Source organism: Chrysemys picta, chromosome 2 (assembly GCF_011386835.1).
Source record: "Chrysemys picta bellii isolate R12L10 chromosome 2, ASM1138683v2, whole genome shotgun sequence".
In the NCBI taxonomy this organism is placed as follows: domain Eukaryota; kingdom Metazoa; phylum Chordata; order Testudines; family Emydidae; genus Chrysemys; species Chrysemys picta.
The window spans coordinates 160,207,977-160,349,324 of record NC_088792.1 but is presented as its reverse complement, the minus strand read 5'-3'; the positions used below and the strand labels follow the sequence as shown (position 1 = coordinate 160,349,324).

Sequence of the window (141,348 nt, the reverse complement as noted above, 5' to 3'; positions counted from 1 at the left end):
AATGCTTTGCAACTTGACTATGGAAAACACTAAAGAAGTGCACAATAGGCAAGATTTAATCCTGTGTAGTGAGCCAGGTCAAGGTCTATGAACTACGTAAAAGTCCCACACAGGTCTTATGATAGCCCTCTGAGTAAGGCTGAATTTCACCCAGTATTACTACCTTCCTTCTCAAATTCAGTCACCTAGCTTTCTGGTCTTGTTCTAAGGAGTTAAAAACGTATCTAAGAAAAGTTGGGTGCATCTAGTCTGCACAGACTCTGACACTATCTGGAGTGGTTTGGTTCAGGAGGCTGCACTTAATTAAAACTGCAAAATGGAACAATTAGCTGAAGCTGAAAATTTCCTCCAGCCTCAGTTGAGCATGACGGGTGTTTTCTAATCGCTGTTTATCTTATTGTCAATCTTTAGCTATCCGATAAAACAATTCTCAAAATTCTATTTTGATGGGTCCATTTAGAAACCACTTAGATAACAATAGAATCATTTAACTTTTTTGGTGGAGCTTAATTTGCCTGGGTCCTTTTTATCCTGCTTTCCATTATTAAAAAGGATTTGGGTTCTGGTCTCAGACCTGGCAGTCTCTTGGCATGCTACCAAGCAGGAAGATCCAATCTCAGCTACCAAGGCTGGTAAGGTTACAGAGACAGTAGAAGGAGACAATTTCCGACACACTGCTGGAGCATAGGTTTGGTAGGTTGCAGGAGCACATGTAGCAAACTCTCCCATGCCAGAAGAAAGCTACTGTGATATTGAGTTTTTGTGGTCTGGAAATAGCAAGGACAGTGGAATAGATCCAGACAGACTTTTTCCCTCTTTTAGAACAGAGCTGGTTAGTTCACAGGTTTGGTACTGGGCAGTGGTACCTTTTACAGCTAGGTTATCAGTTCAAACCCAACTCAACCCGGTAAAGGCTGAGCTGTGCTTAGTCTGTCAGCAGCACAAGAAGAGGAGTTCAGTGCATTAAATAAATAATGTCCTCTTCTACTAGTCAACTGAGTTGCATCTAACTGAATTTAGCACTGGTGAGGTGTGCCCTAGTGTCAGCCCTGGCTGCAGGCCTCCATTTATCTATAGCAGGGGTACCAGCTTCCCCTAGCATCAGTGTCTCTCTCCTGTCGTGGAAGGACCCTATCTAGGACCCAGAGGGGAGTTCAGTCACCAGGGCCCATTCAATCCTTGGCTTCTCTGTTTAGACTGAAGAAGACTGACAATGAGGATGGGGTTGCTGTGTTTTATTTTTAATGTAGACATCTGTCTCCTAGCCCATTGCATTCAGACCACTGAACAGATGGCAACTACCTTTACTCGCTACTGATCACAGCAGCACTCAAAGCAGTGTCTCAGAGATGGCTGGCTCCTTATTCCATCCACTAGCACCTGAGGCATCCAGCTCCCCCTTAACATGGGATTTACTGATGGTAAATAAACAGTCGTAATAGCTGACTTTATCAGTGACCCTTCCCTATGCTGCAGTCACCCGTTCCAGCTGAACGCAGCAGTCATTGTTAGCATAAGTTTGAAGCATTCTAAGTAAATCAGGGACCTTGTTGAATACCGCTGGTCAGCACAGACAGCTGAGATGATTCCTTCACAGTTATTTATTAAAGCATCAGTAATCTCTGGATTGGGAGTTTGCCTCCTTATTTATACATCTGACTCTTTGGGAATAGGAAATGAGTTTCCTGAACCTGCTGGCATTCTGAGCATGCGCCAGTTAGATGGGAGAGCTCCCAACACAGTGCACAAAACAAAAGCAAGGTTGCCCCATCTTTACCCAAAGAAGGGATCACACTGGCAAGGATCGCACCTGCTCTAACCCTGAATGTCCTCAGGTCATATGAAAGGGGGTCAATTTTTCATCATGCACCTGATTTGACTTCGTACATGTATACCATGATCCAGTTTGTATGGATGGTGGCCAATGATGAAAGGGGGAAAGATGATAGCCCTGCTGCTCTTTAGAATTGACACAGACAGGCACACAGTAAGACCTCTGCTCAGATGAGGAGGGAGCACTGCAAAATTTACAAAGGTGCCTAAGTGATTTTGGTTGCCCAAACTGAGATGCCTTAAAAGCTGCCTGATTTTCAGCATTATCTGAGACTGGCCCTTTTAAGGGTTTTCCAACCGGAAACCCCCCCCCCAAAAAAAAATCCCAGCCTGAGACCTCTCTCCTCTACAGATTCATTTTCAATAGACATGCAGAGTGCCTGAAAGCCATAGCATTGATCCCCTTGGACTGAAAGGAAAACACAAAAGTGAAGTATATATTGCAAGATGATACTAGTGGCTTTTAAAAAAAAAAAAAAAAAAAGTTACAACTTTGCAATTTGGGGGCTTTTTTTTTTTTAAACGGTTTATTCAAATTTCAAAATTTTGCATTTTTGTTTCTGAAATTTTGAAAGTCCAACAAAATTTTGCAATAATCAAGAATGTTGACCAGTACAGTAAATACATGGGTACAGGAAGGTACCTATGAATACAGCTGGGCAGTTTGCACAATACATCAAATACATCATTGCAGTATCCTACACATACTGTGATGCCTTTGAATGTTTCTGCAGTTAATTACTTTGTTGAAAACACTTGCCATTTATACCTTTTAGAGGCACATGAACACAGATTCACCATTTCCCTTCCTCCTCCTGGAAGCCTAGTTTTTCCAGTACAAAGCAAATCAAGTCTTCTAGCAAAAATGGTGACATTCCATGCTTACCTAAAAATCAACACATTTTCCTTAGGGAAAAGGAGTGAAACTCAGTCAGCACATATATTATTTATATTATAAAAGCACTTAGACTCATAACCAGGATCAAAGCCTTCTTTATTAGGAGCTGTATATACACACATCCTAAGAGGCAGTCCCAGCCCCGAGAGGCTTACAAGTCTGCCTCAGTTCCCCATTTATGTACAGAGAGATTCAGTGGCTTGGCTGACCTCACACAGGAAATCTGTTTCAGAGCCAGAAACAGAATGTGGATCTCCAGAGTTCCCGTCCAATGCCTTAACCGCAAAATCATCCATATTCCCCATGTAAATCTACATACCACAAAATCCCTGACAAGGTCATTCAGTTCACCTTGTGTTAGGAGGTGTGGTTCAGAGAAGGAGGATGGAGAAAATGTGGGTCCTGTGACATTGATGGTTCAGGACCAGAAGTTTCATCCTCTTCCTCATCTGACTCAAGTGAGAATGATTCTGGTGCATCAGGAACCGGCAGTCCTTCTCTGTGGGGTACTGGGCATATAGCTGATGGAATGTTTGGATAATGCAGTCCACTTTTTCTTCTTTGCAGGGCCAGCTCCAGGCACCAGGCACCCAAGCACATGCTTGGGGCAGCACCTGGTAAGGGGCGGCGGGGGGAGCGCGGCACGGCATTCTGCGGGGGGGGGCGCTCTGGCGGCGCTCGGCAGGGGGGCGGCACGGGCACGGTGCTGGGGGTGTTCCCGGCAGCGCGGGGGGCGGTTCTGGCGGCGCTTGGCGGGGGGGGGGGGGCGCTCTGGCGGTGCGGCGCTCGGCGTGGGGGGGGGGGTGTGTTCTGGCGGCGCTCAGCGGGGGTCCGGTGGCGCGGCGCTTTTTTTTGCTGCTTGGGGCAGCAAAAAAGTTAGAGCTGGCCCTGCTTCTTTGATACACCTTTCCCAACTGGAGGTACCATGCAGAAGTAACAATTGCTGGTATGATCTGTTGGCTCTCTCCAAATCACTGGCACTGCAAAAGGCATAGATTTCCTTTTCCTGTTCAACCACTGGCGAAGATTGGTTGCACAAGTGTTGCAGCAGATGTGTGGGGCCCACCTCTTTGTCCTGATCTCCAATTTTGCAGCCAAAATAAAGGTGATCGGCTTTCTTAACCATAGTGGTTATACTGCGCTTTTGTGATGCAAAAAATCACTTCACCACAAACATAGCAGAAGTTATCTGCACTGTTCACACAAGTACGAGGCATCTCTGCTTACTTTGGCTAAACAGAAATGTGTCCCTTTGCAAAAATCAAACACTGACAAATAAGAGTGCACGACACTCTATGATTTCTAGAGCTGATATAGGGCAATTTGTTCAGCAGAGTGATGTAAGCTTCGTTATGATTGCATCATCCATGACTTCTAGGAATAACATGATGCAATTCATATAAAGTATGACGCAATACCAGCTTCAGATTGCATCATTCATTGTTTTGCCTAAAAAGCAAGTACTGTCCAAACCCAGTCATAGATTTATTCATAGATCCAGTCAAAGATGTATTTTAGTCATTTCTGGTTTAAATTGAGATCCCTTCCCTTTATAACCCACTTATCCTCCGCCATTCCCAAGTCAAGGGTCGTATATACTGACCCAATAGCATATCTTGAAAACTAGAGCCAATCAACAATTTTAAGCATCATTTTCATTCTCAGTGACCCAGAATTAGTAAAGTTTGACTACATTTATTTCTGAAGCATTTTGGCTGTAGAGCAGTGTTATCTATGCAGCCTCAACTATCAGACTGAATGTAGCTGAGAACAGACTTTGCCCTTGCATCTTCCTTGTAACGGACATTCATTCTGGGCCTGATGCCGCTTTCCTATAAAAGCGGTAAATCAGGAGTAGTCATGGAAATTGATTGAATTAGATCATTTTAAGTGGTCTGAGTACAAGGAGCATCAGGCACCTGTATATTTGAAAAATGTAGTACAAAATGCATACAGAAGGTTGGATAATATATGAGCTAGCAAGTAGATGAGGATTTTTAATTCCCATAAATATATAAGAGCATAGAGCTTTAAAAAGGAAAAATATGCACTGCTCAATGCATGGAAACTAACAGAATCTATTTTCATTTGAATCATCATTTCTTAGGTGACTCCAGTTCCCTAATGCAATACAACAAAACATCCAACTTCTCAGCTGGCATAAATCAGCATTGCTACATGAACATCAATAAAGCTACGCTGATCTCTCTCCCCCACCCCAAAATTAATTCCTCAAAAAAAAGACAAGTTTGGAAAGTTTGCTACCGTTTGTGTGTGTGTTAGCTCAAGACAACTTTCTGAAACTCAGATAAAGAAAAACATTCAAATGAGGCAAGGATGAGTAATTGACGATCATAACTGTGATTATAAGGTATAATTACAATTAGCTGCACAAGACTATTAATCATAAAAATAATTACATGCCAGCTTTCTTCCTAAAATTAAAAAACCCACGAACATTAAGTGGCCCAGAAGGGTGACAAAAAACACATTTCAGACTGACAGAGGTGTTGTTAATGGGGGGTTATGGCTGGGGTAAAGTCTGTTGGATGCTTAGCTTTGCTGCTCAAACCTCTTGAAATGAGGAGAGGGTATGTAGTGTTATTAGCACTAATAACTGGCTGTTCAAGTTAATTGAGCCAATTTTAACACCATTAAAAATTGAGAGAAAAAATCCCAGCGATATGGTGTCTAGGTTTCCAATTTTTGCAAGGCTGAATCTGTTATTATTCCTACTGAAGTATATTCAGAGCAAGCCAGTCCCAAGCCACATTTTCTCCAGCCATCATAAAACAAGACATGAGGAGAATGTCACCTGATTTTGACTACACAGCCAAAGAGCTTTGAGGTCTAGTTGAAAAGGCACAGGTCTGCAAGTCCGAACAGCTGCATTCTAGCCTATTTTAGGCCACACCACTGATCTACTGTGTGAACTTGGGCAATTTACTTCCCTTCTCTTTGCCTATTTTCCCCTATCTACAGAAAGAAAACAATAGAGAGAATTGAGTGTAAAGTAGGTATGAAATGCTACCAAATAGAAATATTTTACATTGATTTTTAAATGACAAGTTGCGAGGCCATGGAGAATCAGATTGGTTATAAATTATATTATATAATTGTACATTTATAATATATAGTTGGTCAAATTCTGCCCTCAGTTCCATCCAGGCAGTCCCCTTGAAATCAATGGAGTTGCAGTGGTGTCACTGAGACCAATATGGTGTTCATTGTGTGTCCTTTGGTTGCTAAGGCTCTGCTCCAGCAAAGCACTTGCATAATTTTCAACATATGAGGGGTTCCATAGAAGTCCCTGAGTCTACTCACATGCTTCAAGTTACTCATGCTAAAATGCTTTACTGGATCAAGGCCTGAATGGTTAAACTGCATCTTCCCACTAAGAGTATCATCATAGCGGGTCACCTCAGTGGCGTTCATTGTAATCCTTTTCTTTGGGCTCACCTATTTGCTCCACCTGCTGTTGGGTGAATTTGATGCTTCAGCCTCAAGAGGAAGTCTGCGTGCCTCAGGGCATCTGTGGACTCCTCACTGCCTAGCATGCACACCATAAATCATAAAAGCTCTCCCTTTAGGCAGTAAGGGTGACAAGGTCCTGTAATTTATTTCAAATGAAATGAGCTGGATTATTTGAGTGGACCAGAAAATGCTGTCCATTAATTCTCCAAGATAGCTCCTGAACCCTCTGGGGTTGCAGTTCCAGTCCACACAGCTCATACACGAAGGGTGGTTGTTTTTTGTTTAATGCTGTTATGCTACAGACTCAACTCTGACTCCTAAGATTCTATGCATCTAAAAATCTGTCTTCACATCACTAGTCATGTATGTAAAATAAGAGTCACTTCGCTCCATGTGAATCCTTTCATTAAAATGGGGGGGGGGGGGGTGGAGAGAAACGTGTTCATGTTAACTGAGGAACCTTTTCTTCCCATGAGCAAATTTTTTTGAATAGTCAGGAAACGGGGAAGAAATGGGACCAAATTCTTTTGCAGGTATAAATTGGAGTAGCTCCATTAAGTCAATAGAGCTGTGCCAATTTACACCAGCAGGTAATGGGGGCCTGTATCATAGTGATCCCACCGGGAAATTGGATGTGCCAATTGCTGGCTTCAGAACTTGCCACATTTTTTTCAAAGCTTCATCTCTTTTGCTTTTGACTATATCAGGTTAGAAACAGGCTTTTTTAAAAAACTGATGCCTAATTAACCTTTGGGACAATTTGCTTGGCAATATGATGGCTTCTCTAGCAGTTGAGTCTTTCATTCAAGATTAGGGGTCTTCGTTTAATAAATGCTCTAGCTCAAACAAAATACAGGCTAGATGTCGGAATCACTGGGTGAAGTTCCATTGTCTGTGGTATGTAGGAAATCAGACTAGATTTAAAGTTAACTAGATAATCCCTACTGGCCTTAAAAAATAAAATCTACAAATCATGTGGCAAAGCCCAAACATTACTATGATCTGACCTGTAAACTGAATGGTCTCCAGCAGGATTTGAAACCACAACTCTCAGCTGTACAGACTTCCACCACTTGGAGGAACCTGTTAACTAGTAGGCTTTTATCCCTTCTGTGAACGAGTCACTGTAATGTGGCAACACCTGCTTTGCGGGCATAAATCCGCCTTTGATGCTAAGAACTAATAGGCCTTCCCAAAGAGTATCACTGGTGAGCCACGACAAGCTGTTGCTGCGAGATCTCCACAGTACAGCAATTTGCATGGGAGCTGGCTTGCTGGATTTCTGTAAATTGCTGGAGTGACTTCATACCTCTGCAAATCACTAAAGGAGGCCAAGTCTCTCCAGGAGCTGCTTTCATAAATTCCCTTGAGTAGCAATTTTTTTTTTATTATTTTCCCCGCAGCTCCATTTGTAATGTCAACACTATGATTTTTTAATTATCTGTTTGAAACAGAGATTTAAAACTGAATCCCAGGAAGGAACCTGGCCAGAATAGGGAATAAAGATCCCCTTGGGGATTGCTTGGCAGGTCTGACCTGAATTCTTATACAAGAGTCATTTTGGCTCCTCTGTAATGCAAGGCACTAAATATTGCAACCCCTTTGTTCCCCTGCACAGCCATCTGGCCCTCCCATCCCAGCTGAGCACACACAGCTTCTGGTGCTCATACAGACGGGACTGAAAGTCGAGTGAGTTCTCTCCCATGAGCTGCAAGAGGGCACTCATGAGACTGGTGAAGGCTCTCGCCCATATACTGTAGGAGGGAACTCTCTCTAATGTACTAGGTTAGGGGCTCATGAACTAAAGGGCATCATCTAAAAATGAGGAAACAAAGAATATGGTGGTTGATAGGGTGCCTAGCCCTTGACATTCACTGCCCCATGGAACTTACCTTAGTTGTGGTATCTGAATCCATTATAGCAATGAGTGGCTAAATAGACAGGGCATCAGGATTCCTCATGCAACTCCTTAGAAAGGACACATTGCATCACATGGGATCCCCATACATGATCGGGCCTGTTTTTCTGGTTCCACCTCCACACCATTCTTCCCCATCTGTGGAGCAAGCACTGGCCCCCTGCATATGGGACCCACAGACTTCCTCCTGCCCCTCAACTTTCTCACATGGGGGGGCTGTCAACTTTTTGACCCATGCCCCCTCTTCTCCCCCGTGCCCCAAGCCTGGGACAAATCCACTTTAGCTGTAATGGAAAATGCAGAACATTAAACAGCAATCTCCTCAGATGAAATAGGGGAGCCTGGACTGCTTCAGTCCCTGCCACCTTCAAGTGAGTGTTCATCCCCAGCCTTCAGTGTCCAACATTACCAGGGGTGGCTGAATTACCATGCACACAGTGCTCCATGTCTCAGCCTTCCCCTCTGCAGGCTGCAGTGAAAACACCTGGCCCTGTGGAGAAGTACTTGGGCTTGGGGATGCATCGGTACCCAGATGGGAAATGCCTATCAGCCATTGACTCTTATGTGGGGGTGGTTTACATGACACTCCCCCTCCCCACACACACTCTGAAGGGATAACAGAGGTCCTGAAACCTCATGACCTATCTGGGAAAGTTCACAGAAATTCATGCAAACTGAAATGCATGGCATTCAGTCAGGTCTGTACTTCAATATAATGATGTAGCAGTGATCCCTTTGTCTATAGAACAGCTCACAGGTATCCTTCAGGATGAAAAGATGCTCTAGCCACATAAAATGAGATTTTTCAATACTCCCTGGGTTGCCAAATTTTAAAAAAGTTAATAACTCTAGCCATCTCATTTGCCTGCATTAGTCTCTGCTTTTGGCTTTATAGTACCAGGCATGAAGAATATGGGGATTTGAAAAATTAACTAACATAATGAGGGGTGATAATTTTGGCTTATTTTTGTTTTAGCTCTGAGCATTAATAAAGGGTAATCTCTCATCCCCCAAAATGGAGATAACTATGGCAATAATTCAGTTTAACAGATGTACCAAAGGAATTGAATAAATACCACCTAGTAGCTTTTTGGAGGACCTGATATTTTAACTTCTAGAAAATTCTAGAGGAGTGCCAGTAGATTAGTTCTGAAGAAAAGGCGGTACCAAAAACTCTGTGCCTCAAACTATGGGCAAGTCACTTAGAAACAGATTTTCAAAGGCATTCAGAATCTTAAAAAGAAAAAGAAAAAAAAAAAAAAAAAACCACACACACAGATTTTCAGAAGAGCCCAGCTCAGATATATTGCCCCAAGATAAATAAATAGCCAGGTTTGTAGAAGAACTCATCTTGGTGGGTCCTGAAATCTTTTGAAAAATCGGGTCCTTAACGGGCTGCCCAAATAGGAACTTGGCTCTTCTGAAAGTGGTCTGTGTTGAGCTCTTCAAAGTCTATCCTCAAGCACCTTCACTTGAAACAGGCCTAAGGGCCAGATTTTCAATTTAACTACATTGCTTCACACCACTGAGCAACAGAGTTAAGTTGATCTAAACCCACATATAGATAGCTGAGTCAACAGAAGGACTCAGCCAGCAACCTAGCTCCTGCTGCTTGGGAAAGTGGAATAGCCACTGTGACAAAGTTCCTCCTCTATCTTGGTGGGTCCTGCACTTATTGGTGGATTTTCTTGCCTCAGAGATTCACCATGTGGGTTGGGGGAACAGCCCAGAGACCGTCCCCTCTGGAAGACCCCACAGTCCAGGTCAATTGGGAGGTTTGGGGGAACCTGGGCCCACACTCTACTCTGGGTTCCAGCCCAGGGCCCTGTGGACTGCAGCTGTCTATAGTGCCTCCTGTAACAGCTGCATGACAGCTACAACTCCCTGGGCTACTTCCCCATGGCCTCCTCCAAACACCTTCCCTTATTCTCACTACAGGACCTTCCTCCTGGTGTCTGATAATGGTTGGGCTCCTCAGTCCTCCAGCAGCACACCCTCTCACTCTCAGCTCCTTGTGCCTCTTGCTCCCAGCTCCTCACACTCACATCACAAACTGAAGTGAGCTCCTTTTAAAACCCAGGTGCCCTGATTAGCCTGCCTTAATTGATTCTAGCAGCTTCTGCTTAATTGGCTCCAGGTATCCTAATTAGCCTGCCTGCCTTAACTGGTTCTAGGTTCCTGATTACTCTAGTGCAGCCCCTGCTCTGGTCACTCAGGGAACAGAAAACTACTCATCCAGTGACCAGTAGATTTGCCCTCTACCAGACTCCTGTAAAGGGACCTCCTGGTCAACCTCATCCTGGCTCTAGCAAAACTGGCCATCTATAAAACCAGAGTGAGGAGGTTGGTCGATGCAGTCTCCTGTGACTGTGGGGCCTATTTCCGGTCCTCCATTCGTTCACATATCCAGGCAGAGTTCCTCTGGGCGGCATCCACTGACTCCCTTGACGCCTTCGAGGAGCAGTGGGTGCTGTCCGGGGTTCTCTGCTCGGTGTCCCCGTCTGGTTCCCTTCTTTTGAACCTTTGACCTCACTCCTGTCCCTGTTCTTTTATTAGTTGTCCCCTGTAATTTTTTGGTCTCCAGGTCCTGTGGATCCCCCCTTAGGCTGGGGGGGATCCTTCAGCAGTGGGTGGGCTTTGCCTGCCCATATCCTGGATCCCAATAGGACCAGACTCCTGTACCCCACTGGTCTGGGTCTGTCACACCACATTGGAAGGGGTTCCCCCACCCCAAAAAAAAATACATACATCTACATTATGGTGCTACAGCAACATAGCTACAGACTGAAGCTGTACCTTTAGCTCTTGGAGTGTAGGTTTGGCCTTAATCTCTTTGCCTCAGTTCCTCATTTATATTGGGAGTAAGAATACTTGTTTGACTGTAAGCTCTTCAAGACAAGGCCTGTCTCTTGCTATGTGTCTAGTACAAATGGGCTCTGATCTCATCTCCTAGAGTCCCCCCGTAGCACAAATATTATCCAAATCCCTCAGCCCAAAATCCTAACCAACTTTCCCTTTATAAGAAAAGAAAAGCACCTAGTGAATTATCTACAGAGAAAGATACCAGGTTGACTGCCATAGCTCCATCTCACCAGGTGGGATCACCCAGGATTGTCAAGGCTAATGGTAATTGATGTTTCCTTTCACACCTGCTCTTTCCTGCTGTATTATGCCTTTGCAAATACTGTTGTCTCTGGGGGAAAGAGAGAGAGGGAGGAGGCAGCAGGGAACAATTCTGGTTGCATAGCACAACGCGGCTAAATTGCATTCAGCCTCCCTTTCATAAAGCAATAAAGTGTTGTCTGAAAGGCAGCATGGAGTTTTAATTTTCTCATTGTCAACCGATGCTCTAATCACGTAATTGAAGGGCAGGCGCTTGGCCTGTAAAGCGAGCAGAAAAATCCAGCATGTGGTGCAGATGCTGGGGAACTGGAGCAATTTTGATTTGCTCCAGAAAAATGCTACTTCTAGAAGTAGATGCCTTTTTAATACTTGAAACCTAGAACCCCCCAGTTTGGCAATAGGGCTGAAGAAAACTGAAATTTTTTCCATGGTATCTTCAAACTCCTGTATTTCCCTTGTATTGCACCACTGAGGCTAGCAAAACTGCACTGAAAGCACAGCAAAATTACACTGTTGTAACATAGATGGGAATAAGACCCAAGGTGTCTCAAAGCATTGGGTCAGATGCCACCAAGGTGAGCTGGTCCCTCTATACAGTCATTATCTTGGGCTGTGTGAGCTTCATGTATTTCCCATACTAAGCAGCATTGGGACTGCTCAACAGTTGGATGCAAGACCTACAGCAAACACAGAATTGCTGCAGAATGTGGCCATGTTGACTTAAGTTGCATTCTAACCTCCTGTCCCCAATGGGGCTCAAGGCCCTACAACGATGTTGTGATGCTAGATTGTAGCAGAGAATCCAGCCAAGCCCCTCTGCGCTATTCATATGAAGCAAAGGGGATGGAAAGCGGCTAGATTAGCCCACTATGGAGCAGACACCAGTAGCCATAGAGCTAACCAAGCCTGCTTCTCCACCCCCTCACCACTGCACCCCTCTGGGGGAGGCATGTATTGCTGCACATGCCATAAATCCCTGCTGGGCAGATGGCCTCTTGGAGGCTGAAGTGTGTTGACACAGATTAGAGTAGCCCCAAGGTAGCCTTAATCTAGGCCTAGATCAGTGTAGAACTGGCTTCCTTGAAGCACCCTGGGAAAACTGGGCATGGCTGAGAATCTGGCCTGCCTGGCCTCTGGACAACCCAGTAGGGTGACCAGACAGCAAGTGTGAAAAATCGGGACAGGGGGTGGGGGGTAATAGGAGCCTATATAAGAAAAAGACCCAAATATCGGGACTGTCCCTATAAAATCGGGACATCTGGTCACCCTACAACCCAGAAACCAATCATCCTGTCTGCCATCATTAAAGAACTCCTGACGGTGTTGGCAAGTATAGGGGCATTGTTCAGCCTAGGTTTCTTAGACAAGTTCAACTGCCTCCTTAAATATCTATATATATATTTTTTGTGGTCTGCTAGTTCAGTTATGCTGTAGATTTAGGATGAAATCCTGGCCCTACTGGCAAAATTCCCTATTGACTCCAATGAGGCCAGGAGTTTGACCATGTGTCTTGCTTCCTGTATGAGCCTGCTGTGTTCTTTTCTGTACTTTATGTCCACCCCCCGCCCCCAGTTGTCTCTGAACTATTTTTACAAAGCATGTACTGATTTTTTTTCTAACTGTTACACAGATGACCGACTGCTCTATATTACAATGACATCAGTTTTGATTGTTTAAGTGCATCCCACAAAAGCAAACGGAGGACTTTTCAGGCAGCAAGGCAGCAATGCCACTCCCTCCCACAGGAGGAAGGGTTGTCATGGTATCCAGTATGGCCACAATGCCACTCATCTCAGAGTAATCAGCAATCTTGTGGAAGACAGCAGGCAGTGATATGTAACCATTGACTTTTCAGACTCAGTGATCAGCAATAGGCAGCTGATGACTTTTCAAAGTAACTTTTAGTAACCCCGTGCACAGACCCTGGATACAAATACAGCAGCAGAGCTGCAGTCAGATGGCTCCCATACATGGTCTATCATCAGAGCTTGTTTTACTGGGAAAACATCTGTAGCAACTCAAGCAGTCTCCTCCCACCAAAATTGAGATTTTCTTGTGATTAAGGGATGTGGCAATCAGGGGTCCTATTCCCAATTCTACCACTAACTCAGGGCCTGTGCTTGGGCAAGTCCCAAGGGAGATTTATAAATATCTAGTTCTCATGTAGTGCTTATCAGTAGATCTCAATGCACTTTACAAAGGAAGTCAGTATCATAATCCCCATTTGATCAGGAGAGGACTTTGTTCTAGTTCAGTGTTTCTCAAACTGGGGTCACTGCTTGTGTAGGGAAAGCCTTTGGTGGGCCGGGCCGGTTTGTTTACCTGCCCCGTCCGCAGGTCTGGCCGATCATGGCTCCCACTGGCCACGGTTCACTGCTCTAGGCCAATGGAGGCTGCTGGAAGCAGCACGGGCCGAGGGACATACTGGTCACCGCTTCCAGCGGAAGCTGTTTGAGAAACACTGTTCTAGTTGCTAGAGTCCAGCCCCTCATCTGTAGGGTGGTGGGGAGAGGGCTGTCCATCCTTAGCATTCGGTTTTCAAAGGGTGGGTATGAGAAGGAAAATTTAATCAAACAGGGAAGAACCTCCTCCAGGGGACATTAAAAAGAGGATGAGACTGTCAGAGGAACACAGGTGCCGACTTTCCAAGGTGCTGGGAAGGTGCTTGATCCCTGAGTCTTCCCCAGCCCCACCCTAACTCTACCCAATCTGCCCCATCCCCTGCATATGCCATGTCCTCACTCCTCTCTCCCCCCACCCCCCCGCTCCCAGCCTCCTGCATGCCACAAAACAGCAGATTGTGGTGGGTGGGAGGCACTGATTGGCAAGGCCCACAAGCAGGCAGGAAGCTGAGGGGAGGGAAGAGGGGCTGCTTGCGGGTGCTCAGCGTCTCCCATTCCACCTCTCCTTCCCTCCCCAGTGCTCTAGGTTCAAAGCACCCACACAGTCAGCACCTATGCAGGGGGTGGAAAAGAGATTTCTTATGCAGGAAAGGCTTCTTTTGTCTGGAAACCCAGTAAACAATTAAGCAATGGAAGAGTCCTAGAGATGCAAGAGTGCTGACAAAGGCTAAGTTTTATCCATTTCTCTCTCAACCCCTCTTGGCATGTTTAGCAGCAGCTCAGAAGCATCTCATGAAATGGAATCTGGTGAATTTAAATGACGGCCTTTCCTGTTCTGACTTTTTAATTTCACATTCCCTTGGACTGGCCCTTTGCTCTCCTGTGATACCTTATCCATCTGTCCCCACCCTCATGCCACTGAACTGGAAATTGTTTCCTTAAGGAAACGTTACAGCTCTGCAGACTTTAATTGGAAGAAGATAGCAGCCTGAGGGTTGCAGCCAGAGTGCAGGCTCTGTGGGAGGTGGAAAAGTTTGAGAATCAAAATGAGCTCTACAAAATGTTATAGATACAATCGGAGGTCAGTGTCCCTCCAGACTATCCCACCAGGGTGGGGCTGGACCTCTGTTCAAACTCAGATGCCTCAATGCTTTTGTTTGCTTTACACTTAATTGGGTGACTTTGCTTTCAGCTAATGGAGTCAATGATTCTGTACTCTTGGCCTTGGGATGCTTTATATTTACATAAAGAGGCTAGGGCCTTAAATACATTGATATATAATGACTGTATTTGGATGTCCCAACTGAGATGGGAGCCCATTGTACTGGGTGCTCTACAGCCACAGATAGCCCCTGCCCTAGAAAGTTTACAAGGGGGACTAATGGCAGGAGAGAATGCCTAGGTTAAGGTCACATAGCAGGTCAGTGGTGGAGAACAAAGACTAGGCCCCTTGTGGCCCTCAGTAGGGCACTAGCTTCAGACACATGGCCCTAGGCTATCAGCCAGAGATATTAGTCAAACCAGAAACCACCAGCCAAGCCACCAGAAACTGAAGTCTCATGGAGCAGACAATAGCTTTTCATACCTCATTAAGCATCCAGACTCCATTAGCCCTTTGCTTGCAGTCACAGGAGAGATGCTGGGACAGGCACCTTGCTGCAGGCCCCCTGGCTGGATTGTCATTGTATTATGAGTGAACGTGCCAAAAACCTGTTACACCTGGTCCTAACTGGCCATGACCCCTGCCATTCAAGGATACCTTGGCATGCTACAAAAAGGCATGAGTTTTATTCAGGTGGGGAAAACAAGCCCAGAGCAGGCAAGGGGCTGGCACAGCACAACACTGCATAAGTAGTGGCCTGAACTGTCAGCCCAGCCCTGAAAGAGACTGTTCAGCATGTTAGCCATGCTGAGAGGCAGACCTGAGTATTAAAAGAGCCTCTATATTTGCACTGTGCTAAGGTTTCAGGCTACTCTCCATCACTATGATATCAGACTGCTTGCCACAAAAATATCAATAGCCAACACTCTAGTGGGTTTCATGAAATCTCTGGTGCTTCTCCCTTGTGGGGTCAAAACTGCTGCTTGGGGTAGGTTTGTCTTGGGATAAAAGAGGAAGTCAGCATTGAGAGTGTTATTCTTATGGTAGAAAGGCTGTTGTGGTAGCATCTCGAGTCTGCAACCAACATCAGCATGCCCCCCCCCCATCCTGTTGGGTTCCAAACAGACACACAACCAAGCAGTCTGACAAAAAAAAGCTTAGAATCTTAACAGACAACATGTGGCAGACAACCTTTTTGATCCTTCTATAGATCTGAAACAGTAGCATAGAGATTGTAAGTGATTTGCCAAAGGTCAGACTTTGGTGGAGCCAGGAGTTTCATCAAGATCTTTAGAGTCTCAGCCTTTTACAGGGAAAGGGAGGCCCTGTGGTTAAGGACACATCAGCTTGATGCAGGTGTGACTACTGGCTCAATGGAGTTACTCCTGATTTGCACCAGCATAAGAGTAAGATCAGGCCTTCCCTGCATGTTAGTCACAGGGAAGATCTGATCCATGACGTTGGTCTATAGCAGCCTTTCCAGGTGGGCAAAGCAGAAGCATCATCCATAGCTGCTCTGTTAGCGGCTATGCTGAGCCCCTCTCATCCAAGAGTCCCTGCTTGCACAGTGTGCAGCCGCCCACAGCAGTAATTACTCACCTCTCTTCACATTCTTCTGTGCTTCTCTGCTGCGATTTTAAATCAATCCATCAGTCGTGACAGTTTGAGAGCGGATATGGCTCATTCCCTGAAACAGGCAAGCAGTGGGTAAGAGCAATTATTCCATAAACGGAATTCTTTTTCCACCTTGCATCTTCTTGGATCCATTAACTCCCATCTGTGGCAGGTTATTTTTGCACAACAGTTGTGTTTACAAAGCCCCAATTCCACCCCCTCTATCCCCATAATGAAAGGCTCAGTGTTTTGTAGGGGAAAGGTAAATGTATTAAGTGCATTTAATTTAATTTAACACAATAGGCAGCAGCACAGGCTCCCCTCTGAGCTGCCACTTAAGGAGAAGCGCTGTAGATGGATAAAGTGCACCCAGAAAACTCAAGACACAGGGACATCAGCCAGTGAAATGAGCCCCATTAAATAGTTCATCACTCCCCTGCCATGCTGGGAGACAGGAATCACTAAGAGACAGCAGGGTTGGTGCCAAGAGGAAGTGGTGGTGGCAGCAATAAAAGGGGAAACAGCAATAAGAGGGATGCTGGGGCAGTGGAAGTGTTGGTGCTGACACTCAGGTTTTGTCTACACTAGACAAGTGGTCAGTGTAGCTAACCTTGACCTTGACTAGTGTGGAGGCAGGTTAACACCTTTTAGCTGGTTGATCAGCCACCAGCTAGACTGGGGTAGAATATGTTAACTTGCATTTGCATAGGGAAAGGTAGAGGTTAGTTACAATGCATTAGCTAACATCAAACCACTTTTCCTAGTGTAGACAAACATTAAGGCTTTTCTACATTAGAGACCTTGCAGTGGCACAGCTGTACCACTGCTGTAAAGTGTCCTGTGTAGCTGATCTATGCCAGTGGGAGAGAGCTCTCCCACTGGTGTAGTGCTGTCCACACCAGTACTTTGTCAGTGAAACTTGTGTCCGAGTGTGTGTGTGTGGGGGGGGGGTGTTTCCCACACCCCTTACTGACAAATTTTATCTGCCAAAGTGCTAGTGTAGACAAAGCCTGTCACACAAGAGGCAGCTTTTGGCTTTGCTGCTGAAGTAGAACCATTCTGACTAGACACAATCTTCAGCTTGTCTATGCCAGTGTAAATCTGATGTCATAATCACTTCTACAATGGCTTAATTAAGAGTTTTATCCAAAAGAGACTTAAGTCAGTGAGAAGACGCCCATTGATTTTAGAAGGCATTGGATCTGGCTGAAAGTGAGTGCTTCAGGCACATTGTTTGCAGAGCTAGAGAAAAGAGGGGAAGGTCTTTGCATTACCAATGGCCCCTCCTTGTCTGCACTCAATTATACTTAAGCAAACCGCTTTCTTTCCCTAGACTCCTGGGCTGAAATGCCTACTCAAATGTCAAAAGTGAGCAATAAACTGTTTTACTGTTTTCAAACTTGCAGCTGGGTCAAGGGAAGAAGCCAGGAATTGCTGGATGATTTTATGATCCAATTTAATTCTTCTAGTTCATCAGCCTGAAGTGCCTATATTTGTTCAAGTCCCTGACGGACATACCAGGCCAAGACCTATAAAACAAGAGTGAGTGAATGAGTCTCAGTATAACTGTGGGAAGAGAAACCCACCAGAGGAAGGGAAATACTTGCTTATTGGCTTGAATGTTTTTATCTACACAGAGCCAGATCCTGGCTGATGTAAAATGGAGCTATGCTGATTTATAACACCAGGATCTGACCTACAGCATCTATTTTTAGTGGAGAAGAAACTCATTCAACATCTACAGTAATCCTATGGGGGGGGGGGGAGGTTTTAAATATGTATGCACACAGTTACACCTGCTAACCCCCATTGCCTTCACTGGAATCAGCCCCAATATAATGGAGGGCAGAGTTTTGCAGATGGCGCTCATCTTGCTTACAACACAGATCAAAAGCCTTGAATATTTCAGCAACAACAATTCAGAGAGTTTAAGTGACTCAAGGTCCAAGGTCAGAGTCTGCAGCAAAGCTAGGAAATGAACTCAGACCTTGAGTCCCAGTCCAGTGACAGCCACCCTTCCTCCCTCTGGAATCTTCTTTTCTTAGCCTGGTAATTATACATCTAATCTTGTTTAGTTTTCTCTTCACCCTCCACACAGCCTGGACTCTTCCATTGCTACTGTCCTGAAACAGAATCCCCACCTGAAAAAATTGCCATGTGAGGCTGCCAGAGGAATTATGCAAACAAGATGGCATGGGGGTTATGTCACTCCATGAAAGCTGTAATTTCCCTGGTATTGATTTCCTAAAGATAAACTTGTGGTTTGCATGCGGTGAAAGCTAATTTAAACAAGAAAAATGAGTCTCTCCAGAACACCTTGATTGGCAATTGTGATAAATTTCTATAATTACTATTGACTCCAAGAAGGATTTTCATTTGTTAAAGATGTTGCTGAAATGACAGCCCAGAAACGGAATGAGACAGGGAAAGCAGCGTGCAGCTCCTGCCTTTGCCAAGTTACCTGAGTATTTAGCATCATGCAGATGTGCAAAGGGTCACCAGAGTCAAACTACTTTGGCAAGCCCAGTACTGCCAATTCCAATCATTGGAAAATTTATGAGTCAAGCCACTCAATCATGAGCTTGGCTTAAATAGAAGGTTTCTTTCTTTAAAAAAAGGTTTTGGTTCTTTTTAATTGGCCTTCTGGTTTGAGCATTTAGGATAAGCTTGAAAAGGTAATCCAAGCGTTTCTCTGCAACTATGAGGGCTAGAAGCTTATTTTAAAGAGTGAAAGCTGAGATTTTTTTTATATATTTGACACTCTCTCTCTCTCTCTCTCTCACACACACAGCCTGGGACCTTATATAAGCAGCTAGCCTGCCCTGAAACCACTGTACCTTCACTGCTATTGGTACTCCTGCTAGCTAGATCAAAAGTAGCTCAGGTATATCTGCACAAGCTGCAATCAGACTGACACACACCCCCTCCCAATCCAGTGCAGACATGCCATGAGTTCAGATGAGCACCCATATGGCACACTGCACCAGTGCCGATCCATTTGGATCTGCAAACCGCACAGGAGCAGCCTCTTGGCTGTATTTCTGTTTGGAACATAGTTGCAAACACACGCGCACACACACACACACACACACACTGAATGGGGTAGGGGGAGCTAGCCAATTTTGTGAAGCTTCAGTTGGAATATCTGCTAGAGGTTGAGGGGCATACAAGTATTGTATTGCAATACATGTATCATGGTCACAGAAGAGGAGCTTGAATGGGATACACTATCCAGAGTGGGGAGAGCTGAAAGAGTGTCGATCATCATCTCAGGAATAGTGATTCACAAGCATTTGCCACTCAGCAGAAAATCCCACTGTATAGTGTAACCCACACACCTCCTGGGTGCAGTGTTCTGTCCCATCTAACAGATTTATTTGGGCATAAGCTTTCGTGGGTAAAAACCTCACTTCAGATGCACCTGAAGAAATGAGGTTTTTACCCATGAAAGCTTATGCCCAAATAAATCTGTTAGTCTTTAAGGTGCCACCAGACTCCTTGTTGTTTTTGTAGATACAGAGTAACACGGCTACCCCCTGATACTTGTCCCATCTAGTGGCACTGATACCACTTGGAGAGAGATAAAATGAGTCTGCTCTACAGCCTTAGCTAACAACCAGTTGGCTTTTAGCTCATGCTGTAGGCTCATGCACCAAGATCCAGAGGTCTCTGGTTTGATCCTGCCCACTGATGACCAGGATCTGTCAGCGTTACAATAGTACAATGGTGCACCCTGCAAAAGCATGGAAGTATTAGGATGGAAATCAGAGTGCAAACAAACAAAAACCCAGAAAGCACAACAACTCTACCTGTTTGGATGCTTGCAGGGATGAATGAGGGGGACCTGGTTGCATGGCAGGAGATGGTGATAGGAAAGAGACTGCATCTCCTCCCCCCCCAAGGAAAGCCAACAAAGTCAGTGGGCCTTAGTGCTGCCTTGGACAGACAAAAAATGGTGGATGCTTGAATGATAAGCAGACCCACACGTAATGAGATAAGAGGAAGAAGATTCCAGTACATGCATAAACAAAGGGGACACTAGCCTTCCAAAAAAAATGCCCATCCCTACATGCATATGCTTAGAAAGGCCCAATTCCCCACCCCCATAGAAGAAATACAGCAGCTGCTTGCTCCCCAGAAATGGCTTACAAGAGACAGAATCCTCTGACTTGTGACACACTCAAAAGCCATACTAGGATACCTTAGGCCACCTGCAAACAGTGTTTCTGCATTGAGGTTTTTTTCCATCCCTTAAATCTAGTCTGTTGGTGGGCATGGAAGCCTCAGCCAGAAGCTCTGCTACTTGCAGTCAGGAGGTGAGCAGTCACCGAGTGGCAGAGAGGAAGAGAACAGCTGATAAAAACCAAGCGCTTTGTAGGAGACATTCTCTTGCTACTTAGGTAATTGTTTGGCTGGTCTGCTTTCCTTTTCCCCCTTGGAGATGGAGCACTTGATGGTAAAATACAGCTTTTATAAAAATGCAGGGTCAATAATTAACAGCTGCAAAGCTGTCATTTCACACAGGACCCAGCTTCTTAACTACAGGAGGAAGGGAGAAAATGTCAAGAACACAGCAGGTATTTCAATTTCCTCACCTCACAGCTCCCTTCTGGGTTTAGGCAGGCTTGCACATGTCCTGTACATGTGCACACTGCAGACCACCCCCATAACCACCACCACATGCACACATGTGAACAGTAAGCACACAAACATTTGCATAAACCACTCTCATAACTACCCAGATCCACATCCCCATGTATGAATTTTCTGAGGCAAGTACGTAGCCATTGTTACACCCACATACAAGTTTGATCTTGCTCTAATTTTAAAGCCAGTGGAAACTTTATTGAACTGCTGAACATTCCAGAGCATCTGACATAAGCTCCCAGGAGCTTAGTTTCCTTTCCAGGATGCAAGAGAAGAAACGAACAGATGATTCATCCATAAGTGAAGGTTTTTGCACCATTTGAACACTTCAGTTCTGATTCCAAGCTATAGATGAGCGGAGATGTTTAGGACAGGAAACATACTAAAAGGCATGTCAGTATTAGCCTCATTTTACAGATCAGGAAACAGATACAGAAAGGTACAGGTGAGCCAGCAGCGGAACTGGGACTAGAACCCACGAAATCTGGCCTTATTCCCCGCCCTATTTTAACCTCTAGACCAGGGGTAGGCAACCTATGGCATGTGTGCCAAAGGCGGCACGGAAGCTGATTTTCAGGGGCACTCACACTGCCCTGGCCACTGGTCCAGGGGGGTTCTGCATTTTAATTTAATTTTAAATGAAGCTTCTTAAACATTTTAAAAACCTTATTTATTTTACATTCTACAATATAGAACATTGTTGTCTTATAGAAAGACTTTCTAAAAACATTAAAATGTATTACTGGCATGCAAAATCTTAAATTAGATGAATAAATGAAGACTTGGCACACCACTTCTGAAAAGTTGCTGACCCCTGCTCTAGAGTATACTCCCTTCTTGGGGTTTTCCTTCTTTTAAAGGAGGCAGGGATGCTACCTTCACTTTGGGGTGTGCTCATGGAAGTTCGCAATCCATTTATTGTACATTTTAGCCAAGGCTAAAAGTGGGAGAAGAGATACGGACATCCCAACAGCTGCTCCCTGTAGCACAAATAATTTAGGGAAAAAGAGGAGCGGGGAGGAAGAGTTCCTCAAAATACTTCAGCTCTTCATTCAGAATCCATGGAGGCCACATTACCGTGGAAATGGAAGAGGGGCTGTGTCTGTTTTTAATAATCCCAAAGGGGGTATTTAATTGGAATCAACCACAGTTTTTTGAACTGGAGAAAAATAAAAAGCTGCTGCCAGAAATGGGACATTAAATTAAATAAAAAAATAAAGCCATGAAACAAGAAAAAAAGGAAATCAAAAGAATAAATTTACTGTAACCAGCAAAGGATTCATTAAGGTAACAAAGCTCGAATCAACTTCCCTCCTATTGACATTAACGAGTTTGATGTAGGTCCAGCTTGAAAGCCAAACAAACAGAGCAGCTCTCACCCTCTGGGTCCCCACAGGACCCAGCAGCTGTTTGCAGATTGTTCCCCTAGTGTGGAACAAGGCTCTTTCTGCCTTACATCTAGCTCCACCTAACCATACCAGCATTGAGAAGCTTTTCCAAAAGTCTGCCTCACTTCTTGCCAGTCAGCTTCAAATTCCCAGCATGCCTAGACCCTCTGACTTGGATGTGCCTGTTTAGTGGGAGAGGTTATCATAGAAATAGCTTGGGCTAGCAATATTTTTGGGCCTAGCAGCTGATCCTCAGCTTTTAGGATTGGATTAAAAGCAGCACAGAGTCCCCTCCCCCATAAACACCCTCCCAAACACTTACAATCTAAATGCACAAGACAAAGATTGAGAGGGGAACCAAACACAGAGAGGAAGTGATTTGCCCATTGTCACCTTTCATCCTTGTCTTTGGATGAGGGATGTCTGCACTACTTCCTAGGGTGGAAATGAAATAAAGCTGCCTTGCCAGCCTATTAGACAGTGGTGAGAGAAGACGACTAGTATTCAGGGCAGAAGAGACTAGGAAGCAGTTAACCTTAGTTCCTGCAACTCCCTGTGTGCCCTTATGGAAAAGAACAATTTTATATATATATGTGCCAGTAGCACCGAAAGGCACCAATGAAGCTAGAGGGGTGTTGTGCTAGGTGCTGTACAAACACTTAGTAAGAAACTAATCCTGGCCTGAAGTGCTAGAGTCACACTCAGAGCCTCATAGGGAGCTATTCAATCCTGCAAGCCAAAAGAGGTGCTGTGCTGATCTCCCCCAGCTGGAAGTCATTATGTGATGCTACCGGAGTATTTTCCCCTCCAGTTGATTCCCAACCTGGATCTTCAGTTTGTCACATCACCCCCATCCCAGCTAGAGATCAGAAATCAGAACTCACTCCTATATTCCTGTTACCCTAAACTAGCCCCTGCCCACAGCCCCTTTCCCAGAGAAGAGAAATAGTGAGAGAAAAAGGGATACCATAATAGATTTTCCCCACTGGAGTGTACATTAAGTTTAAGCCTTCACTCTGGACACTGAATGGCTGGTCATTAATGTGCCTCGAATTGGCGGCATAAGACAACCTCCATAAGTGCTTCTATGAAAAATGGTAACAGATCAAAAGTGATTGGAATGCAGACAGGACCCTCAGCTCTTGGTATAAAAGTGATTAATGAAAAATCCTCAGCATCCTTTCTCCTCCCTGCAAAAGGAGGAGCGAGCAAGGCTGACAAGAACAACTGCTCCTTGTGTGAGGAAGATAATAGCAGGAATGATACATCTCCAGGAGATTCCCAAGGCCTCATGCTCATGTAATAAATTGCCCTTGTCCTTCAGGAAAGGAATGAAGAATGATCACGAAAGCCAGTGAAAGTACGAAGAAAAAAACCAAAAGATTCAACCTCAGAAGTGCTCCTGCTCCACTTGCCCCTCGCCTTTCGTTTGTTCTGCAAAGTGTTTTCTGAAATGAACAAGAGTAGCACAGACAGGTCCCTGGGCTCATAAAATGACTGTCAGTCTGTGACGGCAATAAAGCCTGGAGTGGGGCTGCATGCTGCAAAGCCACAAATCTTAAACAGCATGCTACAGAGAGCTGGGATCATGGAGACACTGGCATTGCATCATAGCATGAGACCCTTGCAGACAGGTAATTAGTTGGTTTCTAGGTGCAAGGAAGTCCTTGTGGTTAAGACACTGGACTCAGGAGAACTGGGATCAATTCCTGACTCTGCCACAAACTCCCTATGCAACTTTTTGGGCAAGTCAATCTTTTAGTGCCTTTGTTTCCCCCCCCCCCCCCCCCATCCCGATCGGTACAATGGAGAAACCTTTTGCGGTCATGACTATTTATATTTGAGTTCTTTAGGGCAGGGACTCTGTATGTATGTGCAGCACCTCGCATAATGGGGCCCTGATCTTGGTTGGAGTTGCCAAGACAATTAATAAGGACAAACGCTAGCTAAACCCTAAGTATTTACATGATCAGGGCAGAGATTAGGATTTTAGCCATGGTAAAAGTAACTGGACTGATGATCCTTGGCAGTCAAGGAACCAGTTCTTATTTAAATAGAGGCCCTTTATACTGTTCTGGCACCCATTATATGGTCAGCATATATTGGCACTGCAAGAGCATTGTAAAGGGGTCCTAGTGTGTATGAGAATCAGGCCCACAAGTCTGTTTAGCCACAGGAGAAGTATAGCACAAGCAGAGGTGGTACAATAGTCTCATGTGCACACACTCGCTATCACACTATAATGCAGGCCTTGATTCACTATAGGAATCAGAGGACATGGCCTACTCACTCATTTCTGCTCAGGCTGCCAGTCAGAGGACCAATTTGTGATCATTTGTTCTGATAACTGGATCAAGACTCCATCTTAAAGGGATGTGGAAGAAGACCCATGATTTGGATCATTTATAGCTAAACTGGACAGAGCACTAGGAAATATACTGCTGGGAACAATCCTGCACTGGCCAAGAGAGACCTACTAGACCATCTAGTCTTTTCCAGCTCTGGTTTTCTGTGATTAATTTCACACAAGGCACAGACCAGATGCCAGACAGTAATGACTTTGGGTCACATGTGGTGAGTCAGTGAGAAATAAGGCTCATGGGAAAAGTTTGAGTAGCTTATTTTTCCTACAGAAGGAACTTGCATTTTAAGAGCTCAATAATGTAATGCCATGGCAAATAAGGAGGATTTGGGGTGGTAACAGTGCAGCTCTCATTTGGGTGCAGTTTTTTTTTTTTAAATAAATAAAGAAACAGCTTGGCACTATTTACAAAAGCCAATGAGTTGAATATCAAGGGTGCTACAGGTCAGGGCACTGGAATTGTGCCAGGGTAAGCAGGGAAACCTGCAGGTCAGTATACTGGGTACAGGACTCAGATCTCAGGGGGAGCAGCAGATCAGGATTATGCTTCATCAACAAAAATTGGTATCAGACTTTGTTAGGGGGAGGATGATCCAATGGCTAGGGCTCTATCCTACAACTCAGGAGACCCATCTTCAATTCCCTGCTCTGCCCTGGACTCTGTGTATGAAAGTCACTTGGTCTTTGTGATTCAGTTCCCCTGCATAAAATAAAGGTAACAGCACTGCCCATCCTCACAGGGTGTTGTGAGGACAAATGCAAAGACTGAGGTGCTACAGAGATGGGGATCATGCAAGTTCCTTAGTTAGGCCCTCGACTGGTTTGGTAGGGGAGGTATTGCAGGTGAGGGGAGCAGGGCTTTGGCCCAGCTGCATGATTATGGCCAAATGCGTAACTAGTTCCACACCCATCGCCACTTCAGAGAGGAATAACATTGCTGATACAGCAGAACTGATGTTGTTCGCTCCATGCACTGCAATGGGAGGCACAAGATCCTGAGACTGGAGCTATGGAATATACTCGGTCATCAGTGGGGAATACCCCATACAGATGGAGTTGGGCAAAGCTTCATTTCACCTCTCTCTGAGCAATATCAGCCAGCCAGAGAGATGCAGGCCAAGTGCACCTAGATCTGATGAGGCTTTCCCCAACTGAAAACTTCTGTTTACCTGCTGTCACATCCTATTAGACGCAGTGGCTCTTGCGGAGCTGGCTCCAGCTCTTCAAATTTCTTTGAAGACATTTCCTTTGTAAGTGAGATGATGGAAGGAAAACATCCAGTAGCAATGTCATTTAGTATGTCGTACTTCAGGATCCTGGAGGGACAGACAATGAGCAGCCTCCTCCTCAAAAGAGGTTGCTTTGGTGCCTGGGATTCATACAAGGGAGTAGATCCATTGTCTGTTTTCCTGCACCATATACTGCTGTTAAGGAGGCTTTGTTTCCCAGACCCTCACTTGAGGGGAGCCTCCACTATTGCCAGGATTTCAACCTACAAATTATGATGCCTTGAAACAATTTGAGCATTTCTTTCTATCCTACTGTACATAGAAGGGAGAGAAAGTTCAGTTTCTCGCCCAAACTTCATGCCAAAAATCCTACAGGTGGGGGAGCCCCTCCACAGAGTCCTCAGTGATTCCTACACCTGGAAGCATCACCAGTTCATGCTTCCAGTTGTGCTGGGTCTTCAAGCCATCCGACAATCCATAAACAATCAGATCATGCAGTACGTCCCAGTTCCTAGGAGTGCTCAGTCTCTGTAGGACTGACAACTATAGGGATTACCATGCGACTCAAGGAATCAACTCCAGATCCCTCAGGGGAAGGGGAAAAGAAAAAAAAAAAAAAAACCACACACACATCCTGGGCAGTCTAATGAGACCTTTTCAAAAGAAGGGAAGAATGTCCTTGTGGCAAGGCATTGTATCAGGACTTAGGAAATCTGGGTTCAGTTCCTGGCTCAGGCACAGACTCCCTGTGTGACCTTTGACAATTCATTCATTATCCCTGTGCATCAATTCCGCTCCCCCACCCAAATCAGTAAGATAATGGCTCCTTTCTTCCCCTCATTTTTCTGTCTTGTTAGTTCTGTGAGGTAGGGACTGCCTCACTATATGCCAGTGCAGCTCCTTGTACAATGGGGCCCTGATCTTGTTTGGGGCCCTGAGAGTGTTCCCACAGTGCTAAGAAGGGTTGATAATTAAGATCACAAACTCTTCCTCACCATCTGTTTCCCTTAAGTCAGGCACAGCAGCAGAGCCAGTCAGTTTGGGGGCACTGCATTTTACCCCTTCTAGATTTGTCCTTTGTGACCTTTCCATCTCATGCTAAAAGCCATTGTTTTAAAAAGCCATAAGTGGAAAAGCAGGTGTCTCCCTTCCCAGTGCACCACACATTCCCACAATGGAAAGGTCATGCCTTTCATAGCCAGACAACATGTCAGATTAACTGACACAACCTGCCCTTTCTCAGGCTAAGTCATCAGATTCAATATTTTCCCTCTTTTATATTTCCCTCTCCATGCAACAAGAAACAGGACTTTCTCCCTGGCAGGGGATTTGGGTGGAGGGAAGCTTGAGGCCCAGATCTTGTTACCATTAAGAAGCCAGAAGAAAAATGTAGTGGACTGTTGTAACCCTTCCAGTCACTGGAATAGCTGCTACTCAGAAGACTTGAGGCGAAGTGGAGAAGTAAAGTCCTGGCTCTGTTGAAGTAAATGGGAGTCTTGCATTTCACTTAAGGATAAAACCCTGGCCCCATTGAATTCCTAGCCCTTCCTTTGTTAACGCCAGCTTTCATGCTAATCAAACAGAACCTACACTGAAAGTAGGCAATTGGGAGGTGTGATTGAAGATCAAAGCTAGCTCAGGCAACAATAGCAATGAAGCGCCAGCAGCATGGTTAACTACAGGGACTAGGCCCACCTGTCCAGGACCCTGGGTACTTATGCAAGCAGCTACCAGCCATTCTGCCATGGTTTCACTGCTAGCATTGCTCAAGCTAGCTGTGATCTAGCTAGTTTGGGTATATCTGCACATACTGCAATCACACCTCAACTGCAGTGTAGGCATAATCTTCAACTCATGCAGCCAAGTCTTCAAGAGTGGACAGTGATTTTTGCTACTTAAACAAACCTTTAAAAAAGGTTCTCAAGTTATCAGAAGTGCTGAAAACCCACAGCTCCAACAGAAGTCCATGAGATCTGCAGATCAGGCCAGAAGCATCTCAGGTAGAGCTGACTGAAAACTGGAGTTCCCATCCCATGGGAAATTCCAATGTGATTTGTTTTTGGCCCAAACTGGGAGGAAAAGTCAAAGATATTAGAAATTTTGCATGCAATGGAAAAAGTTTAACAATTTAGAAATGAAGCATTTCAGTTTGAACATGAATTGATGTGTCATTGTAAACAGTCCACCTGAGCTACCACATGCCTTATGGGAGTTGTAGTTTGGGTGCCTCATTCTTCTCTATGGCTCAGGCTAGCTGGATGGACTACATCTCCCATGATGCACCGTGGTCACATGTCTTCTATGATGCACCACAACAATCTCTCTGTGCCTGGTTCTTCATTGGTCTTGTGAGGAGAATAATGTCCAATTCCTTTGAGGAGTAATTAGGGAAACAGTGAGGGCGAAAGACCTCTCTGACTTTAAGATTAAGCCTGATAAGTTTATGGAGGGGATGGTTTGATGGGATAAAGTGATTTTAGTCAATAGGTCAATAACGTGCCATCACTGGTAATTAGTAACAATGGTCAATGATGGGATATTAAAAGTTATAACAGAACTTTTTCCGGAGGGTCTGGCTGGAGAATCTTGCCCACGTGCTTGGGGTTTAGCTGATCGCCATATTTGGGGACGGGAAACAATTTTCCTCCAGGTAGATTGGCAGAGGCCCTGGAGGTTTGTCGCCTTCCTCTGCAGCATGGGGCAGGGGTTGCTTGCTGGAGGATTCTCTGCGACTTGAAGTCTTTAAATCATGATTTGGGGACTTCAACAGCTGAGTCAAGGGAGAGAATTATTCCAGGAGTGTGTGGGTCACCTTTTGTGGCCTGCATCATGTGGGAGGTCAGACTAGATGATCATAATGGTCCCTTCTGACCTTAAAGTCTATGAGTCTACGTTTGCAGAGTGCTGTGTAAGCATCATCATCACCTCAACTCTTCCTCCTAAGGACAAGAGCCTCCAGGTGTCCCATACACAGAAGTACACATGTGGGGTTGAATTTTGATCTCACTTATGCTTGTTTCACATTGTAATCCCACTACATTCAGTGGAGTCACTCCCAAATTACATGGGTGTAAATGAGAGAAGGTGAGACCTGGAGCCTAAGTTCCTTCCCTGCTGTCACAATGCAGTTACTCCAGATTTACCCCTTTATCACTGATATCTGCCTGACCCAATCACTGGACATCTCACTTCCTGAGCTCACTGCTCTGCCTGGTCTCATCAACTACTTCAAGGGGGTGGAAAACAGACCCTCCAACTCAGCAACAGCAAAAGGGGAGCTGATTTTTGACCTTATTCAGTTTGCAAATTGAATAATTTGTCATTGTTACATTTGCATGTATATTACCAATCTGATCTTGGACCTCTTTCAATCATCCTCATACACAAAAAAGCCCTCCCTGATTCTCCTTTAAGGGAGCTGCAGCAAGCCTTTATTCTCCAAATCCCCAGCAGCTGCCATCACTGCTCCATTCCAACAAATGGAAACCTTATCTTCTGATGGGTGCATGCAGCACATTCTCTGGGACATTTAGATCTCCCTTTGTAGCAGACTCAGATATTTCTGCTGTTAAAAGCAGCCTGCACAGCTGGCCAATTTCATTACTGCAAATGTTATTACAGCAAGAGTCTGTTTAAGACAATGTCATTGACAAGATATGCCTTAGCAACAGGCCCAGCCTTCGTGAGGGCCTGGATTCATCACAGCATAAATAGGAACCTTCAGGCATCAGAGCCCCTCATGGAACAGCTCTTTCCTTCAAAGAAGAAGAAGAAGAAGAAGAAAAAAAAAAAAGTACAAGGTGCCCCAGAGCTCTAAAGCCTCAGGGCTGAGATTGTCAAAGGCGATTCTGGGAGTTAGGCACCCAACTCCCAGTGAATTTAGATTTGGGCTTGTAACAGGTTGGGTGATTGAACAGGAGCGAGAAGAGAGCCTTGCCTCACTTGACAATGGTCCCAGCCCTAGGCTCTTAAAGAAAAGAGAAGAGTCCTCTTCTCTTCCCACATCTGACCCCGAGGTCCCCAGGATCTTTTCTCAGAAGATACTTCTTGAAATGGGGTAGCCTGACTCCTCCCACCCACTTCCTTTTCTTTCAGGGGCCAGTACTGGCCCCTAAGTCATTTGGGCAGCTTTGAAAATCCCAGCCACTTTAGCCTAGATATTATGGTAGGAGACGGAACAAGAAATGTATGGTGATTTGTATATCCAATGCATCCCATTGGGCTAGGGGCTGTATGTGTACATAATGAAAAAGACTGACAGGGCATATAAATGCCACCAGCATGGAAGAGGTTAAGGAGCTGCTTTGGTTTGGAGTAGCCCTGCCCTACCTCACCTGCAAGTCACACCAGGTTTGGAGGCGTTTAAGAGGAGGAAGCAGTAGTGGGCAGCCCTGGAGAGGGAGTAGGTTGTTGAACTTCCCAGCTTGAAGCCTGGTAGCTAGCAGAGCCTCTGCCCTCATGGAAAGGCAACACAGGCTCCCTAGGCTGAAGGGCGGGAACAAGACTATTTATACCTTGTGCTTGGAGGTCCAGCAAACTCTGGATGGACTGGGGCCCCTCTGAAGAGTCCAACTATCATGACTAGAACTTCCCACAGGCAGGGTTCCCCCCCCCCTTTTCCCTTAGTCTTGTTTGTGGACCTTGGATTGGTTTTCCCACTTGGAAAAAGAGAGAAGTAGTCAGGAGGCCTTGGCCAGAGGGCTGAGGACCTGCCATTGAATGCTCTTGCTGGAAGACCTGAACTTGTGAGCATGCTGGGGTGGGGGGGGGGGTGCTCCAATGGACAGATCCCTGACAAACCCTGCCCTGAAAAGCATCCAATCTTAGTAAAATTGGAAAATAGGGACAGGAGGAGGATATATGCTTTACCTGCTCATAGATGGCCAGATCCTGACTCCACTGGGGTCAGTAGGAGTTTTGCTATTGACCTTAGTAGGACTTAGAACATGGACCCCAACCCTCAAGTGGCTGAGCCAATATAGCTCATTTTCCCCTCCCCCTCCCCGCCCCCAACAAATTCCACTTTGCATCAGTGCAGAAGCACAGATTTAGCACAGTAGTGAAGACAAGCCCAAAGTCTTTTTTTTTTTTTTTTTTTTTTTTTTAAAAACACAGACCAATCTTTACAAGGTGTGAGGGTCTCAGATGCTGTGGTAATAGGGGACATTACATACCTCACAGATAGTCAAAATGCAGGGTCAAGTGGCATGACCTGTGCACTGTTCTCTCCCCCACTTAAAAGCTTGTATTCAAGAGGCTAATCTAAAATCCACTGTGGATGGGAGTTTCTTCCCCCCCCCCGCCGCAAAAAAGCTCAGAGCTTTGAATCAGGTCCTGGCCTCCTTTGCTGCCAAGCCCCTAGCTTTAGTGAATTCAGAAAGGAAGCATCTTGATTTAACACTTGGGCAGCAACTTATTTTTCTCCCCTGTCTTTTAGGTTCCTCCCTCCCCTTTCTTGCACACCAGCAACTCAAATCCATCCCAGACTTCAACTAACACTAACAAGGCAGCATATGACAAGCAGAAAGCATCCACAAGCAAATCAGAGATTCCCAGCTCAGTCATTGTAAATGCTGCAAGTTCTCGACAAAGCAAGTGGCTTCTAGAGAGGTTTAAGAAGACTGTCTCCTTGGGTTTCAGAACTGTAGGATGACGACTTGTTGGGGACCTTTGGTGCCTGTTCCCCCCCGCCCCATTCTTTTTTTTAAAAGAAGGGATCTCATCACAAGAGCTGAAATTGGCTCCTCTGGCAACCAATCAATAAGTTCCAGTAGGCTTTAACTTCCCTTCTGGCTGATGCTGCTGTAATCTGCACCAGAGACTGAATTACCTGCCCTTCCTTCCTTCGATCCATCATGTTTCTTATAGAGAAGCATATGTTTATTTTGAGGTGATTTTGTCATCCTGGACTGCAGTCATGGCCAGACAGCTTCTGTCTCCTCCCTGGTGTCTAGCATGCAGTGTGGTGGGGGAGTTTGGTAGAGCACTTAACTGTTGGGAGCTTGCAGGAGGAAAGATCACTTACAGCTTTGCAGTTTCCTTTAAGAGACTATCCCTGAATGAAATTTCCACCCCCTGGCCCACGCATTGGGAGAGAGATAGCACAATCATAGATCTTAGAGAAATACATTAGTGTTTATTTGGGAAAGCAGCATGATCTAGATATAAAGTCACTGGGATTTGGGAGACCTTAGTTCTGGCTCCAGTTCTGCCACTGACCTGATGTGTGGCCTTGGTTATGTCACTTTCTTTCCCTTCTCACCACTTGTCTATTTAGATTATGACTGCCTTTGGACAGAGACGGTCTTATACTACATATGCACAGCACCTTGATCTCAGCTGGGGTTGTGGCAGTACTGTAATAGGAATAATAGCAATAATATTGCAACTTTCAGTAGTGTCTTAATTTTCTTATGCAGAGCCTTCCTGTTTCTCCAGCAGAAAATAGTTCCAGACAGGCTGGCATAGCATTAAATCAATCTTGAATGTTGTGTGCAGTGCTATGCACACTGGCTAAAGATTCACTACCCCTCAACAAGGCAAATAAGTACAGAGAACTCAGGATTCCTAAAACCCTGGACAGCAGTCCTTAATCAGAAATACTTCACTGACTGATCTACCTGCACACATATGCCTAACATCACATGTGATCCCATATTCACATACACATGACACACCAAGCACATGTGTATTATACATACACTTCACACTCATACATGAAGTGTGCACCACACAAATGCATGGCCACAGTTCACACACCCATACACAGCACTTGCATGCTGTACACATGTGATCCATGCACAGCACATCTGTGACTTGCTCACACCTCACAAACCTGCATGATGTGCAGCATGCATGAGTAACACAGAGCATACCCCACATGGGACATGCACTCACCTTTACACAAAAGGACATTTAGAGAGCAGACTTGCCCATTTTCAAAGTCTTCCTGGAAAGGCAGAGGGGTCCTGGAACACTTTCAACTCAAATCATACACAGGGACCACACTATTTTTCATACTAGCAGGATGTAATCCTCAGCATACTAAAGTCATTCTGGGAGCAAACACAGTCTCTCTTACAAAGGGCTTCACAATCCCCTGAGCCTCTGGGTTCCCTAGAAAGTTCACTTAGTTATTTCTCAGAGAGATGTCTTTTGTTTAGCAGTGACTCATACCACTGGGGAACTCAGCACAAGCAGTAAAGCCAGCCCTAATATAGCATCCTACTTCTACACCTCTCCATCAGCAGAGCCAGGGAAGGGGATTCTCCTCATGCAAGTCTTCAGCCCATTCCATCTGCTGGAGGGAAAACCAGGGCCATGCCACCAGACAGAACCTCTTTAGCACAGACAAACAAATCTGAAATAACAATGTCCCACCTAGCAGACCCCTTTACAAACACACCTCCTTACCTCTGGATATACCATTGTAGGGGTCTTTACCTCACACCACCCATGGTGGTGCTCTACTTAAGCAGTGTGCTCCCTGCTTCAGCCCCACAGCTGGGGGCATTCCGTCCTTCTAATTAAGCCCCATTACACCCAGCTGGGATCACTGATTAGCCCTTATCTTGCCAGATCATCAGGGAGGCTGAAGATCAACTGCTAAGTCATGGGCCAGGCTGAGCCCAGATTGCCTCAAAGGGCCAGTCAGCCTCTGACATCTTGCCACTCATGTTCTCTGCCACACCATTGCAGAGGAAAACACACAAGGGGTGGAGAGACATTTTGTCACACTAGAAAGTGTTCCCCAGTCCTACCCTTTCCAGCTCCAATGCGGTCATGAGGTGATCATGAAGAGATGGATATGGGTATGCAGAGAGTGTTCACCTTGCTCTGGTCTGCTGGCTAGCAGACTGCTGCTAAAAGAGAAACACACAGATAAATTCAAACCCTTAGAACACAATACCTAGCACAATGGGGTCCTGCTCAATGATTAGGGCTCCTCTGATAATAGTAATAAATATATAAACCTTTTCCTTCCTCCAGCACTTTCCAGTTCGGGCTCACGATGTGCTTTTCATGAAGTAAGGCAGGTCAGGAGAGGAAGAATGGTTGACTGGTTAGGGTGCTAGCCTGGGGCTTAGGAGAATGCGGGGGCATAGCCCTGCTTGGCTACAGATTTCCAGTGTGACCTTGGGCCAATCACTTAGCCTCTCTGTACAGTAAGGATAACTGCACTTCCCTACCTGACAGAAGTGTTGTGAGGATAAAAATGTTAAAGGTTGTGATGTGCTGAGCTGCTATGGTGATGCAAGCCTTATCTGTATCTAGGCTGTGTTCTTTTCTTCATTTGACAGATGGGAAATTAACGTGATTTGCCAGATCATAATTCTTAGTTGTATTAAAAGACATTATTTGTATTACAAGAGACCCCATCCAAGACTGTGTCCCCATTGTGCTAGGGAAGTGACAATTCCCCAACCCCAAGGAGCTTACATCTCAATAGACAAGAGACATAAAAGCTGTATTATCATCCCTATTTCACACATGGGGAACTGAGGCACAGAGAGGCAAAGTGACTTGATGCAGGTCACATAGTGAATCAGTGGCAGAGCTCAGAAATATAACCCAGATCTCCCAGCTGCCTCTCCCTACCAAGCTGCTCTTCTTTTCCATCAAATGAACTGGAAGCTCCTGGTTTGACTCCTTATGCTCAGTCACATGTATACTTGTTTTCTCTCAGGCCTCTGCACTCCTTCTGCCTGATGACGCCTCTCTCCTGCATCTACTTATGCATTTGCCCCCCAGCCCTGGGAATTCTGAAACCAGCTAGAAAGTAACAGAATGCTACATCCCTCTGGGTCCCCATGATTACATCCCAGAGGTACTGCAAACAACGCTCAAGCTTCAGAGTATGTCACTTACCCCCAGATAACCCTCTGCCACGTTCCTTTGCTATAAGGTCCCAATGGATCAACAGAGGTAGGCAGCTGCCTGGTGCTGCTGGCTCACTTGCAGGGTCTGATTTGCTGCTAAGATGTATCTGATGTTTACAAGAGTCTTTGCGAGGGAATCCATAGGCATAAGGGTCAGCAAACAGGGTATTAAGCTGTCGCTCAATGCACCTGCTCTACTCAATGGCAGACAAGTACAGCATCCATCAGTCATTTCTCTTCCATTTACACACACACACACACACACACACACACACAGGCCCAGGGAAAACAAAGCTTTTGTTGACCTAAATCTGCAAAATAATGATCATATAATGTACTTTATGGGCGACATCCCCTCTCTCTAAGTAACTATAGGGACCTGCTTGTTTGAGCACTGGTCTTATTCCTCGGAATCTTTTGCCTGAATAAACATTGTCTGCTCAAATGCAACGTTCCTCCCCCTCTGGGTCCTACAGAGAAGCTGGATGAGAAGGATGGGAACAGACCTCATGGCCCTGAGCTGGGAAGTCCAGACCCAGCTCCAAACTCACACAGAGTTTGGGTGGTGGTCACCCTCTCCCTTGTTATGAATGCAGTAGATAAACTTATGTGGCAGACTATTCATTGGACTTACCCAGCTGTGGCATTGCCTGACTCCTTGGGCCTATGTACAATCCCCTCTTCAGAGCGTGACTGCTTCCCACACCTGCCTTTGCTCAGGGAAGGGTGCTGCCCTGATGATAGGGAATTGCCATGGGACAGGTGGCTGCCATGATGCCTTTAACTGTCACATGCCGATAGCAGGTGGGTCAGGGTTCCAACAACTATCCGTCACTGCAGTATCCAGGTAGCTCTGCAGACAAGAGTCTATCACACTGGGCCATCCTGCTCACTCCCTCGAATACCTGCTAGGCAGGGGTCCCATCCTACAGAGACTCTTGTATTTTCTATCTGCCCTTCTGGTGCACCCTGTAAGAGAGACCCAGTCAAAATGCTTCTATCAGTGTCCTGCATTCATGCTGCTTTCCTACCCCATACCATCCCCCCTTCCCACACCCTCTGAGCTCCCTCTTTTGTGCGCCTGCTTCTCAGTTAAGCCACCCACCTACGGTCACAAGAGTGAGATGCCTGCAAGCAGCATGGAAACTTTTTTAAAACACCATAATAGAGGCTCAAATTAAATGTATAACAACAACAACAACAACAACAACCAGCAAAAGGACCAAAAAATGTCACCATGGCTAAACAACAGACTAAAAGAGGTAGCTGGAGGTAAAAAGGCATCCTTTAAAATAGGAAGTCAAATCCTACTGAGGAAAATAGAAAGGATCATAAATTCTGTCTTAGTGAGGTGGCAAAATTTGCAGATGATACAAAATTACTCAAGATAGTTAAGTCCAAAGCAGACTGCAAAGAGTTACAAAGGGATCTCACAAAACTGGGTGACTGGGCAACAACATGGGAGATGAAATTCACTATTGATAAATGTAAAGTAGTGCACCTTGGAAAACATAATCCCAACTATACATACAAAATTATGGGGTCTAAATTAGCTGTTAACACTCAAGAAAGAGATCTTGGAGTCACTGTGGATAGTTTTCTGAAAACAACTGCTCAATGTGCCACAGCAGTCAAAAAAGCGAACAGAATGTTAGGAATTGTAAGGAAAGGGATAAATAATAAGACAGTTAATATCATAATGCCATGATATACAGCTATAGAACACCCACACGTTGAATACTGCATGCAATTCTGGTCAGCCCGTCTTAAATAAGATATATTACAACTGGAAAAGGTACAGAAAAGGGCAACAAAAACGATTAGGGGTATGGGAGAATTTCCACATAAGGAGAGATTTAAAAGACTGAGACTGTTCAGCTTAGAAAAGAGATGACTAACAGGGATATGATAGAGGTCTATAAAATTATGAATGACATGGAGAAATTGAATAAGGAAATGTTATTTACCCCTTCACATAACACAAGAATCAGGAGTCACCCAATGAAATTAATAGGCAGCAGGTTTAAAACACACAGAAGTAAGTACTTCTTCATCCAACGCAGAGTCAACCCGTGGAACTCATTGCCAGGGGATATTGTGAAGACCAAAAATATAGCTGGGTTCAAAAAGAATTCATTAAGTTCATGGAGGATAGGTCCATCAATGGAATTTAGCCAAGAAGGTCAGGGACACAACCCCATGCTCGAGGTGTCCCTAAGCCTCTGAGTGCTAGAAGCTGGGACTGGATGATGGGGGATGGATCACTCAATAATTTCCCTATTCAGTTCATTTCCCCTGAAGCATCTGGCACTGGCCACGGTCGGAAGACAGGATACTGGGCTAGATGGATCATTGATCTGACCCAGTGTGGCTGTTCTTTTTCTTATGTTCTTATGCAGTGGCTTTAACCTTACCCAGCTGCACTGAACCATTTATACCCTCTCTAGTACAATCTCTCTTTCTGCCGGCCTCCTTCTGTGATCGGTCTATTGGATGGCAGATGTTCAATGAAACATGTAAATCCTCTCTTGTTTATGAGTGAATATAATAAACTCTGGCTACTGAGCTTTCCAGGTGGCCGTTGGATGCGCTATGTTTAGTGCATAAATACCCAGTGATTGATCCCTGATCTTTAAAATAGGGCTGTGAGGACCACAGCAAATCTGCATGCATCTGGAGTCCGAAACTGGGAAGCGGCAGCTCTAAAACTCCTCAGACACTGCTCTTTATTCCCTTGTGTTCCGTTTTCTGTGTTTTACTGCAGTCGAGACAATGCACATGATGTGATTTATGTATAACCAGAGCAGCCCCCAGTGGCTGCATCCATGAACTCCTTCACCGAGGTGCCCGTTGCTTTGTCTCTCTTGCAAGCTCTGTGAGGCTCTGTCTCCCTAGCCCTGGCATTGAGCCCAGCACAGAAAGGGCGTGCTGGGGGCAGCTTGCAACTTGCCTATTGTGGGAATCCTGGGGGCTAATTTGCCCTTCAGAGCAGATTAAAGCAGCTCTTGTGCCCTTACTGCAATAGTCCTTCTGGGCATGGGGGTATCTGCAAATAGCTAAGGGTGGCCACTCCTTTTAAATCCTGCAGCCCACCCCCAGCACGCTGCTGGCATGTGCTCTGCACCCGGGGCTCTTGCCAGGAAGAGAGTATAGAGTCATTATGCCAGACCCCTACCCAGTGATATTCTCCATGGAGCGTCATATGGCTGCTTTGCCACCCCTTTTGGCTGCTGTTTCTCATGCAAAGGGGCCACAGGCAGGGATGAATTCTTCCCTCTCTCTCTCTTTTACATTGTCCAGAATGACCCATGCTATCCTACAAGTCCACGTTGGATTCTTGACACAGTGTTGAGTAGGCCAGGGGTTCCTCTCCCATTTCTCCTCTCTGGGAGGGCGTAGGAATCGAGGTCTCATATACTAATTCATCCCTGGCATAGCTCGTGTCGACGTTGATGGAATTACATCAGCCGAGAATTAATTTAGTCTGTTGTGGCTGAACATTGTCTCAACAAGGCCGCAGACTGGTAGGTGAGATTGGCTTTTGTGACACCTGGATTCTGTGGGATCCGTACACATGCCATCACCCCACCTTGTATCAAGACGGGGGGGGGGGTTAAGTTGCGGAAGTAACTCCTATTCCATGAGGCATGCAAAAGTGGCTGGTAAGGGCCAGATCCTCAGCTGGGGTAAATCAACCGCCCGGTCCTGCATGCAGGAGTCACCGCAAGACCCAAACAGTGTCCATGTTTCCACTGAGACTGCAGACATATTCCGAGCTGCCCCTTATCTTTGAAAGAGACACACTTCATAAGAAATGCACTGAGCCGCTCAGCAAGTAAAAACCCCAGCCGGGAAGGAGGAAGCAAATCACTTTCTGCTCCAGGACCAATGTTTAGGGAGAAGTATTGGGATTGGCGGGGGGTAGATTATGCACATAACTCCATTTTTCATATCTGAGCGACTTCCCTTAACTTAATCAGGAGATGGCTTGTTGACATTTTTACTCTATGTGGCTGCCCAGGCATTTCAAAGTGCCTGAAATTTCATTATGTGAAAGGCAGTCATTGGCTCTGCTACAGAGTTTGGCTACTTTTCAAAGCATCTCCATTATTATTATTGGAGTAGAAACATGCAGAATGAAAATCCTCCCCGTTAAATGACCAGTAAGTGCCCTACAGGCAGCACTAAGCCAAAACATTTATCCACCTAATTTTATTTCTCAGAGATTTTTTTTATTCAGATTTACACATGAGTGATAGGCATTAGAAGCATTTCTTTTTCAATGTGAATTGTGTGCTGGTGAACAGTCCTTGACTGGTGGCCCAGGGAAGCAAAGGTCTCTGTTTATCCACATTAAAGGTACTGCACAGGGCAGTGGAAGTGCAATCTTCCCCTTACACTGCCTGGCCAATGTTTCTCTGCCATGACACTTCCAGGAATAAGTGGGGAGTTCAGTCTCTATCATGTTATGTAGAGTCACAATCCTTATTCTTGAGGTGGCATTTTTTCAACAAAACAACTACAGACAAACATGCAGGCTTCCACAAAGCTTGAGTTCCAGTCTTGTCTCCCTTGCTTACCAGGAATCATATTTTCTCTGGAGGTTCATGCAGCATGTAGAGATTGGATTAAATACTGCAAGTAAATATATTACCATCTCCAGGTCCATAATATTCTTCACTTCCCTGCTGAGACTACCAGCAAGGGGTGCAAATGTATTATGGACTCCTGTCCACTAGGTACATCCTTTTATGTAGTTATACAGTCCCAATCACCATAGTATCTAAGAGCCTTCCAAATATCAATAACTCCATCTTCCAGTATGCAGTAATACTATCCCCATTATACAGATGGTGGACTGAGGCACAGAGAGAGACTAACGGACAGATATTTAAAGGTATCTAGGTGCCTAACTCCTGCTGATTTCAACTGATTTCAGTGTGAGTGAGGCACCTAAAGACCTTTAAAAATTTGGTCCTAAATGACTTGCCCAAGGTCACACAGGGAGTCAGTGGCAGAGCTAAGGACCAAACATAGCTCTACAGTCTGCTGTCATAGCCACAAAATTATGTATCCCCTCCCATCAGTTCATTTCACATAAGTCACCAAACAACATCCAGATGGCAAAAGCTTTTGATTACTGCTGCCCCAGACCAGTGACCTACATGTGAAGACCCCTATAGCCCATCAGCATTCCCTGGAGTCATGGATCATTGTTGCAGGGCCATAGGTATGCAGGGTACTTTACCACCAGGCCAGGTCCTTGCTGCAAAAATCTGTCTCGTATTTAAGTGATGATAACAAGCAGTGAGGACAAGAGAGGGAGGGAGAACAATGGCTATAGTGCAGTGGTTCGCAACCCATGGATTTCAGGCCACTTGCAGCCCCAGCAGCGGCTCCAAGCACCAGCGCTCCAAGCGCGTGCCTGGGGCGGCAAGCCGTGGGGGGCGCTCTGCCAGTTCCTGTGAGGGCGGCCATCAGGCAGCCTTCAGTGGCTTGCCTGCGTGAGGTCCGCCGGTCCCATGGATTCGGCGGCAATTCGGCGGCGGGTACACCGAAGTCGCGAGACTGGCAGACCTCCCGCAGGCATGCCGCCGAATCCGCGGGACTGGGGACCTCCCACAAGCATGCCTGCCGTGCATGGGGAGGCAAAAAAGCTAGAGCCACCCCTGTGCAGCCCAATCAGCACAGCACAGCGGTGGCCGATGTGACATCCTCAGGGCCATACAAGTAGTATGTGTATTGTGTGGATGCAGCCCACATAACATACAGAGAGCTGCATATGTGTGGGGCTTCAGTGGGGGCCAAAGGGAAGGATCAGCAACCCATCTCTTTCCTTCTGTTGCCTGCAGCTGCTAGCAGCTGGCTGGTTTTCTTAAGGCAGAGGGCCTGGTTACCCCATCCCAAGAGGCAGTGAGGCTGCTCTTGGAGGGGCAGAATGGCTTCTGATGCCTCCAGTGGATGGCGATGGCAGGCTGTACCTCTCTTCCCCATCCCTGGAACCGGCTGCAGCAACGTAGTCATCAAAGATATTATACACGTTCTCTCGCTCCCTCCAGTCAGCACCGTGTGTGTAACCAGCTAGTTAACGCAGGATCCCATCAAACTCTCCTCAGTATGCTGCTGTAGCTACCATTTCAGAGGCACCCTGGGGATAATTACATAGTAGATTGATTTGGGAAAGCCAGGAAACAAACGTTAGCGAGAGATATGGCTGAATCCTCTCTGAAAGGATGTGGTAAGTCCTAACCAGCAAAAAGGGGCTGGTGGTTTCCCCCAAGAACCCACAGCTCCCTGGGAGCGTCTTGGATCCAAACTTTTGCCCTTGTGCATGTGGTCTCCCATAGAAATCAGTGGAACTACATGAGGTTATCCAAGGTATCCTTCCAGACACAGAGCCAAGCTTCCTCCCACCTTGCAACCTTCTGTCCTCACTGTGATCACTGTGTTTTAAAGTGAGATGTTAAAACAGCACTGGCACCCCTGTCAGGGAACCCTGACTTTGCACCAGAAATGCCAAGCCTGATCTTGGACCTTTGGTACCATCAAACTTGAGCTCCTGGCCAGTGCTGGCCACCCAGCTGGAAGGTGGGTCTGGTTCCCCGCTATGTTTCTCTAGTTTTATGCTAGTGTACCAGACCCTCTTGTGAAAGGCAAAGACCAACTTTCTGGGGTGCCACTGAAAGATGGGCAAGGAAAGAGAAGAAAGAAAAGATGGAGATGGTAGCCCAAGCTGCCTTCATTCAGGTTCACTCAGTGACTTTTGCTTTCACTTGCCCTTGAGTACCCACAGCCTCTGTTTACCTTCCCATAGCCCTCCAATAATGGGTATCAACCCAATAACTCCTGCTGTCACCCAGGAAGATGGGGATGGGCTGTATTGGCCAGCTAGGGGGAAGACTTTCAGGAGAGCCCATTATACTGGGTGCACATTGGTTGTTGAACTCTGTTGGAAATCTGCCCAGAAGGGTACAATAGGAGCTTCTGGGTGCTGAGCTCATTGGGAAATCTGGCCCCACTTGCAGATGAGTCCCTCACACTTTGACCACATTCAACATGCATCTTGCATGCTACTACAGCTAAGACTCACACCAGGTCTCTGTGAGCTATCAGCAGCCGCTCTCTCAGGTGAACTGAAAGGACGATGCACCACCTGGGATGAGATGGTCGGAGCTGTGCTGACTTCTTTCTTTGGGCAATCATTTCTCAGGCACCATTCCTAAAAGCTCATGCTTCAGGGTTTAAACTGGCCACCTACAGGGGTCAGGAAGGGATTTGTTGCCCCCTACTGTAATCTGGAGGGTTTGGTTTTTTTTAATCTCCTTGCTCTGAAGCATCAGGGATAACCACAGCTAGAGATGGGACATAGGACAGGGAGGGACAGGGCTCTGAGGTGGCACTGAGCATTCTCTCTCTCAGGTGCTTGGCTGGCTGGTTCTTGCTCACATGCTCAGGGTCTAACTGATCGCCATAGGTGGTGTGGTGAAGGAATTTTGTCCCACATCAAGTTGGCAGTGACTTAGTGGGTTTTTGCCTTCCTCTGCAGCCTGGGGGAGCCAGGGTTCATAGAATATCAGGGTTGGAAGGGACAGGGACCTCCCCGGGCAGCCCTGTCCCAGCTAAGGCTTTGTCAAGCCTGACCTTAAAAACCTCTAAGGAAGGAGATTCCATCACCTCCCTAGGTAACCCATTCCAGTGCTTCACCACCCTCCTAGTGAAAAAGTTTGTCCTAATATCCAACCACTGCAACTTGAGACAACTACTCCTTGTTCTGTCATTTGCTACCACTGAGAACAGTCTAGATCCATCCTCTTTGGAACCCCTCTTCAGGTAGTTGAAAGCAGCTATCAAATCTCCCCTCATTCTTCTCTTCTGAGGACTAAATAATCCCAGTTCCCTCAGCCTCTCCTCATTAGTCATGTGCTCCAGCCCCCTAATCATTTTTGTTGCCCTCCACTGGCCTCTTTCCAATTTTTCCACATCCTTCTTGTAGGGTGGGGCCCAAAACTGGACACAGTACTCCAGATGAGGCGTCACCAGTGTTGAATAGAGGGGAATGATCATGTTCCTTGATCTGCTGGCAATGCCCCTACTTATACAGCCCAAAATGCCGTTAGCCTTCTTGGCAACAAGGGCACACTCTTGACTTATATCCAGCCTCTCGTCCACTATAACCCCTAGGTCCTTTTCTGCAGAACTGCTACCTAGCCATTCGGTCCCTAGTCTGTAGCAGTGCATGGGATTCTTCCGTCCTAAGTGCAGGACTATGCAATGGTCCTTGTTGAACCTCATCAGATTTCTTTTGGCCCAATCCTCTAATTTGTCTAGGTCCCTCTGTATCCTATCCCTACCCTCCAGCATATCTACCACTCCTCCCAGTTAATGTCATCTGCAAACTTACCGAGAGTGCAGTCCACACCATCCCCCAGGTCATTAATGAAGATATTGAACAAAACCAGTCCCAGGACTGACCCTTGGGGCACTCCACTTGATACCGGCTGCCAACTAGACATGGAGCCATTGATCACTACCCATTGAGTCCGATGATCTAGCCAGCTTTCTATCCACCTTATAGGCCGTTCATCCAGCCCATACTTCTTTAACTTGCTGGCAAGAATACTGTGGGAGACCATATCAAAAACTTTGCTAAAGTCAAGGAATAACACATCCACTGCTTTCCCCTCATCCACAGAGCCAGTTATGTCCTCATAGAAGGCAATTAGGTTAGTCAGGCATGACTTGCTCTTGGTGAATCCATGCTGAGTTATCTGAGTATATCTCACTTAACCATTTCCTGACATTGCAGGGGACTCGGGGCACTTATGCACCTTGGTCCCTCCTATTCTCTGCCTGCAGCACATCATAGTCTTGTCTCCTGCAGGCTGTCATACTTTGGTCTCATTTCAGTTGTTGGGTTTAGTGTGCGGGTGCTGGGTGGCACTGGTGGTCTGTGATATACAGGTCAGACTGGATGATCAGGCGGTCCCTTCTGGCCTTAAACCCTATGACTCTATTCCCAATTATTATTACTATTCATAATAATAACTAGCTCTTAGATGGAGCTTTTCATCAGTAGAATAGTCTTTCTTTCCTTTTTTATTTCCTGTAGCTAGCTTGTATTGTGGGGGGGGGGGATGGGGGGAGGGTGAACACAGAGATATGGAGAAGAATTTGTGTGTGTTTGGATGCACGTGCATATTCTTGTGGCTGTGCATGTGTATTTCCATGCATAGGAATATGTGTGTGTGTGTGTGTGTGTGTGTGTGTGTGTGTGTGTGTGTGTGTGTGTTTATATGTATGACTCTGTGTGTGTGCATGCACCTACACGTGTGTGTTAACACGGGATGTTCTGTGTTTGTGTTAATCTCCCTCTGCTTTCCCTCCCCCGCCCCTCCACCCACACACACTATGATATAAACAAACCTGCCTCTGGACATGTCATGGCTTAAAATAGATGTTCATATATCAGCCTTCCTACAGCAGCGGCGGCAGCGGCAGCAAGAGCTGCAGTAGTAGGAAGACATGGCCGACTGGATCTGACTAGAAAACTCACCCTGAGCTGAGAAATCACAGCCTGCACAAAGGTAGAGTAACGGGGGTGGGTGTCTCCCTCCCGCCTCCCGTTTGTTTGTCTTTCTGTCTCTTTGCTGAGCGTGTGGGGTTGGGCAGCCTGCCTGGGTGCGATAACGTCTATGCAGAGCAGCCGTGTGTGTAGGCAGGGTTTGTCTGTCTGTCTGTCTCTCTCCTCCCTCCCAGCGCAGCGTGAGAATGGCAGGGGTGGCAGAGGCAGCCATGTACCTGTAAGCAAGAGTCGCTGCATGCAGTAACTCACCCTGTGTTTTAAGACAGGAATGGGCCACATCTCCCAAGTAGCAATGGTGCTTTGGGAATTTGCTCTGCGTCTTGTATACCAGGTAGCAATTGGTGATATTTACCAGCTAGAGCCCACTGCACATCAGCACCCAGTGGGTGTTGGAGGAAGAAGATGAGGGTCAGATACATGGGTGAAGCCTATCGAGGTTCATGCCAGAGTGGATCTGTCCCACAGATTCTTAGGCTTGTCTCCACTGCAATCAAAGGTGGGTTTGCAGCTCAGGCAGGCATACCCCTGCTAGCTTTAATCTAGCTAACGCAGCTAAAACTAGCAGTGAAGACGCAGCAGCACAGGTACAGTATTGCCAATTCCAGAGATCAAAAATCAGGAGCCGGGCCCACCAAAATCATGAGATTGGCCCAAAAATCATGACATTTTTTAAAAAGATGTTTTTTTTAAATCAGTCTCTTGATGTTTGAATTCCCCCTGTCCATCATCAGGCATGTGCATGTGACCATTAGTGTCACCCACTCTCCCCCGTGTACTGGATAAGGTGATTTTGGCCCCTGCTGCAGGAACTCTTACCCCCACATCTGCTTATCTCCTGCCCAGCAATTAATCTTGTCCCCCAGTCTCCCATCAGTTCTGTCCCCACCCAACCCCACTCAATTCAGCCCCAAGCCCCCATCATCTCCACCCCATCATCTCCACCCCCCTGCCCTATGGACCCCCACTGCCTTCAGTTCACCCTCCCAGCACCACCCCATCTGCTCAGACTCCACCATCAATACAGGCCCCCCCACCCCATCAGCCCACCCACCCTCCTCACTTCAGCCCCCCCGCAGCCCCCAGCCTCATCTCTGCTCCTTAGGGTTCTTCACCCTCCCTAGGCCTGGGGGGCTGCAGTGGGGTTCCTTCTCCCACTTACCAGACCGGCAGGGGAGCAGCCGCCTGGGGCTGACAGCTGGAGTCCTGGCTGCACCTGGGGCTGCTGGCAGAATTTCTAAATAAAATTAAGCCTCACTTTTAGAACTGTCAAACGTGGGGATTTTTTTTCCCCAGTGATTCAATTGCTTATTTGAGATTTGGCCCTGCCCCCCTTCTTTATGTCTCAGATGAAGTTTCTCTTCCCTGCTGGGTGTAATCGTGCTGTCTCTTCCCCCTACTTGATAGCTTGATGGCTTTGTTTATCTGATATGTAAATGAATTCTCGTTGTCTTTCAAAGTACTTTGGAAGTAACTGCCCAGTGGAGAAACCACATTCCTTTGTTTAAGGTGGGGGTAACTCCTGTTGGACTGGAAACCCCATTTTAAGAATGTGGCGGGGCTGGAAAAAAAAAATTCTGACATCTGAGAGTTTTATCACCAGATCACAAGCTCATGAGGCTTCACTCTACTCAGAAATGGCGACTCTCCCAATCGATTCACGAGAGTTGGCAGTTTTGCAGGTAAACAAACCCACCCAGAACTCTGGATATCTACTTGCATGTGCAGCCTGCACCAGGGTCTGTGTTGACGAGTCTTCGCTGCTATTTTTAGCCGTGCTAGCTAGATTAAAGCTAGTGCAGGTATGTCTACCTGAACTGCAATCACACCTCCAATTACAGTAGGCATACCCTTAGCCAGCCATGGATCTGCTTGTAGCCTTATTTTAAGGGGCACGGTATGGGCCAGGCTTGGATGGGCCCAGGCTGAAGGGCCTGCTGCAACATGAGCGGGCAGACACCCCACAGCATTGTGCTGTTGATGATCCCAGCTGTGGTGTGCTGCCCACAGGCTTACCAGGTATTTATTCCTAGAGCCAGCAGGTCAAACATTCAGCAGAGTGCAGGAGACATAGGGCCAACTCTGGACCATGGTATACGCTGCTGCAGCTCCTGTTACTATCTGTGGCAGCTGCACCCAGTCGTACCAGGGCTGACGGGGAACCCCTGGCTCCAGAATAGTCTATTCCATGCCCTGCACAACCATGTTCAAGGCAGCATCCAAAATACCCTGCAGGGAATAAACTGTTGGGAGACATCAATAGGGAGGGAAGTACTTAGCAGGTCTCTCTAGATTCCTTCTGAATTCTGCAGTACCCTCATGATGTTTGCAACCTCTGTGCACAATCAGGTAAGTGTCTAGGGGTTTTCTTCCTTCGGCACCACCGGCTGCTGGCCCTTGCTGAGGGCAGGGTGCCAGACCGACTGAACTGATGGTCTAAGCCAGCAAGGCAAATCTGAGGTCACTCCATTTCCCCTTTTAGCCTCTGAAAACAATTGGCCAGTGCAGAGCCACTGATGGGAACAGAGCTGAGATGTGACACTTTGGACGGGTTCCCAAATGTTTGGAGGCAGCTCCAGGCAACAGCTGAGGCAACACATCAACAGCAGCAGCAGCATTCAGCTGGCTGCACTGAGGAGGAAGGCAGCAAAGAAGAAAAAATGTTCCCAGGGCTGATGCTTTGTTACTGAGGCTGGGTACATCTTCATATGGGTGGGACTGTCCCGGGAGGCTTGTTGTAGGTGTGAGAAAGGAGGCAGCATGGTCTAGTGGCTAGACCATAGGACTGGGAGTCAGGCCTCTTGGGTTCTATTGCTTAGCAATAAAAGTCTCATGCCCTACGATTAATGCCTCCCACCCCAAACCCAGAGCAGCCGCCAAGCTTTTCAAATGCAGCGGGGATGTTGCTGTACCAAGAGAGGTTAAGAGAGGGGAGGGATAGCTCAGTGGTTTGAGCATTGGCCTGCTAAACCCAGGGTTGTAAGTTCAATCCTTGAGAGGGCCACTTAGGGATCTGGGGCAAAAATCAGTACTTGGTCCTGCTAGTGAAGGCAGGGGGCTGGACTCGATGACCTTTCAAGGTCCCTTCCAGTTCTATGAGATAGATAGGATAGCCTCTCCCTCCCCTTAGACTGATTTTATTGGTACATGACAGGACGATGCCCAGTGAGACCCCACGTGATACCATATGAAATCCTCTGCCTGCTTCTCCTCCCAGCCCCAGAGCCTGGCACCAGACCCAGTATCTTCACTGCCTGCCAGCTCCTCCAATCCTAGGTTGGCACAGTCTGCTCTTGAGTTGGCATCGTGACTCTGGCAGCCAATGCCCTCTAGCCAGTTCAGAGGGAAGGCAGCAGCTGAGCTACTCCGTCATCCCATAAATAGAAAGCCCTGGGTACTCTGGTCCTGCCAGTGTGGCACTGATCCAGCAGAGAAGCGCTGGAACGTTGCCCCTTTGCCATGAAAGGGAGTGCACAAGTGGGCTGAAGGCTTTGGTGACCCCACTTCCTCCTTTGCTGGGTTCACAGTGTTCTGGCCCCATTAAACTCTCCCCAAATGCGCCACCTTCCAGGAGGGAAGCCGATGATGTACTGCCCCCTCCTGACATTGGGAACCCCTGGGCAGAGAAGGCTCTACCCCTGCAGCTAGTTGTTCACATAGCCAGGTTGCCGGGAGGATCGGCAGGGCTGCTTTGAGGTATTCTGATGCACGACCAACTCACCCCAGTTCCAGTGGACCCGGGAGTCTCAGCCCAAAGCTGTTTGACCTGGGTCTCCCGCTCAGGAAGAAGCAGCTGGATTTGTGTGTGTGTGTGTGTGTGTGTCAGGGAGGCGGGGAGTCTTTGAGCTGATTGCTTGTCACTTGGGGAAGGGCTTGGCAATACTCCCATGCCGGGGTCACCTAATGGCATCTCCACTACTTACAGGACGGGACCGTGGGTGACGGCAGCAGCAGCGTCATCACCCACAGGGATGCATTGTGGGTCTCGGGAGCTCCAATGGCTTTTATGTCCAGGTTCTCCAGAAGCAGCTCCAGGTCACCCAGCCGGGGGTCTCAGGAAGACGCCAGCAACCACCCCATCCTCAGTGTCTTTGAGCTGGAGAGGCTGCTGTACACGGGGAAGACGGCCTGTAACCATGCAGATGAGGTCTGGCCAGGACTCTACTTGGGAGACCAGTAAGTACAGGCCCAGGGGATGGGAGCACAGGCCCCCAGGTCATGAGGGGAAGTGGGAATTGGTGGGGATGGGAAGGAAGAGGGAAAGGGACTCAGTAGCATAGTTGTGGAAGGGTGCATGGACTGGGGAGGAGGAGACTGCAGCGCAACTGTGTGTGTGTGTGTGTGTGTGTGTGTCCTTTCAATTTGGGATAGTGGCACTCAAAAATGGCCCCTGAGGGTAAAAAATGGGATAGTGGCACTCAAAAATGGCCCCTGAGGGCCCATGTGAAAAGACCCACCACATACAAACTGGACACAGCAAACACCCTAGTTTACAGCAAGGGAGATTTAGGTTGTATGTTAGGGAAAACTTTCTCTAAGGTAAAACACTGGATGATTTAATTATAACCAGTTTAAATTATTAACTCATCAGGATGCTTTTACTATGTTATTAACCAATTGTCGTTAATAAAATAATAATAATACTTGGTCAGAATATCCAAGAAAAGAGATATATAGTAAATTAAACAATGAATTCACACGACTGTGGCTCTTCTGGGTAATGTTGATCGCTAATTTGGCTCCTGAATCACTGAGGTCTGAGTATCACTGCTCTAAGGACAGTTAAGCTCTGGAACAGGTTATCTAGGGAGGTGGTGGAATCCCCGTCACTGGAGGTTTTTAAGAACAGGTTAGACAAACAGCTGTCAGCGATAGTCTGGGTTTACTTGGTCGTGCCTCAGCATGGGGGGCTGGACTAGATGCTCTGGTCTACACTGGGGCGGGATCGACCTAAAATATGCAAATTCAGCTACGAGAATATGTATTTAGGTCCACTTACCATTGTCATGGCGCTGAGTCGACTGCTGCCGCTCCCCCGTCAACTCCGCCTGTGCCTCTCACAGCGGTGGAGTACCGGAGTCAGTGGGAGAGCACTCAGGGATCGATTTATTGCGTCTAGACTAGACACGATAAATCGACCCCTGATAAATCAATCATTACCCGACAATCCGGTGGATAGTGTAGACCTGCCCGATGATTTCTGAGATCCCTCCCAGCCTGACATTTCTATGATTCTATTCTCAAGAGGTTTGGGAAACCAGGGGTACATGATTAAGGGGCACTAGCAGAGCTGTAAAGGGGTAAGGGGAACCCAGACTAATATTGCAGGGGGGCTGTGGATCAGGATTGAGGCCCAGGATTGGCAGGAGCTGTGTGGGGAGCCCCAGGCTAGAATCACTTGGGGGTGAGAGACCGAGACAAATGTGTCTCAGAGGGGTAGCCGTGTTAGTCTGTATCAGCAAAAACAACGAGGAGTCCTTGTGGCACCTTAGAAACTAACAAATTTATTTGGGCATAAGCTTTCGTGGGCTAAAACCCACTTCATCAGATGCATGGAGTGGAAAATACAGTAGCAGGTATAAATACACAGCACATGAAAAGATGAGAGTTGCCTTGCCAAGTGGGAGGTCAGTCTAACAAGACAATTCAATTAACAGTAGGATACCAAGGGAGGAAAAATCACTTTTGTAGTGGTAATGAGAGTGGCCCATTTCAAACAATTGACAAGAAGGTGTGAGTAACAGTACGGGGAAATTAGTATGGGGGAAATTAGGTTTAGGTTTTGTAATGACCCAACCACTCCCAGTCCAGAGAAATGTGTGTTGCTAGCTGGGGAATGACAGATTTTTTATTTTTTAGTGTACCCACCAGATGACTCCCCTTCCGCCCTACACCTTCTTCTGGCCTGTTCCCTCCAAGCCAAAAATCCATGCTGGCCTGGTCCAAGTAGCTCTCCCCTCCCTAGTACCAGTTCTAGCAGATAATACTTGCACAGTCCACTGCCAAGAAGCACTCCCCGCTCAGCTGCTGCCACATAAGCTCCCCCATTTTAACCCTTTGCTCCCTTCTCTGCAGAGATATAGCAGCCAATCGGCGTGAGCTGGCCCGCCTGCGCATCACCCACATCCTCAATGCCTCGCACAGCAAGTGGAGAGGGGGTGCTGAGTACTATGAGGGCACCGGCATCCGCTACCTTGGCATCGAGGCCCACGACTCGCCCAGCTTCGACATGAGTCCCTACTTCCACCCTTCAGCTGACTTCATCCACCAGGCGCTGAGTGAGGGAGGAGGTGAGGGGCAGAGGAGGGGTTGGAGAAGAGGGAGCAGGGGTTGGGACGAGGAGCTTGGCTGGGCAAGAGGAAAGGCCGTGTCCAACACCCTCATCTCTAGTCGCCTTCTTTCCTTATAAACACGCCACCCATGGTTCTGTGCTGGAAGCAGTGGAGATACCATTAGCAAGACATGGGGATCCTCACTCCCACCTCCATAGCCCTCCCCCATGTGATTGGCTCAGAGAAACCTCCCAAACCACCTTCTTGAGTCTGCAAAACTGCCACCATAACACCAAGGTCACCATGTTGGACCAGCACAATGATCCTTCTAGCTCAGTATCTGGCCTCCTGCTGCACCAGAATAGAGCTACCTCCATCTACACCGGGATCCGCTAGACTAGAGCAATGGTTCAGCTAGCCCAGTATCCCAGCAGCCACCATTCTGGAAGAGAGCCAGGCCCCAATTGTGGGCCATGGCCTGGCTCTTTCATGCCATCCTGCTGGAACAAATAGGCCAGATCTGAGGTGGATCCCTTCCTCTCACAACACTGGGAGTTCGGTGTAAGCAACCCCTGGCATAAGGGTATGCCAGGGTGCGGGGTGGATCTAGAGCAGGATGGGGTGGATCTGAAGTCCCCAGACGAGACCAGGATTCAGGAAGTGCATAGGGGGTACAAGCATCTTTGGCCTCCCACACTCAGGAGGCGCAGCTCAGAGTCTGGCTCATAGGGACCGTGGAGTAGGGCAGGTTGAAAATGTTGTTCTCAAAACTGTTGTTCAAAGGAAGATTGAGTTTTTGACTAAACAACATGAAGTATCTGCTTTCCATGCAATGCTTAGTTTTTTCACTGAAAAAAAACAAACCAGAAAGTTTTTGATTTTCAACCAAAAACGGAACTATTTAGCCATACACTGGAATACTTTGATTGGAAATGCTGCAGTAGAGCCTCATAGGGGTTGTAGTTCAGTGGCCTCATGTTCCCATTCTCCTTGTTGAAGCTGGGCTTCATAGCCAGACATCATCTCCCATGATTCACTATGGCTGTGGACTCCCATGATGCATCACGTCCCCTGCCCGAAATGAGAGATTGTGGTGCTGTTATGCTTATAAGACGCACTACAGTGCATCCTGGCAGATGTCATCTGGCCGGTCCACCCAGCTTAGAGAGGAAAATGAAGGCACGAACCATTCAAACTACAGCTCCCACGAGGCACCACAGCAGCATTTCTTAATCAAGATCATTCAGATTTTGATTTTTCAATGAAAAGTCAACTTTTTCCAAGGGAACCCTCCTCCCCTGCCATTGTGTGACCATCTGTCCCATCTAGCCCTGTATCCTAACTCCTGCGCTGGAGTGACCATCTCACCCGCACTGTTATAGGACTGTTTCCTGGATTTCCCTAACCCCGGGCAGTGGGGCCTTGGGGCTGTAGCCCCTCTGTGACGCAGCTCCCCTTCTCTCCGCAGGAAGGATCCTCGTCCACTGTGCTGTCGGGGTGAGCCGCTCGGCCACCTTGGTCCTCGCCTACCTCATGATCCGCCACCGTATGACCCTGGTGGAAGCCATAAAGACTGTCAAGGACCACCGCGGCATCATCCCCAACCGGGGCTTCCTGCACCAGCTGGTCTCCCTGGATAACTCCCTGAGGCTGAAGCGGCGAGCATGAGCAGGCAGGGGAGGGGGCGCTGTTCAGCATCCGGTGCTCAGCCCAACCCTACTGCCAACTGAGCAGCAGACACAGGGCTTTCATCATGGGGCAGGCGCTTGCCAGGTGCAGCTGGACTCCCTCGGCCCATGTCCACCCTGTCCAGTGGGGTCCTCAAGGAGTGGAAGCTATTCAGAGGGGCCCCCAACCTGCAGCCCTGTGGTCTATGGAGGCCTAACATGCAACCTCCTTCCAGGCTGCAAGACTTAGTGGTGCACCCTGGCTCTGGGAAGCCCACGTGGGTTGGTTCTGCCAGCGGGCACACCCAGGCAGCAAGCCAGCCCTTCCTGTCATTGCTGTGAGATCCAATCTGTGTGCATTTCTTGGTGGCAATGAGAATTAGGCATGGCCCATGGTGTCGTAGACTAGGGGTGCCCTCAATGTAAAACATTTACCTGTCAGAATAAAGTTATTGCAGAGGAAAAACATATGGCCCCCCTTTGTGTGTTTTGGAGCATCTTTGCCCAGACCCCAAAGGAGGTTGAGAGATAGGTTCTAGACCATGTGTATTCAGGGATCACATCCCACCAAAGAGCTGAAATGCTGCTGCCTCTTCACTAGTAGCTCCATATGCAATATACTGCAGGGCAGTCAAAGGTCCAATCGGCCAGTGCTTAGAGAACTGAAAAAAGTGTGTGTGTGTGTGTGTAAGTAAGACAGTGCTTAAAGAGCAGCCCTCAGCAATCCTGCTCAGATTAGGGTGGGTTTTTTTTTTGGGGGGGGGGGGAGGGACAGGTCTGGGACCCCTCTTGTGACCCTTCCCGCTTTAAGCACTGCAATCAGCTCTTCATGATCCTCTCCCAGCCCCTTGGCTGAGGTCAGGTTTGTGAGAAGGAAGCATCTGCCAAAAGGCATCTACCTGACAGGACAGGGTGGGCTGGGAGAGGGAGTGTTGTCTCCCTCCTTATCTCTGCAGTGAGGGATATAAGAATTGTGCTAAGAGGCCCCTCCAGCCCTTCTCCTCACAGGGACATGGGGATCCTCCCCCACAGAGCTACTGGAGGGAACGAGCCAGCAAAGGACTAAGAAACCGAGACCCTAGGGGTGGGCCTGGAACAAAATGCTTGGGAGAGGTGGGATCCTGATCCAACGGCAATAGCCAGAGTACCCAGCACCTCCCAGGGACAGGCTCCATCTTTGAAGCTTGGGTTCATTTCTAGAATAGTGTTTATACGTGGGCTTTGGAGGGAGGGGGGTTGGGTGCGATAAGCTTTGAGGGGTGTCTGCCCCGTTTTTGGTGAGGGGCAGGTGGCCATATCTTAAAAAGTCCACTGACATTGGGGCAGTCACTAACTAACTTGCAGAGCAGCTGACTCTGGGCAAAGACTGAGTGGGCCACGGAGCCTGAGCTCCCCTCTGCCACAGGCAGCTCAAAACCAGCCCAGCCTCTGCCATATTCCATAGATGCCAGATACTCTGCAGCGTGGGGCACGGGTCACTTGCTGGAGGATTCTCTGCACCTTGAAGTCTTTAAAGTTTTTTAAACCATGATTTGAGGACTTCAATAGCTCAGACATAGGTTTGTTGCGGGAGTGGGTGGGTGAGATTCTGTGGACTGCGTTGTGCAGGAGGTCAGACTAAACAATCATAATGGTCCCTTCTGATCTTAAAGTCTATGAGTCTATGACTCTATATTCCCAGCTGCATTCATTGCCACCCTGCTAAAAAGTTTCCCTGCATAAATAACAAGACTCAGGGAGCCATACTACCAATGACCACAAGGGAGCAGCACAAGATCGAAGAGCCATCCTCCCTCACCAGCATTTCAGGTGGCTTCACTGTGACACAGTTTTCCATCCCTGCAGGATGGAACTCTGGAGATAACTAGGCTCCATGTTTGGGCCCAGCTGTCTCCCCATATTACTAACTTGAAGCTCCAGACCCCCATGCTGCAAGGGAACCTCTCCCCATCCCTCCCAGTTTTAGGATTTCAGGGTGGGGAGTGGTCCCAAGCAAAGGTGGGTGTAAAGTCCTCTCCTGAGGAGCTCCAAATTCCCCCTCCAGATTCTATGCTCCACCCAGAGGTATTCTCCACCCTGTCCCCATGGGCTGGGTTGGGATGGTGCCAGCAAAGCTGGTACCTTGGCCTAGGAGTACCTGCATGAGGTTACAGCACAGCACACTGGCCAGGCACATTATCCGGGGGGTTCTTCTTTTGCAGAAGCACCAGGTGTCGTCCAGTTCTGGAGACTGGGCTGGAGGGGACCGGCGGCCTGATCTGCCTTGCCAAATCCTAGCTCAGTGTGAATGGATGGGCGGCCAAGTAGGGGGCTGTCCGTAAACTATGTAATGCATTGGGGGGCAAGTGGGTCCCTAATTTGGCATGTTTGTTTCAGTGTTACAAAATGTTACAAGGATAACATTTGGGTCTCGATAATCACCCGAAAAGGGGTCATGTAATGGATGGACCGGTCCTATGGAGGCAGAAAGCAAAAGAGAAAGTCTTTCCCAACTGAAGGGAGAAGGCAGGTAACAAACCCGCGAGATAAAAGGCCTGAGGCCCACAATCTGCAGTGGAGTTGCTGGGGAGAATCAGCTCCAGGATATAATACAATACAATGGATTAGAGTCATGAATTGTATCAACCACCAGATGGTGATGTTGCTCTCTGCCAAAAGAAGCCAGGCCACAGAAACCAGGACCAGCAAAAGTTAGCTTCCTTGATAACTACGCAGAGGCAAAAGTCTCCTTTTAACCCCCAGGAGCGGGCTGTACCCCTAAACACGCTGAAGGCCCACGCGGCAGCAACAGCAGCTCTGAGAGCATCAGGAGTCTGGGACGGTCAAGGGGAGGTGTTTCTGGGCTGCTCTCCAAAGCACCTAAATTGGGTATGCCAGGCACATCCCAGGCAAGAATGTCAGTACTGGTTCTGCAGCAGTCATCCTGTCTGGCTGCTGGTACTATGCAAGGGCAGCTCATATATCCACTAAGGAATCTCCTGCTTGGTTTGACCTGAGCCCGGCAGCCAAGACAGACTATTATGAGTACATAAAGGACTCACAGAGTCCTCACCCTTCATAGCTCAGGGCATGTCTACACAGCATTCTGGGGGCAAGCCTCCAGGCTGGGTTGACAGACTCAGAGGTTGGCATAGTCAGATCTTGAATTGGCGGCCTCAGGCTAGCGGGACTGACACGAGCACTCTAAAATAGCTGTGTAGACAGAGCTTTGACGTTGTGCTGGGGCTGGAGCTCATGCTCTGAAGAGCACCCGCCTCCCTAGGCTTCAGAGCACAGGGTGCAACTTCAAAGCGCTGTCTGTACAGCGATTTCTGTCAACCCAGCCTGGGAGACTCACTCCAAAATGCCGTTTAGATGTACCCTTGGGGACTGGAAAGAGACAAAGTGAAAAGCAGTTCCTTCTTACCCCTCATCTCTGATCCCTGTAGGTCTCTAGTTCACACTTGCTGACCTCTCTGGCTCAGTCTTTGAACTATGGGCCTCTGTCCTAGCTCCTTGGAGAGCGGCCTTCTAAGTTCATCTAAGCAACTCAGGCTGGTCCCATCTGCAGCTGTGTTCCACTTTGGTCCAACGGTCACAAGAGGGCACGCAAGAACTAATTTCCAGCGAGCCAGACAGGATTCAGAGTCAAGCTGTGCACAGTTGTTCTTACCCAAGTGCACTTGATCTGGAATTGTGGAAGCGGCCACAGTTGCCAGAAGCTTTACTGGGGTGCATGGCCTGTTCCTTCATGTCTGGGGTGAGCTCCCTTCTCCCCATGGCTGCCGAAGGGAGAGGGGGTGGTTTCAACCTATAACTAGAAATGAGGTCAAGCTGCAAGGTTTGGGTCCAGATTCCTAGCCCCATTCAAGCCCCCAAGCCAGGTAACATGTGACCATTCTAACCACTTTTTGGCAGGTTGATCAAAGCTGAAACTCAAAACAACCCCCATAGGTCAGGCAAATCATGTGCTGGGAACCAGTCGGTTTGCATAGCTCCCAGTCAAAGCTGTCTGGGGGCTGGGATAGCCTTGCTACCTACACACATACAAGTGGGAGCTAGGGTGCTGTACAAGCTTGCAGTGTAGGAGTGGGGAAACTTGCATAAAGGGCTATGAAGCAGAGACCAGAGAGGTGCGACCCCACCTAGGGTGACCAGATATCCCAATTTTATAGGGACAGTCCCGATTTTTGGGTCTTTTTCTTTTGGCTCCTATTATCCCCCACCCTGTCTCAATTTTTCACATTTGCTGTCTGGTCAACCTAACCCCACCTGATAACTGCAGTGGGCGTTCTGCACTTATAAATATAACAGCACCCCGGCTAGGCATTCATCCTAGGACACCTGTTTCTAAAACCACATGCCTCTAGTGCCTGAGCTAAAGTGTCAGGTTTGGAGAGTAACTGCTCCAACCTATGTATGAGTCAGTCACTAACAGGACAAAAACACACTTGACCAATGTGTTACATGAGCATCGGGCCCAAGGTATTGTAAGTTGAGTGCCCCAAAATGGAGGACCCTGAAATCAGTGGAGGGTTTTGAAAACCCTCTGTGCCTCAGTTTCCCCGTTATTTAAAATGGAGATTATCATACTTACCTGCCTCTAAGGTCTATGGCTGAAAAGCACTATAGCAGGGCTAATTAGCGGTGGCTATATTATGACCCACAAACACATCACAGTTCAGACCAGATTTAGCTGTATCAAACTGGCCCCATAATGTTTCCGGGGGTTGTTGTCCATCTGCTCCTAACATAGCTCCATTCTTCTTCCACTTCCTGACACACTAGCTGGCTGGCTGGGCAGCTCTGTGTATTTAGAACTTGGATCTTGTAAACATGTGTTGTTGAGGGCTCTGATAGCCCTGCAAGAGCGATTTGCTGTGTTTGGATGGTAGCCAGGTCGTCTGGGACTCCATAACACACCTGGCACAGTGTCTTGGCAGGGCTGAGGGCCCAGGCAAGCAGTGGGCTGGCAGGGTGCCCATCAGGCTCCCAGGGAAACATTGAGAAATGCTTCGCTCCCCCTTTGTCAATGAAAGAGATGTTTATGAGAGGTGGGGGAGGAGAGGAGGGCTAGGAATTGTGGCAAACCCTCCTTAAAAAGGAATTTGGAAATGGACTATTGTATCCCACTTCAAAGGCTTATATTATAGACTCTAGGTTGCTCAAGGCATGGTAGGACAACACATAGGAACTGCCCAGAAAAGGCACCAAGAGTATGAACAATAGAGGTTGCTCCAGGAAGCAAACCCAGGGATTTCTGGGTAACAGAAAATGTTGTGCTGGGTCTGGGCAGGGGCTCCAGAGGCTCCCGGGTAACAGAGACTGTGTAGTTGAACAGGACTCTGGTGATGTTCTGAAAAGTCCTTGCCTGATTGTGTAACTTCACCGCACGTGTTGTGGGCCCTGCTGGTGTGTGGCTTCCATTGTGTCCTGCTGCTAATTAAGCCTTTAATAGTGGGCATGGCCATTGTTCGATAAGGCTGGGATCAGGGAGGTGAGGGACACAAGGGAAAATTTATATGACAGCGGATCAGCAAATTAATCCAGTGGGTGACACCACAGATGCAGCTGTGATGGTGGATGGCGCAGTGACAGGAGACAGGCCTGAGGACAAAGGGGATGCTGGGATTTTCAGCTGGTGGAAAGATAGAAAGGCCCAAATTCATGCCTGCTAAGCACGACAAAGGGCAGGGCCCATGGGGGAGCAACAGCAGCTTTACTTCATCCGTTCTGCTCTCCTGTGTTAGGGGCTTGGGGATAGTTTGTTCCCTGGTGTAAGTTAGAGCAGCCCTAATTTGCAGCAGGGGATAGCTGCCTCCCTCTCTCCCCCAGGAATGCCCCAGGCACCCGGGGCTCCTGTGGGGGGTGGCATAGATCCAGTTACACTGACAGCCAAGGACAATTCTGATATAATTGGGGAAACTCCCCAGGGGGAACCATCTAGTGGCTTCACAGCCCCCTTGACCTTAGCTCGGTGGCCCTGAGGTGGCCCTGGGTCCACGGAGGAAGCAGATCGAGAGTTATTTTGATGCTGCGCCTCTGTAGCTTCCGACAGGCCCTAAGTGTGTTGCCCAAATGCCCTCCAGAGGAATAGCTTTGAGAGGTGGTACAGCAAGACGTCCCTATTGCTGAGCCTTGCCTGCAAATCTCTCTACTGCCAGAGGAGCCTTTGCCACTCCAGGAGAAGAGGTGCTGTCTCTGTTGGGTGACTACTAGACTTTCTAATGTATGGAACGTATCAAGCTATGAGCAGATGTGGTTCCTCTAAACCCCTAGTGGTACCCAGAGCGACTGACCTCTTAGAATCGCTGCCTGGGGGTGGGGGTGACTGATCTGAGAGCCAAGAGTGTACAATAGAAAAGACAGGAGTCCAAACATAATGATACAAGGAAAGTCAGGAGGGGCAGAGACAGGAAACTCGGGTCTTATCATTGTTGTAGCAACTAGAGGGATCACCTTTGTGCAGAGCACTGTACACATATACTAAACGGACAGTCCCTGCCCCCAAAGAACTTCCAGTCTAAGTCATCGTTCTCTTTTGCAGTAAAAAACACTTGATATCATCTTAGTTCCATGAGCCAGCATTTTTGGGGTTGCTAATTTAGAGCACAGAAACTGAGATAATACCAGGTGGGTGTGAGATGGGGAGGAAAATTTGGGTCTGAAATGTACAGTTGAGAAAGATGATTCATTGCTTTGGGTAAGCGCTCTCTCTCTCTCTCTCTCTCTCTCTCTCTCTCTCTCTCTCTCAGACACACACACACACACACACACACACATGCTTGGCAGAGTGGACATGGGCTACAAAACCTTTCAAGTGTAGGACATGAGTACAAATTCAACTGACTAGTAGCAAGCAAGTGATGTTAGTATTGCCTTTTTGGTAGCCCGTATTAAACGTATTTGGCAGGTCTCAGGGCTTGTCTACACTACAGGCAGAGTTGAACCAGTTTAACTTCTAGTGTGTTGTTAAACTAGTGGAACAGGCTATGTGACATTCTTATTTCAGTTTAAATTGGACATATTTCAGTTTAATTTAAGTCAATTACAAACAGGTTTAAGCTAAATCTAAATAAGCCCCTCTTAAACTGACATTGGAGTGTCCACACTATGGGTTTGCACTGGTTTAGCTAAACTGGTTAAATTAAACTGATACAAGTTTGTGTGTAGAAAGTGGGGCCTCAGTGGATGGATACCACTTAGAGCAGAAAGACTAATTTATATACTGACTTCTGCCTATTTTTCTGTTTGCAAATTATCCAGGATCAGTTTACAATTGCCTCAGATGTATTAATTATTGAAATTATTCCCTGAATAATTTTTCAAATGGGCCCACCATGAGCAAACTGATGAGGTTCAGAGAGCCACAAACTGAGCTGTGCTGGTTAGTATTGATTAGACACATAGATCACATGGCATTGTTTCTTTCCCTGATTGGATCAGTGTAACTATTAAAATCAGTAAAAAGCGACAGAGGGTCCTGTGGCACCTTTAAGACTAACAAAAGTATTGGGAGCATAAGCTTTCGTGGGTAAGAACCTCACTTCTTCTGTTAGTCTTAAAGGTGCCACAGGACCCTCTGTTGCTTTTTACAGATTCAGACTAACACGGCTACCCCTCTGATATTAAAATCAGGTTTCTGTTGCTGAGATTCATGTTGACAAATATGTCAAATTTGGTTTGCACAGATTATTAAACATAAGAACATAAGGGCGGCCATACTGGGTCAGACCAAAGGTCCATCCAGCCCAGTATCCTGTCTTCCAACAGTGGCCAATGCCAGGTGCCCCAGAGGGAGTGAACCTAACAGGTAACAATCAAGTGATCTCTCTCCTGCCATCCATCTCCACCCTCTGACAAACAGAGGTTAGGGACACCATTCCTTACCCATCCTGGCTAATAGCCACTAATGGACTTAACCTCCATGAATTTATCATGTATTCTCTGATACTCTCTTAAAACCACTTATTTCCAGGACCATTCCGGCCAATAAGCATATTTGCTGGAATATCAGCAAAAGCAAACACTAATGGATGTGAGCACCACCACAGCCAATTCATTTATAAATGGAGATGGGCAGATTTTTTTTTAAGGTATTCATCCACCACTACTGTAAAACCATACCATAAAACCATAAGGAAATAGAGAGAGAGGAACATAGGAACTTGCAGACTAGATCAGACCTGTTGTTCACCGAGCCCATTATCCTGTCTCCAATAATGTCTGGTACCAATTGATTCAGTGTGAAAGACAAGAATCCCCATAGTGGATTATTGTGGCATATGAGTCTTTTCCTATCCACCATCAGTTAGGGGTTAGATTACTCCCTGAAGCATGACGTTCACAGTTCACATCCTTTCAAACTTTTTCTTCCTCTGCTTGTAGCTATGGCTATGCACATTAAATGGCCTGTGGGTGTGATTGGCCTGGATTCAAATCCTGGAGGAGGCCTGGCAATGGATGTGAAACACAAATCTGTGAGCTACATAAAGATTTCTGGGGCTCAAGAGAGAGAATATATGTATTATTTATAGGAGAGCTTTCCACCACAGTGAAGTTACTTTGAGTGTGGGCCAATGGTCTCACCCCAGGGTAAGGAACCTTGGATTCCCAAATTCTAATCCAAGCTCTACCTCTGATTTCATGAGCATGGACCTGGACAAGTAACTTCCATTGTACCCCAAGCCTTGATCTCCCAATCTCTACATATTAGGGGTACAGTGAGGTCTAATTAGTGTCATGTTAGCATAATGTTGTGACAGTATAAAGCCCGGTGTAAATGCTAAGAAGTATTGTAATTTGTCAAGTATCAGGGGGTAGCCATGTTAGTCTGTATCCACAATAACAACAAGGAGTCCGGTGGCACCTTAAAAACTAACGGATTTATTTGGGCATAAGCTTTCATGGGTAAAAAACTTCACTTCTTCTCCATGCATCTGAAGAAGTGAGATTTTTTACCCACGAAAGCTTATGCCCAAATAAATCTGTTAGTCTTTAAGGTGCCACCGGACTCCTTGTTGTTATTGTAATTTGTGACCTTCAAAGGGAATAAGAGGAGCTATTCTACTTTTTAGGATGTATATGCCCTAAAAAGCAGACTAGATCCTTGTAGAAAAATGCATCTTTAATCATTAACTCTTAGAGGACTCTTTGATGACCCTCACACCTATGAAAGACAAACCCAGCTGTGTTTGAGTTCACTAACAGGCTTTCAAAAATAAAATTAAAGTTACATTGTATTAGCTAAGTACATATGCAGAAAAGCACACGTTGCCTGTTGTCTGAAAGCCATAGGCTGAAGAGACACTTCAAAGCCAGCCTATCACACTCAACCTTTAAAAGGAAAGTATGTTAATGAGGCAAGCAGCTCAGGCTGTGATTGGTTATGTGTGTGGCTACCAAGCTAGAAGAGGGGAGTGGGGGGGAAGGCTGCTTCTTGTCACTCTAAGCCTTATACAAATGTATCAGAGAATAGGAGACAATCCCTGAGCAGGAGCTGCTTGTAAATTGCAATTGTAGGATCTAGCAAACTAAGAGGCCCCTGTTATCCAAACCATCAACTTTCCTGCTCTGCAGTTCTATCATTATTTGCTCTGGGATTTTTTTTTTTTGTCACTTACAAACCCATCAAGCCTGTTTTCTGGACTGCTGGTAGTGAGAAGAGAGCTCTTTCGAGTGCTGCTAAACTCCCCATCCCTGCAAGTGAAAGGATCCTCTTCTCTATTTCTCTTTTTCTTGCAGGACTTTGGGACTCATTGATGCACCCATTTCAGTGGTGTAACGGTGAGTAGCTGGGTGTGTGTGCGTGTGCTGGTTGTGTGTGTGTGTGTGTGTGCACTCAAAGTCTCCTTGTGTTGAGAGAAAGTGGTTTCCCTCCCCACATGGACACCAGCTGTGCCCAAGTTCATTGTATTACATTGGTGGGGTGGGAAGCTGTTCCTATTTATAAAGGCAGACTGACTCTGTAAACAAAATTCAAAGATATTTTAAAGAGATAAAAAAGTCTGTCATTTCCTTAGAGATCTGGAGTGGGAGAGATCTGCTGAAGTATGTGAGATGTAAGCTCAGGCTTTGTTCCCACTCTCCTCTTTGTGTTTGTGTGTGTGTTTAAAGCTGGCCTTGCTAGTGATCCTTGCTGAAGTCAAAGCAAGGTGAACCACTATCCAAAAGGGATTAATTTTTCCAGCTTTATTAAGTTTATGTATATATTTCCTCCTCACATTGTTAAATTTAATTATTCATGTCAAGCTGAGATTTTTTCCCCTTCATCCATTTGTGATTGGCGTCAATGGTAAGAATGTGAATATGGTTAATTTTAATATTGTTAAACAATTACTAGGATTTGTTTAATACTAGCTGTGTGAATGAGTCAATTCATTCACAGCTTCCATTAAAAACAACGCTGAACATGGTGTTGCTCTTGAAGCATTTAGCTTCTGTTGTGGCTAATAAAGATCAGCAAACCTTTGGAATCCAATTCCCCCCAACCGCCAAATTACATTTGCTTATACTGCTGCTTTTTATTTTCCTTTACCAAAAACAAAACAAAACAAAAAAAACCTCAGTTGTCTTTAAATATCAAAGTACCTTTAATACAATTCAAAATAATTTTATAGAATTTTTTTCAGTTTAGTTTTATAAACTTTTTATTTCTTTTCTGCTGTTTTCCTAGTCTGATTCCTCTCTCACTCCCCCTCCCCCTTTTTTTTTCTTTTTCTTGCAAGAGATGTTGTGGTTTTAATAGCTAGCAGATGGTAAATGCTCTTTGTATGTAATGTGGTTAATTAGAAGAAGAATCCTTTCTTTGACCTACTCAGGCTGAGCTTGGATCAATTATTTCAAGAGGCTTTTGTTCTAAACCTAGTTTGTATTGCGTTTCCCCCTCCCTTAATTGTATATAGTTTCATGAAATTTAACTAACACATGTCACACACACAGTCGATTGGCCATGTGCTTAAAGACAATGGAAGGGAAAAGGAAGGGGAGTGGGGAAGAGAATCAGTTTATTTCAAGCACAGTGAATCCTGCTTAGCTCCAGTGAATAGAAGCCAATTACTAAATTAATTTGCCATGTATTCATTTCTGATGCTGCTTATAATGAAAATCCCTCTTTCAAGGGGCCACAGAATGGGGATAAACCTGTTAAAAAAGGACTCAAGACAGGGCCTTGTATCTCCATTGTATTGTGCTAAACATACAAAAGGGACACGAAGACAAAATCAAGTATATTCGTGATTTTTTTTGTAAAAACAGTAAACCATTTTTTATGACTAAGTAGTTCACAATTGTGCTGGGGATTCTATCATTAAGCCATGGTTGAGTAACAAAGGTCAGTTTATTTAAATTTCTGAAAGAGCTGCAGGCTTTGAAGTGAAATATAATGCAACCAGTGGCTTCCTCTTCCATAATACCTCTTCATATACTGCCTGTTCTCATGCAGCTTTGGGGACAGGAAGCCAATGGTCTTGCCATATGTTAAGTGCTAACTTGTTCTGAATGCATGCATTCTCTTTAAAATAAAATACATATAAAGAAATCAGAGAAAAATGTTCAAACCTGGATGCATAAAGTTAGCCTCCTAAATCCATATTTAGGCTCCTAAATAACAGAGATTGGGTTATAGAGGTTCTGAGCACCCCCAGCTTCATTGGCTTCAAAGGCTGAGGATGCTTGGAAATGCTGAAAACTAGATCACTCTTATTCCGGAACCTAAGCATGGATTTAGGAGACTAACCTTAGGCACCTTGCTTTGTGAATGTTGGGACTATTCACATGCTTAAAGTTAACCATGAGCATAAGTGTTGGCAGGATTGGGGCCTTAGTGTGTTAAGCCTAAACTCTGATGGACAAATTGATCTTTCAACATAAATAGGGTTTGTTGAATATTTTGTAGCTGGTAGTGCATGCTACAGTTAACTTTTAAGTTCCAACTTCCATTATTTATTTATAAGTATATGAAATATACTGTTTCTTGTTGAACTATTTACAGAATACTGAATTATATATTTATATTCTGTCACATAGAGAGATACCAGTGGGTAAATGAGAGTCAAACCAGCCACCTACCTGTCGCTTTATGTGGAGGGAAGCTATGACCACCGTTGTGGACTGCTGGTTTGGGGGAATGCATGCGTTTAGAAGTCTTCTAGCATCAGAGCAAGAACTGAAATGGATGTTGCATTAGGTTTACAGATGTGAAGCGTGTTCCTTTTTTATTGGGGGGTGGGAGTAGGGTTACCATATGTCCGGATTTTCCCGGACATGTCCGGCTTTTTGGGACTCAAATCCCCGTCCGGGGGGAAATCCCCAAAAGCCGAACATGTCCGGGAAAATCCGGCGCCGCTGGGCCGGGGGCCGGCGGTGCTGGGTGCGCCGGGGGCCGGCGGTGCTGGGCGGCGGTGTTGGACGGCCGGGGGGTGCGCCGGGCCGCCAGGGGCCACCAGGGACCGGCGGTGTTGGACGGCCGGGGGGGGCGCCGGGCCGCCGGGGGCCGGCGGTGCTGGGCGGCCGGGGGGGCGCTGGGCCGGGGGCTGGGGCCGGGGCGGGCGGTGCTGGCCCGGGGCCGGCACCCCAGGGCCCGAGCCGAGCCAGGCTGGAGACGCTGGGGCTGGCTGCCGGAGGGGGCCAGCCTGGGCTGCGCCTCCTCGCCCTACCCCCCCAGCTTACCTGCTGCCTGCTTCCTGCTTCAGGCTTCCCGCGAATCAAATGTTCGCGGGAAGCAGGGGAGGGGGCGGAGTTGGGGTGGGGACTTTGGGGAAGGGGTGGAGTTGGGCGGGGCTGGGGGCGGGGCCAGGGCCCCGTGGAGTGTCCTCTTTTTGGACACTCCAAATATGGTAACCCTAGGTGGGAGTGATGTTTATTTAATGACCTGCTGAGTTTCTGATTCATCTTAAACAGTAAGTGGGGTGAGGCTAGCTCAAAGGCCTGCACTTGCTCAAAGCCCGGATTCTGATCAGTGTGGCTGGACCCTGGCATCTGCACTGATCCGGATGGGGCCGTGAATGCAGACTCTTGCACCCAGCGAAGTCAATGGAAACCCGGCCATACCTCTATAACTGCAAACGTAGACCCCCAATCCGGCAATGGTTCTGCTGCCCACTTCTCATCTGCAGGCCTGTACATGTTTGGGGCTAAAATCATTCTCACTGGGATTGCTTGGGAGTGAATCTGGCACTTAGACTCTTTATGATCTCATGCCTAAATACGTGCTAGCAAATGCAAATCTTGTCCTTGACAAGTAACTTTGAAGGGACAGGGTCAAGTGGTGGTTTTTCTCCATTGTTTCCCTCTAAGAACCTTTTGGGAAAAAAATAAAATTTCCCACCTGTGCAAACAAGTTTGGTCTCCTCTACCTCAGCAAACAATTTTTTATTTTTTAAAAAGACCTTGTGTTGCTTTTAAACGTTGAAAATTAACATGGCTTGTCTCATTGCATCCTGGTTTGTGAGCCCAGGATCTGTCCACACAGCTCTGGGAAATAGATTAGATTGTTGCTGTCTGCTCATTGTTTTTGTTGTAGCCCTATACAAATGTAAGCTTTTCCTCAGCAAAATGGAGTAGTGGCTTCTACATCATGGGGGGAGCTTTCCTCATCAGAGGATGATTTGTTAAAAAACTTCAAGTGCAGATATTGTGTATATACAAACATGCACTATTTTGCTTAAACCGATGCAAACACCTGCATGGATACTCTTTTATTTTGAATTAAGAAGGGTTTCGTTAATTTAATCTTAATCTTAAACCTAAACCTAATCCTAATTGATTTAAGATAAACCTAAATAAATCACTCTTAAACTGAAATTACAGTCTACACAGGGGTTTGCACCAATTCATCTAAATAGCTTTTAAATTGGATTTATGTGAACCGACCGAGTTGTCCATGTGGACAAGGTCTTTATCTAGGCTAGAATTTAAAGGCGTGTTGTTTGAATTAGGAGGAGCCTTGGTGATTATTCGACTAGTTTAGCATGTGTTAAAGCTTACGCTGCTTCGCCTAGGCTACGCTTTTAGAACTTTACCTAACATGCTCCAGCAACACCTTTTAAAATCGGAGTCTAGATGAAGCCTAGGACTCTAGTTTGCTGTTGGAAAGGGACACTACCTCCAAGTCTGGCTGGCTCCCTTTCTGGCATTTCTAACTGGATCTCTTGGGTTCTACATGCCTGTTTTTAATGATACTTGCAAAGTGGGTGCATCTAAAATTAGCTGTGTTGTGGCTGGAGAGCAAGGTCCCGTTCTTCCTTCAGAACAGGAGTGGGGGATAATCACTGAGGTTTTATTCTTTCCCCTTTCTCCTAAAATTTCCCACTGTTGCTACTGTAGGTTCGACTCCCACTGCTAGTTCCAGTGAGACTCTTAGGTTAAAGGCATGTGTTCCAACTATTGTGTCACTAATCCTGCTTGGAGCAGGTCTTGATGGCAAGGTGGTTAAATGCCAGCTGCCAGTGGTTCCTCTTGCAAACTAGTATTCCCACTGCTGCTGCCACCAGTGGGAAATGTTAGGAAAATAGTCAGTAGCCAGAGCATGATTCTCCTATGCTTGTCCCCAAGCATGGGGCCAGACTGGAGACAGAGAAATGTGCTCCCAGAAGCAGAGATTCTGTGCAAGGGTGTGTGTTTATGGGCATGTCCAAACAGGGCAAAGGCAAGGTCCCATCTAGACTACACATTGGAACAATGTTAGTATCAGGTCCCCTGACTCAGTTAAAACTAGTGCAGGTGAAGGCCTGCTGGGAAGCTCACTCTGGCACCATTAATGCTTAAGAGCTCTCTGAGGTCCCTCTGGGCTTCATAAATAAGAAGCCAGGTACTACTATTATATGGACTGTCCTTGCCTAGCTCACTCTGTCTTTCTATGCACATAATCAAGATTCCCTGTAGCTGGCTTTCCTTTCTCTTTTCTCTCTTGTTTTGAGTCCTGCTCTAGGCCCACTTATTTATGATGGGGATTTTCCACCCCATTATAAATGAGTGATCAATTAACTACTCAAGAGGCTTGCTCCATAAATCCAGATCATCTTTCGATGACCAGTGATAATCTGCCATACAACTAGGCTGCTCGCAACTGCCCCAGGTGTTTGTTTTACATTGTCCAGATGCAAAAAAAAAAAAAAAAAAACCATTAGAGTCATCGCTTTCAGGGTTCAAGGCAAGAGAAGCTGCGAGCTGGGAGTTTCATTCTCAACTCCCCAGCCAGCGGGGAGTCCAAACTCTTTGAAGTCTGTCTGGAAGCATGACAACAGGAGCTGAACACATGGCCTAATGTCACTTGCCCGAGATCACACTGTGAGTCCATGACAGATCCGGGACTTGAACCCAGATCACCTGCTTTCTAGTCTAGTGACGAAACCATATCCTTCCTCTGAGTTGCTAATAGACCTCAGACTGCCAGAGAGAGAAACTTCATATAACTGGTTAGCAAATTCTGTCTGGAAATCTTTGTGCAGAGACACGGCCAGGGTTTAGTGGTTAGCACTTTGCAGTAGGTGCTAAAAATAGCTCACTGCTTCAAAGTAGACTTTTGCGGGGTTGTGTACTTTAATTTTTTTTATCCTGTTTCTTATGTATGCATGGCCCATTATTACCATCATTAGTCATCACTTTTTGGGGTGACTTCTAATGGGCCTTCCTGTATCCAGTAACAGCTGCTCCACTGCCTGCATCCCAAATGAGGACTCTTAAGTTAAATATGGCCACAATTGATACCACCATTGTGTCATTATTTTTAATGGGTGATTTAATGATGTTTTGATCATTTCTGAGTAGTTTTGTTCAGAACAGTGAGAAGAGACCACTTATCTCCAATCTCTTTTCCTGTCCCTGATGATCTGGAGAGTAGGATGCTGGCAAATTTGGAGTGTTGCTCTATTCCAGTATGGCAAGAGAAGGGATACATGACTTTGTGGGCCTATGAGCTTTTTCAGTCCAACAGGAAGTGGCATAGGAGATTAGATAGATCATGTATTTTCTTCTGATACAAAAAGAGGCAGGATATTGAGTTAGATGGGCCTGTCCCAATATGATAAATGCTGTTTCCTATTGTAGTGGACCAGATCACTAGTTTATATAGTATCCTGTCCCCTCCCATACAGGAACAGACCACTGGTCCATACAGTCAAGTACCCTGCCTCCTGTCATACCAGATTTGATCACTGCTCCATCAGGTTCAATGAATACCCAGTGCTTCAAAACAGTGCAAAAAAGATGCCCTATAAAGCTCCTAGCTAGCAGTACACAGAGGTGATGGTATGTGGAGTTTCATTCCTGACCCCTGGAAGGATCAGTTTACACCCTGAAGCATGAACTTTGACAGCCCAAATCTTGATTTGTATAATTACAAATTTTAGTACCAGACATATAATTATCCATCCAGCTATAGTATTTGGCTCTGACCCTCCCTGAAGCAGCAATGTGAGTAGGGGTTGCAGAATCTGGCCTTTGATCTTTAGGATAGGAACCTTGTGTTCAGGTGTTTACAAGCATGGTGCATGCTTACTGTGCTACAGAACTAATAAATACCTCTTATTGGGGGATGTCTGGGACTTCAAATGGGAAGAGCTGAATGTTGTTGAATAACTACTATTTATTAATTAATAATACTTCCATAGCACTTTTCATCCCAGGATTGTCCAACACTTTATAGCTGTTGATTACATTACCCCACAATCCTCCTCCACAGGTAGGGAAGCAGCATCATCCCTATTTAATGGATGGATAAAATAAGAGGTGAGGTGACATGCCCAAGTTCATACAGTGAATGCGTAGAAAAACAGGGAGTAGATTGCAAGGGTGACATCCTGGTTCCACTGAAGTCAGAGGGCATTTTGCCATTGAATTCAAGGGGGCCAGGATTTCACTTCAGCAGCCCTGGCTCCCAGTCCCCTTTGTCTGTACTCACATTCCCTCCAAGAGATGGGACTAGAACTCAGGAGTCCCAGCTCACAGACCCCTCCCCATTCACTAGACGCATGCTGCTGTCTCCAGGCAGCTGTAGCTCAGATTCTCCATGCCTCCCGCTTTGCTCCTATGGGAATCTGCTTAGGAGGGAGATGGCGCTGCTTTAGGAGTGCAAAGCATCTCTCTTGTGACTTCTGTGCTCATGCGCCACTGTCCACAACTCCACCAATTGCCCTGCCCCTCTCTGTTCCTAATGGCAGAGGGGAAATTTCACTGTTACCAGAAGCTGCGGGGAGGGAAGGGGGATTTAATTGGCTGTAATTAAAGCCTTAAGTGTTTCTCTAGGAGGATTTTAATGAGATTCAGCAGAGCAGGGACGTGGGGTGCTGGAGCGGAAAGGGGAGAGGAAGAGGCACTTGAGAACACAGATGGGGCCTCAGTTCAGAGACTGGTGTCCTTTTAAATTCCCATTTGAGCACGATCTAAAGTGAAATCAAAGCTCCCCTTTTCATTAAGTCAGCATTATTTTGACTTACAAAGACGGTGCCTTTTCATGGCAGAGTCTTGCTTTGCAACAGCTTCCCGGGGAGTTAGTCTGCACTGGCTTTGGGTTTTTTTCCCCTGCATTCTTCTCTTTGTTTGAACTGCATCTCTCTCCCCACTCCTTGAGACGGTTGGGTTTATAATCCCCTGCTTTACCATTGCCCTCCTACCAGAGTCTGCTGTGCCCCGTTTAGGACTCCTGGGCTGATGCCTCTGGAATAGTAGCTGTGATTTTTGCCATTGACTCTAGTCCCAAATTAGATGCATCCTTGGTGGGTCCTGTGAGTTTCCAAAACCTAAGGAAACAATCCTATGAATGTAGAGAAGTAAAATCCCACCCTACCCTCTAGCACCAAGATGATCTGCAGGAGGAGTGCATTGGTGAGTGAGTCTGGGTACATATGGGCATATTGGGCCTAATGCAAAGCGCACTGAAGACAACTGAAAAAAATCTCCTTGACTTCAGTTGGTTTTGGAGAAGGCCCATTGAGTGTGTCACCACTTCAGGCTTGGAAGCAGGAATCTAGTGAAGGATCTAGTCCATTTCAGTTTCTGGCTCTTGTGCGCTAGCACACGGCTGGAATGACACATGCCAACTGTCCCTGTTTTCTCAAGCATATTTCTACTGTGCCCTTACATTGGACTAGGAAGGGAGTTTGTGTATTTCTATGGAGATAGAGAGTATGTAATTGTCTTTCTTCCAAATGCCTGGCTTCCTGGCTGTGGTGCATTTAGTCCAAGATGCTGAAGGAGGATGATCATTTTGATTAAAATCAGTTTCCCCTGGGATTGAGAAAAGCATAGATCAAAAGCAAATGGACGGTGTCCCCTTTGCTCCTCTTTTGATAGCACCTATAACAGAGAAGCACTCATCATGCTGCAGGACTGCATTGTAGCATCACCACTGATGCACAACTAAGGCCTTCTCTACACCAGAGGTTTGCATTGATTCTAGACATCTGTGTAGCTGCACCAGGGCGAACCTTTCGTATAGACAAGCAAAGCTGCTGTTTAGCTTGTAAACAATTTGGGACATGGACTGTCTCTTTTGTTCTGTTTGTACAGCACCTAGCACGGTGCAGCCCTGGTCTATGATTGGGCTCACTAAGCGTTGCTGCAATACAAATAACAATTAACAATATTTGCATGGTGCAGCTAACCTCTGCTTGGAACTAAAGTGAGCTGCATCAGTGCAAACTGGCTTTTAGCAGTTTATCCCATCTAAGCTGGGGGGTTTCACCAGCTGCTGAAATCAAGGCAAGTCTCCAGTGCAGACAAACCCAAAGATTGACTTGCAGAACTGAAATCTCTGGCCTTGGGGGTCAGGGGAAACGTGCTAAGAACAATGTCACCGCAAGAATCCCGTTGAGGTAGAACAAAGGTGGCCTTCAGCTAAGGCAATCCCCTAGGAGCCCTAACAAGTCTCGAGTCTCCCAAGGGAAGATCTCCAGGAGATAAAGGCATTGCATTGAAGATGTGGCAATGGTCATAAAAGAGACTTTGTAAAGAGGACATAGCAAGGCTATTTTTTCTCTCTCTCTCTCACTCACAGCTCCAGAGCAGGGTCCTTCACTCTACAAGCCACAATAAAGTTTCTGCAGTTGGACTGGATCCTCTCTAGTGGATGCATGGGTCAGACCAAGACTCCAGTTTGCTCTCCTGTGGCTGTATTGGCCCCACAGGACCAATGGGAGTGAAAGCATGCTTTGAGGCAGTAAAGTCAGCAGCGTGGACTCAGACTAACAGGGAGCAGAGCAATGTTGTGGGAGCAGAGGCCATTCATACATAGACTATGTCTGCACTTAGGCTTGGCAGAATTTGATGTTTATTTGTTTATAATTTTGACAGATAATAATCAATGACTGATTTTTAAGCTTTTTTTACCCATTTTAAATTTTCACAATTGGGGGAATTTATGGTGGGGGGGCGTCAGACCATTATTTAATGACTGTAGATGTTAAGATTCAAAACGTTAAAGCTTTATAAACTGTTAAAACACAGATTTTCAACGCCACATGCCAAAATATACAAAGTAAATCTCTTTAAGTCAACTTCGACCCATTTTTACTATTCATTCACTAGTCCATTGGTAAACAGCCTAATTCAAAAGTCTAGGTTGCTGGATTTTAACTCTAATAATTTCTTAGGCAAAGTAAGAAAATCCTGTTTATCTAAATTTGTATTATTATTGATGGAAACAATTTTTCTTTGGTTTGTATGTGTGCGATGAAATCAACGTTTACCAATTTTTAAACAAATCTAATCCTTCCAAACCTGTGCACACCACAAAAAAAGTGTGTTCTTAACTCGGGTTAGCTAATTCTGGTTAAAATAGCAGTGGAGACATGACAACATGGCTTTTAACTCAGATTAGCAGCTCAGGATCAACTCCAGATTGTCCTATAGGCTTAAACTTGAACTGGTATACTAGTAAACTTAAATACTGAGTACAGATGTGGTCTCAACTCAGAAAAGATATACTGGCATTAGAAAAGGTTCAGAGACGGGCAACTAAAATGATTAGTGGTTTGGAACAGGTCCCATATGAGGAGAGATTAAAGAGGCTAGGACTTTTCAGCTTGAAAAAGAGGAGACTAAAGGGGGATATGATAGAGGTATGTAAAATCATGAGTGGTGTGGAGAAAGTGAATAAAGAAAAATTATTTATTTGTTCCCATAATATAAGAACTAGGGGCCACCAAATGAAATTAATGGGCAGCAGGGTTAAAACAAATAAAATGAAGTTCTTCTTCACACAGCACACAGTCAACCTGTGGAACTCCTTGCCTGAGGAGGTTGTGAAGGCTAGGACTATAACAGGGTTTAAAAGAGAACTAGATAAATTCATGGAGGTTAAGTCCATTAAGTGGTATTGGCCAGGATGGGTAAGGAAAGGTGTCCCTAGTCCCTGTTTGTCAGAGGGTGGAGATGGATGGCAGGAGAGAGATCACTTGATCATTACCTGTTAGATTCACTCCCTCTGGGACACCTGGCATTGGTCACTGTTGGTAGACAGGATACTGGGCTGGATGGACCTTTGGTCTGACCCAGTATGGCCATTTTTATGGTAATCTGCTTTGCTGTGTCTTCACTGCTATTTGCTATCCCAAATTAAGAACACCCCTCCTTTTGCAGTATACCCCTCCTCTTAGTCACTTTCTTCTGCATAGCTACCCATTATGGTGCCTGATGTGTCTGAGGAGAATCCAAGGGGGTATCTGTTCAGTGGCTGGAGCCCGGGTTAGCCAGGTTCCCTTCCTTCCCACTAAGGATTAAAGCCATAACTACAGTGTGATGGCCAACACTCCAGGAACTGAAAGGGGATCTCCAAAGCTAGAAGCATCAGTCTTTAGATCTTGAGTTAAAGAGCCAAGCTATCTAGCTAGAGGATGTAACAAGAGAAGAACACAACAAATGCTGCAGTGGGTTACAATTGTGCTATCTACCCCAAGCAGAGAATTTGGGGAGGGAAAATTGCGTTTCTCTAAGAAGGGTAAATTTGATCATCTTCCATTTTCTCTCTTTCGTTCTTCATTCTAAAGGCTGTTTCTCTCTCCCCAAAGGATGTTTCTGTGGTTTGGGGCTGATTTATACCAATAAATCGTGCACAATGCCTCCCATCACCTTCCAGGATCTACCGCTGAATATCTACATGGTCATTTTTGGCACCGGCATCTTTGTCTTTGTGCTCAGCCTCATCTTCTGCTGCTACTTCATCAGGTGAGCTAGGGACCCAATGGGCTCTGCATGCACATGGCATGGAGGATACAGGGGAGCCTGTCTATCAGCTGACCTCAGGGCTCCAGCCTGGGAAAGTTTCACCCCCAGCTGCTTTTTGGGTGGTCTAAGGACACTAGTGTCCAGGGGGCCAATTGGAATTTTTGTAGGTGAAAGTTGAGTCTCCTAGAATCACATGACTCCAGGAGCTGGGCCTTGAAGAAAATCCTGAGACTTGTAATAAAATCCATGATAGTTGGCAACCCTGACTCAGACTAACGTACCCTTGTTTTAAGAACTCCCATGAAGAATCCTAGCAACCTCAGACTCTCACTGATCACTGAGCCTAGTGGGATCCCACTGGGGTGAATCCCAAACAAACCCACTGACAGCCCCAGTGTACAGAGTCACTTTTATATCTGTATAATACAAAGATCTATATGTTCCTTTCTCTTTCTGCTTGGCTACAACAAATGCCTTAAATGTTGCCTTAGCGATTTTTTCCTCCAGCGCGCGTGCACACACACACACGTTTGTTATCGTAGGGTTGCTTATGAGGGCTGGGCTGTTGCAACTGTTTTTTGTTTTTGTTTTTTTTCTTTAAAGAGCCCTCAAACGTACGGTTTGAATAAGACAAGTGAAGAGCTTCATGGGCTTTGCAGACCTTTGTGAGAGGGGAAGTACACCATTGGTTCTGCTGACCTCCAGGTCCCTTTAAGGAAGCAAAATGAACAAGCTTCCCATTGCAAATTATAACTGGAGGCTGTCATATACCTCATTCATACTGCAATCATACCGTCATTCTACCACAGTGTTTTTTAGAAGTGACACCTTAAAAAATAACCATCCCTCTTCCACCCCCCCTACCCCCCTCCCCCCCGCATGCCCTGTAATCTGCTGGGAACCATTTGTCAAGAGCAGTCTCTCCCCGTCAAGGAGCAAACAATCAACAGCTAGCCAGCCGCAGAGCTGATTTGTGTTTGGGGTTACAGAGCCGAGGAAGAGATCTGCTGCAAACCTGACCCGTGTTGACACGCACCAGGGGAATTCTGCAGATGGCATCATCCGAGGATCTGGGACTATTTTTAGAAGCTTTGACTAGCCTCCCAGAAACTGCCTGTCGCCTCCATTCCTAGTCTGAGATCTATTATTTTTATTAAACCTATTAGAATAATTTCATCTCTTCTGTGTCGCTAGAGCCCATCCATCTGCCTTGAGCTTCACAGCTGGTCATGGTCACAAATCCATGAGCATTAACCCCATGTTTACCCAGGCTGGGCACTGCTGGGAAAGCTCTCCACTGGGGAGGGATAGAGTTTGGGATGAGGACAGCGTAAAAATTGGATTGAGGGTTTTTTTGCCCCAGCAAATCGAGTATCAAAAGCAGCTTCTGAACAGCAATTTTCCTTCCACATTTGGAGGCTTCTGCTGTCACCTGGTCCCTCCATGTGTCACCTTTTGGAACAGCAGCTGTTAATTGGCCCAGTACAGTACACTCTGTATGTACCACACATAGGGCTAGAAATTAGCAGCTTCTCCTGCTTCAAATAAAGCCCCCCGGTGTAATATGCTGGGGAGACAGCAGAAGGGAAGGGGTGTTTTCCAGTGTTAGTGACTACCAGGCAAACTCACGCACAGAACAACATGGACAAAGCCTGGGTTCGTGGTCTCAGTCCAGGCCTGGGAATCAAGACATCTGGGTTCTTTTCTGGACTTTGCCACTGTTAGAACTTGGTTAAGTCATGTAGCCCATTACCCCCCCCCCCCCGACCCCCAAAAAAGCAGCCTCTCATTTTAGGTGCCTCCATTTTTAACAGCCCACTTTGAGATCTAAGCCGCATCTGTGCTGGCAAAAATGGGACAAGGAACTCGCCCCCTTCTTCGCCCGCTGTCGTACCTCCACCCGGGGTAGCAACAGCAGAAGCTGGAATGTAGAAGGGCTTGGGCATTTTCAGCACCATGTTGTCTAGCCTTGCTCTGAGCAACCTGCTTGTCGCTGCCTCTGCTGTTTATTTCCGTAGCCTGCTGGGAACCATTTGCCAAGAGCACTCGCCCCGTTTCCCCAAGGAGCAAACAATCGACTCCCTGCAAGGGCTCTGAGCCAAGCCAGGATCCTGGTCTCCGCAGGGCTCCATCTAAGTAAGGGATTGGGACTGAGCAGAGCAGGAAGTGGCAGGAAGGCGGGGGTGGGGGGGTATTATTGACGTGACTGAGCTAGACTGATGCATTGTTTATAGGGGAAGGGGGGAGGATGTGTCTTTTCATTACCCTTCCCTGTTGAAGAAGGCTATTTTTAAACTCTCAAATTTAGCAGCAACTGGGATGTCTAGAAAAGTTCCAGTGGTTTGGGAAAAACTGAATTCATTACCCCACTGCTGGGCCCCACCCAGCCCTGCTAATGCACTTCACTTCTGCCCGGCAGCAGCCCCTGCTGTTAGTCCTGAGACCTTGTCCAGCTTTGCACCTTTCTCCTGATCTGCAGCCCTTCCATTCTGCTGTTGCCATCCTGGGCTCCCCCCTCAGCTTCCCCAGCTCTGCTAATGCCCCTCAGTCATGCAATTGTAACTTGCTGCATGGGATGGGTCTAAAAGAGTCTGTCCTTTGCAAGGGAACTATCAAACCTTCAGGAAACCCAAAGGTCCCTGATAAGAGAGGGGGAGTCAGTACCCTCCCACTACCCTGCGACCTAACTCTGCAGCCTTTGGCAGTGCAATATCTGCCTTTGTGCCATGCCCCATAGCTTCTGGATTCTGCAGTGGGATCTTGTTGGGGGCAGGGAGCACAGCAGCTGCCTCTCACAGGCTCAGATCTTATGCCTCACCCTGCCAGAGAGACCGCTGTGGATACAGTACCCTGGCCCGGTGCTAGCTCATGCCAAGCAGCCGTTCACTGCCCTGCTCTGGAAACAACTTCTCCCCCACCCTCTGCAGCTCCCTTGCTCCAGTGATTTAGTTAATATTATTAATTAAAAAAAATAAGCTGTTGGGTCTGGAGGAGGCACTGAGTGACCTGGGCTTTTTACAGCTTGGAATAATGAGCCTGGTTGTCTCTCTGGCTTGCGTGCGTGGGGGCGCTGGGGAGGCAGGCTGCCCAGGAAATTGTTCTGGTTGATAGTAAGCCATTCCTGCAGCTGTTATGCCACTCCTGCTTACAGCACATAAAGGATGCTCTGTGTGTGTGAGGGGCCCTTCTCAGGCCTCTGCTGTCTAACATTCACTGGGAGGCTGGGAGTGAACTGAGATTCTGAGAGAGAGAGAGATGAATACAGTGAGAGGCACCACAGAGATAAATATATAGCCTCATGCCAGCCCCAGCCCCCGGCTTGCCAGTCCTACACACAGGAGATGGCTCAGTAAGAACCCCCCAGCATTTTGCTTTTCCACATCCATGTGTAACACGTTGGCAAAGTATGTGCTGTGTTCCATGCCTCCATCCACGTCTGGGCCACTAGAGGATAACAGCCTACAACTGCTACCCACTAAATTACTCCTTTAGCATGTGTTGGATGGCATTGGGTCCAAGCCCTGCTGTCGACTATGGGGAGGGGTGGCTGTTGCACATGTAGGGATGTGGGGGTTTATTTTCATTTTGTCAGCAGTGATTATTCAGCACATGGAGGCCAGGACAAGCCACGTAGTCCCGGCTTCTGTTTCCAGTTAGAGCAGTGGATGGGTGATCCTGTGACAGTCTTCCTGAACAGCTTGAGGAAAGCAGCTACACTAACTTCCTGGGTTCAAAAGAGGACTGCAGATGTGGGCAATGCATTATGGCTGGAGAGCAATGAGAAAGCTCTGGGTGGCTAACTGTGAGGTAACCCAGCCCAGCTGTAATATAAACAGGTGCGAAACAGGATCTTGTTGAGGACCAGGTGCTGCATCCTGTCCTATCCCCTGGGGAATAAAATCCCTCTGCATAAATCAAAGCAAGAGAGGAACACATGGGAAAATAAAACAGGTTTCTGTGTAAGCTGGGAGGAGCTCTTTGTCCTGATTGGGCTGGGGCATGTGTCTTAACTGGCCCTACCACACATTCTCACCCACTCATCCTCCCTCCTCTCAGGGTGTCTATAAACCAGGCTCCTCCCCATCCGTGGCTGGGCACAGCAGGCAAACAGCTTGCAAGATGCTGGCAGTGCTCGGGGAAGAGAAGCACAGATTATAGACACAGCTCAGTTGCTGGGGTAACAGATTTCCCAGGCTCCTGCAATGCTCAGCATAGATAGCGGAAGGGTATCCCTCAGCCAGGAGGTTTTTCCATGAGTGCTTCATAGCAGTGGGACCGGGGGGTGATGTTTTCTGAGCCTGGGGTGCAGGAGAAACGAACAGTGCATCTGTTGCCTGCACTGGCTCAGGGATCTCTTTTTGTCACCACCCTGTGTAACGTCCCACTGGAGTTTTGGGAAAGTGCTGCCTCCCCCTCCCCTGCTCCCTCATCAGACCGAGATTAGGCCCAGGCCGAGCCGCTGTTGACGGGTCAGCGGAACTCTGGAAATACGGTGTTTCCTGGAACACTCACTACTTCCTAAGTGAAACAATTGAGGCGGCAGGCTGCATGATCTTATCAGGCCCCGTCCTCTGATTCCTGCTGGTATTTCGGGAGACGCTGTGCTCTGTTTAGCAATGAACTTGCTGCCTTTGGACAACAGCAAACTAGTGTCCTGAATAAATACCCTCCCTGCAGCAGCGTGTGCCAGCTGCTTTCACTTGCAGAGGAGTGAAGGGAGGGATGTTGTCTGTTTCATTTGGATCATGGACAGGCCTAGCATAATGGTCCAAGCACAAATCTGGGAGCTGGGTATGCATGAGTTCTAGTCCCATCTCAGAAATGGCTTCCTGTCTGTGGCCTTAGACAAGAGACTAAGACCAAAATTCTCCAAAGCAACCACTGTCTTCAGCTGCCTGTTACCGGGTGCCCAACTTGAGACACTTTGGGTTCTAACAGCTCTAGCTGAAGTCAATGGGAGATGCAGGTACTCAGCGTGTCTGAAAGGCACACGACATCTCAAACTGGGGTCCCCAACATGGGAACTCCACAAATCAGAGGAAGCTTTTGAAAATCTGTGTCCAGCTTTATCAAAAGAGCTGGGTTCCCATTAGGAGTGCTCAACACTCTATGACAACCATATGTCTCTCTGTTTCTACCTGATGCTTCTTCCCTGAAAGAATAATAATAATAACCTTTGGTTATTAAGCATCAGGGTGAATGTCTGAAACACGTCAGAAATGCTGCTTAATTGTTAAATATGAATGCTGAAAATCTCATCTGATTTTTTTGAACTGATTTAAAATAATATAGGAATTCTTTTTAAAATATAGTGTCGGTGAAAAGTTCTGGACTGACTGCCCTAGAGTCCCTTATGAAAAGGCCCATTCACTCTGATTGCAATGTATTTTGCACTATGAATAAATCTCTGTGGGTTGGTGTCACTTAATAATAAGCTTTGTCCTATAGTTTTCATATAATTGTCCTTTATTTCCTTGGTCGCCCCCCAGGAGGAGCTAGAAGAAAGGGAGCTCATTTTCCTTGGCTTCTCTGCTGAAATCAGAAGCAAGGGGGAGATTTAGTGAGAAATAGGCAGTGTTTCTTTTAGATACAGGCACCTCTCAGACTATAAACTGGACAAAGATCACCTCTTAGAGGATCCCAAAGAGCTTTCAGGAGGTGATGACTTTCAGCTGCTGATGGTCATGATTGACTCTAATCCTATCCAATTATAGACTCGCAAGCCAAGCTCCCCTCATGCCTCCTGTGCAGTTAGGTCAGATTTGCATCGACAATATAGCTCAGCAGAGAAAGCAGACTTGTCTCCGACCTTCTCATTGTGCTGCTCAGGCTTTGATGACCTTGCCTGGTCCTCTCCAACTGAAAATTCCCATATCCCACAGGATCACTGGAATCAAATGAAGGGCAGAGTAAAGGTGGTTTGAGTGTGACCTTGGGCCCAGATCTTCAAAGGTATTTAGGCAGCTGACTCCCAAAAATCAATGGGACTCAAGCACCTAAATATCTCTGAGGATTTGGGTCTGAGGGGGGATGGATGGTGTGTGCCTGTAGGGATTTCTGTGTGAGAAGATGTATGTAGGCTTTACACTGCATTTCCTTAGTTTTATGAGCTTGAGTTTTTTGCATTTGAGTCCCTTATCAGCCTCAACTGGTTTTCACAAAGCATGTTTTATGACAGAATATATTATTTTTCCTTCACCAGCAAACTTCGACATCAGGCACAGAGTGAAAGATTTGGATACAAGGAGGTAAAGTGTGGCTAATTTCTAAATATTTCTGTATGGTTTCATGGCAGGCCTGTGATATTTACAAGCACATAGATTAGTGCCAGTGAGGGGAGGGAGTTGTGAGCCATTCACTTTTCTATGAGGAACTGGACTGACACCCGAAAAAGCCATCAATGGAACTAACTTGAGGTCACTGCTGACCCAGAGCTGGATTTGAACAGATAGCTCGACCTTGGTTTCTAGAGGCAGGGTCTCAATGCCGCTCTGTTCACAAAAGGGTGAAATTCACCCCTGAGCAGGAGACCATGCAAGGCCTGTGAGCTTACCTCCCAGGCCTTCAGAGTGGAGACACAAGTGGTGCATAGGACCTGAGAACCTACAGAAAACAGTGCTGAGGCATGGCTGCGTATTGGGTCTGCAGGGGAATGCCCAGGGAGGTTTAGTGCTGGGCTGTGAGCCAAAGCAAAGCCAGTGCTGGGGAAAAGCCAGTCAGGATTACAATGGGAATCATATACAATAGGGGAATAGGCCCCGGGCAGTCAGCTGTTGCCCTCTGCAGGGGAAAGACCAACCACTGCAGAGGCTCTTTGTCCAAGGTCAAATGTCCCAAAGGATTTTATTTGTGGGGATGGGAGGGAAGGACTGTCACTGCTGGCTGGAGTCAGGAATGGTGTGGTCACGTACAGGGCAGGCCTCTCCACAGAGCTCTGCCAATGCCCCTCAATCCTGATTTGCAGCTCCCTGACATTCCAGCTCTGGGAGCTCTAGTGCTCCTAAGTCCTTGCCTCGCTGTTCCATGCCAGGGCTCCCCACACACCGCTCTGTCGATGCACTTCAGTCCTGACCTGCAGCTTGCCTTGCTATCCCAGTGCTAGGGTTATCCTGAGTCAAAGCTCAGACTGGCGGAATTGTGCACCAGTTATTAGTTAGCACTGCTACTGCTTGTGCGCTGCCTGCTGTCTGGATAAACAGAGGCCTTCTGTCTCCAGCACTGTCAGGATGACAACTTTCACAAGCACAACATTTGCTTAGTTAAAAATAACCACCCTGGTCATTTTGATAACTGCTTCTGATCCTCATCTGCTTGCTTCTTTTCCCTTTTCTCCTGCAGGTGGTCTTGAAAGGTGATGCCAGGAAGTTAAATTTGCATGGGGTAAGGACAGCCTCCACTCTGATTTTTATCCTGAACTTTGAGAACAGGCCTCATGGGATTGCTGCCCCCCTCTAAGCCCCTCTTCTTTCTGCTTTTGTTACCTGAAGGATGAGAGAGAGGTCCAGCAGGACCTGAACCCTTATGCTACTTTCGCTGCCTGGGAGCAGATGCCTTTTAACGAAACTCGTATCTTGTAATAAGATGGGGTTTTGAGGTCAGATGAACATTCACAAGCCCAGAGAGCTCAGCTTACCTGCCTGGGACTACCACTGACTCACTGTGTGACCCTGCCTAAGGCCTGTGGCACGATGAGGATGCTTTTTGAGAGTAACTTGGGTGGCTCTGTGAAACAGAGATGCTAGGTAGGCCCCTACCTGTGCAGATGCAGCCTGTATCAGTGAGTAACTCCCCTTCCGAGGGCTGTTTATTGGCTGTGTGAAATGAGCTGCCGAGGGAGCAAAAGACAAGTGGTGCTGATGACAGAGTGAGGCTGGTTCCGTCTGGGATCTCTGGTGCCTGTGGGTGTGATGCTTTGTTCTGCAGGCTCATTCCTCCCCTCCTCTCTGTCTCCCCACAGCAGACCTGTGCCGTCTGCCTGGAAGACTTTAAAGTGAAAGATGAGCTGGGAGTGTTGCCATGCCAACATGCCTTCCACAGAAAGTGAGTAGCTGCCAAGGACAGCCCAGAGCCTGCTCTGTGCCCCCATCTTGGCATGAGGCCCAGTGTTCAGTTATGCCTCTCATGCCCTTGATTGGAGAGAGGCCCAGCCTATGCCTCATACAGCTCCTGGGTGGTAAGAGGCCCCATGTCTGGTCCTTTCCCCTCTCAGGCTGGCAAAGATGCCCACAGCAGCTCTAAGCAAGCTGGATAATAATGTGCACAAGTCACCTAGCTACACCCCTTTGCCTTCTAGCCATATGTAAACCCAGCTGGGGAGCCAGGACAGGCTTCCTCCCATCAATAAGCCTCAGCCTGCCTTTGCTTTGGGGATTCACATCTTGGCTGGATGTAAACTGGCCAGGAATAAATTTAGTCTGGACATGAGAAGATGGTTTCTAGCCACCAGAGGAGCCTCCCAATAGGAGCAGTGGGGATAAACAGTGGTGGGCTTATTTTAAGACGGTGGTAAATTTGGGTGGGATTACATGATGGGGTTTCCTGCGATAGCAAAGGACTGGACTTGGAAGACATAGGTGGTCCCTTACAGGCCTTAGGACTGAGTTCCTAAATCAGCACTTGTAGCTGGCCCCCTTGATTTCTGCAGCCCCCTCCACTGCATGAGTGGGAGCAGGGAATCCAGACTCCAGGAGGGACAGATTCCCCATTGGAACACAGAGTCACTGCTTCCCCCTCTCCATGCAAAGGCTGTGTTCAGGGAGAAGCACTGACTAGAGAAGGGTGAGGTGGGAGATCTGCTTGGGACTGTCCTGCCCCTGAGCATCAGGGAGGGACAGAGGTAAAGCTCTTTCCTACCTCTGGAGCCTTCTCACGCTCACCTGCTTTGGGATCCCTGGATGAGGGGGCAGGGCACCAGAGTAACATACAGCAGCATGTTGATAAACAAGGGAGAGAATGGGAGGTGCGTAGACACCTGGGCATAGAGAGAAGAAATGACTCTCTTCCCATCTGCTTTGGTGCGTGCCAGGGGCGGGAGCCTGCTGGGTTGTGTGGGCCCATGACATCATACTTGGGAGGGCAGGAGTGAGGAGGGTAGTGGGCTCAGGGAGCTGGGGAAGGACACGTCTGTCCTAAATTCACCCCCTCCATTTCTCTGTTTCTTGGCTGCAGGTGTCTAGTGAAATGGTTGGAGGTTCGCTGCGTCTGTCCCATGTGCAACAAGCCCATCACAGGCCCCACAGAGCCCCACCAAGGCATTGGGACACTCCTGGATGAGCTGGTGTGAGGACCTCTTTTCTCCCCTATGAAGCCAAACAGCCATTCAGATGGACCATTTCCTGGTGATCTCTGCACTTAACTCCTCCACCCATCTCCCCTGGGGATTGCTAAGCCAGCAGCCTGTGATACCGCCTGCCATGGGCATACGGCCCCCTCGTAAAACCTAGGACAGATCAACTGCCATGAGTGCAGGAGGAAAACAAGCTGCGTCCCCCGTGAAGCACACAGAGGAGGAGGGGTTGGCCCAACTCTGAGGTCATTGGGACCTGAGCGTCAAACTGCTGATGCATGAAGGGCCTGGGAGACTTAATTGTGCCCCTTCCTAGCTGATCTTGCAGGGATGTCTGATTTCTTGGCACCAGGCTTCTGAAACTGGATATTCCTCACAGAGACCACCCAGTTCAGGGTGGGAAGCAAGGCAGGAGCCTCCCCTGCCACCCCCTGGGGACTGTAGTTCAAACCCGCCTACCACTACTGTTCTTAATAGGTTTACTATAACCCTCTTTCAAAACCAGAACTTACGTTTAGGGCCTTAACTCTTCCATAGGTCCCATGTAAAGGCCAAAGCTTTAGCTCTGCTACAGCCAGCCAGGAATTGACCCCTGACTGCTGGAACCACAGCGCTGATTCTTATCTATAGGTCATTGATGGGATCTCTGTCTTAAAAAATAATAGTCAGTGTTTACATAGGGCCTGAACAAAAACAGAAGCTGCAGAGGGCATGTCATGACTGATTAGATCCTGTTGGCAGAACTGGACTGTTGCAAGAGTGGGAAGGGTATTTAGGGAACCACAGCGGGGTGGGAGGGGGCGCGCAGGGGAATGCCCATGTTGGACATTAATATTCCTTTCTTGTATCAGGTTAGCAAGACCTTTTAGCAGCCGGTGGAGATAGTTTGGAGATGTTTCAAATACAAAGCAAGTTTTTCTTTTGAATTATTTTTAATTTAAACTTGGAGGCTGTTTTTTTTTAATTTTGTTTTTAAAGTCACCTCTCAGAATTTCCTTCCAGCTCAGAGACTGCAAATTAGTAAAACCACTCTGAGATATTTTGTTTTGTACCTTGAACCTTTGTACCTTTCTGCATAAGGTTTGGGGAGAGGGAGGGGCTGATGGGTGGAAAATCCAGTCTGGATTCCCCCACCTCCTCCCCACTATGTTGCACTGTAAATAATATTTTTGTATGCATTACTTTCCTGACTGTCTCAGGCTTCCTACACACCCCTGAGGATAGGGGATGTACAGTTTTATGTAAAACTGTAATTAAACTGAAGGCATCTCAGTCTAAATTGTGAATGTTTGTTTCTAGCAAGGGGTTCTAGTAGTACATTCTCAAAGCACAAAGAAATGTATTTTCTTAGGACACACACACAAAGATGTGTGATTGGGGGGTTTCTCCAAAAACATTCACAGTGGAACTGGAACTAAGCCTAGGAATATTTCAGAGTTTTGAGGGAATCAAATTAAGAAGCTGGAATGGAGCAGAGAGAGTGATCAGCACAAGAAACCGGGAATCAGGGTTCATGGGTTCTGTTTCTAACTCTGCCTCTCACTACTTGATCTTGGGCAATCCACAACCTTTCTGTGTCGGTTTCTTCTTCTGTAAACTGGCAATGATACTTATCTCACAGGGGCACATGAAGTACAATTTGTTAATTGCACTGAGTTTGCAGATGGGAAGCGCTTTAACAAAGCCAAATATTATCCTCCTGTATTTTATTGGTTTGGGTGGTTGTAGCAACAGGGGTAAGTAACAATAAGGCAGACTGCTGTAGGGCTCTTGCTGTATTTACCACTGTGTCATACAGACCTGCTCTAAGCAGTGTTAAATGACAGTGATAAACACACCCTCAGCCAGTTGTTTTCAGGAGCAGCCCCACACTAGTGAGCAACTGGTGGGGCTGCATCATGGCTGGTGGCACCGAACATGGTTAGCATAGCAGTTCGGATGTTGAAAATAAGTTAACATCTAGAGCTGGTCAGGAACTTTTTCACAACATTTTCACAAAAAAACCCCGATTTGTCAAAACGAAAATGGTTTGCAAAAAGGTTGGGTTTGACAAGGCACCTGACAAAAAATTTTTGTTTTTTTTTTTTAAAATTGAGATTAACAAAGTCTAAACTGGGAGACTTAGACAAACTGAAATTTTCATTTTGAGTCAATTACTTTCCATTTCAAAATTTTAGTAAATTTACAATAAAAAAGTGAAAAATTGAAATTAAATCAGTCAATTTTGAAATATTTCAATCAGGGCCGTAGCAGCAAAGAACATGGCCCCCTCCGAACATATGTCTGGGCAGGGCCCCTTACAATGCAGAAACTGGAATGCGGTATTTATTTTATACAATATACAGGGTTCATATTATGTATACATAGGCCTACAGTGTACATGTATTCTGTATTTACGCAAAACGCTTCTTTCGAGCCTTGTTCTCCGCAAATTGGTTAATCAATGCATCATAGTCCAGAGATCTGCCAATCTTGTTTTCGATTGAAATAACTGCAAGCGCAGAAAGCCTGTCATCTGTCATGGTTGAGTGCAGGATATTCTTGATCAGTTTCATTCTGCTGAAGCTCCTTTCAGCACCAGCGACAGTAACTGGTGTGGTCAGAAGAATTCTGATGCAAATGCAAAGATTTGGATATATCTCCTGAAGGCTGTTCTTGTATATGTACGTTAAAGAATTGTTTGCCGTGACAAGTCCTCTCTCTTTCTCGATGACAAATAAAATGATTCAATTCCATTATGAGTTCATTGGCATCACTCTCATTTTTCTTTCAAAATTTTTGCTGTGATTCTCCAGTTCATTTTCTCTGTGACACTGCTTCAGGCTGTTAGCGTTGTACAGAAATCCAAACAATTTATACCACTCCACGAGTTGGTCAAATCGCGACGAAACAGAAGATATGGCCTGATCAGTGAGAACAAGAAAGAACTGCGATTTGAATTTTTCTTCGGCAGAAAGACGACTCGAATCATCAGCACATTCGTAATCAAACATTCTCTTCTTAAGTCGCACCCTGGTTTCTGGAAACACCTGCTCAATACCCATATGCTCTGCTAATTCACGTGCATTTGTGACCAGAGAGATATATCCTGTATTTCGATAGTCTTTCAAAAACTTCTTTTTAGCACCGACTTCTGCCTGCAATACGTCAATTGACATCTGGTGACTGAATTAATTTGCTGGTTTTATTGACGTGAAATAGTATATTGTACCACGTGTACACAGTCAGAACAAAAGGCCACGTAGTAACATGGTCTAAAAGTGCACCGGCTTCTGTTGCTGTATTGCCATCTTTCTTTTCGAGCGCATATTCTCGCAAAGATGACAAAGCATTGCACAATTCTTCAAGGTGATAACGCAATGGATTCACAGCATCAATTCTCGACTCCCAACAAGTGTCCGATAACCCTTTAACAGATATTGGCATATGTTCTTGAAGTATATCCCAACGTGAAGGTGAAGAAGAAAAGATAACGTATATTCTGTTAATCAGACTGAAAAAAATCAACGGCATATTTCGATGACTTTGCCGCGTCTGAGATCACAAGATTCCAAGTGTGAGCTCCACATGGTACATACAAGGCACGGTCATTTATTTCTAGCATGCGGGCTTGAACTCCTTTATTCTTTCCTCTCATATTTGCGCCGTTATCATAAGCTTGGCCTCTCATGTCAGCAATGTCTATTCCTAAGTTGTTTGCCTTTTCAAGAAACGCTTCCAATAAGCCCTCGCCAGTTGTATCATGAACATTAAGAAAACCAACAAACGCTTCACGAATATTGACACCATCTTCACCATTGCATTCAACAAAGCGTAACACCACACACATCTGTTCTTCATGTGACACGGCGGGCGTACAGTCCAAAATAACTGAATAATATTTTGCTTTTTTAAGCTGCGCTATGTTGGCCTCTTGAATGTTACTGGCAACAAGTTGAATCAGCTCGTTTTGGATCTGTGGACTGAGGTCCTGAACATGTGTCTCTGCCTTCTTAATCCTCTGTAAAAGTTCGCTGAGGACAGTATCATACTTTGCAAGCAATTCAAACAGTCCCAAAAAGTTGCCATCCGAAGGATCGCCGAGCTTTTCATTACTTCCTCGAAATGCCAAGTTTCTTTCGGACAAGAAAATAACGACATCAGCCATGCGTTTGACAACATTTCTCCATAAATCTTTCTTTCAGAAAAGCCTGCAATTCGAGTTTGTCAATAGATGTACGGTTTACTATGCCTGTCCGGAGGTCAAACCATTTCACCATACAGTCTTTATGACCTTTGCCTGTTTCATGCTGCTGAAGTCTTTTTGACAGTGCTTTCCAAGCAGATGTTCCACGATGTAGCGGTATGTCGCCAGTGCCAAATAATTTACAACAAAAACAAAAAATGGCATCTTTCTGAACTGAGTACATTAACCATGAACGTCTTATTTTCTCGCCATTTGCCATGGTTCGATAGAAATGAGTACTTGTGAACTTCCGTCTTTCCTCGTAACTTTCATTCTGCTGCGGTGGGCCACGTGCAACAATGTCACATACTTGCCTGTCCGATATTATAGATGGCCAATCTCCTGGATCATCAGTCAGTGATTCAGATACTTCTTTCCCGGCAGCAGCTGGAATATCTGTCACAGTTAGTTTGGTAGAACTGGCTTCACCTTCGACCTCACTTGAAGCACTTCTGGATACTTCTGGATACGATTCGTCGCTGCTAGTGCTGTCCGTTTCATGTGCCTGCACCTGTACGTTAGATTGCAGCGCACAATACGTTGACAACTTTGGAATTTTCTCAAGTTCCTGCTCGGCATCTTTTGCTGCCTTTCGTTTACTAGCTCCGCTCTTATACGTTCTCTTAGACATCACAAAGCACGCTTCTGCGTTGCAAACAAATAGTTTCAAACTATAAAAAATTAAACAACTAAATTAATAACATTTATCCGCCAACCGCCATTATGAACGCAAATACACATTCTTTGAATGGGTCCAACTAAAATTTGAAACTGACAGACAGACAACTGCTGTAGCCAATAGCATTATGATATATCATAATAACTTCAGGGTTTTGTCAGTAAAACTGACATGGATTGTGCAATAGCGTCAATAAATGTCACGTACCTAGTTATACCTGATATTTTTTTTGCCACTTTTAGGGGGCCCCTTCCTTGCGGTCAATTGACCAAATCTAAAAAAGATTTTGGGTTTTCAGTTTGCAGAAATTTGAGATTGACTTTTTGCCCCAATTCAGCATAGGAAAATTTTTCAAAATATTAGATTCTCATGGAACAGGAAAATGGTTTCCTGCCCAGCCCTATTAACATCTACGTCACAGATGAAACTCACTGCTGCACGATATTTAATAACTTAGGATAATCTAGACATCAATTGGACATTTATATGAATAAAAGCTCATTGGATATGATCGAGGTCTATAAAATCATGACTAGTGTAGAGAAAGTAAATAAGGAGGAGGTGTTTATTCCTTTTCAAAACACAAGAACTAGGGGTCACCAAATGAAAAATTAATAGGTAGTGGGTTTAAAACAAACAAAAGGAAGTCTTTCTTCACACAACACATAGTCAACCTGTGGAACTCTTTGCCAGAGGATGTTGTAAATGCCAAGACTATAACAGGGTTCAAAAAAGAACTACATAAGTTCATGGAGGATAGGTCCATCAATGGCTATTAGCCAGGATGGGCAGGGATGGTGTCCCTAGCCTCTGTTTGCCAGAAGCTGGGAATGGGCAACAGGGGATGGATCACTTGATGATTACCTGTTCTGTTCATTCCCTCTGGGGCACCTGGCATCAGCCACTGTCAGAAGACAGGATACTGGGCTAGATGGACCTTTGGTCTGGCCGCTCTTATGTTCTTAAGCTGCAGTGACAGTGGGAGGGACAAAAATGCATGGGTTGTTAATCCTCATTCTTCAGACCACAAGGTGAAAACTCTTTTCTTCCTGATCCTTAGTGGTAAAGCACAACTACTTATTTCCAGCCGCACCAAAGGATGTTTAAGTCTTGCAATTCATGAGCTTGCATATGTCATCTGCTCACGACACACATATACAAATATAGCCACAGAATGAGAAGAATGGAAGTGTACAGGGACATCTCACCTGCCATCCAGAGAGACACAATATTGTATTATTTCTCAGGTAGAACTGTTTCCCTGAGCCATGCAATTAAAGCCTGACACATGCTTCTCTAGCTTTGAGTCCCTAAGTGTTTCTTGGGCCCTTTCTCTCAGGCTAGTAAAATCAGAGTTTAGTGGCTGATGGATAAATTGCAGAGACATAACATCTGTGCCTCTATCCCAGCTCTTCCAGTAGCAGCTCTGTATTCCATCTTTGTTCTTTGGGAGCCTGTGTGACAGGAGAGAACAAGCGAGTCATGGGGCAGAAATCATTTAGTCCTTGATGTACAAAGCATTCCAAATACACCTCTGTAAATTTACTGTTGCGAGATATCTGGCAATTTTAAGAACATTCGCTTCATACATTCCCTACTGCCATCTGTCGGTTGCAATAGGAAAAGTCATTCAACATCAGACACATGGAAGAAAGTCCGGTCAGCTCAGCAACTACGCCACTTCCTTGGGATTTCTCAGTTGCCTGGCACGGTCCCAAAAACCTATCCAGTAATTAGATACTATAGTATTCCTCCTTACACCATCCATAGATATCAAAGCATCTCTATTGAGGAAATTAAGTATTGTTATCTCCACTTTACAAAGGGGAAAACTTGGCTACAGAGAGGGAAAGTGACTTGCCCAGTCACAAGGCAAGAGCCAGCTGTGAGAACCAGCAATAGAAGCTACCAATCCAGAATCAGGGTAAAATTTTCAAAGTGCCTAAATTCCAATTTGCTAAAATAAGTCACCTTTGAAAATGAAATTTAGGCACTTTGAAATTTTACACTTGGTCTGGTAGAGTGCAGGCAGAATTCCTGAGTTCTATTCCCAACTCTGCAGCTGGCTTTTGAGACTTCAGCCAGGTCATGTCTCCTGTCTAACAGGTTCCTAATTAGCAAAGAAGAGTACATAGCCACCTACGTAAAGTTTTGAAGTGAATAAGCAGAGACTGTGCTAATATATTATTTTCTGCTCTCATTTCAGAGGAAACAAGGGGGAATTCTGTAAATTAGATAAAAAGATTGAGAGTGTCCAGATAAAATAAGACTTCTTACCTCAAGGCATAACAAGAGTTATTGTCAGCCCTAGCCATAAAAATGACTTCTGCAAATCCAGGGCACGATTTTTAAAAAAGACTAGTCATTTTCTACCCAAATTTAGGCATCCTAAATACACTTTATTTCCCCCAAAGTGATAAGCACCCACCTTCTGAAAATCAGCCCCTTTAAAGCACACCAAGCTAGGTACCCAAAATTAGGAATCACACTTGAAAATATTGTCCAAAAGCATTACCAGCTAAGAGTATTTCTAGAGCACCCAAGTAGCACCCTAGCCGCATACAGAGAAACAAAATCATATCAAAACCTTGCCTTTGTGTATTTTCCAAACCCAGCTGTATTCAGGGGGATCGAGTTGTAGTCTACAAACATCCTTAAAAAGAAACAAGCAAAACACATCCACATAATCCCACCCCCTATGGCTCACAATGTAGTTTCTTCGTACTTCCTACAACAACCCCCATAACCCCTTAATGCTCACATCCCCCAGGTTCCGGTCAGATGGGTACTGTGCCCCGTCGTAACAAAGAAGGACGGCACATCTCACACAGCCGTGTGCAAACCCCATTCATCACGCGTCAGAACCTGAAGGATCAACACGCTGCAGCCGCGCTCGGGGGGGCCATGCCACTCCACTGGCTTACTGCTCAGGGCGAGCGGAGCGCGCCCGGCCCCAGCCCGAGTTGCCCCTGGATTCCCCTCCGCCCCCAACGAGAGGCCATTTGCAGCCACGCCCCGCTCCAGCTGGCCCTTAGTTCCCATCCGGGCCCCCGTGGAGCGGCAGGATCGGAGCCGGAGCCGCCATCTCATTACGCATGCTAATATATGCATACCCGCCTCCCCTCTACTCCGGCGAGCGCGGCTCGCTCTCCGCCTTTACGGCAGCGCGGTGCCCACGTGGAAGGGAGGAGGGGATTTGCGACAGCGCTGGGAAAGGCAGGAAGCGCGGCGTGGTTTCCGGCAGTTGGGGGAAAGGGGGTTTCCTGGGGAGCGGCCCCCCCTCAGGCTGGAGGGGTCGGGGAGTTTGGGCGCTTTGTACCCCGGCGGGAGCTGGGTCTCCCACTCACACCCCTGGGGGGCTGCACCAGGGGAGGGGACCCCTTGCCCTGAAGAAGGGGGGCATCTGGTACCCCCACCCTGCTGAAGGGAGATTGCACCTCCCCCTTCTCAGGAGGAGAGTCAGTGCCTGGGGGGGTTTTCTAGCTTCCCCCCCCCAAAGACGGGAGCCAGGACTGGTGATTATCTCTCTTCCCCCTCCCCCCCCCCGTAGCTTTTCTATACCCGGGGGGCAGGGCTGGGCACGAGGGCCCAGAGGGGCATTGGGGGTGGGGGAGTCCCCCCCCCCCACCTGCTGTTAAAGACATTTCCTGGGGGGGTGCCAGGCTGACCTGGGCGAGTGGGGGTGCAGGGTTAGGGTCAGTGTAGGAGACGGGGTGGGGTCAGAGCTTAAGGGTGGGGGTTACAGTTGGGGGGCAGTATAAGTAGAGAGGGTGGAGCAGGGGGGTCAGTATAGGGAGAGGCAATTGGGGTCAGGGTGTGGGGGTCCATCGGTGAGGGAGAGAGTGTGGGGGGTGGCTGTGGTCAGGATTTAGGATCAGTGTAGGAAGGGCAGTGGGCCGGGTGGGAGTGTCTCTGCATTCAGCACCATGGAGCTCAGCAGCCTGCTGAAGTCCCTGCAGCTGGAGAGCCCACCAGACAGGGGAGACCCCGAATGCCCAGCTGCCACTGCCCCCCCAGCAGAGCAGGTTCTCTCCCAAATCTTGTCGCTTTTCTCAGCGGAGGGAGTCAGCAGCAGTGCCAAGGTAGGGATGGTCAGGGACCTGCGTGTGCTCTTCGAGGCTGCAGACTGCCAGTGGCTGTTTGGGGGCTGCCACCCCAATGTCACCCCCAAGTTGCTGGGGGACTTGGTGGCTGCGCTGTGCCACTATGCAGCACTGCCAAAGCAGGAGTCGGACACTGGGGGCCCAACCAGCAATGATGGCTTTTACACCACAATGGCCGATAGAACAGCAGACGTTGGCTTGGTGTTTCTTAGCCTCCTTGCTAAAGTGGAGGGATCCAAGTCCCTGGGTGCCGTGGTGGTGAGGCAGGTCCTGCCACATTGCCTAGGACTGATCTACATCTTTGCTGCAACACACCACACAGAGAAGCCGTGGACCAGCCCGAGGTCTCAGTCAGTAGCACAGGAACTGCTGACCTTGCTGGTTCAGGTTGCAGGCTGTGGGTCAGTGGCTGAATTTCTCCAGGGAAGAAGCGAAGATGAGGAAGGGAGGTTTGCTGCTGTGATGAGACTCCTGAAGCCAGAGCTGACTAAGTAAGTAAGATCAATTGCCTGGGGGGGGTTTGCTTGGTGAGGCTTGGCACTAGTGGGCCAAAGGACTGGAGATACTGGTGAGCATTGCAGTGAGGTGAGGGGCACTGCTGGACTGTGGTCAAGTTCTGAATCTATTGAAACACTTGTGATTTCAGGAATAAATAGTTCACTGAACAAGCTTTACTGAGAAGATAGGGCAGGTAGCTGAGATCAGTGAGGGTGCCTGGGTTGGGGAGAATCAATTAGCCAAACATTGGATCCCCCCTAAAGTTGTATGCACGTTGCTGACTGCCCCTCTGGCCTGGTCATTGTTCAGCACGTTACTGAAATAAACAATGTGCCTCTTTGGGGCCTGTTCTTGCACTTGTTCTCCTTGAAGTTAATGGGAGCTGTGCAGAAAATCAGGCCCAAGGGGTTTCAGAGGTGTACCCCCAAAAATAAGGCACCCAAAACCAGAGGCTACAGAAACAATGGGTCATGGTTAGCATAAAGATGCTAACTTTGTAATGTGGTAACACAGTTAAATAGAGAGAAGGGATAAGTATATTACTGTATAATGTTTCTCTAGTCTAAACAAAAGTCACTGTTGCAATGATTGATTATTGTTATGTCTCTGATATTTACAGGGCAATTTGTAAATAGCTAAAATAATAATAATAATAATTTGTGGTTACTTGTGAAAATGTTCCTGTTAATGTTTTATTTACTTGAAATCTACTTTCTGCTGCTAGTTGCCTTGTCATCTTTTTGCTGGTTAAAGTGTCAAAGACTTTTTACAGAGCAAGAAACTATTTGATTTAAAGGGAGAAAAGGTTTGCATATAAAAAAAGAACAAAAGTCTGCCCTAATCACGGATTAGTCCTGGTCTGTGACCTGAATCTTGTTGTGTGATGCTGCAGTGAAACCATTAGGGTCACGTTTGCTTTGTGCATTTTTCCAGAGAAACTTGGAAGCGCAACCCTGCCACAAAGCATGTGTTCTCCTGGACGCTACGTCAAGTCACCCGGCCATGGCTTAGCCGTCACCTGGAGAGTGTCCTCCCACCGTCACTGCTCCTCTCGGATGACTACCAGGAGGAGAATAAAATCCTGGGCGTGTGCTGCCTGCATCATATCATTCTCAATGTGGTAAGGAAAGATCACTGCTGGAAGGAGAAGGGACCATGTTGCCATAGGCGAACATAAGGAGGAACTGTGGTCTAATGGTTAGAGCAGAGGACTCTTGAGTCAGGATTCCTGGCTCTGCTGTTAACTCTCAAGATGACACTGGACATGGCACACCATTTCTCGGCTTCATTTTTCTACAGTGTTCAAACTGCAGGAATAGTGGCAGCTGGAAAATATCCATGTCCATCTGTGTGTGACTCATAAAAAGGTGGATGCTAATCGGGGCTATTTATAAAATGCTGGGCAAATCTTGAAGTATTTCCACATATGTTCCCAATTACTTTAAAGTTAGTTTTGTGGGGGTTTTCCTGGCACTGCTGCTGTGTGCTGTTTTGTAGTTTAAGCAGGAACTCAGTTTAATAATAATAACACTTTTGCTTTTCTCTAGACCTTTCACCTAGTATCTCTTTATAGACACACATACCTTTACCATCTCCCCCTCCTGCCAGGTTGGTGACTATTCACCCATCTATAAAAGATGGTAAAAAAAAACTTATGGCCACATGGTGAGTAATGGAAATAGAATTCAAGTGTCCTGTTTCCCAATTCCCTCTAAGCATTAACCAAACAGCACTCCTGGCTTGCTGTTCCTCTTTTGGAGGAGTATTTTAATAACCTTGGTTTGTAAAGCATAGATGTGCTATTACATTCTCCCTGGACTGTGAAGTGTAGCACAGCTAGTTTCCTGTTCTCTTTGTAACAGAGCTGAGGTGATCAGCTTTGTACAGAACTGCTGAATATGCTGTATCTTCCATCACATTGAATTACACACACTTGTTTCTATGGTGTTGCAGCCAGCTGCTGATTTGAACCAGTTTAACAGGGCACAGGTTGTCTACCATGCACTGTACCATCACCTCTACGTACGGGAGGCACAGCTCATTCAGGTAAGCCACTGTGGTTTAGTCTAAACCATGATCAATCCTACTGGGATTTTAATTAATATAATGGATAGCTCAGAGGATTGGGATATAGAACCTCCATTTTCTAGGTCACCCTTTCTAATCTAGCCTTAGGTTACTACTATCTGACTATTGGTTAGTGGCCCCCGTATGAAATGAATTTGGATCTCAGTTAGGTCTTAATGGACAGGGAAAAGGACCCCACCTCCTGGCCCCCCTGTTTGCAGTCTATGTGGAGAGGCCAAAGATGTGAAAGGCCATGAAAGAATGACATACATTCTGGTGCCCTAAGATGGTGATTCTCAACTAAGGGTACGTATACCCCTGGGGGTACACAAAGGTTTTCTTGGGGGGTACGTCAACTCATCTAGATATGTGCCTAGTTTTACAACAAGCCACATAAAGCGCACTAACGGAGTCAGTGCAAACTAAAATTTCATACAATGACTTATTTATAGTGCTCTATATACACTCTGCACTGACATGTACGTACAGTATTTATATTCCAATCAATTTTTGTAATTATATGGTAAAAATGAGAGAGCAATTTTTCAGTAACAGTGTGCTGTGCCACTTTTGTATTTTTGTCTGATTTTGAAAGCAAGTAGTTTTTAAGGGAAGTGAAAGTTGGGGGTACACAAGACAAATCAGACTCCTGAAAGGGGCACAATAGTCTGGAAAGGTTGAGAGCCACTGTCCTCAGACTACCGAAGAAGCTGTACAATGACTCCTTCCCTGCTTCTCATTGCATCAGGTGGTGCTGCTGTGCTTGCTGGACCTGCTGCAGGTTCTGGAGAGATCCCCACAGCGGCTGTCCCAGGAACCCAGAACCGCTACTCCCTGTCATGAGGTCCTGCAGCTAGTTCTGACTCACATGGAAGCAGAACACCGCCTCCCACTCCGGAGAGTGTATGCCAGGAACCTGCCTGCCTTTGTGAAGAGGTAAGAACTGTGCATTAGCCCTTTGGTGATTACTTATTGGCCCTGGTAACTTCCCTCCATGACTTTTCTTGTCTTGGCAGACTTGGCATCCTGATAGCACAGCACCTGAAGAGGCTGGAGCGGGTGATTGTGGGATACCTGGAGGTCTGTGATGGTCCAGATGAAGCAGCCAGATTGGGAATATTAGAGACACTGAAGTGCACCATACAGCATGCCTGGCCAAGGTACCTTTAGGAGAAATAGCTACAATAGGAAGCAAAACCGGAATGCTCTCACCCTTACTGAGCTACACGTGCCTGGGGATCTGAGGAAGACACCTTGGACTGAGTGAGAAAGGGATTTCTAGTCCTGAGTTCTCTGTCAACAGGACTCATTCCTATCACAGCACTGAAATCCCCTCTACAGCGATGCTAGTTGAGAAACAGTCCCACAGCTAGACCAGTCCTCATTTTGGCCTCACTTGACAACTGTGGAAGAATTACCACACACAGAAACAAAGGCTGCTTTTCCTGCATGTAGATCTTAGGATGAATTAAGCAGCACTTTATGGTGACCTTAGTCCTATATATGCAATCTTTAATACTCAGTTTTCTTTGCATTCAGAGAATATTGACAGCCCCTGGTGGTTACATTAAAACGTGGGAGTCATTCAGCCTCATGGCCACAGTATTTGCCTACATTTTAGGAGAGTTCAAATCACAAGGGTGGCTCTAGCCAGTAGGTTACTGTGCAGTGAGCCAGGCTGTGAATTGACAGCTCACCGGCTTGTTGTGTGGTAACATCCCATGTGGACACTGCTGCAGCACCATCCAAGTCCCAGAGTGCAGCTTGGCACACTTGAGTAAGCCAAGCCGAACTCCAGGGCTTTCACTGTGCTGTAGCGACGTGGATAGGGGATGTTACCACGCAATAGATTGGGACCCTGGCTAGCTGAATAAAGTGACTAATTGTGGGAAACTTATAGACTAATAGAAGTGGGAGGGGGAACACACTGTATAAGCCCTGTGCTGTCAGGCAGTATTTCCTAGCCTTTGGGCTTTAAGGCAAATGCTAAACTATACTCTTGCTGCTTTAAAAATGAGCCTCTTGCCCCCGCCTCTGAAGTGTTTTCTAACCTAGCATGTAGTTTAGGCTGCTGTCCTGATCACGACTGAGCCCAATTGCAGTCTAGAGCAATGCACAGTTGAATGGCAGACAGGCACTCTTTAGTAAGTCGGTCCTGCAGCGGTTAGGACATGCTTTCCCCTATTCTCCACCGTCCTAGAGACAGGCTCAGGAAGAGGTTCTTCAAAGTGTCTGTTTTCTATCACAGAATGGCATGCAGGCTCGCTGTGCTCCTCAAGGCCCTGCTGAGGATGATTTGGGATGTATCTACTGATGAAGGCCTGACACCACAGCCAGTGAAAACAGCCCTGCTCCACGGGGCCACAGAGTGCCTGATCCTGCTGGATCACTGCTCTCAGGGACAAGTGAAGGTGAGCCAAGGACTCCAAATCCCATTCTGTAAATCTGTTTCTTTAAAGGGAGAAAAAAAAAAAAAGTACTGGTGACTTTTTAGGACAGAATATCATGTAGAAGGGCTCTGGGCATGTGGGGCTTTTTTTGGCTTTCCCTTAGCAAAGTCCTGGAGTCCACAGCAGCATCTGTAGTTAAGGGAGACAGCTAAACACACCACCCTTTTGGAATTGTAAAGCTCTCTGGGCTAGCATGTAACCATAAAGGTACATAGACAGACACAGTCAGGTGTACTCTTCTGTAAGTGATGCAGAAGGTGGCTCAGGAGGTAACTTAGATACATACACAGGAAATTGTGGAGATATAAAAATGAACCATTGAAGTACAGGGACATTACCACCCCACAGTGCCTCAGTGTTTGCAGTACCCTTCTCCAGTTGCTGCAATGTAATTAAGGTAGGTAACGAGAGTAGTACCATATGAGGCCAAACAGCACTGAAAGTGAGGTGTTTGTGCTTTTCCCCTTTCAGATCTTGCTTGCAGGAATCTACCACAGCTGTGATGACTGTAGCCTTCGGGCATGCATCAGGCAAGTGCAAGAGAACACCTGAGACACAGCTACTAATAGCCAGAACCTGCTTTTGTTTTTTATTACATTAAAATATTTAAATTTCTGATTTTGCACCAGTCAAAATGCCCCCTGCTAAAGTCACACTGTCAGGTACTCCTTCAGCTATACAGTCCCACTGTCCAGCACACAGCTCAAGTTTATATCCTCCTTCGAAGGTGTCAAGTTGCTTTAGATTTGGATGCAGGTTCTGTTTCCTGTTCATACTCTATTTCAATGTAGGCTCGTTTTATCCTGGCTGGTCCTTTCACAGGAGTTTTGCCCTTGGATTTGGAGTGACAGTTTCTCTCCGCCATCTCTCTCTCCTCTTCCTCGCTGGAGGATTTGTCATCCTGCTCCTCCTCACTGCTTGTCGCCAGCTTATCCATGTCCTGGACAGGAAGGAAGACAGGAGGGTTAATACAGATACTGACTTGAAAGCGCTGTATCTTAACTAAGCCTCTGCTCCTCTGCAAATGCATTACTCCCATCATGTAGGTCCTGGCTCCCTGTTGTCTATTCCATGCTGCCTTTGAAGGAAATAGAACAGATACACTGCACTCTGATATAACATGTGAATCCAATTGCTCAGGCGCTAATTCCATGAACACAGCTCTGACCACAGCCAGAGTGAAGGATGTTTGGGATTAAAAGGAGATAAACTGGGCAGTTGCAGGAGGACTGAAAATGGCAGGATGAGCAGGGCTGTATTCCATTGATTTAATATCCATTCATGCTCTAAGTTTAGCTATAACCTATCAGCTGGTTTAGTGTAATCGTCGAGCAAGATCAGGGTCAGAACTCTTGGTGTCTGTATCACTGCACATGCATTACACCCCTTGCCAGTTGATGGGTAGCTGAATCAGGCTGTTTCACATACCTCAAAGTCACTGAGGTCGCTCTCATCTACCTCTACAAACTCCCGCTTGTCAGCATCCTGTAAGAGATCAGGTCAGAAATTGAGCATCGAGACTGGATACACCGCACGTGGACTGGAGGGTGGGGGGAATATCACTGGAGGAGGGATATGCGAAACCCACTCGAATACTGGGAGTCAGGGTCCTGGACCATCTTTTACACAGGAGCCTGTAGCCCTGTCCCCCATTTGCTACATAGAAGATTCAAAACTGTAAGTGATGAACTAATAGCAATACGCTCTCCTCACCACACAGTATTCACTAAGAGCAAATTCCAGAAATGAGTGATGCATTTGCCTGGTGTCTCTGCTGAGCAAGGAACTTTACTAACTGCAGCAGTGGCATACAGCAGGCTGCCTTCTGCAAGCAACAGTGGTATCTCTACGATCTGACAATTTTCTGGACTAAATCCCCCAATTATTGGCACTGATTCTTAAGTAAGGGATTTTAACACTTGTAGCAGGTTACAGACAGTCAAGTTATCTGCAAAGGGTTTTGGGGTTGGAGGAAGTGACTAGGAACAAAGCTACAAGCCAGACTCCCATTGTACTTGGCAAACAATAGGAGAGAGGAGAATGGAGACGTGAGTGAATATTAATATGCAGTTGTCTCCTTATACACCCCTCTTCTGCAAAAGTCATACAACCCCATGTGCGTGTGTGTGTGTATATGTATATATATATATATATATAAATAAATAAAATGGGTCCAGCACTACCGCAGTCATAGTTTAACTGCCCCATTCTGATAAAAATTTTAAAACTATTACCTCCTCTTCATCCTCTTCCTCCTTCTCCTCCGTGTCAGACTCCGCTTCGCTCTCTGCATCCTGCTGTTCCAGAGCCTTGTCAAAGGCATGTATGGGGAAGTTATAGATATCTCCGTACTGAAAGGAAAACAAGCACCTGCTTTAAATCATACCAGGAAGATAGTTCAGCTAGGAACTGACTCCTCTTGGCTATAGTTCACACCATGCTGGGGGCTAAGAACACAGGTTATACCAGGGGTCGGCAACCTACGGCACGCGTGCCAAACACAGCACGCGAGCCGATTTTGAGGGGCATGCTGCCTGCCCGGTGAGAGGAGGAGGAGCAGCGGCGGAAGGGCCAGAAAGCGCCACGCTGGGGGAAGAAACGGGGGGGGGGGGGGGGGGGGGGGATCTTGGCTGCCACAGGACCAAGCTTCTACCTCCTGCCCCTGGAGGGGAGAGTGGTGGGGGTCCCGGCCCTCAGCCCCACCGCTCTCCCCTGGGGGGCAGGAGCCAGAAGCTTGGTCCTGCAGCAGCCAAGCTGCCCCCCTCCCCCGTTTCTTCCCACAGCTTGGTGCATTCTGGCCCCTCCTCCCCCCTCTACCCCTTGCGAGGGGGCGGGGAGCAGAGCAGAGCAGCAGCGTAGGGACAGGCCTTGGGGAAGGGGGTGGAACAGGGCATATCCCTCCCAGCCCCCTGCCATGAGCCGCTCAGGGCAGGGGGCTGGGAACACCCCATGAGCCGAGCACCCCAGCCCTCTGCCCTGCACCCCCCACACCTCTGCCCTGACCTCCCCCCAACACTAGGGTGACCAGACAGCAAGTGTGAAAAATCGGGACAGAAGGAGGGGGGTAATAGGAGACTATATAAGAAAAAGACCCAAAAATCGGGACATCTGGTCATCCTACCATCCCCCCCCCCCAACACCCAGCCTTCTGCCCTGCACCTCCACACACACCCCAGCCCTCTGCCCTGAACCCCCCACACACCCAGACTTCTGCCCTGCACCTCCATACCCCCCCAGCCCTCTGCCCTGACCCCCCCACACACACCCAGCCTTCTGCCCTGCACCTCCACACACCCCCAGCCCTCTGCCCTGACCTCAAGTCGCCCCCAACACCCAGCCTTCTGCCCTGCACCCCATACCCCCCCAGTCCTCTGCCCTGACCTCCCCCCAACACCCAGCCTTCTGCCCTGCACCTCCACACACACCCCAGCCCTCTGTCCTGACCTCGAGTCGCCCTGCTCAGCCCGCTGCAGGCCTAGGTGAACAGAACCCCAGGCTGGAAGTGGGCTGAGCAGGCTGGCGGCGTAAGATCAGCATTTTAATTTAATTTTAAAGGAAGCTTCTTAAACATTTTGGAAACCTTGTTTACTTTACATACAACAATAGTTTAGTTACATAATATAGACGTATAGAGAGAGACCTTCTAAAAAACGTTAACATGTATTACCGACACGCAAAACCTTAAATTAAAGTGAATAAATGAAGACTCGGCACACCACTTCTGAAAGGTTGCCTACCCCTGGGTTATACCAAACTAGATTAGACTAACGGGCCACAGCATCCATTCATCCCACATTTTATTCTGGCCCTTAAGGAATCTGTCCTGACTAGCAGTGTGCACCAGGAAGGGAGGGATACAACTTACTTTCTTGACCTCTGCATTGGTCACCTAATGCCCTGAAGCATGAGAGTCAGCTCCTGCAAACTCACCCCCTTATCTAAGCCTGCACAGATCTGTTGATCATCAAGTCATTGAAAGGACTTCAGTGATACACTGCAGCCAAAGCTTATGTGCTCCCTCCAAACATGAAGTGCAACAGGTGCCAAGTGACCCAGCTATGTGAAATCCAGACCCTATGCACAACATATCCTGTTTCTGATTTGGCAGGTGGGGGTAAATCTCAGCGCATAGGTAGGGCTTGCTGGATTTGCTACGCAAAGCTACCGAGCTGCCTTGCCCCTTGGGCGCACAGAGAATATTTCATGATGATAAAAAAGGACAAATTTCAGTGATCTCTTCCCCCCGTGTGTCTTTTTTTTTTTTAAATCAGCTCTCCCCATCAGCCCTCTCTAAATGCTGCACTGCTACCTTGGCCAAGAGAGCCCTTCACTCTTCTGCAGGTGGCCAGAGGCCTTTCCCAGATGGAGAAGCTGAGGAAGTAAAGGGTTTGATTCTAGCAGGTGGGCAAGACTACTCAGATTATTCACTGGTTTATTATGCATTTTATGCCAGTCACATTATACAACACTTCAGGACTGAGGCTCAGAGCCAAATACAGCTATGAACAAGTACAGAGCCAGTGACCAATAATTCTGTCCTCATAATATTAGAGAGCTCATCTTCGCAACAGCATTCCCCAAAGTCAGAAGAGTGGCTCTGTAAGAACCACCCCCTCTTAGCCTCCCCCATCTCAGCCGAGCTAATGATCACAAGCAAGTGTGAACTCCTGTTAGCAAACATGGCACCAACACAGCAACGGGAGAGCAGGCTGGATTCTATTCTGCCTCATGCTTCGCTGTTCGAATGAGCTTGGTAAACACCCCCTACCTTAGCAGAGGAATACACTTTTGTGCTAAGAGACGGGAGGTGGTAACCCTTACCGTTTCCTGCTTTAGTCTCTCCAGTAACTCCTTCTCAATGGCATTGTCCAGCTGAGCAGCAATCAGGGCTTTTTCCTAGTACCAGGGGAAAGAGGAGTTGGCATCAATTCATTTCCAAGATGGAAAAAAAAAAAAAAAAAAAAAAACCACAGGAGCAGTGGAATCAGGACTGCACAAGAGTCATGTTACCTCTCTCCTTTTCTCTCGCCTTTCAACCTTTTTGCTTAAAGGAACAATCTTCCTCCTGTGATAGGGGAAGAGAGAAGGGCAGTTAGTGAAGATTTCAGTCTACCGGCCACTGATGCTCATCAAGCGAGTGAATGTTTATTCGAGTCCCTCCCCAGCCTCCGATACAGGATGCTTCCTGCTCCCCACCTGGCACAAACTGGCCTCTCAAAGGAAACTTAGGCTAAGCTTGTAAAAGTGCAGTTTTAATCAGTTTAAGCGCGTCTACATTAGGGTTGTAACAAAATCAATTTCAAACTGATTCAGTTAGATGGGCACAAGGATTTATTTATTTATTTATTTTAAACTATAGACCAGCCCTAAGAGAGACAGACAGGCTGATGGTACCGTATGGAGCAGAAGGAAGGAAGAAGGAAGTGAACCGCTATCACTTACTGTCGCTTGAGCGTCAGCTTCCGAATGCGGATCAGATACTGTGTGATCTTGGTGAAGCGCTGCTTGCATTTGTGCCGGATGAAGCGTGGCCAGTAGATGAGGTTCTCATCTATCTCCTCCAAAGCTTTCTCATAGTTCTTGCTCAGTCGGACCTGACGGCGAGAAGGAGGATGAAAAGCTTTGGAGCAGAAACAATTTTGGGACATTCTCACAAAGGGGAGTGGAGTTTAAGGTGGTTGTGGTGCTACACCACTTCCGCTCGTTTTTTTTTTTTTCTAAAACCCAGCTGTCAAGAGGAAGGATGTTCTTGCAGTTAAGACACTGGACTGGGACTCAGAAGATCTGGCTTCTAATCCCAGCTCTACCACAGACTCCCTGTGTGACCTTGGGAAGTCATTTAATCTCTCTGGCTCTTATTTCCTCTTCTATAAAATGGGAAAATTCCCTTCCTACCCTTTTGTCTGCCTTGCCTATTTAGACTGTAAGCTCTTTGAGACAGGGTGTGTTCTAACACAAAAGGAATTCAGTCTGTAGCCCATCTATCCAATCCTTGGTCTCTCTGCTGATGCTACATACAAAGGATCCAGCTGTGGTGATGGCTTTTGTGACGTGGACACTTGCGAATGGAATTATGTCCCAGCATCTCGTTTTACAGATAGGCCAATGAACAGCTGTCAGTCAGATGAGAACTGAGGATCAGACCAACTCAGATCAGATTTGAAAAAAAAAGAGGTTCAAGTCTATGTATTAACAATCCCCAGAGCCAACCAGACCAGACACATTCAAAGAAAAAAATCCCTTGGCCATTACTTCAAAGGAACACTTGTAAAATGTTCCTGGTTTCGGATTCTATTGATCATAGGTTAGATTACAAATGAAAGCCTAGCAATTTGGTCAGTGATTCATCCATTCTGTGTTCTACCTAGTGTCTTATACAGCCTCCATCTCCATGGTATCTTCACGTCTCCCCAAGTCCTATCCCAGTTATACAGCTGAGGCACAGAGAGATTCACAGAGTGTCTGTGGCAGAACTGAGAATTGAACTCAAATCTCCCAAGACCCAGCCTTGAGCTCTAACATAGCATTCCCTGGCTTTCTAAAGAAATAGTCAATGTAAAATGACAGAGCTAATAGTCTGTGAAAAGCAGGGACTACGCTGCCGTTGGATATTTTCTTGGTGTAAGACATTTCATTAGGAGGTTAAGTGCCATAAACTGCAGTGACACAAGGGTTCTGCAGGTCCAGTATACTGCATTCATGCTCAGCAATAGAGGATATGTTCTCTCCAGAACAGCTGGTGCTTTTATTTTTATACATATGTTGAAGACAAATTAAAATAATGTGGACTAGAACAATCCCAAAGTGGAAGTGTCTGTATTCCATTGCCAGTCCTGAGCTGTTTCCCCACGTCAGAACCTGCTCGTTATACCACCCACACCTAGGGACAAAAACATCAGGGTTGATTTAGGTGGGTTTAAAACAGGAACACTTTGGATAGGTTGTAAATAGTGGAACATTTTTTTTAAAAAACAACAGTGTCATCTGTCAACTTGCTGGATTAAGTTTCAGGTTCGGTATGGGATTTAACTCACCCGCTCCCAGAGTCGATTGGGGAAAGCCGCCCGCTCTATTGTCTTCATGTACAGATAACACTGACCTAAGGGAAAGAGGAATAACATGAACTCACCCAAACCGCCACTAGGCACCCAAGAGACAGGCTTAGCTCGTCCCAGTCACTGCAAAAAACTCCAGCACTGGGACACTTGTCCAGATCTCCAATCTGTTGTACTAAGTCTCAGCCAGGCTACCACTTACAGACACAGAGCATCCTTCCCCACAAAGAGCATCACGGACAGCCCTATGGAGATGCAGCCACCTTCGAGGTGGAGGGCAACAGCAATCTGCTGCACAACAGCTGTGCAGGCGACGGGGAGCAGGAGGCCACAGACCTCAAGGCTGACTCTCTCTTATAGGAAAGTCCACAGGGACAGGCAGCTTTCACACCCACACAGGGCAGAGGTCTCATACAACTGAACTACACAGTGGGGCAAAGGGCTGAGCCCACCCTGTGGCTCCAGAGGGTATGTCTACATTGCAGCGGAAACCCAGGGTCGAACTCAGGCTCAAACCTAACCCTCCTTCTGCCTACACACAAACCACGCTAACTTAGGGTTTCCTGGGGGTGGCGGGTCCGAGCCTTAGTCAAGCCAACATGCAGGGTTCAAGCCCTAATGCTTTGCAGTCTGGATGCAGCCCCACCGGACTTGTGCTCTGGGAATATCACACAATCCGATGGGCTGACTTTCTTTGTCCTCTGCACAGTCCAGTTTGGTGGACAGTCAAGTTTTCCAACCCTGCACCACGAACAAAGGGCTAGAGTGGCCTCATTTTGGGAGGGCACAAGGAAGTCTGGGATATGGGCAGTTGGACTTGAGCCTGCATAATGCAGTGTAGATGCAGGAACCGCAGGTTGGGACTCAGGTTTCAACAATTCGTAACCTGGGATTACAAATGAGGGTAGATGCTCAACCCCTCTGCTAACTTGAGTTCTACTAACCCAGGGCTTACACTGCAGTGTAGACATACCCAGAGAGTCTAGGGGCTTCAAACCTGAGGCTGAGAACCCTGAGCCATTCCCTCTGGCCTACAGTTAGCTTAGCGGGGAGGTGAAAAGAAAAGAAGAACACAAAGAAAATTCCTGACAGCACAAAGCTGGGCAATTCAACCCACTGGAGAGAGAGAGAGAGAGAGATACACACACCAGCCTTAATGCAGGGCAGATGTCTGGCTGGATATTTTACCAATGTGCATTTGAGACACAAAGAAGCCTTAAAGGGACCCTGTCAGCCAGAGGAAAGAGAGCAATAGCTGCCCATGATTCCAGTGAGAGAGAGAAGGGGAAGGGCTGTGCAAGGTTGCGAGGCCCTTGCTGGGGCACTGCAGAAGTCTCACCTTTCTCCTCTTTGATGGTCGCATACTGGCTGTTTGCCAGGGGACAGGATGATCGGTTGCACAGACCTGTGAGGTTATACTCATTGCGGCAAAAGTTGTGTGTCTTTGTCCTGGAAAGAAGGGACTTTATATGAGCTGCTAACAGTAACACTGAGCATTCCATCCGAGAATCTCACACCGTACAAGTACTCATGCATTAAGCTTCACAACTGCTACTGTCAGGTAGAGAAGGATTATTATCTCCATTTTATAGATGGGGGAACTGAGTCACAGAGACACTCAGGATATGTCTACATTGCAGTAAAACACCCATGGCTGGCCCATGTCAGCTGATGTGGGCTCACAGGGCTATAAATTTGCTCTGTAGATGTTTGGGGTCAGGCTGGAGCCCAAGCTTTGGGACCCCACAAGCGGGAAGGGTCCCAGAGTCCAGGCTCCAGCATGAACCAAAACATCTACACAGCAATTTTTAGCCCCGCAGCCTGTTAGTTGATCTGAACCAGCCACGGCCATACTGTGGGTCTTTTATTCCAGTGTAGATATACCCTGGATTTCCTAACCTTTTAATTCCAAATTGTTGGTTCCACCCCAGCCTTAAGAATGTGCAGAATTCCTGAAGCAGTCAAATTAAAGCGCTAAGGGACACCCTATTTGAAACAGATAGCACATGACCCCGGCAGCCAGGAAGTCATCCTCCCAGTAGCAACCTGGGTCTCAAATCGGAATCTGAAGAGCAAGATGCAGAACTGGATCCTGAAATACTCACTTTATTTTGTATGAGCAGAATTGTTTGTTTCCAAGACTGTCCCAGACAACCTGAATAAACAAGAGGTCAGTTAGTATATTTCACAGTGTAGCACCTGCATTTCTAGAGGAGCCAGTCATCCAGAGCTCTCTCAGCACTTTACAAACATTCATTAACATCAGAGGGAAGATCTGGATTATTATTTCCATTTTACTGATGGTAACATTGAGGCACAGAGCAGTAAACTGTCTGGGTCGAAGTCAGACAAGTCAGCAGAAGATCCTGGAATAGAACACAGGAGCCGAGACTCACATGGCAAGGAAACCAAGCTTGGAGCATGGTGCTTTGCACAGCGTGTGTATCCATACTTTCTCTTTGGTTTTTGTTTGTTTGTTTTGGGGGGTGGGTTCACCAGCAAGGAAGGATGCACTGTTGCTGACACAACAAGTTATTGTAAGTTTTCATAATGTAAAACAAACAACTACAAAAACCCAAACAAAATATTAAAACCCACTAAAATGGACGCATGGTTCTCTAAACCAGCATATGAACTTTCTGTAATGTACTATCCCATCCATTGTGGGTGTCTCACATGTTTTCATTTTAACCCAAACCTCTTTAGAATAGAGACCATGTCTCCTATGCAGTCTGTAAAGCCTTGAGGCATTCCAAGCGCTATGGTTATAATTATAATAGTGTTGAGTACAGTGATAATCCCACACAGTATTTAAACACACACACACACACACGCAATGCAACTCGCTGCATTATATGCCAAAGCAGCAGCCATCTGCCAGCACATGAGCATCACAGATGAAGCCACAGCTGCTTGGACAAACCTGCAAACCAGAGCACAGGCACGTCACTGGCTCTTGTCGGGCTCCTGTCCTGACCATGCTCTTTAACTCCCAAGACAGTCCTGGGGGTGACCCTATGGTTACCTACCATGCAGGAAATCCAATTTCCAAGCCTTAGAGGGGAGACTATTAGTAGGGGTCCTGTATATTCATTCAGGAGACCTGGTTGCACATCACCACACCTTTCTCCCACCCCAGAGGAAAGGAAGCAGGGGGTGGGAGTAAAGAGGCACCCAGGTGCTGCCCCACTCCATGTGCTGAGCTGCCACATGGGAGATCTGGGTCTGCTTTCCCCGTCTAGGGCAAGCAGCCCCCTGTACCACTGGGCAGGGTGGCACATTCCCCTGCTCCAGCATGGCCCGCGCCGCATGGGAGCCGGTGGATCCGTAGGTTACACAGAAGGGGGCTGGGACCCAGACTCTTTAGGGAGCCCCAGTTTTGGGGTGACTGAGACAACCACCCCCTAGTGCCGCCTGGCTGAGCTGCAACCAGCCCGCGTGCCTGTGACCTCCCCTCCCAGCCACTCAGCGCCTGCCCCCTACATGCTCTGCACCCCTCCGATTTCCACGTGGGTAAAGGGAAGGGAAGCGCAGCCGGACGCAACAGAACCAACCCTGCCTTGGGGTCGCTGATTGGCTAGGACGCAGCTGCCTGGAGCCGGCGGACGCAGCCGAACCAACCCCACCACGGACTCACATCGTCCGAATGCATCTCGCCTCCGCCGCTCGCCTGCTCCGGGCTTCACAGACAACTCCACGCCGGCCTGGGGCTGGTCGGCTTCAGGGAGTCGCCATGACAGTGGGCGGGCACAGGGCAGAGCCAGTGCTGGGCTCTCGCGAGATCGGGGGAAGGGGAAGGGGAAGGGGAGGAGGAGAGTGGGGAGTAGAATTTGAGGGGGAGGTAATGGGGTGAAGGGGCTGATGGGGAGGGAAGGGGGAATGGGAGATGGAGGGGGCAAAGGAGGAGGAGTTGGGGGTGTTGCGGAGAGGAGGGGGAGTGATGCAGAAAAGGGGGAATTGGGGTTATGGGCTATGTGTGGACACTCCAATATCTACGGCTTCCAAGACCAGCTTCTTTCCTCTTCTCCTGCCTAAGAGCTTTGGGCTGGTGAGAAACACCAGGGATAGCTCTGGGTAATAAGACAAAAGGGTATCAAAATGTGGGATGTAGTGCGCACCTGCGGTCAGTAGATGGCAGCAAGAAACCTCTAACAGCTGTTCATTGACCCTAACTGCGTAACTAGGGCTTTTGGCTTTCCTGGTCTATTAATTTCGCTTGGAGAGGGTGGGATATTTTTAGCACTGCATGAATTCTATGTCCAAAATGGAGTTTGGGGGACTCTCTGATACTGTAATGAGAAGGGTGGAGAAATATCTGGAAAAAAACAAAGTCTTGTCTAAATAGAATCTACTTTAATTTCTGTTTCGCTTAGAAAACTTCCTTACATGTTAGTTTAAGCTTTGTACCCTGGTTGCCGAGCCCCTGGTTTAGCGTTTAGGGTGTTTGTTCCCTGGTGCACTTTAACACAGGACTGTTTCCAAAAGCACTGTGTTAAAGTGCACTAGGAAACCTTTAGTGCACACCAGCAGGGTCTGCATGGACCAGGTAATACGCAGCATGTTAGTGTGCTTTAGAAATCACACTCCCTTAGTCCGCATGGCTGCTGTGGGTCGACCAACCCTTAGGGCTTTTCTACACAAACATTGAGTTTGTGGTAAGCTGGGGTGTGAATCTACCCCACACTAGCCTGCCACAGTCTGTCTGTCTCCACCCTGCTGATGCACGCGCTTTGATCTTGTCCTCTTTGAAACCATCTCTCAGGTCCCTGCCTTTCTGTCTGTCTCTGAATCACTCTACACCAGTGATTTAAAACCCTCTAAAGTTCCAGGCTGGCAGGAATAGTTCACTGCTGAGTTCAATCTGGGCATGTAATAGAGGCACGGATGTGACACTGATTCGTGCTGATGCCTTCTTTTCCTTCTCACGGAGACCAGAGGTTGTCACACTCTTTAATAAGTACAGTCCCGATATTGGGAGAAGATGTACGTGCACCTCTCAGCTAGCCTCCCAGAGGATCCATGTTCCAGTAGGCTCCTCCTCCAGGTCCAGCTACCTCTCTGTCATTGTTCTTTTGCTCCAACAGAGCCCACGTCCCTCTCTGCTGGCTAATAATAATAACCCACCTTATCAGATGAAAGCAGCCACTCTGTGCATGCTGCAGGGAGCTCAATGAAAAGCAGGAGGAAGTCTGGGCTTTCAGGTCTTATGTCTATAGGTTGTTGTGGGCCGGATTAAATCCAAGGTCTCAGCTGATTGTATTCAGTGGCTCTGGATGATTCATGGAGTCAATTAGAGAAGGCCAAATAAAGGGATTGTAATGTCTTATCAGCTAGGAGCTTGTTATTTAAACTGGCTGCTGTATTGGGCTGAAACGGTGCAATGGAACATTTAGCATGAATGTTAAATGGCGAAGTTTCTATGGGGCCATGAAATCATCCCCCTAAGAGAACCAGTGGGAGCCTCCTCACTTGGGACTGTTAAAACCAGATGAGACAGAGCCCTGACAAATAGATTGTAAAAAACAATTCTGTACTGGGTCCAGGTGAGGTTGAACTAGACAGGGTCTAGCAGGTCTTCTACAGCCTTGAATTCTCTGAATCAGCGAAACGCCTCCTTGATCCTCAGCTCTCTTGTGCGTCACTGACCCAGGGCTAAGGAGAATTAAGATCTTTGGATTCATATCCAGGTCATTATGGGGTCTCCAGCAAACTTTGGGCCAAAGTTATAATTAGATCATGGATCTATTATCCCACTAACAGGGATTTCACTTTATAGAAAAGCTGCACATAGAATCTCCTCTTCTCTTCAAGGGAGTAGTAGGTAGAGACATTAATGCACCCAATGATGTGTCCAAGTTAGAGGGCTCGAACTCTGCCCTGTCTGGTGCCAATGGGTAGTGGCAGGGACAAGTCTGTAGTGACCTTGTGCCTGTGAGCAACCATTTTACCCCAGTGCCCACTTGTTCACAGTCCAATCCTGTTTCCAAGAATGCTTTTCCACCTATAGACTTGTGGGCATTTTCCAGATTGCCAGGTGCTTAGGGAAAAGTATGTGGACATCCCCAGTCTCCAAAGGGTTAATGCAGGGTTAACCTTTTTGCAGCAGTGGAATTTCCCAGGAGCACCTTGATTCTTCAGAGTCTGTGCAGTTTATGCATCCCCAGATACGTGTCCCAGCTTGACTCCCCTAAAGGGCAATGCATTTCCGAGAGCACTTTTCGTTCTAGTTCACTCTGCAAACTATACCGAGGGATCATCACCCCCAGCAGGAGATGCAGCTCTGAGTTGGAGCTCAGCAGCTTTTTAACAGTGCACAGCACAACGGCAACGGTAAGAAACGGTCAGTACCAGAACTGAAGTAGAATACTGAATTCCTCTAAAGCTTTAGGGAGGCAGAATGGAAGTGCACTGAATCTAGGTCAGACACCAATAATAAGACGCTTGCACGGGGTCTCAGGATTTTAATGACCTCAGGAGGTCAGTTTTGCATTTCATCGGAACAATTGCTGCTCCAATAGCATATGCCTGTCACCGCCCCTGCCTCTCCCAATGTGCCAGCATTGTGTTCAGAAGGAAGAGCACCCCCTTATGAGCCACCAATATTGCTCTTTGCAGTCTCTAAGGTGCCACAAGTACTCCTGTTCTTTTTACGGATACAGACTAACACGGCTGCTACTCTGAGTTCTATACAGACGCCCAGGCCCTAGGTCAGGGCGGGGCAGCAACCAAACAGTCAGGAACTCAGGCCTTTAAGCAGGGGCTGAGTCAATAGTTATGTAGCAGCCCACGCCCTAGGTCAGGGCAGGGCAGCAACCAAACAGTCAGGAACTCAGGCCCTTAAGCAGGGGCTGAGTCAATAAGCAAAAGGTTCCAGTCTCTCCAGGCCAGGGAAAGGGGGAGTCTGCCACGCAAGGGTTGGGTGGCAGGGGGGACGCAGGCCCTCCTACTCCACTGCGTCCCAGACCAGGGCCCTAGCAGCGGTGGAAACTCGCTGCTGTCAGTGGGGATCCTGGCCGCAACACACTGACATAGGCTCTGGCAGTGCTGCAGCCAGACTGGGATTGGCTGCCCCCGGGCTACTTCCAGACTCCCCCTCTTAGGGTACCTGGGTCGCACCAGTGTCCTCAGCGGTCTCCAGCAGCATCGGTTCCTCCGGGTAGGTGGTGAAGGGTAGGCTCGGCTGCTCCTCGGGGTAGCTGGCACGGGGCAGGCTCGACCAGTCCTCCTCGGGGTAGCTGGCACAGGGCAGGCTTGGCCAGTCCTCCTCGGGGTAGCTGGCACGGGGCAGGCTCGGTTGGCCCAGTGAGTCCTCAGGCTGGCCGCGGCCTGCTGCCATCTCCCAATTGGGAGCACGGCCACAGACGTCTGATCTCTCTGGCGGCTGGTTCTCAACTGAGCCCTGCAGGCGGGTCTTTATACTTCCAGGTCTGCGCAGTGACCTCTGAGGGGCGGGCGCAGGACCCAGTGGCTCCACCCACGTTGGTGTTAGGGGAGGTTCGTCCCTCAGCGGGGCTTGTGGAGTATCTCACCACCTCGCTACAAGCATAAAACAGCTTCTTTATTACCTTACTGGTTGCCCAGAAGCCAACAACATAGTCCCTTAGAGTAACCCAGCCTCAGGCCTCCATCCAGTACCCAAGTCAAATACGATGAAGATTTCTGAAAATCTTATTTCACCATATAAATGGAAAAGTTCTACCAATCCCAATAGATCAGATACTTCCAAGTTAATGAATATTCCAGATCTTGCCCAAAAACACGCTACAGCCAATTCTTATTAACTAAACTAAAATTTATCAAAAAAGAAAAGAGAGGGAATATGGTTAAAAGATCAATATACATACAGATGTGAGTTCAATTCTTGAAGTTCAGATACATAGCTTTGTAGTTGCAAAGAGTTCTTTTAGAATTTAGTTCATAGGTTATAGTCCAATGACCAATATCATATCCAGTAGGGTTACCATACGTCCGGTTTTTCCCGGACATGTCCGGTTTTTCGGCAATCAAACCCCCGTCCGGGGGGAATTGCCAAAAAGCCGAACATGTCCGTGAAAATGCCGGCCGGGCACTTCCCCTCCCGCGGCTGCTCTGCTCCTCCCCTGACTCTTCGGCTCTGTTTAAGAGCCGAGTTGCCCGAGTGCTATGGGCTTCAGGCAGTCCCCTTGCCTCCGGACCCCAGCCGCCGGCCGGGCACTTCCCCTCCCGGGCTCCGGCGGCGCAGGGTCCAGAGGCATGGGGGCTGCCCGAAGCCGGTAGCGCTCGGGCAGCTCGGCTCTTAAACAGAGCCGAAGAGTCAGGGGAGGAGCAGAGCCTCCGGCCGTGGCGGCTCTGCTCCTCCCCTGACTCTTCAGCTCTGTTTAAGAGCCGAGCGCTACGGGCTTTGGGCAGCCCCCATGCCTCCGGACCCTGCGCCGCCGGAGCCCGGGAGGGGAAGTGCCCGGCCGGGGGTGCAGGGTCCGGAGGCATAGGGGCTGCCCGAAGCCCAAGCGCTACCGGCTTCACGGTTTGCCGGGCAGCCTCCAGACCCTGCGCCCCCGGCTGGGCGCTTCCCCTCCCGGGCTCCAGCTGCTCTGGGGAAGTGCCAGCCGGGGGCGCAGGGTCTGGGGGCTGCCCGGCAAACCGTGAAGCCGGTAGCGTTCGGGCAGCCCTTTCCGCGTGGCTGGGAGTGGGAGGGAGGAGGGGGCGGAGTTAGGGCGGAGTTGGGGCGGGGAAGGGGCGGGGAAGGGGCGGGGCCAGGGCCCCGTGGAGGGTCCTCTTTTTTTATTTGTTAAATATGGTAACCCTAATGTCCAGGGTGTTTCCAGCTTAACTGGGATCTCAGTCTGACGACTCAAACTTCCCCTGATGAAGCTTAAGCAGATCTGAGATAAACAGGATTGGGACCCAAGGATTTTTTTTTTACAATTTCAGGCCTTCTTTGACAAGTCGGAGTCCCTCCGGGAACAATAGTTAATCAGAGAGTCTTTGAAGTGGGTCGGTCACCAGTACTTAGCTATACGAATTAACACAAGACAATTGCCTGTTCCTCCACCATTCACTGATGATTTGCTAAAACAACGAGGAGTCCTTGTTAGAGACTAACAAATTTATTTGGGCATAAGCTGTCGTGGGCTAGAACTCACTTCATCAGATGATTTGCTATACATTTCAAAGAGAGATGAATACAGAGATATCTCGTGTTTACAAATCATTTAAATGCTAGGATGTTCTTTTGATCTCTGAATGATCAGAATACAGCATAGACAGGGACTGTTGATTACATTGTTGACCACTACCCCTATGTATGTAAATACACAAAAACACAAACATTATCTCCCCACATGTTTTTAAGGGTTGAATTTGAGTCATTTATTTTGCAGGATGTTTAACCCTTTCTGGCCATGCGTCACAGATATAAAAGCACCACAGCAGAGGGTGTTCTGGCCACAGGGCATGTCTGTTCTTTCCATTCACACTCTCTGTTTTTGGCAAAAGGAAATTGCAGCTGCCGCAGTGACAGAGACTGACTGATACAATCAATTCCTGACACAGACGGATTCTTTTTAATTCCACACTGAGCAGACATGCCATTGAAGCTGTGAGGGGTGTGTGTATCTGAAGAGGTTCAGTCCCAGGGGGAGCTATTCCAGTCCTGTTTACCGCCAACTCCCTTGTCTCCCCAAGGACAGGTAGATATTTAACTGAATGAGTAGGACTAGAATCAGTTGTATGAAAAATAATAGAATCATAGGACTGGAAGGGACCACGAGAGGTCATCTAGTCCAGTCCCCTCTATTATCTAGATTATCCCTGACAGGTGTTTGTCTAACCTACTCTTATGTAGTATACTTACTTTCTCTGCTTAGCCTGTACCCTCTCACATGCTAGCAAATTATTTTCTCTGTCTGACTGGATCTCAGCAACAAACTCAATTTGTTCAAACTCAGAAATAGCGTGTGCAAGATGGGTGTATAGCCAGCTTGATGGGCACAATCAGCTGTGTGGGTGAACAATTGGGTATGCAAGTTCTCAGGCTGGCTGCAAATTTGGTCCTATCTCCAGAGGATAAACCGCTAAGCAAGTGACTGGTTAAATTTGCAAGCGAGGAAAGGCTTCTGTTCCCTAATCTAGCCCACAAAGGGCAGCTGTCACTGGAGCATGAAAAAACAACCAATGGGAAATGTAATATAGTTTATAAAGTGAAAGGCTGCCACAGACACAGAACATAGACGCTTCTCTGCTCTGATGTGAAATGGATGTGTGAATGGCTGCAGGGCAAAGAGCTCCATCTTCATTGAGAAACAGCAAATACCATGCAGTTTCTCTCTGGCCACACCTACCCTAGAGACACAGATTCTAAGACCAGAAGGGACCACAGCAATCATCTAGTCTGACCCCATCGCCCTTCCTGGAATTAATTCCTGTTTGAACTAGAGCATATCTTTTAGAAAAATTTCTAGTCCTGGTTTAGAAAGTGTTTGCCTGTATAGCTACACCAGCAAACCCTCTGGGCGGGACGCAGTTTATAGCATCAAAGAGCTATTTTCCCCCAAACTGAATAAGCTGCACATAGAACAACTTTTTTTGCCAGTATAAGTGCACTCCCACTAGTGCTTTTGCTGGCATAGTTTTGTCAGGGGGTTGATTTTTTTCATGCTCCTAACCAACATTGCTAGCCCAACAAAACAGACTGGCTAACCTAGTGAGGAGGGCTTTAAACTAGGTTCGACGGGGACAGGTGAGCAAAGCCCACAGGTAAGTGGGGAACATGGAGACCTGGGAGATGGGTCGGAAACAAGAGGGAGTGTGGGCTATAATGGCAGAGAGAAAGGAGGGTCAGGGCAAAACTGGGAGGCAAGATCGAACCAGTATCTTAGATTTCTATATACGAATGCGAGAAGTATGGGTAATAAGCAGGAAGAACTGGAAGTGCTAATAAATAAATACACCTATGACATTGTTGGCATCACTGAAACGTGGTGGGATAATACACATGATTGGAATGTTGGTGTGGATGGGTACAGCTTGCTCAGGAAGGATAGACAGGGGAAAAAGGGAAGAGGTGTTGCCTTATATATTAAAAATGTACATACTTGGACTGAGGTGGAGATGGACATAGGAGACGGAGGTGTTGAGAGTCTCAGGGCTAGGCTAAAAGCAGGGCCGGCTCCAGGCACCAGCTTCTCAAGCAGGTGCTTGGGGCGGCCGCTCCGGAGAGGGGCGGCAGGTCCAGGTATTCGGCGGCAATTCGGTGGACGGTCCCTCACTCCGCCTGGGAGTGAAGGACCTCCCACCGAATTGCCGCCGCAAATCGCGAGCGTGGCTTTTTTTTTTTTTTTTTTTTTTTTTTTTGGTTTTGGCTGCTTGGGGCGGCCAAAACCCTGGAGCCAGCTCTGGCTAAAAGGGGTAAAAAACAAGGGTGATGTCATGCTAGGAGTCTATTACAGGCCACCTAACGAGGTGGATGAGGCTTTTTTTAAACAACTAACAAAATCATCCAAAGCCCAAGATTTGGTAGTGATGGGGGACTTCAACTATCCAAATATATGTTGGAAAAATAACACAGCAGGGCACAGACTATCCAACAAATTCTTGGACTGCATTGCAGACAAGTTTTTATTCCAGAAGGTTGAAAAAGCTACTGGGGGGAAGCTGTTCTAGACTTGATTTTAACAAATAGGGAGGAACTCATTGAGAATTTGAAAGTAGAAGGCAGCTTGGGTGAAAGTGATCATGAAATCATAGAGTTTGCAATTCTAAGGAAGGGTAGAAGGGAGTACAGCAAAATAGAGACAATGGATTTCAGGAAGGCGGATTTTGGTAAGCTCAGAGAGCTGATAGGTAAGGTCCCATGGGAATCAAGACTGAGGGGAAAAACAACTGAGTAGAGTTGGCAGTTTTTCAAAGGGACACTATTAAGGGCCCAAAAGCAAGCTATTCCACTGGTTAGGAAAGATAGAAAATGTGGCAAAAGACCACCTTGGCTTAACCACGAGATCTTGTATGATCTAAAAAATAAAAAGGAGTCTCATAAAAAAATGGAAACTAGGACAGATTACAAAGGATGAATATAGGCAAACAACACAGGAATGCAGGGGCAAGATTAGAAAGGCAAAGGCACAAAATGAGCTCAAACTAGCTATGGGAATAAAGGGAAACAAGAAGACTTTTTATCAATACATTAGAAGCAAGAGGAAGACCAAAGACAGGGTAGGCCCATTGCTCAGTGAAGAGGGAGAAACAGTAACAGGAAACTTGGAAATGGCAGAGATGCTTAATGACTTCTTTGTTTCGGTCTTCACTGAGAAGTCTGAAGGAATGCCTAACCTAGTGAATGCTAATGGGAAGGGGGTAGGTTTAGCAGATAAAATAAAAAAAGAACAAGTTAAAAATCACTTAGAAAAGTTAGATGCCTGCAAGTCACCAGGGCCTGATGAAATGCATCCTAGAATACTCAGGGAGCTACTAGAGGAGGTATCTGAGCCTCTAGCTATTATCTTTGGAAAATCTTGGGAGACGGGAGAGATTCCAGAAGGCTGGAAAAGGGCAAATATAGTGCCCATCTATAAAAAGGGAAATAAAAACAACCCAGGAAACTACAGACCAGTTAGTTTAACTTCTGTGCCAGGGAAGATAATGGAGCAAGTAATTAAGGAAATCATCTGCAAACACTTGGAAGGTGGTAAGGTGATAGGGAATAGCCAGCATGGAATTGTAAAGAACAAATTGTGTCGAACCAATCTGATACCTTTCTTTGATAGGATAACGAGTCTTGTGGATAAGGGAGAAGCTGTGGATGTGGTATACCTAGACTTTAGTAAGGCATTTGATACGGTCTCACATTATATTCTTATCGATAAACTAGGCAAATACAATTTAGATGGGGCTACTATAAGGTGGGTGCATAACTGGCTGGATAACTGTACTCAGAGAGTTGTTATTAATGGTTCCCAATCCTGCTGGAAAGGCATAACAAGTGGGGTTCCGCAGGGGTCTGTTTTGGGACCGGCTCTGTTCAATATCTTCATTAACGACTTAGATATTGGCATAGAAAGTACGCTTATTAAGTTTGCAGATGATACCAAACTGGGAGGATTGCAACTGCTTTGGAGGACAGGGTCATAATTCAAAATGATCTGGACAAATTGGAGAAATGGTCTGAGGTAAACAGGATGAAGTTTAACAAAGACAAATGCAAAGTGCTCCACTTAGGAAGGAACAATCAGTTTCACATATACAGAATGGGAAGAGACTGTCTAGGAAGGAGTATGGCAGAAAGGGATCTAGGGGTTATAGTGGACCACAAGCTAAATATGAGTCAACAGTGTGATGCTGTTGCAAAAAAAGCAAACATGATTCTGGGATGTATTAACAGGTGTGTTGTGAGCAAGACACGAGAAGTCATTCTTTCGCTCTACTCTGCGCTGGTTAGGCCTCAACTGGAGTATTGTGTCCAGTTCTGGGCACTGCATTTCTAGAAATATGTGGAGAAATTGGAGAGGGTCCAGAGAAGAGCAACAAGAATGATTAAAGGTCTTGAGAACATGACCTATGAAGGAAGGCTGAAAGAATTGGGTTTGTTTAGTTTGGAAAAGAGAAGACTGAGAGGGGACATGATAGCAGTTTTCAGGTATCTAAAAGGGTGTGTAGTAGGTCCTAGCCGGGGCTCGACCCTTCCGGGCAGGAGGGGAGCCACACCGACTCACTACTGTGGGAACAAGCAGTCAGTTAGTCCCGAAACTCCGGCTCTTCGGTGCAGAGTCGGAGCAACCACCGTTAAAGCTCAGGCCCTTGACTGCAGGGGGCTGAGCGAGCAAGCAGTTCAGGAGCCCAGGCCCTGGATCAGGGCAGGGCAAACACAGTTAGCTCAGACCCTTGTTTGCAGGGGCTGAGCGGGCAAATAGTTCAAAGCCCAGGCCCTGGATCAGGACGGGGCAAACACAGTTAGGCTCAGGCCCTTGTTTGCAGGGGCTGAACGAGCAAATAGTTCAAAGCCCAGGCCCTGGATCAGGGCGGGGCAAACACAGTTAGGCTCAGGCCCTTGTTTGCAGGGGCTGAGCGGATAAACCGTTCAGGTAAGGCACGCCTAGGCTTCCGTAGCCGAGCGTTGGGTGAGGGGGAAGCCTGCCACCCGTGCGGAGGGTGGCAGGGGTGGAACGCAGGCCCACCCACTCCACTGCGTTCCAGCCCGGGGCCCTAACAGCGGTTGCTGCCGCTGCTGGTCAGTGGGGTATCCAGACCGCAACACACTGACATAGGCTCACACTCGGTTACAGCCGGACCGGGGTCGGCTACCCCCGGGCTGCTTCCATGATCCCCCTCAAAGCCTACCTCGTTCGTCGCGCCGGGATCGGGCCAGTCCATCTGCATGGGCTCCTCTCTGCCTGGGCTCGGCGGCAAGTCCGGTAGCTCTGCCGGGAAGTCCGGCCAATGGTCCTCAGGCGGCTCCTCTGGATAGCAGCAGGGGCGAAGGGGTTCGGGTCCAGTCTCACCCTCAGGGTTAGTGGGGTGCGGTTCCCAGGGATTCTCCCAGTGGCGGGCGTGAACGGGCTCCGGCGGCTCCTCCTCGTAGCGGGCTCGGGCCAGCTAGGGTCCAGGCCTCGGTCTTCGACGGTCTCCTGGCCGGGAGCTCCCAGCCGCACGTCTGCTCCCTGTGGTGGCTGGCCGCCGACTGAGCTCTGGCGGCCGGCCTTTATACTTCCTGTCCCGCCCCTTGACTTCCGGGGGGGCGGGGACAGGCGGTGGTGGTCCCACCCACTCTGGTGCCTGCACGTGGGCTCCCTCTTCCGGGCAGGAGGGGAGCCACACCGACTCACTACAGGTGTCATAAGGAGGAGGGAGAAAACTTGTTCACCTTAGCCTCTAAGGATAGAACAAGAAGCAATGGGCTTAAACTGCAGCAAGGGAGGTTTAGGTTGGACATTAGGAAAAAGTTCCTAACTGTCAGGGTGGTTAAACACTGGAATAAACTGCCTAGGGAGGTTGTGGAATCTCCATCTCTGGAGATATTTAAGAGTAGGTTAGATAAATGTCTATCAGGGATGGTCTAGACAGTATTTGGTCCTGCCATGCGGGCAGGGGACTGGACTCGATGACCTCTCGAGGTCCCTTCCAGTCCTAGAATCTATGAATCTATGAAAAAAAAAAAAAGGTAGATGCTGCCCTGGTCTATGCTTGAAATTTAGAAAGACCTAGCTACATCCCTCAGGGGTGTGAAAAATTCACAGCCCTGAGCCCTGTAGTTAAGCTGACCTAATCACCAGTGTGCACCTGACTAAGTCGATGGAAGAATTACCTACGTTGGCAGAAAAAACCCTTTCTATTTATGTAGGAAGCATTTACGCTATGGCACTACAGCTGTGCCACTGTAGGGCCTGTAGTGTAGACATGCCCTAAGCTTCTCTCTCTCCCCACTGCGTGTCACTCAAGGGCGTCAGTGCCCATCTGGAATAGGTTTCTTTTACTCTGTGTTAGGTTGTCTGTTTTACACAGTACAGTACACACATTTTGTCAACTCAGTCTTAACTATGGAACTGTGGCTGGTGTCTCCATAATGTTTGCGTGTGTGTATGTGCCCTTAAGTGGGCATTTATGTCCTATTCATGTACAATGCATGGTAGATTTATTAAAGTGACAAACTCGTTAGGGTTAGAATCTGCATCTGTTTTAAAGCTGCTGTCCCCTGGCAGGGAATAATATCATCGGGATTCTCAATTTTGCTCCGTTTTAAGTCCATGGGTCTGATTCTCCTCTCACACCAATGCAGCTCCATTGACTTCAGTGGAGCTACTACTAATTTACACCAGTGTGAGATTAGAATCATGCCCACTGCCTGGCACCTGAAAGAACGGGCAAAGACTTCAATTTTCAGAGCATAGTATTATGAGTCTGTACAGTGCCTAGCACAATGGAGCCCTGATTCTGATTCGGGCTCCTAACATTACTACCATACAAATAAAATATATGAATAGTAACAGTTTACTTAGAAGGCCAATATACTGGCATTGAGAAATGTAACTTCCTTTGCCCATGCGGCTCTGGGCAGGTGGAAGACCGATCGCAGCATTTATTATACAGTAATGTGTAATGCACTTGAGGTCAAAATGGCTTTCTGTGTTTTTTGTCCCCAATGCCTTTTTCTACAAACTTTCAGAAAACAGAATATTTATTACTAATTGACAATATATCTGTGATCCAAGCAGTTGCCCTATTTGCATGGCCAGCCGCCGAAATAAGGAAGAGGCAAGCGGCATGGTGATTATATGGTTTAATTGGTTTATGTTCTTTTTAATGTGTGTTGATATGTATTTGAATATTTTACGATTATGGCTTGAATTTTAAGGTTTATTGTAATATGCTGTGTTTGGGGCATGTTGGCTAAATCACTATTAATAAACTTAACTTGACAGGAATGATAACGTATTGCGTATGTGCACATCATTACTTGGCTCCAAATTCTCTCCAAATTGTTGGCATAAGATACTAATAAAAAATCCTGAAAGCCACCATCCCCAGGCAGTCAAAGCATTATAAACTGAGCATGCACAGGTGGGGCGGTTTCTGGGGTGCAACCCCTCTGCTCTTGATTTATAAACACACACAGAAATGAGCAAGGAGTCTGACTCGCATTCCCCATCTGAACCTAATGGAGCATTACCAGCTAAGGTGCCCAGTGGCTGAGTAACTGATGAGAAACCCATTGTGTAGGCACCATTGTCTGCCAGTCTCCTCTGCATCCCTTGTCAGCCACGTTAAGTGAGTTTCCATAGCATCCAGCCGCAGGGTTATGCACACATGAGGTTAAAGTTAATATTTAACTGGGAGACCCATTGTCGAGGTGTGAATAGATCTCAGCATAGGAAGGTCCCTCTCTCTGCCTCCTCCCTGGAGAAAGTAAACACGCTTCTCATTGGAAATCCTGGCAGCACAAGGAAGCAGGTGCTGATGTTCAGAAGAGCTGGGGACAAAGTCGTAAAGTGGTTGCTGTATGTAGGTTTTGAGCTAGTCAGTCCCGGATGGGCCTAAGAAATTTAATTTTACCATTTTCTATTTGCAAGAGGGGAAAAAAAACCCGGGTGAATATGGACTGAGCGAGATGGGCACTCAAGGGACACACAGACCCTTAGTTACGAGTAAGGCTACGATTTTGACATGGAAATTTCACAGCAAAGATGCGGAGGAAAAATGAAGTCATGGAAAGGATATAAACCCTCCCGCTTCAAGGCATAAGCTGATCACTAGCTGATGGGGGTTAGGAAGGAGCTTCCTCTATGGGCAACTCATTCCAAACATGCCTGCTGCAGGGCTCCTTGTCCCTTCTTCTGAAGCACATGGTGAGCGCCACTGTCACAGACGGGATACAAGGCCCAGTGATCTAAGCCGCTATAGAAATTGCTGCGTTTAGGTGATATGATCATATAAATAACAATAAGGATTCTACGTGTGGGTTCCACCCCATTTCCACCTGAATTTCTTTATCAATTCCCAAAGGAAATGAATGAATAGGGAGTAGAAGAGACACCTAGAGGAGTCAGCATGCATGACACATAAGCCGAGTCAGCGGTAGGCAGGATTTGTTGTTGTTTGTTTTGTCACCTTGATACAAGCCGGGAGTACATTAATGTAGTGGTATCTTTATTGGCAGATTGACAGTGGTGCAGAGTGATGGTTCCATGGTGTTACAGAGAAAATCCAAGCTGGGGGTTATAATAGGATCCCCAGAGACAAAAATCCCCTGGAGATAATATTACCCTTTAGTGCTTTTCATCCAAGGAGCATAAGCACTTCACAGGCATTAATTAACACAACCTCACAACACCCCTGGTACTAATCACTTATCACAGATGGGTGGATTGCACCGCACAATTGCTTTTCTGTAGGACAGTATGGGCTGACCCCACCTGTTTATAATCCCTTATCATAGATGAACATAATGAGGTTAAGTGAATTGTGCAAGTTCACACAGCAGATGAGAATAGCCAGGGATAGAACCCAGGAGCCCTGTCTCTCAATGGCTTCCTGTAGACTGCCTGGCTACCCAGGTCCATGGGAATGGAAGATTGATGAAGCCAGGAATCCTGGGTCTTGTTGGCTGTCAAGAGGGAGGTTTCTGAGTTAGTCTTCTTTGATAAGACGTCCAGGGTTTTGTAAACTTGACACAGCTTCAAAGCAGGAGCTGCATCTTTGCTCCTGCTATTCCTCACTCTCTGCCTCCTCGTCACTACCATCTGTGAGGGGGAATTCCCGCAGAGGTTTCTGGGTGGCGTAGCATTTGGTTTGCATGGGGCATTCCTGGTTTAAAATTGCCTGGGAATGGGGGGAAAATAATATTGAATAATATAATATTTTAAAATAATAATTAATAATAAATTAAATAATACAAATATCTACCATATCTACAAATATCTACCATACAACAAAGCATTACACAAACTTTGCACAATGATGACAAACCATGGGCCAAGTGAAATTTTAGCTGTTTTTTGTTTGTTTGTTTTTTTAACCATAGAAATTGCCCTCCAATGGATTCTGGTTTCTTATCCGAAACACAAGAGAAGAGTTTGTTCTGTTGAGTGGATAGAAGTGGCAGAGGTTGGGATTCACTCTTGTGAGCCAATGGGTGAATATTTTGCTAGTTGAGCATGGCAGGGTTAGAACAGCTGAAATATTATATTACTATTACAGTAAGGGGCCCAACCAAAATTAGGGCCCTGCGGTGCTAGGAACACAATGCAAGACATACACAAAATATAGAGTGCAAGACACTCCCTGCCTCAGATTTGCTTACAATCAAGCTAGACACAAGGTAGAAAGAGAAACAGGCGCAGAGAGAGGAAGTAACTTGCCCAAGGTTACACAACAAGCTATTGGCAGAGCCTAGGTATCCCAAGTCCTAGGCCAACTCCCTGTCTACAAGACCACTGTACCACAGATTTAACTCTTAGTCTGGCCTCAGTATTTCAGTCCCTCCAGCACCCAGACAATTTGTTAATATCTTTCTAGTGCTGCAGTGCCCAGACCTGAATACAATATTCTACACACATTTGCACCAGTCAAATGCAAGTCCCCTGGATTATCAAGACCACATGCTGTAGGATTCAACTCACAATCTTCTCCTCTTTAGCTGGAGGACTCCGCAGGTAACAGCAGAGAGGGGCATAAGCAATGTTGGTCACTCCAATGATGACCATCAGCCAGGGAAACCCAATAGCCCGTACAATCACACCCCCTGTAGATGGACCTGGATATAAGGAAGGGTTAAACAAAGAGCAAGATTACAAAAACCTCCTTTGCCAAGTTGGAGAAGTCAATACAGATGGACTGTAAAATTACTGTATCATGGCTGATTTCTATGCCTAGTACCAATTGCTTCCAGCCAACACTGAGGTGGGGTGCTGTAAATTAATGCTATGAAGCCATACACTGGTAAATCATCATATATGCTGTCCTTTCAGGCAAATGTTAATCCGTACCGATAGCAAAGCCCATGCAGAAGGCAACGTCAGCAATGGCATAGACGCTGCCATAGACAGAGGTGTGGCGAAGGTCCACCAGGTATCCCATAATAGGCATCATCGAGGAATCCACCATGCCTGCCCCCAAAGCAAAATAATATGGTCAGCCATTGCCTTTTCCAAGTGAATCTCTTCCAAGGCAGACAGAAGGGCATACAACACTTCTGCACTTTTCAGCCAAGGCGCTCTGGGCACTGCACTTTCATTAGTCCTCACAACCTCCCTTTGCGAGATGGATAAATATTGTTATCCCCGTTTTACAGAATGGGGGGGGAACGAGGCCAAGGGAAGCGATTTGCCCTAGGCCACAGAGCATGTTGGCAGCAGAGCCGGGACTGGGACCTGGATGTCCTGACCATGCTTTTTCCAGGATCTAGGGCTTTCATTGTCTCTCCTGAGTGCAACACACACAATTCTAATCAAAGCAGCGCTCCAGGGTGAGACAAGCTACTAAGCTCCATGCAATGGCCTCTGAAAGGCCTAGTGCACCATCGCTGTCCCTGTGTTAGTGGCTCTGTGGTCACTTAACAGCACAAGCTTCTTTCTTGGCCAGACTCATTCCCACCAAGGGTGGGAGAGGATGAATGATAAGGGAAGTAGTTGAGAGCAGGGTATAGGGCATATTATAGGTTATAAGGGTTCCTGGGAGTTCACGCATGGACTAGAGGCTCTCAGCAACCAGCCATTGGGTATGTTGTAGTGACATCTGCCTTCCAAAGGGATGGAGTAAGGATTATGGTATATGGGACTGCCTTGGACAGAGTGATTAGTTGCATTGGCATCTTACCTATGGCAAAGCCAAGCCCACCGTTTGGGCCGATCAGTCCATAAATATTTTGCGCAAGAGGCACCTTGGAGGGGAAAGAAAGAAGATATGAGGGAGGCCGGAGGGGCTTTGGCCAAAGGCCTTTCTTTGCAGGGCACATGACTAGTGGAATAGACACACTAATGCAGCCCCTGGGTCCTGTTAACTGCCAGGCATGTGAGCACACTTCTCATGCCTCCAGGCCCAGTGGGACCTGCAGGAAGATGAGACAGAAAATTCACAAAAAGCCAGAATGTCAAAGGTACTTAGGCACCAATTTCCCATGAAAATAAATGGGTGTTAGGCACCTAACTCACTTGGGCACTTTGCGAAATCCACTAGATGCCTATCTGCATCGTTAGATGCCTAAATACCATTACACATCTGACCCGAAGCCTGGGATACCGCAGAGCACCAGAACCCATTCAGTGCCCCATGCCCCAGAACAGTCCTGTTGGCTTTTGAAGAAAAGGATGGTTCCCCATTTACAGATTCCACAGAGGGAGAGATGGGACACCAGTGTTACTTCACACACCTTTGCCAGGGCACCTTAAGCCTGATCTGAGGCACTCTTCCATTCCAGTCTTGGATCCTCATAAAGCACTGCCAATGACCCTTCATTGTGACTAACAGTAACCCTGTTGTTCACCCATTGCTCTGTCAACACAGTATCCTCTGCTAACCCTGTGCTGGGTATCCCCTGAGCAGAGACGACTTATCTTGGCTTCCTGATATGGAAAAACTCCACCAGGGGCTGAGCTGATATGCCCGAAGTCAGCTCAGGCATGATGGGGGCCCCAATCTAACCCAGTTTTGCACAGGTGAAAGGCTGGGGCAATGAAGCTCTTGGTTTCCCTGCCTAATCTCCGATGATTCTTCTGCAGAGAGGTCTCAGAATATCTTGCAATACTTACACAAAGGAGACTAATGCCCACCACAACCATTCCAATCAGGGAGCACAGCCACCTGCAACGAGGAAGAAGATAGGGAAGCATGACGCACTGTAACCCTCAAAGGCACGTGAACTGTCAGACCGGATCAGATCATGGGTCATTCCAATCTAATACAGCACGAACTATGCAATGCTACTCACTGAGGGGGAAAGTTTACTTCCTGACCTAGGACGTTTACACCCTGAAGCATGAGAAATCATCACCTTATCTTATCCTACATAGCCATAAATATTATTATTGGTCATAAAATTATTCAACCCCTCTGAGAAATCTGGACAGTATTTGGCTCAATATCCTTCTGCAGCAGTGAGTCCCATAGGTCAATTTCACTCTGCATGAAATAGTGAGTCTTTGTGTTGCTTCTAAATTTGCTGTCCTTTAATTTCATTGAGCTACCCTTCCTTCCCACCACACTGTAGTGTGAGACAGGTATTTCCCTGAGTAGGGTCACCTCCTCATTACAAATAAGCAGCTGGGTGGTCTGAAGACAGCTGGGAAGAACACCAAGGTTTGAAAGCCGTTGAGTTCAACTTACCACCCCATTTTGTGGGCCAGCACCCCAAAGAGGTTGGTGCCAATGAGGTAAGATACACTGGCAGGCAGGAATGCCATCCCTGCAAAAGAAGAGCCCCAGTCTCAAATACATACACATGATCATCAGAGAAGATTTGTCTAAGGACATCAGACTTTCCTCCCACCTCCCAAAGAAGTTCAGAGCTCAAGCCCTTTAGGCTCATAGTCAGATGCTCATAGTAACAACCATTTTGTAAATGCGTGGAAGACTCAAGGTCCAATTTGATCTGGCCTCCATAGAGTCTAAATCTGCTCCAATGATAAATCATGAACAGTCTTAAGGGTCCTGTAGCACCTTATAGACTAACAGACATATTGGAGCATGAGCTTTCGTGGGTGAATACCCACTTCCCATGCATCCGACGAAGTGGGTATTCACCCACGAAAGCTCATGCTCCAATATGTCTGTTAGTCTATAAGGTGCCACAGGACTCTTTGCTGCTTTTACAGATCCAGACTAACACGCCTACCCCTCTGATACATGAACAGTCTTGTGATCAATCAAATAACACATGCTATTGGCCATGTGAGCCAGGGGAGACTAGACAGGGCAAATGAATATCCAATGCAGAGTCCCCAGACATAATGTATATTAGCCCTTACAAGGCAATGGCTTCTCTATTCTTCTCGGTTATTATTATTATATATCTGTATTACAGCAGTGCTTGCAAACCCCAGCCAAGTTCAGGGCCACGTTGTGCACATAGTGAGAGACAACCTCTACCCCAAAAAGCTTGCAGTTTAAATAGCCAAGGCACACACAGGGTGGTAGAAAAGAAGGATTTCTATCCCCTTTTTTATAGATGAGAAGCTGAGCCATCAAGTGGTTTGCCCAAGGTCACACAAGGCATCTGTGATAAAACCAGGAACTGAACCTAGATTGCGTGACTGTTGCTTTAACCATAAAGCCATCCTGCTACTCTGTATTGCTTTCGCCCCCTCCCCCTTCCATCTCATAGCATAGAAAAACTGCCTATTGAAAAACCACAGGGATTATAATTAAGTTAAAATCAAATATTTGACCATCCTGCTGGTTTACCAGTTGTTTATTTTTAATATACTCTCCTGTACAGACTATAACTAAATCATGATTGCATCTATTTGCCTGTATATTAAGACAACTTCCTTATTAAAGCACAGTGATTTGTGCTTAATTTCCTTTTCTCTTTTTTAAAGGTTATAAAGCATTGTTCATCCTGCAGGTTTGCTGGGGAAGTCTGAGCTTTTCCCGTTTCTCCAAGGAACACAAGGGTAGGCAGATTGAAACAAACACTTGGGTTTATAGTTATAATTCTATAGTTGCTTTTAAGATGGATGCCGTTCAGCAGCCCTGGGACCTATTCTCCTACTGCAGGATACCAGCTGTTCCCTTTGAAATCAATGGGAGTTACTGGTACCCTCTGCAGAGTGGAGAATCAGGCCCCCTTTGTCTACTGCTCAGCACTGAGACCTGGCCCTGGTTGCTTTCTTTCCTGGCTTTTAGGCCCCTGCAGCAAACTCAGCCCTGGGTGATGAGGGGAGAGAGATTATGCTGTTCTGCAGTTTCCCCATGGGAGTGACATGTCAGTGGAGCCAAATGGCTGCAGATGTGTTTGTGCAGTGCCTAGCACAATGGGGTTCTGGTCCATGACGATAGGTCCTAGGCACTAAGTAATACAAATAATTAATAATGATCAGAGGTCATGGAATCTGGAGGGAAGGGGTGCAAATTGGAATCTGGGTGGGGGGATCCTTCCCAAATAATGCATGTTATGTATTAATCCAGTGTAGAGGAGCAGCTCAGCTGGGACACTGCTTTGCCATGTGCTTTATAAATGTGAAGATATGCCCTGGCTGCAAAGTTGGGACCCAGATTCAAAGTTCCCTAGGGGTGTTTGTACTGAGAGTTTGGTTCAGCCCAAGGAGTTTGTGCTTGGATCCAAACTTTTCTGGGGATGGTTACAGCTGAGGTTTTGGTTTTGGTTTTTCTCTTACGTTCCCAGGTTAGCATGCCTCTTCCTCTGCAAAGGCCTGATCAGATGTCCACTGACATCCACTGAAAGATTCCACTCATCTTCAGTGGGCACTGAATAATTCCCTAGTGAATTGCTCAGTGACTTCCATTCCCACCACCAAGCACTATCCCTTCCCTCCACTATCCACAGCCCCTGGGAGACGAGTCTGCTAACCTCATCCACTCCTGCTCAGTCACTCACTGCAGCCAAGGCATCATGGCCCCTTATCTGGATGAAGGCTCCTGCCTGACTAGTTAGTAACTCAATTAGCAGCTCTCATTAGCTCTGCTGCTGCCAGGTTGTAATTCAATTTGGGTTGTAAGTGTAGCTTGGAGCGTCCCCAAAGGTCATTCCACTGCCAGTTGGCTTTTATAATTTTTTTGTACCGAAGGTAGGCAATGTTACCTCCTTATCACATTTCCTAGACAGTGAGTAATTAGTATGTACTATGCGGCCCTCCCTGTGACTCTGCAAATAGCCTTGTTTCACCTGTAGCTTAAAATTGTGTGTTGAGATTGTGGCACTGGCAGAGGCTTGGGCTAGCCCCCTGAGCTTGGACCCAGCCAACCCTGAGCTCGGGTGGCTAGCCCAAGCCTCCACCGCTGCTGCAGCATCCACACTACTATTTTTAGCACACTAGCAGGAGCCTCACTAGCACAAGGGCTGGGAAGCTCGCCCCCAGTTGCAGTGTAGACTGACCCACATGCCGATAATTCTGCAATGAAGACATACCCATAGAGAGCCTGGGCTCTGGTTCAGGTCTCAACAGCAGCAGTATGCTGACCACACAGACCAGGTACTGAGCAGGGAAACCTGCTAATGGGCTAAGCCTGTTCTAGTGTCTGGCCACGAAAAGGGCAAAATTCAGCAGCAAGGTAAGCAGGCACATCTCCACTGATTTCAATGGAGTGGCACCCCTTACCCTAAGGATAGATTTGATCCTAAGTCACCTAGCTTCTACCTCACAGGATGATATTGATGTACCGGCTCAAAGAATGTGTCAGGCCTCCCTCCCTCCTGTGTGGGAGTTGCATTGTTATGGGCCCATCTGCAAAGCACTTTCTTTGACTCCTTTCTCTTTTTCCAACCTGAATCCTGATTCTCCTCTCATCCCGGTGTCACTCCACTGACTTAAGTGCAGTTATTCCTGATTTACATCAGTGTATGTGCAGGGAAAATCAGGTCCCTGGGTGTTTCTCCCTCTTCGGTCAGGAATCTCCTCTAACTTTTATTTATAGACAGCAGGGTGACCCCCATCCAGAGACCATGAGTGTCCCTCTACTCTACATTGCAATAGTCTGGGAGCACTCATCCTTTGCAGGTGGATGCATACAATTCATTTCATGCAATAGGCAGCACCAGCACCTTCCCCACCCAATACAAGCGCCTCCTCTGAGCTGATGTGGTTTAAACACGTGCAGGCTATTATTATTGTTCAGTAACTAAGAAGGCTGAGAAACGAGGCACCTACCCAGCTGCCACTTTGGGGAGCACATGGTTTGCATCATCCAGATGGGTAACGTGGGCTCCAGCATTGCCACCCCCATGTTAGCAAAGCACATAGCACCTGGGAGAGAGAAAACAACAGGAAATGCTCCATTTTAATGGCCCACATTTCCAGGGCCGGCTCCAGGTTTTCTGCCGCCCCAAGCGGCCAAAAAAAAAACCCGCCAAAAAAAAAAAATAGCCGCAGCAGCGCGATCGGGCTGCTCCACTCTTCGGCAGCAATTCGGCGGCAGGTCCTTCCCTCCAAGAGGGACGGAGGGACCTGCCGCCGAATTGCCGCCAAAGAGCTGGACGTGCTGCCCCAATAGCGGCCAGAGTGCCACCCCTTGGAATTGGCTGCCCCAAGCACCTGCTTCTTTAGCTGATGCCTAGAGCCGGCCCTGCACATTTTAATCCTGCTAATGGATTACGAGTACAACTCCATCACAAGCCCCTGGTGAATAGTCTTAAAAACAATGTAAAAATGCACTGTGGGGCAGTGAGGAGTGCAGCCATCCCGCCTTACCTGCAGCAACCAGGATGTAGGGATCTCGCAGCAATGTGAATATGGGGGTGCCTTTGGTGCTCTGCATAATACAGAAAGGGGGGAGGTTACAAGTAGTGATCGAGGGAAAGCATGTAAACCAAACCAGATGCTGTAGAAGTGCATGGTCCAGGTCGTGAGCCAGCCTGTGTGTGTCCAGATGCATGGCCCATGTGGCCAGCCAGCCCTTCTGTGTAAAGGCACATTGGCATTGTCCTGTGAGAGCCAAGATGGGGAAGGTGCTAAGAGAGCTGGTTCCACCATGGGATTGTTTCTAAACTTCCCTTTCCAGGTCAGTGTCCAGTGTCTGTGTGTTCAGATCTTCTCAGCATTTTCACCTAGCCCTGGTTCAAAGAGCCAGCATGTCAGCTTGTTATACCTGAGCCCAGATCTGCCAACCTAGCATCTTCCTTTCATGGACTATTCTTATAGTGAAATCAGCACTGAGTCACTCCTAGCATCGCCGGTATAATGGCTGCCTATGGAGCACAACGCGCTGGTCAAACTGCGGCTGCATGCAGGGAGCTCTGCTGCCATGGACTGGGTAAATCCACACAAGCGTCTGGCCAGCAGCAGGAAGCACAGCAGTTGTTTCTCACAGGACATCCTATGGACATCCATAAGAACTGAGCCCCTTTCACAGGGAAGGCTGAATTTCTGGCTGTTTCAAAAGGCAGATAATAGAGCCAAACTGTGCTCCCAGTGACACTGAGAGTAACAACTCTACTGAAGCAAATGGAGTTATTCCAGAGTTACACGAACATCACTGAGATCAGAATATCGCCCGGGAATCTATTAAATACACGTTATGATGCACTAACCACTCGTCTAGGTAACCATTCCCAGCTGCCATCTCTGTCCCTTTCCCATGCATTCATGTCCCAGTGCCGCCATGCTCTATGGCTGGCTGCCTCACCACAGTCTTCCCCTACAGGGAATCCATGCCCGCATTGTTCACACTGTCTAGCACAAGGTTACACACTCAAATGTTTGTACTTACTTCGGGGGAAATCTTAGAGGGCTGCAGGATGCACAGCTGTAAAGCTAAGAGAAAAATACCATTATTTGCTTATTCCTTGGCATGGCACCTTCATCCATTATTACCTCATGTCTCATATTTACTGTAGACCCCCCTTCAGTATCTCAAAGCCCAGTGATTCCAGAAATGGGCCAGCAGTCCCAATTCTAACACACTCAGGGGCATCTGCTGAGATGGGAGAAATTTTAGGCCCCAATTCTGTTCCGACAAAACTCCTGTTGACTTCAGTGAGAGCAGGATCGGGATATTATAGTGTGAGTGCTTTATCCAAATACGAAGCGGTAAAACATACAAACAACCTACGTTAAGGTAAGAGCCATTTGTTGGGCAGTCACAATGAGAGCACAGTCGAAGTTAGAGATGGAAAGACCTAGGGTAAGATTTTCAAAGGGGCCCCAGGGCCAGCTTTGCAAAGGTATTTAGGCACTTAACTTGCATTGAAATCAGTGAGAGTTTTAAGGTCAGATTACACCCTTGGAAATTTAGAAGCCTAAATCCCATTTTCAAAAGTCTCCCACGTGCCTAAGGGCTTGTCTCGTCTCTACGGCAAGTGCAGCAAACCAGGGTGTGACTCTACAGTGCACCAGCTTACCACAAAGTCACGTCCCATGTGGACACTGCTGCAGCACAATGACATTCCTGGAGTGTGTTTGTGCTCCGGGATTTTCACTGCACAGTAGCTGTGTCCACACAGGACACCACTGCGTGGCAAGCTGCTGTGTTGGAGATTCATAGTCTGTCTTGCTGGGCAGTAATTTGCCGTTTAGACAGGCCCTTAATCTCTTTTGAGAATGGGACGTAGGCTTCTCAATGATTCAGGTGCTTTTGAAAATGTTACCCCCATTACTTGGATTGTAAATTCTTTGGGGGCAGGGCCCATGTTTTCATTGTATGAGTGTAAAGTAATGGGGCCTGGATCCTCTAGGCACTATGAGTACAATACAAATAATAAATTGTAATAACAACAAAATTAGGTCATGATGTCTGTTCCACCATGCTAATGATTTTATCTCAGCATGAAGTGACAGAGTATTATAAGCAGAGCAGTATTGATGGCTATAGTTAACGATGCCGATTACTTACTATAGGCAGAGTTGATATCAATGCTTCTAGTTAAGGTTGCCTATCAGTTACTACTATAGGACCCTGTTTTCAGTTGTTTTCTGCTTAACCGGGAGTGTCTGTTAAGCAGAGAAGCCACTTTAGCCAGCATATGGAGCTCTTAACACACATTTCCCTGAATCTGTTACCCACTCCAGTGACGCAATCAAGTGGGTTATATGGGGAATGAGAGGCTGGGTCTGACGGTATCTGTAAGTCAGACGTCAGGCAGTGAGCACAGAGCCAGTGTCTGAATGTGCACAGTGCGGAGTGCACAACAAAAAACAGCGATAGTAACTGCTGCTGCTAATAGCACTATAGAGCCTATCTATTCCTCCATACAAATCCTGGGATGTTTCCTCTCAGATACCCATTCTTGAATGTGTTAGTTTAGGGGTGGATACTCGGAGCTGTGAAGCTAAAACTGGCCAGCACACTTGGTTACTCACCTCCGTCCAAAAGGGCTAAGAATGCCAGGATCAGAAAGGGGGCTGATTTTCCAACAAACTCATACATCACGCTTCCAAAGGGAGCCCCAACTGCAAGGGAAAGGGCTGGGTCAGTACGATGGGTGTGAAGGGTATGTGGGTGCGGTGGAGTTTTGGCAGGAGCAAAGCAACAGTCAATTGTTCCTGATGCCTGACCCCAGACCCAATGGAAAGACTCCTGTTGACTCCCATGGGAAAGCTGGCATTAGAACCATGGCATTATGTCAGCACTCTGCTCACCTGTCATTATGTATTGAACTGAAGAGGCGGGGAGAAAAAGGAGGGAGCATTTTATATTCGGTTATATTCAATTTTCATGGGATCAGGTGTCTGCTGAGAAAAATTTCCAGCATGAGCAGAAAACAGTGCCAGAGAATGAGCACAGGAGAAAAAATGGGGCTAAATCACGGGACTGGCAGGAGGAAAGACCAGCCATGCCTTTTGGAATGAGCCAGTGTTGCATGTTAGGGGACAGGTGCGACAGTGGTGCAGATCAAGGACTTGGGGAAACCGGCATCTAATGGCTGAAGAAGCATCAGCGTTCTCACTAATCTAAATTTTTTGGGAACAAAGTTTACTCACCAAGCACCCCCAATGCCAGACCTCCTAATGCTATCCCCATAGCGTTTCCTCTCTCGTAGTCATCTGTGTACACACTTGCCAGCATTCCCAGGCCTGGAAATAGAAAGGAAGCAGAGGTAAGTTGAGTTAGGCTTCTAGTATCTCATCAGGACCCATGTCTGAATCACACCTGGATACTTCAGTCTCCAGCCTACCTGAGCTCAGTTGTCTATGTCACACCTGGGCCCCTAATTTCATCCTGTTTGTAGTCAGTGATATGTATTACCATGCTCTGTATTGGAGTATGTCTACACTCCAAGCACTACAGTGACACACCTGCAGCGCTGCAGCTACACCACTGGAGCGTAAACACTGGAAGGTTTTTTTCCCATCGGTGTAGTAAATCCATCCCCTCGAGAGATGGTAGCTAGGTCAATGGAAGAATTCTTCTTTCGACCTAGCTGAACCTACATGGAGGAATAGATTGACCCAGCTACATCGCACAGGACATGACCTTTTTCACAGCCCTGAGCAGGGCCGGCTCTAACTTTTTTGCCGCCCCAAGCAGCAAAAAAAAGTGCCGCCCCACCGTAACACCCCCCCCCAGCGCCGCCCCGCCCTGCTGAACCCCCCGCACTGAGTGCTGCACCGCTGAAACTCCCCCCCGCTGAGTGCCGCACCGCCGAACAGCCCCCGCCCCCCGCCACGCTACCAAACACCCCCCGCCGAGCTGCTGAACTGCCGCCGAGCGCCACATCGCCGAACACCCCGCCCCTGCGGAGCACTGCACTGCTGAAGCCCCCCGCGCGGAGCGCTGCCGAAACCCCCGCGGAGCGCCACGCTGCTGAACACCCCCTGCACGGAGCGCTGCCGAACCCCTCCCCGTGGAGCACCACGCCGCCGAACACCCCTGCCGAGCTGCTGAACCCCCGCCGAGCACTGCGCCGCGCTGCCCCCCTGCCACCCAAAGATTGGCCGCCCCTTACCAGGTGCCGCCCCAAGCACGAGCTTGGTTGGCTGGTGCCTGGAGCCGGCCCTGGCCCTGAGCAATGTTTCACAGATCTAATTTTTAGGAGTAGCCCATGCCTTAGTGTCTGCACGAGCGACATGCCAAATTGTGGCAAAGGGGAGGAGGAATTGGAAAGGGTTCAAAGAAGAGCCACAAGGACGATAAAAGATTAGAAAACATGCCTTATAATGATAGACTTGAGGCACTCAATCTATTTAACAAAGAGAAGGTTAAGGGGTGACTTGATTACAATCTCTATGTAGCCACATGGAGAACAAATATTTAACAGTGGGCCCTTCAGTGTGGCAGAGAAAGGTACAACATGATCCAATGGCTGGAAGTTGAAGCTAGAAAATTCAGACCGGGAAATAAGGAGCAAATTTTTCATGGTGAGAATAATTAACCATTGGAACAATTTACATTTGCGGTGGAGTCTCCATCACTGACCATTTTTAAATCAAGAAAGCTCTGCTCCAGGAATTATTCTGGGGAAGTTATGCAAGAGGTCAGACTAGATTATCACAATGGTCCCTCCTGGCCATGGAATCTATGAATTCTAAGCCCACAGAGTTTAAAGCTCATCCCTTGAACAGTCTGAAATCTGATTCCTGGTCTGTGCATTGTAGCACCTGGGGCCTCTCTTGAGTAATTTTCCTTCTATCCGGTGCTTGTTTGGGCACGCTAGTGAGAGCTTCCTAGGCTGGAGGAAGATCTTTGTGATTCTCTGCTCTGCAAACTGAACCATCACATTTCACACTCTGTGAATTTTCACTCTCTATGGCCCAGGTTGCTTGAGAGGCACCATTTAAGCTCAGACAAAGCAGCCAAAGTCCAGAAGTTGCTTGTGGGACATCAGTTCTCCTAGCTGGCTAAGATCTGCCTTGCTGCCAGCTGCTCCCATAAGCCAGTACATTTACCTGCGACACATGAAAAGGATGAGCCAATGCCCTGGAGTGCTCGAGCCACAAGCAGCAGGGTGTAGGTACCTGAGAAAGCAAACACTGGGGGGAAAGCAGAAAGGCAGAGTCAGCATTTGGGGCTATTTTTCAAGCCCATCTCTAATTAAAACCAGCTTGCACAAATCTTCTTAGCTATGCACTCACAGGCCTATAGTCTCTGAAGGCCACTTCAGTGTGTTTCACTATCCTCTGGTCCAGAGGAAGGGAGGTCACCACACACCTTCTTCAAAGGTCTCCTTTTTGGAGCCTTTAAATGGTAACCACGCTGATGGGGTCACCCAGGGGTGTTCCAAGAAGAGAGGAATGCTGCTGCAACAAACATCCAACTCAAATGCTGTCAAGCACTGGAAACCACCTGTTGAATTTCACTCTCTGTTTATAGAATGGGAGTGGGCCGATCTGCTGTCCTCCTATATCTCAGATATTGGGACAGTCATGGACAAAGGATCCCAAGGCTCCATGTTGGCCTCATAGCAGATTAGTGACTGGTTCACTGGAACAGACCTGACGCTACCCAGTGAAAGGCAGAGAAAGAGAATACTCACTGACTGTAGAGAGAAACATGATGATGAATCCAGTGAACATGGGAATGTGGTATCCTATCCTAAAAAGGGAGGAGACAGTCAAGAACTCAAGAAGAGTTTGAAGCCAAGGACTTTATCTTAGCACCAATGCATTATTGCATGTATGTGAATGAGTGTATGTCTGTGTACATGTATGAGTAAATACTGTATGTGTGTATGAGACTGCAGGAGAATGGGGGAATATGGATGAGTACAATATATGTATATGTAGGGGTATAAATGTGTGAGTATGTATTCAAGGCTCTGTGTGTGTGGCTATGTAGATGTGTCTCTAAGGGTGTGGTTAGTGTGCATCAGTGCACCTATGTGTGTTTGTATAGGGAAGTGTGAATGTGTGCACCGTTGTATATGAGTACGTGTCAGTGAATGTTTTTATATGGAAGTGTGAGGATCTATATCAAAGTATATGGGTGCAAATGTGTGTGTTAGTCTCTACATATGTGTGCATAAGTGTAAATGTGTGTGTATAAGTGTGTGAAATTATTGTAACAAGTTCTAGGACCCTGCACAGAGATGCAGATCCATTTTGCTGACCCATCCTGCCAGCCAGATCAGGGGATCCTATTAGCTCTAACTCAGACGCCTCTCTGAAGCAGAGGAAGTGAAGTGCAGGGATAGAAGTACTTGTGGCACCTTAGAGATCCTGCAGGGAAAATACCTGGGAGCATCAAGCTCTGGGGGAATTTTAGGCTGAGGATTATGTGATGATGTTGTTATTTAAGTTAAAAATAAAGGCAAAGACAAATTTAAGGGAGTGGGGAGGGAGTAAACCTGGCCCAATATCTAGTGTGTGGACTCTGTGAGAATGCCACCTGCTCACTAGTATTTATTTACTTGACAAGGATGGGTAAAAAAATAATTCCTGTTCCCTCTTCAAGTACAAAATGTTGTGATTACTAGCTACTGACACAGAATGTGTGACAACATTTCAGTTCTTTCAGTCTCATTGGAGCATCATGCAAGCTATTGATGCCCTCGGCTCAACTTGGTACACAGTTCCTAACTCAGTCATGTACCTTGGACTGAGCAGGACCTGGGACAAATGAGTTCTCGGCTAGGGAGCACCAATAATATTTCCTTAGTAATGTACACGTTCAAAGCAATTTGCTGGCTTTCTTAACGATGTGGAATTCCTGGACGATTGGATGTTGATATTTCCACTGTGCTATTCTAGCTCACAAATGGCTTTGGTGAGCTCCCATACTGTGTTATCGTAATGGTCCCAAACATGGGTCATTGGCAAGGCTTAAATGCATGCCCTTCAGCGCTGCAACACAGACCTCTACTATTTAAGAAAGAGTAACTTTATTTGCTAGCAGCAGCAATAGGCTGCTATCCTTGAATAGACTAGCCACTGGAGGGGGAATGTGACCCAAATTTGTTCATAGCATTACATGCTCACAAACTATTTTATAGCCTGGCTGACATACCTGTTAGTCAAGGGACCCACAAATGGATTGATTATGAGCTGCACAAGAGCCTTGGAGGCAAACAGCAGTCCAACACGCACGTTCTCCTCCATGAGGAATGCCTCACCATCTACACAGCTGTTTTTTGGTGGCAGGCTGGCCCCAGTGAGCTGAGGCAGGCTGCTGTTTTCTGTCCTGTTCACCCCCACTGTGGTGTTGACAGCCACGTAGTCTGAGACAGTCACTGTGGTGTTGTCAAAGTAAGAGAACATGGAGGAGAAGGGAGGAGCTGCAAAGGTTGTGGGGGCTGCCATGATCCAGTTCTGGGAAGCAGAGCTGTTACCACCTTCATATTCTATTGCATAGAGGAAGGTGGGGACGATTGGCACTGGAAGAAAATTAAAGGAGGAGATTAGTTAATGTTTTATTCAGCACTTCTGGTGTGTGTGTGGGAAATTAATGAAAGGTTAATAGTTCGAGCTAGAGACAGGTATCAGGTAAAGTGCCCACACCCAACTCTCCCAGTGCACCTTGCTCCAGACCTGCAGCACTGCCTGGGATGGAGACCAGTCAAACTCATTTCTCTTGTTATTGGTTTCTGCAGTTGCAACTGAGATTTACAGAGTCTTAATTCCTTCAGCACATCATTGAGGACACCTTGACACCTACACACGCACCCACACCCATACTCAACATACCCACAACAGTGATCAGCATATTGTCCATCAGCAGAGCGACAAACACGACCACCAGAACCAGTTTCCGTGACTCCCTTCCCTCCTTCAGCCACCTCCAGGGGGCACACTCCACCACTTGAGGCATTGTTGGAAACCCAGCAGGGCTGCTTCAGTCTTTGACACCTGTGTGTGCTCCACCCACTTCTTAGGGCTGAGGATGTCCTGTAATCTTTAAGAAAGACACTCTGCAAGATACCCAGGAAAATACATAGGGCCTGATCCAAGGGCCAGAAGTCAACTGGAATCTTTCCATTGACTTCAATGGGCTTTTGACCATACCCTAATTAGGCTTGGAAAGATTAGATTTGTATCGGTAAATGTCATTAAACATCAGTTTCACCCTATACACGCAAACAAACTGAGGGAAAAAAATATTTCCATTGATAATAATCAAAATTTAGAATTAGGCAAAGTAAGAAAAATGTTGCTTGAGCACTTATAGAATTTGATGTACGGTTATTTATTTTGTATATTTTGACATGTGATGTTGACAATTTGTGTGTCAATGGTTATAAAGCTTTAACTTTTTGAATCTCAGTGTCTGTTATCAATAAATCATTACTATCTGACCTCTCCCCATAATTTCCTGCAACTGTAAACATGTAAGTAGATAAAAATTGAAAAAAAAATGCTTAGAAGATAATTTTGCGCAATTTGGAACAATTGAACAGATACAAATCTTTCAAAAATGCTTGAAAATAAACATTAATATTATCTGTTGAAATTACAAAAAGTAACAGTTGGCTTCTGCCAAGCCTGCCCATAATGAATGAAAGACAAGCGGGTGCCTCATTTCAATGGTTCTTTGCTCAGGAGTCAGGCCGAAGTTCTCTGGTTTATACACACAGCAGGGCAGCATAGGCAGCAACAGTGCAAATGTCCCCACATCCCTTTCCACCCCTGATCTTAAGGAATCTCCTCAGGGTCATGGCCCTCACAGTGCCCTTGGCTTATCTGCTGAGATTGCCAGGAAGGGCCAGGCAGTGTCAACTGCTTTTGAGAAGTGGGCACCACTCATTAGGAGCTGATTTGGGACCACCAGCTCAGCTACCAAGTGACAGTAATGTCTATCAGCTGTGGATCTGTGCTACATTTGAAACTGTAGCTTCTACATGTGAAGTTCCTTATTACCCATTACCAGTCTCCTGAATCACCACTCTGGCTTTAGGGCATCATTTAATTCTTCTTTTCTGTAAGGCTTTAGAAGACTCTAAGCAAATATTGAGCTGATAGCTTATTGTAGTGATCTCCACATCTTTCATTTCACATTTGGTCCTTGAAGATTAAATTAAGTTTCTTGAAGGCTTTTCATTTCCTTTACACCTCTTTTCATTTCACCTAATTGAAACATCACAGCCGAACACAAGACTTAAAAACCGAACAAATACAATTAAGATCTGGGCTTAAGGCGCATTGAGAAAAGATTGCTTGTTCCACTACGGTGAATATATTAATTACAAATCTGCAATTAATTGGCACCAAACCAAACAAACAAAATCATTAATATACTAAATGGCTGATATGAAGAGCTGTCACCTCATAGACTAGAGTGATAAGAAGAAAGGGTCTGGAGAGTGGATCAGAACTACCGCATCCACCTGTTGATTTGTGAAATCATGGGCAATGCCATCTACCTTTACACTTAATTCTCTATGAAAAACATTGTTTTTCTTTAACCTAATACCTGAGTCCCACCCATCAGTTGTTGGCTCAGAACCTTGGGTTATTTTGTTTGGTTATTTCCTCAAGGTAAATGAGAACAAGCAAACAAATGTAAAGTACACAATCTAACAAATGCAAAAGCACAAATCTACATGGGAAAGAAAGAAAGAAAGAAAGAAAGAAAGAAAGAAAGAAAGAAAGAAAGAAAGAAAAAGAAAATAGTTTAGAGACTCAACAGAAAGGAAGGAAGGAAGAATATAGAACATTTAAAATAAACATAATTAAACTCATCCTTTAAATCTAGATCTTAAAATCTGCTCCCAGAACAACAGATTGCAAATCTGTTGCACTGAGCAGAGAAGAAAGGACTCTTACCAGAGAACACATCTTGGTCTCTGTAGCTGGCTGCTAGACGTAGCAGTGGCGGCACTGTGGTCTAAAACTGCTATTCCCAGTGAATTTATCCTTTTATCTGGGAAGGATATGAATGCCCTGCTTCCCTGAAGATTTAATTGGAACCTCAAACAGGTTCCATTCAACCCTGCAGCTCCCTCTGCGTCAGAGGCAGGAAAGAAGGATATAGGGAAGAGAGGATGGAGAGATTATCTGCAGCAATGAAGCACCAGCACTCCACAGCTTTTCATCAATGCTTATCTTTCATCACACACCTTAACTGTTGCCTGGGTCTCAGCATAGTGAGTGGAGGCTGTTCTGGGGCTTTACAGCTCTCCTCCTCCATGGTGTGAAAGGCACCTGTATGCCACAAATGGCCTTCTACACCCTACAGGCTGTAATAATAATAATAACAACAATAAATATCATAATAAAAAATTTGGAGGACTGTCTAGCTCAGGCAACTGGTCATGGGAAATGGACCTCTAGGTCACGAGCACCAGTTACTGATTCCAGATAATGGTGGTCACTCACATCTGAGGATTGTTCCATGATCCTTGAATGAAATGAGTTTGAAGGTTTGTAGTCCAGTGTCCACATCAGAAAATTCCTACCTACACAACTGCCATGAATTAGTTGGCAGTTTCAGCAGACAGGCAAGGAAAGAATGGGCCATGGAATCTAAACTCCACTCTGACCCATATAGGTGAAACCTTTTAAGTTAGGAGTGATGCAAATTGGTGCTGGGACAGGACGTTCTGATGCAGCCTGCTTCGTATCTGTTCCGTGGATAAACAGAAGGCATTCATCTCCACGGCTGTCAATCTGGTATCTTTCGTCAGCCTTAAATTCACTTAAAATTAAATTTAAAAATAATAAAATCCTTCTGTTGTTTCTCCACAATTGTCCTGAGTTCTAAGAACAAACCGGCCCTGCTCTGCCTCTGATCCTTCCAGGGATCCCATATGCCTGCACAGGTGGGCAGAATGCCCCTGCAGAATTGAGGTGAACCTGCTGGGAGCAGGAGTAGAGTCTGAGAAATTAATGATTATTTTCTGGTTTCCCAAATACCAACTGCAGGGACAAACAAGACTTCTCAGATAAATGAAATAGATAACAAACAGCCAAGTTCAAAATCTCCTGTGCAACTTCCACCAGGTTAAAATGACAAAAACAAAATCTCCTGGACTCAAAGGAATCATTTGTACAGCCTGAAATGGGAGCCGTAGCTGTAGTTTTTGTCTCCTACTTCAATGTTCAAATATTGAATCAAAGTTACAGCGCTCCTATGTATAAACAGGCAGATTTCACGGGAAGGCCTCTGGTGGAGCAGGAATTTGAGGGTTAAATCTTATCCATCATTCTGGGACCAAAATGAAAAAAAAAGAGGGATGTTGAGGACTCTGTGTGTGTGTGTGTGTGTGTGTGTGTATATATCAGGAATTGAGACACTATGTAGGGATGTGTGTCAGTGTGTATATGATTGTATGGGAGCTTGTGCCAACATGTGGGCTGAGTCTGCTTGTGTGTAGATGCTACGTCATTGTGTATGTGGTGAGCCCTGTGTCAGTGTAGGGAGGGCAGCTGCATCAGTGCACATGTGGAGAGCTGTGTCACTGTGTGTACCTGCGTATGGGGTTGCAGCAGTGTGTCCTGTCTGGGAGGAGGCTATTCCAATGTGTGGGAGAGAGGTCTGCATCGAGTCGTATATGCAGGGGGCAGCATCT

General features: G+C 47.0%; 5 protein-coding genes, 1 long non-coding RNA gene and 1 other non-coding gene across 15 annotated transcripts; 3 read left to right on the top strand and 4 right to left on the bottom strand.

The window, feature by feature from the left end:
* Window positions 1-44,260: 44,260 nt before the first annotated feature.
* Window positions 44,261-52,794, top strand: DUSP26 (dual specificity phosphatase 26). 4 transcript variants are annotated; one of them, XM_065584620.1, is made up of 5 exons: window positions 44,279-44,393; window positions 45,993-46,071; window positions 48,404-48,565; window positions 50,465-50,679; window positions 52,130-52,794. In XM_065584620.1, exons 2-5 carry the CDS (start codon window positions 46,004-46,006, stop codon window positions 52,327-52,329), a joined length of 645 nt encoding a protein of 214 aa, XP_065440692.1. In that variant the 5' UTR covers window positions 44,279-44,393; window positions 45,993-46,003; the 3' UTR covers window positions 52,330-52,794. The 4 variants fall into 4 exon arrangements, with proteins under 4 accessions (XP_005285133.2, XP_065440692.1, XP_008166871.1 ...); XM_008168649.4 differs by lacking the exon at window positions 45,993-46,071 and adding an exon at window positions 46,872-47,085 and having other exon boundaries at window positions 44,281-44,393; window positions 48,315-48,565; XM_008168648.4 differs by having other exon boundaries at window positions 44,290-44,393; window positions 48,315-48,565.
* Window positions 52,795-61,699: 8,905 nt separating this feature from the next.
* On the top strand, window positions 61,700-85,490 carry RNF122 (ring finger protein 122). Of its 2 annotated transcripts, none has more exons than XM_005285077.4 (6): window positions 61,700-62,093; window positions 73,313-73,469; window positions 79,672-79,717; window positions 80,808-80,849; window positions 81,427-81,509; window positions 82,638-85,490. In XM_005285077.4, exons 1-6 carry the CDS (start codon window positions 62,069-62,071, stop codon window positions 82,750-82,752), a joined length of 468 nt encoding a protein of 155 aa, XP_005285134.1. In that variant the 5' UTR covers window positions 61,700-62,068; the 3' UTR covers window positions 82,753-85,490. The 2 variants fall into 2 exon arrangements, with proteins under 2 accessions (XP_005285134.1, XP_023961312.1); XM_024105544.3 differs by lacking the exon at window positions 61,700-62,093 and adding an exon at window positions 62,260-62,368.
* LOC103306121 (uncharacterized) lies at window positions 85,065-90,806 on the bottom strand. 3 transcript variants are annotated; one of them, XR_010598633.1, is made up of 4 exons: window positions 90,252-90,806; window positions 88,868-89,113; window positions 88,524-88,626; window positions 85,065-87,651 (listed from the first exon to the last, which is right to left on the bottom strand). It is a non-coding gene; the product is annotated as an uncharacterized LOC103306121 (long non-coding RNA). The 3 variants fall into 3 exon arrangements; XR_010598634.1 differs by having other exon boundaries at window positions 89,937-90,766; XR_010598632.1 differs by lacking the exon at window positions 88,868-89,113 and having other exon boundaries at window positions 90,252-90,774.
* Window positions 90,435-90,533, bottom strand: LOC112059570 (small nucleolar RNA U13). Its single transcript, XR_002888874.1, has one exon. It is a non-coding gene; the product is annotated as a small nucleolar RNA U13 (small nucleolar RNA).
* Window positions 90,807-91,444: 638 nt separating the features above from the next.
* Window positions 91,445-97,392, top strand: TTI2 (TELO2 interacting protein 2). 2 transcript variants are annotated; one of them, XR_006172215.2, is made up of 7 exons: window positions 91,445-92,253; window positions 93,194-93,380; window positions 94,214-94,306; window positions 95,076-95,263; window positions 95,344-95,590; window positions 96,576-96,738; window positions 97,249-97,392. XR_006172215.2 is itself a non-coding variant. In XM_005285081.5 (7 exons), exons 1-7 carry the CDS (start codon window positions 91,586-91,588, stop codon window positions 97,327-97,329), a joined length of 1,524 nt encoding a protein of 507 aa, XP_005285138.2. In that variant the 5' UTR covers window positions 91,447-91,585; the 3' UTR covers window positions 97,330-97,392. The 2 variants fall into 2 exon arrangements, 1 of the variants encoding a protein (XP_005285138.2); XM_005285081.5 differs by having other exon boundaries at window positions 91,447-92,253; window positions 95,344-95,487.
* On the bottom strand, window positions 97,358-107,624 carry MAK16 (MAK16 homolog). Of its 2 annotated transcripts, none has more exons than XM_005285079.5 (10): window positions 107,470-107,624; window positions 105,938-105,987; window positions 105,172-105,281; window positions 103,812-103,876; window positions 102,220-102,371; window positions 101,788-101,842; window positions 101,599-101,673; window positions 99,012-99,128; window positions 98,206-98,262; window positions 97,358-97,717 (listed from the first exon to the last, which is right to left on the bottom strand). In XM_005285079.5, exons 1-10 carry the CDS (start codon window positions 107,482-107,484, stop codon window positions 97,508-97,510), a joined length of 906 nt encoding a protein of 301 aa, XP_005285136.2. In that variant the 5' UTR covers window positions 107,485-107,624; the 3' UTR covers window positions 97,358-97,507. The 2 variants fall into 2 exon arrangements, with proteins under 2 accessions (XP_005285136.2, XP_065440690.1); XM_065584618.1 differs by having other exon boundaries at window positions 97,358-97,712; window positions 98,207-98,262.
* Window positions 107,625-121,431: 13,807 nt separating this feature from the next.
* SLC18A1 (solute carrier family 18 member A1) lies at window positions 121,432-139,744 on the bottom strand. The gene is made up of 16 exons (XM_005285083.4): window positions 139,604-139,744; window positions 137,528-137,735; window positions 136,851-137,217; window positions 135,382-135,440; window positions 134,795-134,878; window positions 132,890-132,982; window positions 132,269-132,358; window positions 130,680-130,723; window positions 129,662-129,722; window positions 129,122-129,217; window positions 125,619-125,697; window positions 125,045-125,096; window positions 124,113-124,176; window positions 123,284-123,403; window positions 122,918-123,051; window positions 121,432-122,117 (listed from the first exon to the last, which is right to left on the bottom strand). The coding sequence occupies exons 2-16, from the start codon at window positions 137,649-137,651 to the stop codon at window positions 122,004-122,006; spliced, it is 1,581 nt and encodes a 526-aa protein (XP_005285140.2). The 5' UTR covers window positions 137,652-137,735; window positions 139,604-139,744; the 3' UTR covers window positions 121,432-122,003.
* Window positions 139,745-141,348: the final 1,604 nt, after the last annotated feature.

Excerpts from the sequence above, each read along its gene's own strand:
- DUSP26 (XM_008168648.4), top strand. The coding sequence starts at position 46,027 with ATGGCGACTCTCCCAATCGATTCACGAGAGTTGGCAGTTTTGCAG. Across the intron at positions 48,566-50,464 it reads GGACTCTACTTGGGAGACCA|AGATATAGCAGCCAATCGGC; the intron begins GTAAGTACAGGC and ends CCTTCTCTGCAG. Across the intron at positions 50,680-52,129 it reads GGCGCTGAGTGAGGGAGGAG|GAAGGATCCTCGTCCACTGT; the intron begins GTGAGGGGCAGA and ends TTCTCTCCGCAG.
- RNF122 (XM_005285077.4), top strand. The coding sequence starts at position 62,069 with ATGCACCCATTTCAGTGGTGTAACG. Across the intron at positions 79,718-80,807 it reads AAAGATTTGGATACAAGGAG|GTGGTCTTGAAAGGTGATGC; the intron begins GTAAAGTGTGGC and ends TTTCTCCTGCAG. Across the intron at positions 80,850-81,426 it reads GGAAGTTAAATTTGCATGGG|CAGACCTGTGCCGTCTGCCT; the intron begins GTAAGGACAGCC and ends GTCTCCCCACAG.
- TTI2 (XM_005285081.5), top strand. The coding sequence starts at position 91,586 with ATGGAGCTCAGCAGCCTGCTGAAGTCCCTGCAGCTGGAGAGCCCACCA. Across the intron at positions 95,264-95,343 it reads CTGCCTGCCTTTGTGAAGAG|ACTTGGCATCCTGATAGCAC; the intron begins GTAAGAACTGTG and ends TTGTCTTGGCAG. Across the intron at positions 96,739-97,248 it reads GCTCTCAGGGACAAGTGAAG|ATCTTGCTTGCAGGAATCTA; the intron begins GTGAGCCAAGGA and ends TTCCCCTTTCAG.
- MAK16 (XM_005285079.5), bottom strand. Across the intron at positions 103,877-105,171 it reads GACCATCAAAGAGGAGAAAG|GTCAGTGTTATCTGTACATG; the intron begins GTGAGACTTCTG and ends TCTTTCCCTTAG. Across the intron at positions 101,674-101,787 it reads GGCGAGAGAAAAGGAGAGAG|GAAAAAGCCCTGATTGCTGC; the intron begins GTAACATGACTC and ends CCCTGGTACTAG.
- SLC18A1 (XM_005285083.4), bottom strand. The coding sequence starts at position 137,651 with ATGCCTCAAGTGGTGGAGTGTGCCCCCTGGAGGTGGCTGAAGGAGGGA. Across the intron at positions 134,879-135,381 it reads CATGTTTCTCTCTACAGTCA|TGTTTGCTTTCTCAGGTACC; the intron begins GTGAGTATTCTC and ends CTTTCCCCCCAG. Across the intron at positions 125,097-125,618 it reads CTGGCCCACAAAATGGGGTG|GTGGCTGTGCTCCCTGATTG; the intron begins GTAAGTTGAACT and ends TCCTCGTTGCAG.